General features: G+C 36.5%; 6 protein-coding genes, 2 long non-coding RNA genes and 1 pseudogene across 16 annotated transcripts in view; 4 read left to right on the plus strand and 5 right to left on the minus strand.

Moving 5' to 3' along the window:
- Window positions 1-1,583, minus strand: part of LOC113091917 (interleukin-21) — a 3,473-nt gene extending 1,890 nt beyond the window's left edge. Inside the window, exons 1-2 of the mRNA XM_026257600.1 lie at window positions 839-1,583; window positions 691-735 (exon numbers count right to left, since the gene is read on the minus strand). Coding sequence (XP_026113385.1) covers window positions 691-735; window positions 839-970 — 177 coding nt within the window. The 5' untranslated portion in view covers window positions 971-1,583. The remainder of the gene's footprint in view (window positions 1-690; window positions 736-838) is intronic.
- A 5,573-nt stretch (window positions 1,584-7,156) lies between these two features.
- On the plus strand, window positions 7,157-12,302 carry LOC113091918 (uncharacterized). 4 transcript variants are annotated; one of them, XR_003287472.1, is made up of 5 exons: window positions 7,157-7,507; window positions 8,349-8,482; window positions 8,577-8,721; window positions 8,843-8,935; window positions 11,583-12,302. XR_003287472.1 is itself a non-coding variant. In XM_026257601.1 (5 exons), the coding sequence occupies exons 1-5, from the start codon at window positions 8,237-8,239 to the stop codon at window positions 11,907-11,909; spliced, it is 711 nt and encodes a 236-aa protein (XP_026113386.1). In that variant the 5' UTR covers window positions 8,082-8,236; the 3' UTR covers window positions 11,910-12,302. The 4 variants fall into 4 exon arrangements, 2 of the variants coding, with proteins under 2 accessions (XP_026113386.1, XP_026113387.1); XR_003287473.1 differs by having other exon boundaries at window positions 7,158-7,507; window positions 8,582-8,721; XM_026257601.1 differs by lacking the exon at window positions 7,157-7,507 and adding an exon at window positions 8,082-8,239 and having other exon boundaries at window positions 8,568-8,721.
- Window positions 12,303-26,813: 14,511 nt separating this feature from the next.
- Window positions 26,814-42,822, plus strand: LOC113091904 (Bardet-Biedl syndrome 12 protein). 4 transcript variants are annotated; one of them, XM_026257581.1, is made up of 2 exons: window positions 26,814-27,282; window positions 40,222-42,822. In XM_026257581.1, the coding sequence occupies exons 1-2, from the start codon at window positions 27,202-27,204 to the stop codon at window positions 41,968-41,970; spliced, it is 1,830 nt and encodes a 609-aa protein (XP_026113366.1). In that variant the 5' UTR covers window positions 26,814-27,201; the 3' UTR covers window positions 41,971-42,822. The 4 variants fall into 4 exon arrangements, with proteins under 4 accessions (XP_026113366.1, XP_026113369.1, XP_026113367.1 ...); XM_026257584.1 differs by having other exon boundaries at window positions 26,815-27,217; window positions 40,222-42,821; XM_026257582.1 differs by lacking the exon at window positions 26,814-27,282 and adding an exon at window positions 38,707-38,812 and having other exon boundaries at window positions 40,222-42,820.
- On the minus strand, window positions 32,798-38,600 carry LOC113091905 (caltractin-like). Its single transcript, XM_026257585.1, has 5 exons — window positions 38,452-38,600; window positions 36,991-37,146; window positions 35,963-36,091; window positions 33,149-33,286; window positions 32,798-32,912 (listed from the first exon to the last, which is right to left on the minus strand). The coding sequence occupies exons 1-5, from the start codon at window positions 38,452-38,454 to the stop codon at window positions 32,823-32,825; spliced, it is 516 nt and encodes a 171-aa protein (XP_026113370.1). The 5' UTR covers window positions 38,455-38,600; the 3' UTR covers window positions 32,798-32,822.
- Window positions 42,823-43,254: 432 nt separating the features above from the next.
- LOC113091901 (TBC1 domain family member 9B-like) lies at window positions 43,255-72,332 on the plus strand. Of its 2 annotated transcripts, XM_026257576.1 has the most exons (23): window positions 43,255-43,517; window positions 45,031-45,141; window positions 45,521-45,639; window positions 48,708-48,936; window positions 49,806-50,064; window positions 50,283-50,490; window positions 50,713-50,892; window positions 52,705-52,872; window positions 53,337-53,487; window positions 55,140-55,354; window positions 55,768-55,885; window positions 55,974-56,176; window positions 56,453-56,535; window positions 61,856-61,985; window positions 62,075-62,173; window positions 63,402-63,470; window positions 63,935-64,175; window positions 65,381-65,446; window positions 65,866-65,937; window positions 66,336-66,386; window positions 66,681-66,740; window positions 66,827-66,924; window positions 69,188-72,332. In XM_026257576.1, exons 1-23 carry the CDS (start codon window positions 43,400-43,402, stop codon window positions 69,818-69,820), a joined length of 3,681 nt encoding a protein of 1,226 aa, XP_026113361.1. In that variant the 5' UTR covers window positions 43,255-43,399; the 3' UTR covers window positions 69,821-72,332. The 2 variants fall into 2 exon arrangements, with proteins under 2 accessions (XP_026113361.1, XP_026113362.1); XM_026257577.1 differs by lacking the exon at window positions 66,336-66,386.
- On the minus strand, window positions 71,427-92,718 carry LOC113091902 (MORC family CW-type zinc finger protein 3-like). Of its 2 annotated transcripts, none has more exons than XM_026257580.1 (17): window positions 92,586-92,718; window positions 92,421-92,493; window positions 91,327-91,459; window positions 91,019-91,239; window positions 89,916-90,063; window positions 87,062-87,221; window positions 85,917-86,045; window positions 85,532-85,651; window positions 85,182-85,285; window positions 84,380-84,556; window positions 83,315-83,434; window positions 82,777-82,854; window positions 82,500-82,539; window positions 81,601-81,767; window positions 80,370-80,973; window positions 76,645-76,901; window positions 71,427-73,900 (listed from the first exon to the last, which is right to left on the minus strand). In XM_026257580.1, the coding sequence occupies exons 1-17, from the start codon at window positions 92,622-92,624 to the stop codon at window positions 73,750-73,752; spliced, it is 2,721 nt and encodes a 906-aa protein (XP_026113365.1). In that variant the 5' UTR covers window positions 92,625-92,718; the 3' UTR covers window positions 71,427-73,749. The 2 variants fall into 2 exon arrangements, with proteins under 2 accessions (XP_026113365.1, XP_026113363.1); XM_026257578.1 differs by having other exon boundaries at window positions 71,427-73,903.
- Window positions 74,487-75,040, plus strand: LOC113091903 (uncharacterized). The gene is made up of 2 exons (XR_003287471.1): window positions 74,487-74,529; window positions 74,754-75,040. It is a non-coding gene; the product is annotated as an uncharacterized LOC113091903 (long non-coding RNA).
- A 1,943-nt stretch (window positions 92,719-94,661) lies between the features above and the next one.
- On the minus strand, window positions 94,662-97,956 carry LOC113091920 (uncharacterized). Its single transcript, XR_003287474.1, has 4 exons — window positions 97,740-97,956; window positions 96,963-97,031; window positions 96,526-96,609; window positions 94,662-95,511 (listed from the first exon to the last, which is right to left on the minus strand). It is a non-coding gene; the product is annotated as an uncharacterized LOC113091920 (long non-coding RNA).
- A 5,986-nt stretch (window positions 97,957-103,942) lies between these two features.
- LOC113091919 (uncharacterized) lies at window positions 103,943-113,392 on the minus strand (annotated as a pseudogene).
- Window positions 113,393-144,179: the final 30,787 nt, after the last annotated feature.

Below are 144,179 nucleotides of genomic sequence, written 5' to 3' on the forward strand. Positions count from 1 at the left end.
CTTGCTTCCCCAGCCATGAGCTCTTTCTCTTCCTGTCAGTACTGTATGCAGAAATCTATATATCTTGTCTCTAAATTTCCCTCCTGCGCATGCAGTTTTCACAGAAACTTTGAGGAAACGCTTTCTTTCCACGCAGAAAAACCTAAAATGTTCTCCGAACTTGAAACTGCCTTTTTCGGTCACTAAGCCATTATGCAACAAATTATAATAATAATCATCTGTGAAAAAGGCCAAATGGGTTTCAGCAGCTCTACTCTCACTCCCCGGTCGGCTGTTGTCATATTACTCATCATATTTCTCCTAAATGAAGCATACTTTCTCTTGACCGACTTGCACAAAATGACTTTTAATTTTTTTTTAAAAATTACAAAACTAGAGGGTGTTTGCCAAGAAAAGCATGACTAAAAATCGTTCTGTACTGGTTGATGGATTCAGTGAAACATAGATAATTTGTATGGAATCAACCCACGTATTTTTTTTTTTTTTTTTGCAAATCACGTTTGATTGAAAATCAGTTGTGTTGAACTGAAACTTGTTCTGTATAAGGTGGGCTGTATAATGACAGAAACAGGTTTATATTATGAAAGGCCGAGTCATGCAGAAACCTGTTTGGTCATATTAGACCGCTGAGGGCATCCAGACAGGATACTGAATGTAATGGACAAGAAGAAAAGAAAAATTGTTTCTTACCTCTAAATCATTGATGGTGGGTGAGTTCAAAGTTATGCTTTTGTTCTTTATTTAAAAAAAACAAAAACAAAAGAAAAAGCAGTGGTAAGTTTCACTTAAAATGTGTAAAAATAATGTGCCATCCGTAGATCTTCAGAAGTCAACTTACCGTTTCCAATCCATTGTTGATCCTGTCGAGTTCATTCATAACTTTTTTGAGGAAGAGGTACTTCGGTGACTCCTCTGCCTGCGCTGCGAACCAACAAACCACTGCAAACGCAAAACACACAGATGCCTTCATGGTGAAGCTGCAAAGTTTCTTCTGTTCCTTCTCTAAAGCTGCTTGGATTGATGTCCGTCATACTGTCGACAGGTACACAATCACCTTATATAAGAATCCTTGAGGACGCTGGAAAACCACTTCTTTCTGAAGATTGGAAAACTCAATTGTTACAATGACTAATTAGTTTTTCTTTTCCACTGGCCATTCGTCACAACTGTCAGTTGATGAAGATGTAATCGAGAGGCGCGTGCGCGGGGGTGTACGGATGCTGTGTGTGTGTTTCTGTGTGTATGTGAACCTGACCCAGACTTTCTGCACATTTGGCAGGAAACTACAAAACGCTGTCAGTTCCTCTTCTCATTCTGAATCAGCACCAGAAACATGTGTGTGTGTGACTTAGGTGCAGCATCATCAAGCACAAGTGAATATGAAAAGGTGCTTTTTTCTTTGTGGCTTCCCACACAAACCATATTGATTATAGACAAAAACAGGAAGTTTAATGTACTTTTATTTTTTGTTAGATAAGAATAGCGCGTCCTGGAAATGAATTAATTGCACCCAAACCTGCAGGACATCAAATGACATCAGATATATGGCCTTCAGTAAAGTACGAGTGCACCTGTGTTTAGATCTTAAACCTGCTTGTGCCTAGGGTTATAATAGAAACAAAATCCTAAAAAATTCATTAAAAAATCACATCAGAATAAACTATAAAAAAAAAAAAAAGATAAAATGATAAGGACTAAAACTTGTATACAAAGAAAAACCCTATTCAGTATATTAATAAAAACTATCAGAAAAAAATTGACTATAATTTTAAAATTAAAACATTAAATAAAAAAAACTGATTTGTAATTTGAATATAAACTATATGAGCATCTCTATTATATTAAAAAAACACAGGTTCAGATCCACAGTATCACAACAGTATGACAGAACAGGAAATGAGATCATAGTTGGCATGTGAATGAGCCCCACCGCCGGCCAATCGTAGGCTGTGCTGAACAGGAAGTGGTAGACGGAGGTTGGCGGCTGACATACCTAGATGGGGAAGGCCCTAGTGACCCCTGGACACGACAGGTTCACCCTGGGGATTCCTCCCTTCACAAAGATCATGGAAGACAATTTTTGCACAAGGTGAAATTGCATGATTCAAAACTTTCCTCTGCCAGTCATGTCTAGATCTTAATGATCTACCTCAACCTGGAAAGCCAAATGTGTGCGTGGGTTAATGCGTGAGTGTGGGTGAGTGGGTGGGGGTCTAGAGAAATCGATATCATGACATCAATAAAACATGTCATCTTCCAATTAATGCTGTGCCAGCCAATTTTCTGTGGCTGATGATGAAAATCCATCCAGAAAAAAAGAAAGTGTGTGACGATCAGTTTAAGTCTGATATATGAAATAAGAGTCAGTTGTTGGTTTTTGTTTTTTTAATTTAATATTTTTTAGACTGATAAGTGTATTGAACCTTTAACAAAATATATAACAAACTTGACAGTGTTTTTTGTTGAATATCATATTTTATACATCAAGCTTTTATGGATTATATGATTTAATATGAAAGAAATAAACATCTCAGTTTTATTAAGAGACTCAAACTCAAGCCAAACAAAAACAAAAAACTATGCAATTTGGTGCAGATGCTGATATTTACAGTATATTGACAAAATGCATGAAAAAGTGAGCGTAATATAAATCAATGAGATCTTTATAACAGTATAGCTGAGAATTAATTTAAATTATTTACATTTTAATTGAAACTCTAAAACTCCAATAATGTGTCTTAGTAAGGTGATATTTAAATGCTTAGTTTGATCATCAAAACTCATAATGCGATGTAATACAGTGATGACTGAGAGATGAACAAACAAACAAATATCATATTTGATACTCACTGATTTTTCTAAAGAAAAAAAAAGCTATCTGGATAATCAAGTAAAGCTAAGTTGCTTAGGTTAAGTAAATGTTCATCTTGAAATATTACTAACAATATCAAAGTTATTCTTATGTTTATTTTATAAAAATCTGTAAAGATTTCACACCAAAAGAAATGTGTGAATTATTCATATTGTGTTTGTTGCTCCCCCTTCCCTTTTGGCTTGTTTGAATGGATGTTGTTTTGTCGATAAAAAAAAATTAAAAAAATAAAAAGAACACTCAAAAGGCAGTGGATATGTACAATTTTTAATGACTGGTGTTACAGTTCTGTGGAAATCTGCAAAACATTCTCTGCAGATTCTGTGTGGGCCTGAAAAAGGTTAAAATCAACATGTAATTTAAATAAACCCTCTTCGTATGTTTAATAAATGCTGCCCTTTCGGGTTGATGTCAGCGGCAGTTTTTAACTCATAAAGACTTTTTTCCTCCATCCAATCAGTTCCTGATAGATACATTTATTTTTCCTCTTCGTGTGAATATTCACTTGGAAACATGCCACTTGACAGAAAGGCTTGTGAATGTTATTTGTTTCATGTTGTCTTTGGTGTGTATGTGAGCAGAGGTGATACAAATCAGTTTTATCTGTGGCTAATGGTGTAAAATGCAAGAAAATACTGATGATGTTTCACACTATAAAAATGACACTAGATATCACACACACACACACGTATCAGAAAGGCCACATGCATACATTTTTTTAATTACAAATAATTTTAGAGCATTATGACTGATTGTCGTATCATGCGCTACACAGTAATGTTACTGTAATTGAATGACTTTTCCTGGTAATGCAGTAATGCATTTTATATACATTTTAAATTTACGTAATTTGCTTACGGTTACTTACACCAATAAAAATATGTTACTTTAGTTAAAAATGCTGTGTTAAAAATAATGAAGTAAAAATCATGTTTCGTGCATCAGTATGTCCTTTAATAAATCACTGGAGAATGTGAGCTAAAATGCAGATGACACACTGCACACAGACTGAAGTAGTTTAAGACTTTGGCTCTTTTACTTGTAATGGTTTTGGCTAACATATAATAAAAACCCATCTCAACAAATTAGAATACTTCATATAAGACCAATAAAAAAATAGTGAATTGTTGGCCTTCTGGAAAGTATGTTCATTTACTGTACATGTACTCAATACTTGGAAGGGGCTCCTTTTTATTTAATTACTGCCTCAATTCGGCATGGCATGGAGGTGATCAGTTTGTGGCACTGCTGAGGTGGTCTGGAAGCCCAGGTTTCTTTGACAGTGGCCTTCAGCTCATCTTCCTTATTTGGTCTCTTGTTTCTCATTTTCCTCTTGACAATACCCCATAGATTCTCAGTCAAGCACACCAACACCATGGTCATTTAACAAACGTTTGGTGCTTTTGACAGTGTGGATAGGTGCCAAATCCTGCTGGAAAATTAAATCGGCATCTTCAAAAAGCTGGTCAGCAGGAGGAAATGGTCCAAAATCTCTTGGTAAATGGTTGCAGTGACTTTGGTTTTCAAAAAAACACAATGGACCAACACCAGCAGATGACATTGTACTCCAAATCATCACAGACTGTGGAAACTGAACACTGGACTTCAAGCAACTTGGGCTATGAGCTTCTCCACCCTTCCTCCAGATTCTAGGACCTTGGTTTCCAAATGAAAAACAAAACTTGCTCTCATCTGAAAAGAGGACTTTGGACCACTGGGCAACAGTCCAGTTCTTCTTCTCCTTAGCCCAGGTAAGACGCCTGTGATGTTGTCTGTGGTTCAGGAGTGGCTTAACAAGACGAATACGACAACTGTAGCCAAATTCCTTGACACGTCTGTATGCCTTGACCCACACCTCAGTTCATTCCTTGTGAAGTTTACTCCAATTCTTGAATCGATTTTGCTTGACAATCCTCATAAGGCTGTGGTTCTCTCGGTTGGTTGTGCATCTTTATCTTCCAGACTTTTTCCTTCCACTCAACTTCCAGTTAACATGCTTGGATACAGCACTCTGTGAACAGCCAGCTTCTTTGGCAATGAATATTTGCAGTCTTCCCCATGGTTGTGTAGCCTAGTGAACCAAACTGAGATTCCATTTTGAAGGCTCAGGAAACCTTTGTAGGTGTTTTGAGTTGATTACCTAGTTGGCATGTCACCATATTCTAATTTGTAGAGATTTTTGTTATATGTGAGCCAAAATCATAAAAATTAAAAGAACCAAAGACTTAAACAACTTCAGTCTGTGTGCATTGAATTAATTTAATTAAATATCATAATTTGAGTTAAATTACTGAAATAAATGAACTTTTCCACAACATTCTAATTTACTGAGATGCACCTATAGATACAATGAAGGTCGTACTTCAATTCATTTCAAATTATTGCACTCAACATATTTTAGTCTCGCATTATAGTTTGGTAAAATTTCAACAATTGAATGTGTACAAATTTATGTCACAGTTACACTAATATAAGTACAAATAAATTATTCATTAAAATGAGGTCATCCATTGCATTAAGCTGCTTCAGCATCACAATTCATGGCTTAAGACTGATTTATACTTCTGCATCAAACCTATGCCGTAGCCTACGCATAAACACACATCCTAAACCGTAGCCTACACCGTAGCCTGAAGTGCACCCCTCCAAAACTCTAACAGCGCCTCAATTCTTACGTGGACCACAAATGTTGTGATTGGTCTGCTAGATTCCCTCCCTCAGTATGCATTTGAGTTGTGTGTGTGTTTACGTGAAAGTTAATATATTTAAATATTACACCTTCTTATATAAAATAAAACAAAGTAAAAAAAATTATACAATGTTGATCTGCGATTAAAAGTCCTTGTGGAGATGGAAAGAATGCCATCTTCTATTGTTCTGTTGTTGTCTCCTTTTTTAGTTTTTAATAATGATTTAATTATTTGATATTTATATTCTGCCTTCAAGGCTATAATTCTTCTCCGACAAGCTTTTTCTTTGGCTTTTGCCATGGTACTGCAGGCGAAAAGTGAACTTGAACTGAAGATGAACTTCATTATTTCTTTGTACATGGAGGTGATGTGGACATTTACATGTTCACGCATTTCAAGCCTGGTTTTGCGTAGATGATTATCTTAAAGGGTTAGTTCACCCAAAAATGAAAATTATGTCATTAATAACTCACCCTTATGCTGTTCCAAACATGTAAGACCTCCTTTTATCTTCGGAACACAGTTTAATATATTTCAGATTTAGTCCGAGAGCTGTCAGTCCCTCCATTGAAGCTGTGTGTACGGTATACTGTCCATGTCCAGAAAGGTAAGAAAAACATCATCAAAGTAGTCCATGTGACATCAGAGGGTCCGTTGGAATTTTTTGAAGCATCGAAAATACATTTTGGTCCAAAAATAGCAAAAACTTTATTCAGCATTGTCTTCTCTTCCGTATCTGTTGTCAGAGAGAGTTCAAATCAAAGCAGCTGGATTTCCGGTTCGCGAACGAATCATTCAGTTCACCAAATCGAACTGAATCGTTGTAAACGGTTCGCATCTCTAATACGCATTAATCCACAAATGACTTAAGATGTTAACTTTTTTAATGTGGCTGACACTCCCTCTAAGTTCAAACAAACCAATATCCCGGAGTAATTCATTTACTCAAACAGTACATTGACTGACCGTTTTAAACGTTTCAGTTCGATTTGATGAACTGAATGATTCGTTCGCGAACCGGATATCCAGACTGCTTTGATTTGAACTCTCTCTCACACAGACACGGAAGAGAAGGCAATGCTGAATAAAGTCATCGTTTTTGCTATTTTTGGACCAAAATGTATTTCTGATGCTTCAAAATATTCTAACGCACTGTAAAAAGTAATCATTGAATCTACTTAAGAGAAGCTTGTAAATACAACTGATTTTGGCAAATTTGTTGGTTTTACTCGATTAGGCTGTGTAATATTAACTTTCAGTTAGATGCGGTAGTTAAACTAAATATCTTAAGTAATCCGAACTTTAGAACATCTAGTGTATTGGACTAGGCTGACACAACAATGTGGTTGGCACAAAAAACATAATGAATAACATATAGAGAAGTCAGTACAGTTTCCATCAAATATATATATGTAAATGTATATGTATATATATATATATATATATATATATATATATATATATATATGTGTGTGTGTGTGTGTGTGTGTGTGTGTGTGTGTGTGTGTATGTATATATATGTATACGTATATGTATATATATATATATATATATATATATATATATATATATGTGTGTGTGTGTGTGTGTGTGTGTGTATAAAGCAGCCATGTTTTATGGTACAATGGTTTATGGTTTGAATATATGAATATAAAAAATATTGTTCTTAATTTTCCCCATTGGTGGGGTGAAATAAATGAACAACCAATAAGATTTAAGCTTATTGGCAGGTCTGGACGAAACAATTAATATATGTTTAAGAACTGTTGCCATTTCTTCAACTCGGCCTGTAACCGCCAGAAAACTAAAGAAGAGGAAGAATTTTTCGTCAACTCGTTTTCATCCCGCTTGACGCAGTCTCTGCGCATGCGCAATGTTAAATGGACGCAGGTGTTCGGAATCGAGACGACGACGACGAACTTCAGATGTGTGGCAGCACAACTAGGTATGTTGATGACCTACTTATAAACTAAGTTCTCACCGTGTACGCTGTCGTCATTGTATTGAGCATAAAAACTTAAATAAAATAATTTATTTTGCTCGATGTGTTGTAAGCGCAAAAGGTCCATTTTATTAACTTAGTTTAAACGAAGTATACGTTACTGTCTAACCATCAGTTGAGACCAGTTTCTTATTTGTTACATTACAGAAATCGATTTTCAGTAAACATTGTTTTGAATATACAGTTTGGAAGAGATTTTAATCAGTTGTAAGAGCTTTGTCATAGGCCGTTAACTGTGAGGCCTGTAACTTACTCCGCTTCTAGAACATGCTCTTCACGTGTCGTTCACGTGGAAATGAACCGCGTGAGATAACTTATGCGTTACGATAGCTTCATTAAGTCATTTCTATATTCGATTTTGTGATTTATTCATGCAGTGGAAGTGTAAATTCACCTTTTTTTTGTGTGTGAAAAGAGTGCTCAGCTGCTAAAACACTAACGATTGAAATATGGAAGAAGTACTCCAATTCCATGTATCTATACCGATTGTCTATGTTCAAGTCATTTAATTCACTTAGAGTGCACTTAAAGAAAAATCATTCACATCAGGTAACGTACATGGTAGCCAGACCAATGCACTTAAGAATACCCCTTTGATATTTCACTGCCTACTTCGCAGTTTTGAGGAGCCCTGCACAGAATCCATAGAGGCAGCACCTGAAAAATAATGAAATGGTGCAGTGTCCATACTGAAATTGCAATTTTAAGAGTAATGTCTACTCTACATTTAATTTATAATTAATATAATTAAAAATTTACTTTTTGTGTCTTTCTGATAATTTAGGTGCTCATTGATTGGCAGTGTCGGTTCTGCTTTGCCAAAAGGAGTGAAATCCAGGAGGAGGAGGAGGTGGTCCAGTCGGAACATTTTCTATGCAGATTTAAAATCGAAATTCAACTTCATTTACCACTTTTGAGGTTGATGTTTAATTTATACTTGCATGTTTCAGTGACGTGATTAATTTTAGTCTGGCTTACCTTTTTTTTATTTATTTATTTTTTGATATTGGAGTTCAGTCGCATATCTGGCAAAAACCTGCAAACCGAATTTTCAAGAACTGGACAGATTCACTCAACGGTTCATTCATATCTTCAAGGCCAAAGGGGGAGACATTGGATGTAAGCTTAAGAAGATTCTGCAACAGATTGAAAATGAGGTAAGCTACACAGGCACACCCTATTTATTTATTTTCTGGTGAAACAACTGTTGCTCTGTGTTGTGTTTGTGCTATGAATGCTATTAACTCTTACTTTTTACAATGTTACATAACTTTACAGAAATCTGAAATCATTGGTAGGCGAACAGCCGTTCTTCATGGCCTTCCACTTCTCCTTAGAGCAGACCCGACTGATTTTTACAAGACATGTTTTGTAAGTAGCTTTGTCTGTGATTATTCTGGTTATTTAACTGTTGCAAACACTTCTTAAACCATTTTTGCGACCTGATAGGAAATGTAATTAAGAAATATGAAAAAATTAGGATACAGAAAAAGTGAAAGATAAATTAAGAATTAATAGAAAATAAAAAATTAAAGCAAAAAAATATTAGTTAGATAAGAGAGTAAGATCATGAGAACGAAAAGAGTTAATAATGTTTAGGAAATTAGACAAAGGTTGGTACAATTAAGGACAACAGTCCGATAAGGAGAACAGAAAAGAGGAGGTATCTCATCAGAATTATCTTAATTTGTGTTCTGAAGATGAACAAAGGTCTTACTGGTTTAAAACAACATGACTGTGAGTAATTAATGACAGAATACTCACTTTTGGGCGAACTATCCCTTCAACAAGAACTAATCGCTAATAAGCAAATACTTAATATTTTATAATGTAATCATTATTGAAGTGATTGATGTTTCTTGCATGTTGTAGTTTGACAATAATTATTTGATCCCTAATTAATGCGGTGTGTAGCTTTTTATATTTTATATAAGTACTCCTGTCCATATGCCGAAATGACAATGTTGAGATTACATTGTTTTTTTTTTTTAATTTTTCATTGGGCTACCTATAGCTGTCGTCATTTTGTGCTTTCATTGAGACATTGTTTCAACAATGTTAGGAAACATTTATTTCCATCAAGAGTTGCATTAATTTTTGGCCAAGATCTTGTAATGACAATGGGAGAGTCAAGCCAACTCCAGCATATCCTAAAGGCTTTCAGTAGGGTGAAGATCAATTCAATTCATAAATGAAAATGATTCCTCATGCTCACTGAACCTTTTTTTTTCTTCACACTTTTGGTCCAAAGAATCTTGACACTGTCATCCTGAAATATATGGAGATGGGTGTTTCTTCTGACATAGTTGTGTAAATGGATAGTTCACCCAAAAATAAAAACAAAAATTGTCATTAATCACTCAGCCTTTTGTTGTTCCAAACCCGTAAGAGTTTCATCCATCTTCAGAATAAAAATGTACGCATTTTGAATGAAATCGAAGAGCTTCCTGATCCTGCATTGACAGCAATGTAACTAAAATGTTCCAAAAGCCAGAAATGTAGTAAGGACATCGTTAAAATATTCCATGGGACATCAGTGGTTCAAACTTAAATAAAAATAACTACAAGAATCCTTTTTTGCCCAAAGAAACCAAAAACATGGTTTGTAAAATGGATTCATGATGTACTGACTCATTATAGAAATTGTCAATTTTGAACACAAAACAAAAAGCTACGGACTGGAGCTTTTATTGTTTTGACCCATTTTGGTATCACCACAAAATCTACTATTTTAACTAAAAGTTCAGTGTTTATTCACAAGTCAAGTCACCTTTATTTATATAGCGCTTTAAACAAAATACATTGCGTCAAAGCAATTGAACAACATTTATTATGAAAACAATGTGTCAATAATGCAAAATGATAGTTAAAGGCAGTTCATCATTGAATTCAGTGATGTCATCTCTGTTCAGTTAAATAGTGTCTGTGCATTTATTTGCAATCAAGTCAACGATTTTGCTGTAAATGAAGTGACCCCAACTAAGCAAGCCAGAGGCGACAGCGGCAAGGAACCGAAACTTCATTGGTGACAGAATGGAGAAAAAAAAAAAACCTTGGGAGAAACCAGGCTCAGTTGGGGGTCAGTTCTCCTCTGACCAGACGAAACCAGTAGTTCAATTCCAGGCTGCAGCAAAGTCAGATTGTGCAGAAGAATCATCTGTTTCCTGTGGTCTTGTGGTAACAAGTAAACAGTCAGTAATAAAATAAGAACTAATGAACAAATCACAAGCACTAGCACCAAATAAATACACAACTACAAAGACACAAAATAAACGGGGGTTTACGTTTTTTGGGGTAGTTCTAACAATAGTATTTAGCTATAGAAATTACATTGCCTGGCCAAACAACAACAAAATAATCCTTGGAAATACTTAAGTGTTAGAATTTTATTTTGGCCAGACAATGTATATTTAATTTATGTAGTGAAGATAATTCAGTGTTGCTTTACATTTAATTATTCAATTTCTGCAGCTGAATTGTTAGAACTGCCTGAAACTTAAACCCCTGTTTATTTTGTGGCTTTGTTGTTGTGTATTTATTTGGTGCGACTGCTTGTGATTTGCTCATTAGTTCTTATTTTATTACTGACTGTTCACATGTCTTGAATAAACACTGAACTTAAGTTAAATTAGTAGATTTTTGTGATTTGTCAAAAAAACAAAACTTATTTTTAGTTTTATTCTTATCGACATAAAAAGTAGCTCCGGCTACAACGTTCTTATACAAGACACAGACAGTTCTGTTTATTAACCGCCTGAGCACCAAGTTATGGACTGCAGCTTAAATAAAAAGAATACATTTTATTTTGTGGCAGCTCAAGTAAAAAACAATTGTGGGAAATTAAAAATATATCGCAGGAAAACAAAATCATCCTCTGCATCTGCTGCTGTGTCAAATATGAAAAGAACTTTGCGTCATAATACGTTAATTTATTTGCATATTTTTAACATGAATATATGTTCTGAATGTATGATGTTACTTTCACTTCATTCTTGTCATATGCTGCTCATGTTTTTAGGACTGTGATGACAAAGGAGAGATGTCCGGAATTTCAATCGGAATATTGTTTGTGATACCTGAGGACTCTGCAACCGTGCCTTACTGTTTGCATCTGGATGCCACATTCACTGCAATTATTTTGGAAGGTAGAGTTGTAATGGATGATCTGGGAAACCTTCCCAAAGCAATGTGCCTGCTTTTTTGGCTCATTTATGCTCTGAATGTAGAGTATCCTGCTGTACTGAAGAACATGTTTGATTTCTTTCAAAGTGTGATTGTCACTCGGGGCAAGTCTCTCAAACCTGAAAAATCGCCTGTTGCTGTAACATTGTTGTGCCATGATTGACCATTTTTCAGTTTGTTCAGAATTGACCATTGCGGAGATAGAAAATAGTAATCAGGAATGTAATTTTATATTTTAGAATATAGTGTAGTCTTTAAAGAAACTTTTAAAATAAATAGGAAGGTTGTTCAGTACTAAAAAAACAGAAGAATCTTTTGTTTCCTGTAGGAAAACGTGCAATTTGCTTAACAGGGTTAAGTGGTTTGTTTTAGAAAAGGTGCTAATTTTAGAAAAAAATGCTGTATTTCACCACTGTTAGAAAAGGTAAAAATGTCAAAAAAGGGAGCATTGATTGTATGTAATTGCTGTATGTGAAAAAATGCAGTGTGCTGTGTTGATTTGAAGGCATGACATTGTTTTATGGAACAAATAAATGTCCCAGTGTTGTGTCAAAGATATTTTGTCTGTTTTAACTTAGAATTTTTAGTACAACTTACTTGAGAAATTTAAGGTAATCAGTTTCCACACTTTTTTCTAGTAATGTGAACAAGCAGACTTGTTAAGTTTACTCTTTTGATTGTACTAAAATTATCTTGAATGTGTAAGTTGGCTCAACTGGTCAGATTGAGTTACGAATACTCAAGTTTTCTAGTTACCACTACAAATACCCAAGTTAGATTTGCAAAGCTGCAATAAGTTGTATCAACTCAAAATTGATTAACTAATTTGCTTGAGAGATTTGAGGTAATCAGTTTCCACAGGTTTTCCAAGTAAATTCAACTAATTGCTTTTTACAGTGCGGACCCTCTGATGTCACATGGACTACTTTGATGATGTTTTTCTTACCTTTCTGGACATGGACAGTATACCGTACACACAGCTTCAATGGAGGGACTGAGAGCTCTCGGACTAAATCTAAAATATATTAAACTGTGTTCCGAAGATAAAAGGAGGTCTTACATGTTTGGAACAGCATAAGGATGAGTTATTAATGACATAATTTTCATTTTTGGGTGAACTAACCCTTTAAGGCATGCAATCTGCGCAGACACATTATAGGTGAGCTCAGACAGGAAAGATTTTACCTTGCGATGATTTCATATGGCTTATTTTAACATAGAATATTTGTTTAAACTTACTTCATTTAATAATATGCATGTCAAACTTTCTTTAGATATACTGAATTTCTCAGGTCATTTTCATTCACTTTAGTGGCTCGTTTCAGGAAGATATTCTCAGAGACTGAATGCAGAAAGCAAACCCTATTTGTTTATTTATTTTACAAAAAAAAAAAAGTTATCAAATAAATGAAAGAACTATACGTTTCTCTTTGTAGTGTATTTTCTAGGTTTGATAACTTGAAAGGTAAAGTAAGCTTGAAAGTAACTTGAAAGTAAAGTAATTAGTAATCTGATTACTTTTTATATAGAGTAATCAGTAATGTAAATGTAAATTACAATTTTAAAGAAGTAATTAGTAATTTGTAGTGGATTACTTTTTTGAGCAACTTAACCAAAACTGCTCCTAAAGTATTTCATATCAGCTGTTAGATAGTCATACATTAGAGCATTACATATAGACCTTTATCATATATATTTTTTTAATAGTTTTTGAAAGTTTGTTTCGATCACAGTCTGTTTTTTGCTAGACCAATCACACAAAAACAATTTTCCATTTTTCACTTTTTTTCCCTTTACTTTAACCATTTATGATGACTAACATCACAAAAGTCCCAAATTCTTATGCAATATTTGCATACAAAAATAAAGAGATGCAGCGGAAATTGAGTCTGAGGCATGATATTGAGAACATACCTTAAAAGGTGATACTCAATATTTCCACTTAAGGAAAATGTATATTTATGTATTTTAACAATTTAATTGAACGCAACACAAAATTTGTCACACATTTAACATGCAGGCATTGCTATGTTTTCTTTGAATTCCCACAGTAGCTTGACATAAACAAAGTCGAATGTCTAAAACTTAAAAACTGTGAATTTTCATAAAACCAGGAGTCTTTACTTCATTTTGGGGAAAGACCCTTACGTTGATCAAAGATAACCTATAGCTAAGATAGACAGAATATTTCAAGTTATGAGTCAGTTTCTGTTGTCATATTTCAATCAGATGAAACTAAGCTAAATTCTGAACAGGATTCTTACTCACTGTTTTTCTGTTAAAACAAGGTCATGAACCACATCATTTGAATATCAGAGGCTGCAGGTGAAACTAGTCTTTTAGTCAGACTTAGCTTCCTTATGAATTAGTTTATGGTCTTTTTCTGAAATTTGGGTTTTATAGACTTCCTCGCTAGAAGCAGAACTTGTTTGTTTTGTGGAGGAGGTTCACGCATGCTGATATTGAAGTGGGATACAGTTGCATTTTAATGCCATTCAGCCCACAAAACAAAACAGCTGGTTACAAACAAACTGACTCACAATGAGTCTCGGCCAAACAGTTTTGACTTTACTGAGTCACGTTATGGTTTCTGGTTTTGCATGCTGTTAAATCAGGGAAGACATTTGTTTTAATATGAAGTTCTTGTTTAAGCCTCAGTGAGGAACATAAATGAAGGAACAAAAACTATATAGACAATACCATACAGTATATATGCATACACTACACAATACTATATATGCATATATACTGTAGTGGTTATGGATAATTTAAGGGTGGTTCGATTGATCCTTTTATATGCAAAAATAACTGGTGGAGAATCCAGGCTAACTAAGTTTTTCAATTGAAATGAAATGACAGTTGACAGCAAATATAATAGTTTTGTTTTTTTAACAAGTAGAATCAACTATCACATCCTTAACACAGTACCATCCTTCTAGAAGTTTTTTTTTATTATTATCTTGATTCCAGGTTTGATTCCATCACTTCCAAGAAACGATTCCAAACCAGTATTTCCAATTTTTTTGAGTTGTGAGTGTCAGAGATCTTTGGGGACTTTCAGCAGTGTTGGCCAGTGAAAAGTTGGATTGCAGAAATACAGAGAATCATTTGTCATCATCAGTCAGATAAAGAATATAATTTTAGGCAAGATAATACAAATACTGTATAAAAACCTATTGTCACAATACCCTCGAGCAGGGGAACGATTAAATGAGGAGATTTCACAAAACGAGAGTCTTTAATGATCTTTAATGATCCAATAGGGAGACACAGAGCACAAGGATGATGTTCACAACGAGAAGACCCAACAGAGGAGAAATGAACAGACAAGAACTTATAAAAACACAGGATAATTACCAAACAGAGGTGAACAGATGGTATCTAAATGAAGACAGGAACATGACCAAATAAGGGAGCACAGAAACAGGAAAAAAACATAAAACAAGTCGATGAACCTGATATTGCCCTTCTACTGGAAGGTGCATCCTCACACCGTAGAAAACCGGGGGGGACCAGGGAGGTGACGATGTAGGGAGGGTGAGCAGAGAGGCTGCCAGATGACAGTGGTGGAGGAGCGGGTAGGTGGGCATTCGTGAGCCTCTGGGCTCTCAGGGCTGCCCTTCGGGAATCAGGGCCCACTACTGGCTGGACTGGGAAATGGGATCCCCCTCAGGGCTGGACAGGACCAACAGGGACAAAGGAGAGAGGAAAGGGGGCAAGTCGACCTCCAGACATGTTTTCTAGTCCATTAAGTCACCTTAGTCCAGCAGCCCCAGATGTATAATTAGCTCATCCTTATCTACAGTGCAGTGGGTGGAACTCCACCGTCCACGGCTTGTTCCCTGGCAGTGGGCTCTGTCACCATCTCCAGCACCTGGTTTGATGGGTGGGGCTCCAAATCTGAGGCAATTCTCTGCTCAGTCGCTCTGAATTGTGCTGGCTTATTGATCACGGCAGTAATGGGCTCTCCATCATCAGTAGGCTTGGGCTGATGCTCTACACCATGGGGAGATGGTGGGCTTGTCACTAGAATCTGACGAGAATCTGACGAGATCATCCATGGGGCAGGTAGTGGATGATGATCTGTTTCTCACCAGAGTCCTCTCTGCGACAGCCATCGGACGATGTCGCTCACGGTGTTCAAGCTCGCAGCATAGAATGAGCAGATAGCATCAGCTGGGTAGCTGGTGGTGTTAGCTGACAGCCGGAACGGTTACACATGGTCCTCGAGAGATCTGCTCCAGCAGCAGGAGGAGGAATTCTGGGCGACTGTTGCGCACAAACAAAAACCAAACACAAAATAAAACCCAGTATAATATATTTATATAATATTTAATTCATACAGTGAAATATGCAATCCAGTTTTACATTTCATTACTTTATTCAATTTATGTACCTAAAAACAAATGCTAGACCTAAAAAAAACTGAAAATCACTGTTTATTTTATTTGTATCTTTAATTCCATTGTATTTATTTTTGATGTTGCTTGTAGATAGATAGATATTCTTATTATCTTTATTTTTATTTGACAGTATACAGGTGCATCTCCAAAAATTGGAATATCGTGGAAAAGGTTTTTTTTTTTTTTGTATGATATGCATTTTTTTTAGATGCACCAGTAATTTTTCCCTAAACATAGCACATACCGAACAATACCAAAACTGTTACTCCAAAACCATGATACAAACCGAACCGTGAGTAAGTTTAACCATTCCACCCCTACTGGAGCTGATAGTGGACTAAAGGAGGAGAATTTAGCTTGAAGTGTATCAGAGCCTATAGTTAAACATTACTGCTGCTGCTAATTGAAAAAGGATTTTCTGTGGATTTGATTCCAGTTTGCACCAGCTGGTCATTCACCTGGCTGTAAGAATGCAGTATATATATATATATATATATATATATATATATATATATATATATATATATGTAGACTGAAAACTTATTAAAAGATTTAGGCTACATTAATCCTGATACATATAAAAGTAAATTTGGTTTCATCTTTGCAGGACTGTGATATGAAGAGTGTGCAAAGTAACACATCCGTAGCAATAGTGTGAACGTGCATAGCACATAACATGCACATTACCAGTATAAACACAGATATATACTGGTATAATATGCATCACATGACTGCATCATCGTTTTTAAAAGCCTCCATTTTCACAGTCCACACTACAACACGAAAATGGCGTTTTTACATTCATCCACTTTGCAGAGTGTTTTCAACATGCTCAGATTTCCTTGATTAAAAATGGCATCTAACATCTGCAGCCTGTGTACATGATAGTTGGGTTTGGTAGACTGAACTACAAAAGCTGACACAGGGAGTCAGCAGCCTATTAAAGAGACTGGCTGCCACAAAGTATTTTATATTTTGAAAATATAAAAATACTAAACTTAAATTAAGATACAAATATGTATTTTGAATACATGTATCTGAAATACTGCACATCCCTGGCAGAAGGTGAATGGATGGACATGAATTGATGTTAGCTTGCTTAGTTTTTGTACTTTGGATTTTTAGGGGCCAAGCTACTATTGCATTTGTATGTTTCCTTTATTGGGGCCAAGCCCCAAAGGAACATAGGAAAATTATGAAAATTGGAACACTTTTAGTGATCGTCATGAATATTGATGTGACCAACTTTGGGGTTTCTATGACCAACTCTAAAGCACCACCAACATTTCAAAAATTCAACAATTCAAAAACTTTTGAACCCTTAATTTGATTTGAGTATAGCAGATGAGCACATCACAACATGAATCAGGCATCTGAATGAGTGTGTTACTCAGAGTCTGTGCTTTTATGTAGTAGAATTCACTGTTATCAAAACTGCTTATATAAGATGAATGTAAGTAATGTTAATCATCAAATCTACATAAAGTAACTAAACATGAGATATCTATTTAATCTGTCCATTAGTATTGTTGATATTAAAGGAGCATTTGTGTTGGAGTTAACACATCAGCAACTACCTCAACATTTAAATGTAGTATTAAGCACTAAATCACAGAGGTGACTTGAATCTTGTCTGATGTTACAGGGACAGGTGAGATACACGTGTGCTTGTCCGGTGGAGAGTGACAGATGCAGGAATAATGCCATTAAAGGCTTTGAGTGAGTATACTACAGAGATGAATAAGACATCTTTAACATTAAATCTTAAGTCTTAAATTTTTATTTTAATTATTGTAATTTGAAAGATTTGCAGGCCCTGCTCCTTTGTGGTGGAGCAGGGCCTGCAAGAAAAGGTGAAAAAAGGAAAACCAAACCAAAACAAAAAAAGAAAGTAAGATCATTTTGTTAATTCTAATATAGAAATAATAAAGCTTTTATCCAAAGTGACTTGCAGTGTTTTTATTAGAGGGACCCCCAATCCCCTGGTGCAACCTTGAGTAAAGAGCCTTGCTTAAGAACACACTGGTGGTTGCGAACCAGCAACCTTTTGCTTACCAGTTCAGTGGTTTAAAGCCCACTACAATAGTAATAAAGCTAGAACAACAATCATAATTTAATTGTAAACATTAAATGATATTTAGCAAGAAATGGAAAGCAACATGAATTATGAAGTGTTTTACTCTGTTAATATGTTTTTCAGGTAGTCCTGTTCTTGGAGAGCAGGCAAACACAGGGGGATCTAGATTGTTCTCCCGCTCTTGCTTCAAGGTTGTGTGGTTCAGGGGAGTGTCATCATGGTCTTCCTCATCTGTGGCTCAACGATGTCTCCATTGAGAATAGTGAGATTGCACGCAGCACGCAACAAGCTCAGGCATGAAGGCAGGGCTCACCTTTAAGGCCTTGAAGAAAATAGAGCACCAGTGTGTTTTCAGCATGCTAAAGGTTTACTCGACTGTGCTTCACACTGGAGTGCTTGCTGTTGAAACAAGCTGCACAGGGTTCTGTAAGGAACCTTCCCATCCATGATCAGATTCCAATCTGATTGCAGCAATGAGCGACGACAAAGACAGGTGAAGGTGGACACAGTGGTCAGCTGCCTCGTCAAAATAAAGTCACAGAACTGCTATGTTGAGTTGGCAGTAGGATGTGGGCTTCACCACCTGTAATGACATGATTGTTAGAACAATAAGTTTAAATAAAGCTTTGTTTCATCTGTTGTTGACATATGTATTTATTTATTGTGATGCTTACTTTAATTCATCCTATTGTTGTCAGTAAATAAAATATAAATATTTTATTAGATTCATGCATTAATTCATTGCTTGACTGAAAAATGGTTTATTTACATTGACTGTGTTTGTTCCATTGACTATGTAGTGTATATTCATGCATAGTTGTCACGGTTTTACGCTGCCTGAAGGAATACGGAGTCGAGGATAAACGGAATTAGGCTTTTAATATATCCAACACAGGGGATATCCAACATGGAGCACAGAGGTAGACACACGTAAGTAGCGAGTGGTCACAAGTGAGCACAAGTGAGCACAAGTGAGAAGACCCGACAAAACAGAACTGAAGGGACACGGCTTATGAACAACAGATAATTGGGGAAACACAGGTGGATGGAATCATTAAATTAACAGGGACATGGAACACATGAGGAAGATAATGGACACACCTGGGAACCAATCAAACACGGAAAGACAGAAACTGGGTCACGGGCAAAAACACATTAAATGAGTCCAGGTGTGTGACAGTACTCCCCCCTCCCGGTAGGTGCGTCCTCGCACCGTAGAAACAACAGGGGGAGGCGTAGGTGGGAACTTGGGAGGAGGTTCCGGTGGAGGACGGACTTCCAGGAGGGGGCCAGCAGACAGGGACCACAGAAGGAGGAGCCAGGGAGGAGACGACGGAGGAAGGAGCCAGGGAGGAGACAGGAGCAGGAGGAGCCAGATGGTCCACCAGAGACCAGCCAGGACGGAGATCCAAGGTGGGGTCGACGGCGGGAGGAGCCATGGTGAAGGAAGGGTCGACGATACACCAGGGGGCCGACAGGCGGAGACTGCACCGGTGGGCGAGGAGCCCAAGATGGAGCAGCACAGCCGCAGAGCCAGGGTGACGTCGAGGATCCGGAGGGCCTAGGTGGAGCTGAAGGCTCAGGCGACCAAGGCAGAGGCGGGGTCCTGGCAGACCGCTGTGGAGCCGGAGTGACCGAGGATGGAGGTGGAACTGGAGGGAAGGAGGAGCCTGACAGAGCCGGAGGGATGGAGTGACGAGGTGGAACCAGAGGAGTGGAGTCCCGAGGCGGCGGATGGTCGACGACTGACCAAGGTGGAGCCGGAGGGACGAGGGAGCCCGGTGGAGCAGGTGGGATGACAGGCCACCGTGGAGATGAGGGAGCTAAGAGCCAAGGCGGAGCCGCTGGGTCGAAGGACCGAGGAGGAGTCCAGGGCTCGGAGGCTGGAGGCGGAGACAGGGCCTTAACACGCCAAGGCGGAGCTGGAGACTGGCAGTCCAGCGGCGAACCACCGCGCCCCGATGGCGCGGACTGAGGGTGAGCTGCGGGACTGACTGGCACCAGCAGGGATGACGAGGAACTGGCTGGTCTAGGAGGAGGAGAGAGGAGAAGGATGGGAGGAAGGACAGGAGGATCAGGACTGGACGGAACCAGCGAAAGAGGAGTAGAGGGACCAGCAGGTTTGGGAGGAGGCGGGAGAGGGAGGCTGGGAGGGAATACAGGAGACACAGAAGATTCAGGGCTGGGCGGAACCAGCGGTGAAACAGAAAATTCAGAGCTGGGCGGAACCAGCGGAGACACAGAAAATTCAGAGCTGGGCGGAACCAGCAGAGACACAGAAGATTCAGAGCTGGGTGGAACCAGCGGAGACACAGAAGATTCAGAGCTGGGCGGAACCAGCGGAGACACAGAAGATTCAGAGCTGGGCGGAACCAGCGGAGAAACAGAAAACTCAGGGCTGGGCGGAACCAGCGGAGAAACAGAAGATTCAGAGCTGGGCGGAGCCAGCGGAGATACAGGAAACTCAGGGCTGGGCGGAACCAGCGGAGAAACAGAAAACTCAGGGCTGGGCGTAACCAGCGGAGAAACAGAAAACTCAGGGCTGGGCGTAACCAGCGGAGAAACAGAAAACTCAGGGCTGGGCGGAACCAGCGGAAATGGAGCAGAGGAAATGACTGGAGGAGGTAGGAGTGGGAGACTGAGAGGGTATACAGGGGAATCAGGGCTGGACGGAACCAGCGGGGAAACAGGAAAATTAGGGATTACCTCCATAGACCAGTCCATCAGATCCAGAACTTGCTCCATATGATCTTCAGAGACTGCAAACAGCTCACCCTCAGTCGCAGGAGTGTGGGCAGGGCTTTCCTCCACGCCCTCGATCTCCACGAGGACTCCCACGATGCACGGTGTGGCCGGCTCACACACCTGGTCAGTCGCGCTCTCGAGATCCTGTTCCCTGTCAATGGATTGCTCGGGCTCTGCGGTGGGCTCTGGCTCCGTGTAGCGAGTTGGTGGCTGGCTGGTCTCTGGGTAGGGAGTGGGACTGGTGAGATCCTCTACGGGGCTGACGGTGAAAGATGTGCCATTTCTCGCCAGAGTCCACTCCACGTATGCGGCGAAATCCTCTCGAGGACCATCTTCGGACGACAACGCTCTGCATTTGGAGTTCAGGCTGGTGTTGTAGAAGGTGCAGAGCGCGCCGTCCGGGTAGCTGGTGGCATTAGCTAATAGGAAAAACTGTCTGGTATGGTCCTCGAGAGAACGTCCTTCCTGCTTCAGCAGGAGGATGAGGAATTCGGGACGATAGAGGGGATCCATAGACACTAAGAAAAGAAAAGACTGTGAAAAAACAAAAGCAAAACGGAGGGAAGAACACGCAGTTTTCTATTTTCTCTTTTGAGGTCGGGTCTTCTGTCACGGTTTTACGCTGCCTGAAGGAATACGGAGTCGAGGATAAACGGAATTAGGCTTTTAATATATCCAACACAGGGGATATCCAACATGGAGCACAGAGGTAGACACACGTAAGTAGCGAGTGGTCACAAGTGAGCACAAGTGAGAAGACCCGACAAAACAGAACTGAAGGGACACGGCTTATGAACAACAGATAATTGGGGAAACACAGGTGGATGGAATCATTAAATTAACAGGGACATGGAACACATGAGGAAGATAATGGACACACCTGGGAACCAATCAAACACGGAAAGACAGAAACTGGGTCACGGGCAAAAACACATTAAATGAGTCCAGGTGTGTGACAATAGTATGTCATATGACAAAACAAATTACATTTTGCTAGTTTTACTAAAATATATTTTTCAGTACAAAAACAAAACAAAAGTAAAGTAATTAATTATTGTTTAGCATTTATCATTATTATTGTGCTGGGGTGGACTAGCAATGCAATTCATTCTGGGGTAATCTTAATTTTTAAATAGCCATACTTACATTTTTCAATTATAGATTCAACAGTCTTCTCCAAAAGCGAGATCTTCGAGCAGATGGCTGACATCTCCTTTGTGCAAACATTGTAAATGCAGAAGAAAACCGTACTAGGCAGGGTTGTGGTGTGAGCTAGTGATGCTATGAGGTGTTATTGCACCTGTCCCGCTTATCTATTTTATTATTATTGCTGAACTTATAATTACTGTTCATTTAATATCAGGGAAAGATGGTTGTATCTAACAATAACAAATAATAATAATAATAATAAAAAAGCAAACCAAACATCATGGGTTTGCGTACATCACATGAGATTATGCACAGAAAAAAGCACAATGAAATGGTTAAACTTCTCATCATAATGTATTTTTAAGGATGAAACATGAGAGTCAAAATCAACAAGAAAAAGAGAAAAACATAAAGGATATTTAAGCCATGTTTGCTTGTGCTTTTGCACATAAAATGAAATTAATAACATATTCAAGAGATGCCGATTTTGTGTTTTTGTGATAAAACAAATATCTTTAAGGATAAAATTGTGGATCTCTTTAGTAGGGTTAAAAATATAAGAACTTAAATCAACCCAGTATTTATTGGTTATATCAAAATCACAAAATAAATGAGCACCTGTTTCATCGACAAGACCAAAAAATGAGCATGTTTTATCAACATCAAAATATTTACAGATGGATATATCCTGTCGCTCATATCTTTTAAGTTGTTTCACTTGTTGTAATGTCAAGGTCACATGATAACGTCAACTTGGCGGATGATGTCTGGAACTCATTCATACTTAACATGATCTGGCTACAGAGTTTGTGCTCTTTTAGCACTCATTAAGTAAGTACTTGTTGAAATTAAAGGGATAGTTCACCAAAAAATGAAAACTTGATGTTTATCTGTTTACTCCCATCTTACTCCAATGGATTCCCATCCACTTACATTTTAAGACTGACAGACTGCAACGATTTAAGCTAAAAATCTTGATTTGTGTTCTACTGAAGAAACAAAGTCACCCACATCCTGGATGCCCTTTTAGCAGACAAACATACAATTTAAATTTTTGGGTGAACTATCCCTTTAAGAAGCTACTCATTGAGTATGGGGTTTCAGACACAACCAAATCAGCATCACAAATAGCAGATCACTTCTGTGATTTAGTATGATTGTGTTCACATCAGAAGTGAACGGTACCAGAGTTCGTTCCTCAAACCACCCTTTTTTTTGGTGGAACTGGGGTACGGTTCACGGATGCGCACAAGAAAACAGTCCAGAAAACAACGTTCACATTATCCAACTCTGACGTCAAACGAATACGGGTGCGCACCAAAAGTGCTGGTGTGAAAGCCTTCTTAGATTACACGATTTAATCATTTGAAGGGGTCATGACATGTTTTGTGTGTGTTCCCTAATAATGTTATAATATTACTAAAGTTTTTTGGATGGAAAACATACAAAAAATGAGTGATTTATGACCTTTTTCCCAGCCTGTTTCTCATTCTCTGAGTGGAACAGTCGTTTTGAGGTGTTTTCCCTTAAAAGAGGTCAGTGTAACAGCCAACTTTTATAGTCAGCTAAAATCATTGCACATGCATTACTGTTTTAAAAATAGTTATTACATTAAAAGCATAAAGACCTCTTCTATGTCAAAAGATATATAGGGAAATTTGGTTTCTCATGCCATGACCCCTTAAATACAACTTTTATAAATAAAAAAAAATCAATAAATAAATGGATGGTTTTTTTTCATTTATATGTTTTATTAAAATACATTAATATATTTATTATAATTTATATGTACATTTATTTGCATACTGTACAATACATAGTTAAATAATTATGAAACTATGAAAGCAAAAACGCAATAATTACAAAATAAATATAAAGGTTTTACTTCCCTTGTATGATTTCTTAAATATATTAATATATTTATTGACATGTATTTTTTATTAACTTGTGCATTGTACTATAATACATAGCTTTGAAAATAATGCAAAATTACAACAAAAAATATTATCTCACTTGATTTATTAAAAATTCTAAATATATTTATTGAAATCTATTTTTAAGTTATTTGTTTATTGTACAATACATAGCTTTGCTATGGAAAAAAAAAAAAACGTTATGAAAACCTGAAAGTAACAACAAAAATTCAAAATGAGAAAAAGATCTCGGTCTGAACATTTCTCACCACATTCATTTTACAGCTCTATACTTTTACTGCTTGACATCCGTTGACTCATCTGTGTCTAAATTACACATAACTGACAATGCTGCTTAGCAGAGAACCTCGGAACTATGACAATGATTTTGTTCATTATTTATTTAATTTTTTCACTCAAAATATTCCTGCTGCTTTTAAACACACAATCAAATTTTCATGATCACACAAAATATTAAAAGTGTTATGTAGGACAATTGGAGGGAAAACTGGCCATTAACCCTTTACATAATTTTTATGGGTTTTTTTGTCTACATGATATAAAATCTATGGTTGAGATGTCTGTTTATAGTGAATCTTGCTTTACATGTGCAGTAGTCGTGTTTCATGGTTTTTTTTATGAATAATAAACACCTGTAACATTGTCAGGTCCTACAGATGTGGTCAGAATTGTTGGTACCTTTGGTTATTAATGATCAAAAAAGGTCATGAAAATAAATCTGCATGGGTAATTCTATTGATCTTTTATTTTTAAAATGTAAGAATAAGAATTTAAATTGGGGGCCACAGCTGAAAGTGGCCCACCTAGGCTGACCTCTTCTGTGAAGCTCTCCAGAGTACAGTCACAAATACACACTGGAGAGTTGGCCAAATCTGTTGCCAATGTGCTGTTATTACAGCTTTTTCACTGAGGGTGCTTTTGCGTTGAGCTAGCACTGCTGTAGATCAGAGCCTGTGTGTAATAAACAACAGCTCAATAACTCTTTTATTTAAAGTATTGATTTCTATAGACCCGTCTGTTGCATTATGATTGCAAGCAGGACCTACTGATAATGTCTAAATGTGATGTGCAGTTAAATGTCCCGGTGTGTTTTCTCTTTTAACAAATACATTTGTTGTGCTTCATGGAATTTGTATGTGTTTTGGACTCGTTGAAACTCTATTTTCATCAATATCTGTATAAATTTAGATAGAAGTATATATAGTATGTAGATATTTTTCACTTGCTGTAAGTGTTTTTACGTAAGACATGGAAAGCAAAGTTATGTTTCAATTGCTATATTCCATTTTCTACGTGGATTTCTGATTTTGATTTAGTGGGTTTGAACAATTCATTAAATATCAACAGCTAAAAGTACCTAGCACTCTGAGCATCTTTTGAGAAGACAACCTTGTACTTTTACTTAATTACTTTTTTTTTTTTTTTACTTGCAGAGATGTAACAGTACTTATACTTTAAATCAGTGCATGAGTCAGATCTCCTTCATTTGACAGATTTTTCACACTCAAATTAAGATGTAGCGTACAGTTGAGTTAAATAATAGACTAAATATGCACGACTGACGTACACTGTTGTGTTGATATGCAAGGTTATTAATAACAGAACATTCATTCATCCTATACATTCAGTCTGTGTAAAGACACTTAAATGCCACGTCAAAAGTGCTTTTGTGCCACAAATATGTGTAAATATGGTATAAAATAACTCTTAGGTTAAATAAATAATAATCAAAAAATATTGATAGAATGATGTTAATTCATGTGAATACATTAATTGACATAACCCTGCCACAGTGTTTAAAAAAAACTATTATATATATATATATATATATATATATAAAATGATTAAAATGAGAGTTGTACAAATGTTTTTTGTTTAATCAGCAGCTGGATTTCAAACAATAGTAAAAAGAAACACTGTTGTTTAGCATACTGTAGGCCTACTAGTGTGACTTAACACCGTAATTAATGTTCCCTCGTTTCTTTGCTTCTTTGTACTTCATTTCATGACTCACAAACTTATCCATAATACGTGTATCAATTTAAATGAACCAAACATTTCACATATTTCAACAAAACATCATAATTAATATAAGTAATTCATGTTTATTATGAATTTCTTAACCAAACTTTAACAACATAAGAGCAGATCCCTTAAGTGCTTAGAAGAATATTGCATCCTTAAGGGGTAAAGGCCAAGACATGATTAAAGGAAGCAAAAATGCACAAAACTGTAAAATATGAAGCAGCCATTATCATCTGAATCAAAATGAACCAAGAACTGTTATATATATAATATATAAAAATTCTAAAAACTAAATATCTTACAAAAATAGTTATTGTTTAGTATATGAGTCCAAACTGTTAACTGACCAAGTGAACCATAATCAATTCAACATTTTATTTACAAACAGGCATAGATGTAATTTCAAAACAGAAATATGAAAGCATTCAACTGCAACTAATTTATATATATACAACTGGAAAAACATATCTTATGCAATTTAAATCACCATGTTATTTGTATTAAAATCAAAATCAATTTGGTAACCCAAAAATTCATTTGGTCCCTAAATGTTGCATTTTTAGTTATTTTATTACTTCATTTTAATATATTCATAGGTGTTTTTTTTTTTTTTTTTTTTTTTTTTTTTTTTTTCAAGTCATCTTTGATAAGCCCAAGTGACTGGAAGAACACCACCGACCTAGAGACCAGAATGCATCCAAATACAAATTCATTTATTTTTAAACAATTTTATAACTTTATAATGTTTATAACTGTCTCAAGACTTTCTGTAATGCCTTAATTCACCTACAGAGACTTAAAATGTTCAGTTGAGTTATGTGAGGGGTGTTTTTAAGTAATTACGTGAGCATTTCAGTATTTTGCTTATTGCTTGAGAGTATGTTCATCACGTGAATCATATTGTTGCATTTTCTGTTCTATACGTGGGCCTTTTTCTATACATTAGCATGAAGCTTGCTGTGTGCAAGTAGTAGGTTGAGAGTTGACTGTAAATTTTCTCTTTTTCACTTTCTCTCTCTCTAGAGCATCAAACACGCAGACACAACAACCTCCGGTGGCACTGTGGATCCAGACCGAAGCCAGCTGAAGGCAGCTGCGGCTGAAGCGGCTGATATTGGGGGCATGTGTGAGGACACAGGTGAATCAGTTTTCCGGCTTATTCAGACCGAGAACAAGACACATGTCGATTTTGCGGATATTACGGTAAGCACACAGGAAGACAGGGTAATGTGGGCGGGGGACGGCCAGTCTGGCTGTGTGTGCGCTGGGAATAGAGGTACATTTATACGCTTTGCTATGGAGCATGTGGCTCCTTGTGTCCTACTTCTCTTTTTGGAGATTTTGGTGCCATGATGTTGATGACACAAATAGGTTGTCATGATATTTAAAACGGTATTTGACTTTTTCTAGAAAGTACACAACTGCCCTTGACGAAACTGAAATGTCACATCCCTTAAAAGGGCATTCCAGTATACCTTACGTAATTCACTAGAATCATTACCTAAAAAGGCACTAATTCACAAATATTTTATATATTTATATTAAAATAATAATATAATATAATATAATAATAATATATAAAATTTATTTATTTATTTATTCCACAGAAGTTAAATATTTATACACAGTACATATATATATGTGTGTGTGTACTGTGTATAAATATTTAAATTCTGTGGAATAAATAAATAAATACATTTTATATATTTATTTATTTTATATATACATTTATATATATATATATATATATATATATATATATATATATATATATATATATATATACATAGGACAATAGAAGCAATCAAAACTAACAAAAGAGCAACAATATGTAAGTGCAAATGACAAGTCTCAGTTAGCCTAACACAGCAAGGTTATAGATAGATAGTAATTGGTGTTGAATACTGTAAGGTTAACGCTGCATGGTTTAAATGTTTAAAAATGATTAACAGTTGAAAAACGTTTGTTAGAAATTAAGAAAAGTAATCAAAAAGTAGGCTACTCTTACTGTAAAATTTACAATGAAAGGGCTTAAGTTGATGATACACAGGGCAATGTTGCTTGGGCACCTTCCCATTGAGAATGGTCAACAGTTTCTATCTGGACACTTTAGATCGGTCGTGGGCCCTGGGTCTCACCCGGTTAACCGTTGATGAAAACATTGCTCAAAAAGTTGCCCCGTGTATCATCACCTTTAGATGCGAACTATGATATGGAAATAAATAATTCAATGAAATTCATTATTTAATTTAAATAAAGGAATTATTTTTGAACAAATAACCAGTAATTTCTATAATCATATAAAATCATAAACACAGGCACACTCCCGAAATCACAGAGTTTTTGGTTTGATATCATGCGAATGAAAAAAAAAAAAGAAGAAGTTGTTTGCAGCAATAATGTCTCAGTAATAATGCAATGATTTAGCTGGCTGACCACCTAAGCTGCTTCTACATTTTTTTTTTCTTTTTTTACTGTCAAAAAAAAAAAAAAAAACCTTTGACGTCTACAGGTGACGTAGGTGCTCCTTCTCTCAGGTACTGTCATTTCACTTTCAGTGAGTCAGTCACGCCCTTTCTGTGTCCCACAGGTACATCAATATTCAGAATAAACAGCACACCTTTCACTGCAATTAACACTTTACCTGAATAAACATGCATAAACACATGAGTGCATACACTACATGGCACTGAGTAAATCAGCTTAGGCAGATCAGCTGGTTGACATCAGTTTCAGTGACTGATTCAAAACAAAGCAGAGAGCAATCAAAATAGTCTTGTTTACCTGCCAGTTGATGCCGTGAGCCTGAGCTCTTTATCGTCCGATCGGTTTTGCATTCTGACTGAAAACTAAAAGGGTCTCGCACTCAATTAACTCTTTATTTATCATATCTGAAACAGTGACATTTCCTTGGCATTTAGGAGTTAACAGATGGCCGCTTCTGAAAAACAACGTTGTTTTGGAAATGCAGTGATTTAGAGGAAACAAAACACAATTTCCTGTCCAGAGGCCCATATGTGGGAGTATTATTTGTGAGTTCAAAGCAAATTTTCCTATAAGAGTGGGGCATAAGATCACGCAGGGTACGCTTGCACTGCTCGGGGAGATTTCTGAGAACAATCTGCCTTTACTTTGTGTCTTTAAAGGTTATTCGTTAGATAAACAGCTAATTAGGGGGAAAAACGGGGTCAGTGCACTTATAAAACAAGTACTGTGGCTGTATCATGGTACTGAACTATTACAGAAAAATCATAATGCGTTAAGCATGTTTTTTGGACATAAGTACCATATAAAAGCAATTGCTATGAAAACGGAAGTGACACTATGGTATAATCATATGATACCGTTATTTTGTTAAATTGTACTCTTATATTATTTGTTGGTACCGGTACTATTTTCATATTACATTGTATTTATATGGTACTATAATAAAAATAGCAGTTTTATGAGGGTATCATGTTGAAACACCATAATCTGTATACAATGAAATGTATGTATCGACTGTTCTAGCTAAAACATATGAATTTTTATTATTATTATTATTATTATTTATTTATTATTTTTTTTAAGTGGGGAGGTTGAAGGTCAACATAAAAATATAAAGAATAAAACTTAAATTTTTTAATCTAATATGTAAAATATGTAATGTAAAATAAATGATGACAAGTGTCCAGTTTCAGAAGTGCTCAGTGAAAGTACATTAAAGTACAAATTCCCCAAATTAAAATATTTAAAGTCATTAGCTGCATTAGTTCTACTTTATTCAAACAAGGTACATCAAAAATATTATACAGAAAAGCCAACAGTGTCCAAACTGTTTCACAATTTTTGAAAAAATAAAATAAAATTCTTGAGACACCATTATAGCTCTGATTTGAGTAAAATCACATCAGTCTGGTGCTGTTTTCTTGTTTGTGATTCATAAACTTTTAAGAGAAAACATTTAATCCGTCAATAAGCAGTTAACGTAGATTATTTGGTACAAAAAAAAATGATTTTTTTTGGAACAAAAAAAATCTGTTGCACTAAAAAACGTTATAGACGGACACATTCCGGCCTGTTATCAAACCCATACGCCACGCAATCCGACCTTCAGATGCGGAGACACCGATAAAATTCTGACACCTTGACGCAAATCGCTTTACCATTTCCTATTTTCCATTTAGAATTTTTAGTGTCTGAAACTTGAAAACAAACTTTCAGCTTGATGCAAGCAGATCCGCCAACGCCTTTGAGAGCCTGGAAAAATAACTTCCTGTTTATGAACTTTTAATTATTTTTGACTTCTGGAAAATCTCACTTTAGTGGGTCGCCGTGAAGATTCGTCAGCCTCTATTAGGGGTTTAGGGGGTGCAGTGCGTCTAATGCGGCTTCACTTTCACACATAAAGAGCAAAATCACTTTTACTGATGCCTTAGTCATTAGGGTTTGTGTTCAGTCATTTCATTAAAATATCATTCATTTCTGTCACGGCGGTTGAGTCATAGTTGGTGGTACGATGGTCTCGAATGTTTCTGCTCTCACAGGCCTTTAGACACATTTACTGTCTGAACAGACTCACCATAGACATCTGTTGTCGTGCATATGAAACTACAGAATGATGTTTTTAAGACTGTATTTTGCAAGTTATCTAAATAGTAAAATTTGTTGGCAACTAATATAAGCAAAAAGTTCTTAAGCTCAAAGAAACAAATGACAAGAAATAGAACAAATAAATACAAAAGAACAAAATGAAGTAAACAGTGCTTGACATGTTTCAAATGTGTCTAACAGTATTATTCAGGTGAGAAATACTACAGAAACTGAATAAAGTAATCGAATGTAAAATACAACGGTATAAATGAAATATACATTGATTTTTATTAAAGCTACAAAAATGAATCTGTCAAGAGCTGATTATCTCTCTCGCTCTTTTATTTTCTTTTAATAAACATTTAATGTTTATCAAACAGCAGCAGGTTTATAAGGCTGCTGTCACTTTAAGACCAAATGCACTGATCTGATACCTAATATACTGACTAATATATAGTGACTAATACATGTATAGAGCCACAGAATGTCTACAGTATATCTCTACAGTTCCTTTGAAAAGGAAATTGTGGACGTCTTCAAGACTGGCCAATCCTACAACAGAATTCGCATTTTTATGTTTTAAAATAGCATTATTGGTTGTATGGGGGGTTTGTCATAATCGCAAAATGTCATTCTCTGCCCCTCTCATCCTCTGGGCCCTATCTACAAACATAGGCACCAGCTTTACAGCAATTTTTTCTCATACACATACAGATTTCTTTCACTTTTCATTTTTCTAAAATATATCTTAAAAGACTTTTAATGAAAAATCAGTCACTTACTCACTTTCATGTTGTTCCAAACGGGTATGTATGTCTTTCTCTGGAACACAAAAGAAGATTTTTTTGAAGAATGTTAATAACTAAACTGTTTGGTTACCAACATTTTTCAAAATAATCTTATTTTGTGTTTAGCAGAAATGAATAAATGCACACAGATTTGGAATGACATGAGGGTGTGCAAATGATGACTGTTTTTTTTTTTTTATTACACTTTAACACAAGTTTTTTTCCCTAATAACTTATTAAAATGTCCGTTTTGTTAGGTTTTAATGTATTTGTGGCAGAGTAAAAAAAAAAAAAAAAAAAAAAAAAAGTGCATGTTTGGCAATGAGGTGTTTTCCAGTTCAGAACTCTCTTGGTTTGACCTTTGTTTCATCCTACTTTCCTCTATCAACTCTTGTGTTATATTTGATTTTTAACACAAGTTTTCCATTGGTGGACAAATTCCCACATTCAATTTGTTTCTGGAGGAAGTTCTTCATTATTTTTTTTTTTTTCAGTTTGGTCATACATAAGACTAAAGTAAGAAGGCAGCCAATAATGTGACTTGATTTGACCGAAGTCCTCCTAAACTGAGATGAGGTCTCTGTACAGTTCCAGCAATGAACTTATGTTTGAACTGTATTTGTTTAGTGAGTTTACTTAGTTTTAAACAAAGTCTTTAGAATTTAACATATGACTGTGGTTTGTGGTGCCATGAGTATACTGATGTTGTTTTCTTTAATTTGATATAATTGCATATAATAATAATTTATATTACACAAAAGGAGCTAGTCCGATATACTGAAGCCCTCTATCTATGCTGTTTTAATTTCTATATTTTATTGTATTTTCACGTTAGTCTGCAATGTTCTGTTAAAGTTTAAAAACAATACTATTACTAAAATAATCATCAAAATAAATCTGTTGTAACAATTACTATAATCTCCTAAGTCTCTATGGGTAAAGCACTCCTACAAGTTTTTTTTTTTTTTTTTTTTTTTGTAACATTATTTGGCTCATTACTTTCTAGTGTAAAATGGACATTCCCAATCGCATTCATAATTCAAATTTTATATGAATGTGTTTTTATTACAAAAATGGTGAAGAAGATGAAGTTTTAATGGCCAAACACCCAATAAATTTGGTTCTTAGTAGCCTTAAAACTAGCCTTAAAAGGATATCTTATATTTTTAAATATTTTTATGTAATATATGTATGTTTATTCTCATCCATTGTTCACTTTTGGGCCTGGTCATTATGTGGAGACGGACCACACAGATGCAAATACATTTTTATTTGATACTGTACAAAACATGTATAGATTAAAATGTTTTTATAACCTTGTAAAGAGAAAAGAAAAGAAAGCAACACAAAACAAAGGCTTATAGAAATAATAGTTTTAGTGATTCAGTACAGACTGGTCTTTTTCATTATCCGTAGAAACTCCTGCTCATTAATCTCTCCGTCACCATCTCTGTCGGCCTCATCGATCATTTCCTGTTCCAAAAAAAGAACCAAGACACAATGATGTTACAAAGTAATTGTCAAAAACATGTTGTTACAGTGCAGTGTTTCCTAACAGTGTCAGCTGCTGCTCCGTGATGAGGGATCTTATCTGATCTTATGTCATCCACTACCCACTGACTTAGGAGAGACGCAGATTCATCTGAGATGTTTCACACGAAGGAACATCCTCTTTCTGTGTATTTCCCCACATTTGGAACCAGACGCACCTGTAACTCTTCGTCCGTGAGGTTCTCCCCGAGCTCTTTGGCTACTCGCTTGAGATTTTTGAAAGAGATTTTGCCAGTGCAGTCGTCGTCGAATAGCCTGAAAGCTTTCAGGATTTCTTCTTTCGAGTCCTTCTCACTCTGTTGTTAAAGATAAATGACACGCAGCTAAACTCAGTGTGGGAGTGGGATTTATGACCCAAATCTCAGTATGGGCAACTCTATATCACAGCAACGCCAGACAGCATCAAGACTTTTATTTTTGCTGGAAATTTAAACAAATAAATGGTTATTATAGTTAACTAAACCTGATACTAAAATTTAAACTCCAAAATATTTTGATTTTACAAATTAATATAAAATATTTAAAAAAAAAAATTCATCTAGTTGCCAAGACAACATTTCTAATCTTAATTCAGTTTAACTTGATGTACTAAAATGACTAAAACAATAATAAAATGTATTATATATATATATATATATATATTTATTTCGAGCCCCACTGTATGTATATATACAGTGGGGATCGAAAGTTTGGGCACCCTTGCAGAATCTGTGAAAATAGGAGTAATTTTCAAAAAATAAGAGAGATCATACTAAATGCATGTTATTTTTTATTTAGTACTGTCCTGAGTAGGATATTGTACATAAAAGATATTAACATTTAGTCCACAAGACAAAAAAATGGCTGAAATTATTAAAATAACCCCACTCAAAAGTTTGGGAACCCTTGGTTCTTAGTGCTGTGTTCTGTTGCCTGATGATCCACAGCTGTCTTTCTGTTTTGTGATGGTTGTGCATGAGTCCCTTGTTTGTTCTGAACAGTTAAACTGAGCAGCGTTCTTCAGAAAAATCTTTAAGGTCCTGCAGATTCTTCAGTTTTCCAGCATCTTTGCATATTTGAACCCTTTCAAACAGTGACTTTATGAATTTGAGATACATCTTTTCAGACTGAGGACATTTGAGGGACTCAAACACAACTATTTAAAAAGATTCAAACATTCACTGATGCTCCAGAAGGAAACTAGATGCATTAAGAGCTGGGGGGGGAAAACTCTTGCAATTTGAAGATCAAGGTAAATTGTACTTAATTTGTGTACCGGGAAACATACAAGTATCTTCTCTTGCTTACGAAGGGCAGAACTAAATGGAAAAAAAAATTATATTTCAACAAAATAAGACAAATTTGGCCATCTTCATCGTGTTCAAAAGTTTTCACCCCCCAGCTCTTAATGCATCTAGTTTCCTTCTGGAGGATCAGTGAATGTTTGAATCTTTTTAAATAGTTTTGTTTGAGTCCCTCAAATGTCCTCAGTCTGAAAAGATGTATCTCAAATTCATAAAGTCACTGTTTGAAAGGGTTCAAATATGCAAAGATGCTGGAAAACTGAAGAATCTGCAGGACCTTAAAGATTTTTCTGAAGAACGCTGCTCAGTTTAACTGTTCAGAACAAACAAGGGACTCATGCACAACCATCACAAAACAGAAAGACAGCTGTGGATCATCAGGTAACAGAACACAGCACTAAGAACCAAGGGTTCCCAAACTTTTGAGTGGGGTTATTTTAATAATTTCAGCATTTTTTTTGTCTTGTGGACTAAATGTTAATATCTTTTATGTACAATATCTTACTCAGGACAGTACTAAATAAAATATAACATGCATTTAGTATGATCTCTCTTATTTTTTGAAAATTACTTGCATTTTCACAGATTCTGCAAAGGTGCCCAAACTTTCGATCCCCACTGTATATATATACATATACATACATATACATATACATATACATATATATATATAATTTTTTATATACAAACAAAAACAACTGAAAATGACAAAAATGCACCAAAAATTCCTAACCTAACCTTTTACTAAAATGAAAACGAAAAGAGAAATATAAAAAATATTTAATAAACTAAGGTGACAATAAAATATAAAAACTTAAAACAGACTGATTTTTTTTTTTTAAATAAAAACTATAATAGTATTTTAAAGATACTAAAATAACACTGTTATATATTCCATAACCACGTGAAAATCTATTATTGCATTAAATACTCAAATACATGGTATTTTCATTTCATTTGATTGCTTTTCTCTTTTTATTTTAAACTTAACATACCAAATTTCAGATTCTTAATAAAAAAATATTTTATATTCCCAATTTTCTTCAGTAGAGTATTTTCAAAATCGATGAATGTTGCAACATTAACACTTATTTTCCTGTTTATTACATGTTAACTTTATTAATATTTTCATGATATTTACAGTATGACCAAAATTACAGTCCGAGTAATTTATGTCTCACTAATGGTATACCGCATCAAGATTGCTATTTTTTCTGAAAATATGAACAAATAAACCTTTTATATATTACATAACCATGTGGTAAAGCTTATTTTTGGCTTATCTATTGAATACTTTACAAATAAAAGGTATTTCAACATTTGATTGCTTTTTGTTTTGAATTTGATGACAAACTTCAGATTATTTAAAACTGTTAAAAAGAAATTACTTTATAAAATAGTTCGTTTCAAATTGAAATTCTGATTGGACAAGCCACTTTGGAGCTTTTGTAAAAACAGACGCTGCTTGGCAACCGTAAACAATTCTTTCGATGTCTCGCTATTAAATTAATTCCGATTTTAATGAATTTATCTCGCTATCAGATAAATTTATATCAAATTCCTTGTCATCTTGAAACTTTCTTTTCTGATACTTTATTGACATTATTTTCCATGTAAATAGCTGAGGTTTGCATATGTGGCAAGATCATTGTCTGATTGGTTATGTTATCATTCGGCTTGCAAACTTACCATTTTCTGTGTCATCATAGAAAGGAAATCATTGAAGCTAATTATGCCCGACCCTTCTTTATCAATATCAGCGATCATCTTTTTTATCTCTTCTTTCTTTGGTTCAAACCCCAGAGCTCGCATGGCAACCTAAGGCAACAAGTCAATTACTCAGTTAGCATACAGTTTGTACCAGTGTGTTTGGACACATGCTGTTTTTGAATGGATTCACATTATTAACATTTTTATACCTTTAACTATCAAGGCAAAACACTACTGTCAAATAAACAATGTTTTATTTATATATAATTCTCTTGATTTTATACATATTTTTATACACCATAAAAATTATGAAAATGTATTTTTTTTTCTAGCTGTTGGCAGAATTATCTGATTTATGGAGTGATAAGAAGAGCGATTTAAAATCCCATCTGTAAAAACTTTCAACTCTAATATTATTTCAACAAAATAAAATTTTTTAACCTGGCTTTGATCCAATGTTAATATTTACTGCATATTTAATTACATTTAATTCATTTTGATATTAAACATAAAATTTCAGAAAACGTACAATTAAAAAAAGCTAAAAGAAAACTTTTTCACTGGAGGATGCGTTATTATGGATTGATACTTTGGCCAGAAGGCAACAGTTTAAAGTTAAAAACATCTTAAAGGGACAGTTCACCCAAAAATGAAAATTACCCCATGAGTCACTCATCCTCAAGCCATCCAAGGTCTAGATGACTTCTTTCAGATGAATACAATCAGAGCTATATTTAAAAATATTCAGGCTCTTCAAAGCTTTATAATGGCAGTAAATGGGGGTCAGGATTTTAAAGCAAAATAAAGTGCATCCATCCATCAAATAAAGTGCTCCAACACGACTCCAGGGGGTTAATAAAGACCTTTTGAAGCAAAGTAAGTAAGTAGTAAGATTAGTGACTCAGATGGGATTTTATGATTAAGTCATTCTTAGATTTAGTTTAGATGTTTTCTCCGGGCCTTTGTCTAATATAACATTAGGGCTACAGGTCTCTAACCCTTTTTACCTTCAGTTCCTTTACATCTATGTTTCCAGACCCGTCAGTGTCAAACAGATCGAACGCCTCTTTGATCTCCTGCCTCTGTTCCTCTGTCAGTTCAGGTTTGGGTCCTGCTCTCTTCCGCTGGTTTGTCGTGGCACTGGGTTTCCTGAAGCTGGAAGCCTTGGAAATAAAAGCAGAAAGAGAGATTCAAACCGTTCTTCCACCAGGGGGTGTTAGCATGGGTTTCTTATTTCTTATAAAAGCATCTGTATTTGATCTCTCAAAGCACTGGAGCTCCGCAAGCACCACCTCGCTCTTTTCCATGTTGCACACAGAAAAGTTAAATAAATAAATGCATAAATGAGTAAATATGGAAATAAATTTACATACGAATAAATAAAATACAAAAATAAAGGGATGCATTTAAATGAAATATAAAAAAATAAAGTTAAAAATAATAAAAGTTAAAAATAAATACATAAAATACATAAAAAATAAAAAAATACAGAAAATAATTTGATTTAGATCAATTGTGTTTGTTTTAAAAAGTTATATAATCCTTTATTTTCCTATTATTACATTATTTATTTATTTACTATTATTATTATTATTATATTCTTACTGTTTATTGAGTTTTGTTCGAAGTTACCTTATATATATAATAACAATAACAATTATATATATATATATATATATATATATATATATATATATATATATATATATATATATATATATATATATATATATATATATATATATATACACATATAATTTATGCATTTAGCAGACGCTTTTATCCAAAGCGATTTACAGTGCATTCAGGCTATACATTTTTTTTCAAATACATAATATCCTATCATATATATATATATATATATATATATATATATATATATATATCAGTACTATTTTGCTCCTGCAACAATGCATTTTCTTCTCCTGCATGGATAAATACAGTTTACTTAATTAAATCACAGTTACTTAAAGTTATTCACAGGTTAATCTGTATTTGGTGGGAGATTTTAAGAGCTGGATTAGTTTCATAATCACGTAGATGTACAATACTTAAGTTCAGTTAATTAGATTCAAACAAGCACATATAACTTACTGTAGAGAATAACACTTTCTATGTTTACCTCAATAAAAGTGTTTTATCCATTATATAAATTAAACAAGCGAACTGCGAACTTACATCTCGACAAATGAAGCTAATGTCATTTTGTAACTGTCATATTGCATTATTGACACACTGCTTTCCTAATGAATGTTGTTCAGTTGCTTAGACGCAATATATTTTGTTTAAAGCGCTATATAAATAAAGGTGACTTGACTTGACTAATGGCTGTCTCTGGTTTCCATAACAATAACGCCAACAAGCTAACAGCTTAGGCTAACAAACATTGTATATTTTCTTCTTACGTTTCAGCAAACATTAATTCATTCGTCATTCGAAGTTTTACAAGTAACTTAACCTTTACTTACCATCTCGACAGTTTGAGCAGAATCAAACCACAGCTACGCAGCGTGCGTAAAATGTTTTAGTAAACAAGAGGATGAAATGCTGTCAAGTTGTGCCGTTGGTCTCCTTGAGCGTGTTTGGATGGGCGTAGCTTCTGAGTGATCGACAGCAGATTGATCCAATAGCAGGTGTAGCCTCTCTTTCTAGTACGAAGTCTACCAATCAAACATGAGCGGGTGAGGCGTGTCATAGTCGTTGACAGTTTGCGTCTTTTGGCGTTCGTCTCTTAGCAACGAGTCCGTAGCAAGCGTAGTGGTAGTGCAGTGCGCACGCGCATTTCAGAATATGGACCCACTACGTAAACAATGCAGCTCAACGGTGAAGGTTTGTAGACTCGGTTTGATTATACGACAGCGTTGGGATATATGAGCCAAATTCGACTTGAAATGTGATCCAAATGATACCCAGACAGATTGAATGCTTTGTTTTGCCTGCATACAAATTCTACAGAAGCTAATTTGCTAGTAAGAGCGCATAACCTACAGAAAGATTCATTTTATCTAATATAGCAGCTTTTGATGCGTTTGTCAACTTGATTTATGCATATTTTATGCATGTAATCTAAATACAATAATCAATGTGAAAAGTATGTGAAGCGTCCACATAAATATATATTATATAATATATTAAAAGGGGCTTAAAATACAAATATGATTGATCTTACGGTAGGCCTACTGACTGACAGATGAGAACACAAAAACTTGAAGTGAGTTGAGCTTAATAATAGGCTAACACTTCGATAATCAAGCTTTAAAGGTTGCAACATTAAAACTGTTATTTTCCTGTTTATTACCTGTTTATTATGAAAAGATAATTTGAATTATATAGAGTACTGTAAGACTATACATTTCTCAGTGTCAGATATAAAGTGTTTATGTTTGTCACTGGTACTGTATTTCACTTTACAGTATGTCTTAAAACCATCAGAAATAATTTTTCCTTATCTTTTTTTTTTTTTCGGGGCCCATATTTTACATTGAACATTAAGTGTAGATTTAAAGAATATTACAATTACAATAGAAATGTTACATTTTGAAGGTTTCATGATCTCGGCAACCAATAATTCATCATACAAAACAATGTTCAAGAAAAAAAAAAGTAACTGAGAAAATATTGTCAAGTTTGAATGGAATATATCACAGACGCTTTTCTGCTAACATATTTAGGATAGCAAAATAAATACTAACTTTTAAAAGTAAGTATATGCATTTTAAAATGTATTGCATTTAGCGTTGTTTTTCCTTCTGCTCAACCTTTTCACAACGCACATCTAAATAATAAATAATTAATAATATAATCTATTGAATTAATAACAATATATGTGTGCTGTCCTAAATATTTACATAACGTTTGTGAAAAAAATAAAATTTTAAATAAAACTAAATAGAATAGAACATGGAAGTTGGAATTTTATTTTATTTTTTACATTTTTGCCTGTTTCTTTTTTTATATTAAAAATACATGTAAAATATACATTATAATTATAAATTAAGTCAAAGAAAGGATTACAAAAATATCCCAAAAATTTATTGATTAAAAAAAAAATGAATTAAGGACTACATTATCTGGGGGTGACTAATTTATCTAATAAATTAATGAATTAATTAATCTATTATCTTTTATTTTCTATATGGTTAATTACCATGTTTGTTTCCTTCTGCCTGCAGTCAAACCCTATCAGAACACACAGCTAAATGATAACTAACCAGCATCTCATTATTCCTTATTCACAGATGTCTGGAAGTGCCACTGTCGCTCAGCGCTGCCACATTGGACTCCAGCAGTTAGAGGCCATAGCTGCCACCACACATAGCTTTCTGGGCCCCAACAAACGGCCCAAGTTCATCCAAGATGAAGACGCCGGGGATGCGGTGTTGGTCAGCTCCTGTTCCCGTCTGCTTGAGCATATCGAGCTGGACGGCTCAGTCGGACAACTGCTACATGAGATGGTACAGGCACAGCAGAAGGTCTTCCACTCTGGGACGGGCACACTGGTGTTTCTGGCCGGAGTCTGGAGTAGAGTTGCTTTAGAGTGTCTAAACAGAGGAATAACTGTGTTGGATATCAAAACAGCCATGAGGAACGGATTAGATGTGTGTTTGGAGGTATGCAAACAATCGGCTGTAAGTGTGAAAGAAGTTTCTTGCCAGAAACTAAAGGAGCTCAAACCTACTTCAGCTCTTAAATCAGAAAATCAGGACTCAGAGACACAAAGCTTGGATGTTAGACTCTCTCAGAATCTCAGGTTAAAACTCAAACACAGCAGACACTTTAATTTACAGACTGAAAACACACAAACAACTCCGAATGACGTAAGTGGAATAGCGCAAGCCGTCAGCCACGGATGCGACTCCTCCATGCGTTTAGTTTTACAAGCATGCAAGTTGCAATCCAAAATCACAGAAGATGCACGAAACAGACCTTTGGATATTCAAAAGCTGGTCACGTGCCTCATTCCAGGCATGTCTGAGGAGAAATCATGTGTGTTGCATGGCTTTGTCACATTGCTGTCAGTCGAACAGGCCTCTGTGGTTCGGCACCTTCAGGGTCAGGCGCTAAAAATCGCTTTGGTGAATGGTGATTTGTCCGAGAAGTATCGCCACATGGGTTTCAACAGGCCTGCGAATGTCGTGCACATCACAGATCGTGCTAACATGTCAAGCGTGAGTCTGGAAGAGCGTTGGATTGAGGATGCATTGAGAAAACTGCACGAGTTCAGCATTGATGTTGTGCTTGCGAGCGGCACGGCTGGTGCGAAACTCAAAGACCGAACTCTTGGTGCAAACGTCTTGGTAATCGAAGGTGTTAAAAGAAGCGTTTTGAATGACTTCAGCACACGCACAGGCGCCATCATGGTTTCATACGTCACGCAGATTGACGAGAACTGCGTGGGACAGGGTGTTACAGTCAGTCCATGGAGAGATTGCAGTAGAAAAAAAGATTTAGTCGCGGTCAGCATTGTGAGTGCAAGCACGTCTCTGGTCACGGCAGTCATAAGCAGCTCTTTATCTGCTAAATTACAAAGCTTGGAGGATCAATTCTGGAGCTGTGCTCATCGGTTGCACCAAGCGCTCACAGATGGGAAGTTGCTGCACGGCGCAGGAGCCACCGAACTCCTTTGCATCCAGCAGCTTCATCAATCCAGGCAGACAGAGATGGAGAACCCACAGGAAAGTGTGGTGCTGGAGCTGATGGCTGAAGCCTGGATGGATTACGTCTCCACTTTAATGCTGAACAGCGGGTCGGTGGTATCTAAATCAGAGGCTTGGACGGCTATTGCACATCAGATGAGACTTTATAAAGCTGGAGAAGCCATATCACGGGATGCAGATGGAGTTGGTGTGTATGATAACGTGACAGTGAAGACTGAAGCCTGGAGGAGAGCTCTGGATCTGGTGTTTCTGGTGCTTCAGTCTGACACAGAGATCATTACAGGTGTCAGTGAAGGAGAACATGTTTACAGTGAGCTCATGTATCTTTGATATTTGAGGCATAATTCAGTTTTTAAAAAAATAATTGAAGCCTTTCTTTATTTTCATTATATAGTCTTTACTCTGAAGATGCTTGAGGTGTTCTATACAAGTAAGCTGGAAATCTTTTACGACAAAATGTGCTCCCGTATTTTTTTTTAAAGTAAAGTTTTTGTTTTTTGTTTTACTATTTGTCGGTTTTATACAAAAATACGTGTAAGTTGGAATGTAAAAATTATTAAGTGTAATATAAGATTAAAAAAAGGATTAAATACATAAATTCAAAACTAAATTGTCTGGGAAAACTTGATTCATTCATTCAGTATAGCCTACAGATTTGGTTTTGTATATTATTATTATTTAATTTTTTTATTCATATAGTCTCTTCATTGTTTGATAGAAAGGTAACCAGTACAGATGATAATACCAATATGTAATTTTTAAGTACATTGGTATATTATTTTAGATCTCTTTATCCTTCAAATACTTTTTTTCAGCGTACAATACTGTCACAAAGTGGCCATAAATGTGCATTGCATGTAAAAACCATATTAGGTTTTTTTTCAAGGTGAAATGATAATCGCGAGCGCCTGTATACAATATTGTGATACTGCGCTATTACAAAGGCATACTGTTATTTCCTACGTTAAATAACTGGGTTGTATATTGTTAACGTTACGTATTTTACTTCTATCTTGAAAATATTTATTTGGATTACGGTACGTTTAGAGCATGTATTTTTGTTTACCATCTGCTATAAAAGTAATGTATAAATCTCAAAAGAAACATGTTCAACTGAAGTAAAATTTTGCATAGCATTACAATAAATATCATTCCAAAAAGTTCTATATTGAATTATATTGAAATTATTTTATTTATACTGAAATCTAGGTCGATCAATACAGTTTACAACACATTGTACAAAGCAGAACGAAACTGATTATATAAACGTTTTATTTAATATAATCTTATTATTGCGTTAAACACATTAAATTAATATAGTAAAATAAAATAATAATCTACACATTCAAGTTTGTAAACTTCCGCAAACAACCGTGAGAGCGAGTAACTGATTATTTGCTAAACAAGAAACGATAGAAAACAACCAGTAAAATAAATAAATAACAAATCTCTGTATTTTTTTGGCTGTTGTGGAACACAAGGTCAGTCGAATATATATATATATATACCACACTTAAAAACAAAATATAGCATCACAATATAAATAATTATTAAAAATAAATCATAAATTGTATGGTGCTAAAGACTTTTATTTTGAAGTTCTGCTCGCTCAGGAGGCCATTTTGGCTCCACGGTGGCTGGTTTCGCTGCAGTGAGTTGGGCGGCTCACGCAGACCAACGTCAGCTGAGTCCCGTCCATTCTGGCATGAATAGAACTCACACATTTACCGCATCTAGAGAGTGAGAGTCCCCTGAAGCCATGTGGATTACCCCGGAGGAGGTGTTACTGGCCAACGCGCTGTGGGTGAGCGAGCGGGCGAATCCGTACTTCATCCTGCAGCGGAGGAAGGGACACGGGCGCGGAGGAGGCATCACGGGTACGAGCGAGGTGTTACCCTAAATATGAACGATCAGGGCCCGTGTGTATGATATGACACATCACTCATGCATCATGAAGTATAGTTTATCAAGACATTTATACTTTCTGCTAAATCATAATAACGGAATAATATGTAGGTGTGTTTGTTTTGGTCGCATCTCTTCACTGATGCTGACTGTGTTTGCGTCATCTGTTTATGTCACACATCTATGAGATAATAGTTTATATATGCCGTAAGTGTAACATTTAAGTATATTTATACGTTTGTGGTTTATAAAGTGTTTGGTTTAATGCAATTTCTTTCTAATTTTAAGAAACAGTAATAAATAAGTGACATATGGTTAAAATGATTTAACATTTCTACGTGCCTGATATAAAACACACTGATAGCAGATTTGCCCTTTTTTATCTTCAATTGTAATAACTGTTTACTGTTACCTTTTAGATACCATCATCCTTTGATTTTGTAATTTTTTTTGTATACTATTTCCCTGAATTAGTATGTTAATATATCATGGACAAATAGCGCGCATGAGTATATCTATCTATCTATCTATCTATCTATCTATCTATCTATCTATCTATCTATCTATCTATCTATCTATGTGTGTGTGTGTGTATATATATATATATATATATATATATATATATATATATATATATATATATATATATATATAGTGTTGTCAAATCAATTAATCGCAGCAAAAATAAATTTACATATAATACAGTATTTATGAACAGTTATGTAAACACAAACTTTTATATTTGATACAATTAATCACGATTAATCGATGTGACAGCACTAATACATAGATAGATACCACGAAAGTAGAAAAAAATATTATTAATAAACATTGTGTGTTTTGTGTGTCATGACAATATATTACTTTATCATCTTATATTATTCCTGCCTGGGAGAGATGTTCATGTGCGTTTTCCATAGCAACTACAAAAACAAACAACAGACAAAAACAGTCACTTTTTAAGACAAGTGGCTCACATGACGGCAGAATGATTGCATTCACCCCTGAACTCCACTATAAACTCGATTATGTTGAGAAGGCTTGAACATTGCCCTGTTGTTTTTAGGAAGTTACAACATACGGGTGTTTTGTCATACTTCAGTGAGTCTCTCATTTGGTGTGATTTGTGTTAATGTCATGTGTGTGTGATACTTAACACATAACACATTACACATCCCAACAACAAGAAGCCAGTTCGTGTTTATATCTCTGTCAGAATCACACATTAACTGATCATGTGGCCGCTGTCGGAGGAAGTCAAGATGTGTCTTACATGTCTTACATTCCTCTCTCACACTCGACGGTTTATCTGGTGAATATGTGTGCATGTCAGCAATGAGAACTGAAGGAACTACTGTGCTCTGGCGCCTGTTATCGACTAAGACGTTTTTTTTTCTTGTTTGTCTTCATACCACATGTGGATGTGACCTGTGAACTTTTCTCTCTCTCTCTCTCTCTCTCTCTCTCTCTCTCTTTGTCTCTCAGGTTTGCTGGTGGGTACGTTGGATGTGGTGTTGGACTCGAGTGCTCGCGTGGCTCCGTACAGGATCCTGCACCAGACGGGAGAATCACAGATCTTCTGGAATATTGCTTGTGGTCCGTATTTAAGTCTGTAGAACATCATTTGATATCTGGGGCCGAAATGTGCTCAAAATATGGATGTGCACGCATGCTTAGTATGCAGACATCCCAGCAATGATGTAAAAGCAACAACTGCATGGTTTTAGTTTCAAAATATTTAATTAGTCTGCGCTTGCTTGATTTATAATATTATATATTATATAAGTATTTGATGGAAATCTGGAGAGTGAATGCTGTGTTGAGTCACATTGGCTGGATCTCCTGTGTAAACCTCATCTGACCTTTAAAAAGACGCCCTAAATTTGAGTGACATATTAAAGGCTCTGAGACAATTAATTCTGGTGTCTGTGTGTGTCTGTGTGTGTGTGTGTGTGTGTGTGTGTTTGTGTCTCAGGCTCGTCTCGTAAGGAGATCACTGAACACTGGGATTGGCTCGAGACAAACCTACTGCAGACTCTTTCCATCTTTGACAACGACGATGACATTACCACCTTCGTCAAGGGCAAAATACAGGTGCGATTAGATTGGATTTAGAAGTAGAGACAGATTAAAACGATCTTTACTGATAGTTAATTAAAGTAGCGATAGTACAATAGCTTAATCTATGTCTAAATGTTACTCTGAATAAGTATTAGAACTCTCTCTTGCTTTTTGTTTATTGCTAGTTGGGAGAAATGGGAATATTGGTTGTACTTGAATTTTTGAGATAGAATATGAGACTCATACTGGAGTTTGAGGCAAAGTAAACTGTATATATGTATATATATATATATATATATATATTAGGGGTGTAACGGTACACAAAAATCCCGGTTCGGTGCGTACCTCAGTTTTAAACTCACGGTTCGGTTCATTTTCGGTACAGTAAGGGAAAGAAATGCAAACATTAAACTGCAGGTTGTTTATTACTATAAACTTTTTTTTTTTTTTACAATTTGTTTACACTTTTTTTAAAATACTTTTTAATAAAATGTATATAAAATAAAAAAAGGATAAGAAATAAAATACTGGTGCAAAGTTCTCCACTAAATAAAATACTCTCAGTCTCAAACCAATATCATATAATAAAATATAATGAAAAATATAAATAAATAACTGTGATTACAGTGCAGCATTACCAATCCCAGCTTGTAGGCCTGCTCATATTTAAAATAAATACATAACTTTTCCAAAGTGTAAAGTGCAGCATCAACAGTTTAGACCTGCTCATATTTCGTTATTGCGTTGGACCGATCGTAATTAAGAGCAAAGGTCTGTTTAAATGCCGACGGGAGCTGCGTTTGAATTACGGTCGTTTTTTTCTAGTTGTAGTAATGTTCACACTAGCGTGATGCATTTGAAAGCCTTAGGTCGGTGACACACTGGCATATTGCACCTGTCAAACATAGTCTATTTTGCCGTCAATACTGTTGATGTTGTCCTTTATCAGTAGGCTTTATATTATTGCTTAACATGAAGTATAGATATTGTTGTCATGAAGACAAGGTCCTGGTCTGTTGGCGGTCTCCCTCTATGTCACCTACAGTAATAGCAGCAGCACGCCAGCTGCGTCAGGCATGATTCTGGTGTGTAAAGACACAGAAAAGCCGTCACGCAAAAGTTTGGAAACATTACTATTATTATTTTTAATGTTTTTGAAAGAAGTTTCTTCTGCTCATCAAGCCTGCATTTATTTGATCAAAAATACAGAAAAAACAGTAATATTGTGAAATATTATTACAACTTACAATAATAGTTTTCTATTTGAATATACTTAAAAAAAAAAAAAAAATATTCCTGTGATGCAAAGCTGAATTTTCAGCATCAGTACTCCAGCCTTCAGTGTCACATGTAACATCCAGTCGATCACATGATCATTTAGAAATAATTCTAATATTCTGATTTATTATGAGTGTTGGAAACAGTTCTGCTGTCTAATATATTTGATGAATAAAAGCTTAAAAAGAACTGCAATTATTAAAATAAAAATAAAAATTCTAATAATATATATTCTAATAATATATTTTCTTTACTATCACTTTTTGTTAGTATTTAATTACTGACCAGTAGTGTATATTTTTATTACAAAATATTGATATTTAAATTAGATTTTTACTTTTTATTCATCAAAGTATCCTAAAAAAGTATCACATGTTCTGAAAAAATATTAAGCAGAAGAACTGTTTCCAACTTTGATAATGAATCATCATATTAGAATGATTTCTAAAGGATCATGTGATAATGATCCTAAAAATTCAGCTTTGCATCACAGAAAGAAATGATAATTTAAAGTATAATAAATTTAAAAACAATTATTTTAAATTGTAATAATATATCACAATATTACATTTTTTTTCTCTGTATTTTTGATCAAATAAATGCAGGCTTGATGAGCAGAAGAAACTTCTTTCAAAAACATAAAAAATAGTAATGTTTCCAAACTTTTGGTCCCTACTGTGTGTGTGTGTGTATATATATATATATATATATATATATATATATATATATATATATATATATATATAATATAATATAATATAATATAATATAATATAATATATATATATATATATATATATATATATATATATATATATATATATATATATATAATAATAATAAACTAAAACTGCCAGTAGGTGGTGGTAAATGTCTTAATGATTAAGTCATCGAGACATTGATTCATTTATTTGATTCTTTCAAATGGCTCATTCATGGATTTCAAATGGCTCATCAAATGGATTCATTCAGGACTGAAGTAAATGGTTCTTTATGAATGGTTCATTGAATCATTAGGCTTGTTCGACTTAAATTAAATTAAAATTTAAAAATGTAATTCATGCATTTAGCAGACGCTTTTATCCAGATTCAGGCTATCAATTTTTACATATCATGTGAAGACTTGAAGCAGATCTTCATCATCAGACCGATCGGTGTTTGACATCAAAATACCGCAAGAGCTTAGAAAGCAGACGACCCCTTGTGCTTCTGAATCACTCTTGCGGTACTTTGATGAAATACACCGATCGGTCTGAGCAGCGCAGTTTTGAACAAAAACTTGTTCAAAAGTTTTAAATTAAATTAATACTTTCAAGGGTTAGTTCACCCGAGAATGAAAATGTGTCCATCTTCTACTCAACATCAAAGCATTCAAGGTGTATGTGACTTTCCTCTTTCACAATAATCCAATCAAAGTTATATAAAAATATTGTCCTTGCTCTTCCAAGCCTTTCAATGGGGGTAAGATGGTGTTTGTTGTCAGCTGGTCAGAAGACGTGAAATAAAGTGTGCACATCTGTAATAAAACATCCCTCACATGTCTCCGAGGGTAAATAAATTCTTGGGTGAACTAGCCCTTTAAGCAAGGGAACATTACATTGATCAAAAGTTACAGTAATGCTTTTCATAATATTAAAAATATATATATATTTCAAATAAATGCTGTTTTGAACTTTATATTTATCAAAGAATCCTGAAAAAATGCAAATGAAGAAAAACAATATTTTAATATTAATCCAGAATTGGTAAGCAGAAAATACTTCTTACAAAAACCTAAAGAAAAATCTCAATAACGCCAAACTTCAACTTGTTGTTCTTTAAAGGGCATCATTGCTGAAGAGAATAAAAGTGGCAAACCTCAGGAAGACGAGGATCCCGGGAAGTTCCGTGAAGCCGAGCTGAAGATGAGGAAGTTGTTCGGAATGCCGGAGGAAGAGAAGCTGGTGAACTATTACCCCTGCAGCTACTGGAAGGGCAGAGTCCCGCGGCAGGGCTGGATCTACCTGTCCGTAAATCACCTCTGCTTCTACTCCTTTCTGCTGGGAAAAGAGGGTGAGAAACTCGCATAGTTGATGCATACTTCAAAATGTACTGTGGAACTAAATTTGTACAACAAAAGAAAATAGAACGCAACTAGAACCACAACAAACAAGCGTAATTTTTTTAATGTGTTTTTTTATTTATTTTTATACAAGTTAAAAAAAAGAAATCCTTGTTTGTATTTATATTTTTTACTTTTTGTAGCATATGTAATAAAATAAAAACAACATGCATTTTGTATTATATCTTTTTGTAAAATAATAAAGATTTTGCAGATACTGTAAAGTGTATGTAAAATTTGGACCACATTTGTGTGTAATGTGTGTGTGTGTGTGTGTGTGTGTGTGTGTGTGTATATATATATATATATATATGTATATATATATATTGTATATGTATTTAACAAAAGCTTATATTTAATAGTATTAACAAGCAAAAATAGATATTATATAGCATTGAGTTGTGCAGCCCTAGTTGAAATTATTAAAAAGCTTTTGTTACACCATTCTTCTTTCCAGATAATTAAGTATATTCACATGAAATTTATATGAGTCGAAATCTTTTTATAATGTGCAAAGAAAAAGATCATGTAGTCATACAAGAGACAAGTAGCACAGGGATGACATTGGTCTCTTTACAGCAAATTATTCAAATACATTATGTCAAGACTGACCAATCAGAATTAAGTATTTTGGGGAACTGTTTAATGACGTCATTTTGGATGCTCTGTGAAAAGGGCTCTGTTTCTTATTAAATTAAGTGTGTTATTTAGTTAGTGTGAAATTGTGTTTGCATGCTTCTTTTCTTCCACCATGCTTAATGAAATCTGTTCTTCCTTACTAAATCTTTTTCATCTTTATTATCTTCTCCTGTTCCCGTAGTTTCGCTGGTGGTGCAGTGGACGGACGTCACGCAGTTGGACAAGAACGCCACGCTGGTTTTCCCCGAGAGCATCCGCGTGAGCACGCGCGGCACCGAGCACTTCTTCTCCATGTTCCTCAACATCAACGAGACCTTCAAACTGATGGAGCAGCTGGCCAACATCGCCATGAGACAGCTGCTGGACAACGAGAGCTTCTCCGCCGATCGCTCGCTCCCCAAACCCTGCAAGACCCTGAAAAACGTCTCTGCGCTCAAGAGGTGAGCACGTGATTCTGCTCTGAAGAGATGACGTGTGCATGTTTGACCAGGTCTTAGATGAGTCTTGAATTTCATTGTATAAACAGAACGTGGTTTTATTTTGTGTAATGTACTTTTTTAAGGGGTCTGTTTACGTAAATAGATGTTGGTTAATAACTTTAAGTAGCTAAACCGTTTCTACCATCACTACAAGTTGAGCTTCTTTTCACATGCTTTAGGGACTTAGACGCACGTGCGAAGAACGAGCGGTACAGAGCGCTGTTCCGGCTCACACAGGATGAGCGTTTGGATGGGCACACCAGCTGTACGCTCTGGACGCCGTTCGCTAAGATGCATGTCATCGGTCAGATGTTTGTTTCTAATAACTACATCTGCTTTGCCAGTCGAGAGGAAGATCTGTGTCAACTTATCATTCCACTGAGAGAGGTGAATGCACATACACACGCACACTGTCCCTGAAGCATGTTTCATTAGACTGTGCTGGTTTAACCCTGTGAGAGAGGTTTTTTGTATTCAGTTAACTCTTCAGCTAACTCTCTGGCATAGCGTTAAGCACAAACAACCAACCAAACACACACACATACATACACATATAGTTAGTTACAACAGCTTGACGGTCACTTGCTAGCTCTCATTTTCTCTGTGTAGGTGACTATAGTGGAGAAAGCGGACAGTAGCAGTGTTTTGCCGAGTCCACTGTCGATCAGCACTAAAAACAAGATGACCTTCCTGTTTGCCAACCTCAAAGACCGTGACTTCCTGGTACAGCGCATCTCTGATTTCCTGCAACGCACGCCTGACAGGCCATGTGGTCTGAACACTCAGTCTGTGAGTAAGAATGGATCAGAATTGTATTGTATTAAACATTTTTTCAAGAAGTCAAAAATACAGTAAGAACAGTAATATTGTTAAATATTACTACAATTTAAAGGCACAATATGTTAACTAGAGGTCACATTTTCAAACAATAACAAAGGCAAAGCTCGATGACACAATGAAGGAGAGTGGATTGATGGGGGACGTCATTTAAGAACTCTAAAAAAACTCCTCTTATACTCAGTAAAGCTGTCTATGCACTGTTTGATGAATGAATCTCGTACATGCTGCATGCATTATACGTACATCTGCACTTGATGATTTATGATGACAGAATTCACAAGAGAGCAGAAGCAAGTGCATTGAACAAAGAAACTCTGGTGTTTCAGCGATGACTCATCTGTACGCCTCTGATTGGCCACTGTGTTCATAAGCTCAACAGACTCATGTGTGATTGGTTATGACGCGCAACGGTGTAAAAACCTGTAAAAACCTGTAAAAAGAATCATGGTGCAACAGTCGAGCAGGTCTAAATTTAATGCTGCAGTCAACACATTTCATTTAAGTTTCATTTTATTTGCGACAGCCATGATGGATTTAGTTTAACTGTGAAGCAGCGTTTTTGTCCATGTGTGTTGCCATACTTTCTAAAAGCGGAAACTGACCACGCAGATATTGCATCATTGATAAGCGACAATGAAACGGGACGAGACATTACTTAAAACTGAAGTTTCTCTGGATTTACAAATAATGTATGTACACATGTTCCTTCGGAAATCATTCTGATATTCTAATTGGGTGCTCAAGAAACATTTCTGATTATTATCAATGTTGAAAACAGTTCTGTTTTGTGGAAACAGTGTTAGATTTTATTTTTCATGATTCTTTGTTAAATAGAAAGTTGAAAGCAGCATTTGTCTGAAATGGAGAGCTGTTATAAAACGATTTACCTAAAATGTATTTGCTGTCAAGTTTAATCAGTTTAATGTATCCTTGCTGAATAAAAGTATTAATTTAGTGAAAAAACAAAAGTGTTAGTGACCGTAAACTTATTAGCTAGAGTATTTACTTTTTCATGCTTAAATACTGTAGTGTAACTCGTTTCCACTAGTGTTAATTTTGTCAGATATTTTTAATTTAGTCTTAAGGCCCGTTCACACCAAGAACGATAACTATAAAGATAACGATATTAGAGTCCACACCAGCGAACCATATTGTATGTGTATGCGAAGCGGACGCGTGACTGCTGCTTTAAATTCTCGTGCTCATTACAGCAGGATTGATTCTGATTGGTTGGCAATGTTTTTATCGTTCATCAGGGAAAAAAAATCGTTCTGAAAGTGATTCCTACAATATCGTTTCTCTGTGCCTTTATCGTTATAGTTGTGGTGTGGACTCTGTGCTATTCTTTAATATTGAGAACGATTTTAAGAACTTTATCTTTATCGTTGTCTTTATAGTTATCGTGCTTGGTGTGAACGGGCCTTTAGTCTTATTCCTGTGTCAAATGTAACTTTTAGTTTTTAGAATATTTAGTCACTTGTCCTGGTTTTAGTTTTAATCGACTAAATGTCTGAGAATTTTTGTCTAATTTTAGTCAGTCAAAATGTTTCATCTCCACCTTTTAAAACAGGGCTTTTAACTGCATTTTATTCTTATCTTTTTTCATCAACAAAATTGCAGGTTCATGTAGTCTCAATTATTGTGTTAATGATTAATTTATGACCTTATTATTGTCTCGCCAAACACTCGTTTTCCTCAGATGAAAAAACCTTGTTGACAAGCATTTTTCGTCATAGTTTCCAAATTTGTCATTGCTTCCAGGAGAATCCCAGCCCAAGTACGCCGCCCTCTCTGCCCCCGTCCCCTCCTGTCCTGGGGCTCGGAGAGATGCCCCAAAACCAACACTACAGCCCCAGTCTGCCCACAGCCAAGAAGGGCCTACTGCAAATCTACCAGCAGGACGTCCCGGAGGAGCTGGGGCCCAAAGTGGTGAGATACACCCCTCTCACATCCATCAGCCCTCATGTGAAGTGGTTAAAACAATTATACATGAAAGGATTTTAAAGTCATTCTATCTGATCATTACACATCTATGCAGCAATTTAACGTGTTCTTGCTGGATAAAAGTGAGTTTTTTTTAAAACAAACAAACAAGAACTTTCTGACAGAAACAAGAGTTATTATTAATTAAAAAAAAGATATAATTAAAATACTGAAAAGAGTAAATACAATTTTCACACACAAAAAAATATATATATATATATAAAAAAAAGAAAATTGCTAACATTTTAACTGAAATTAAAGTGAAAACTGAAACAATAACAAAACTATAATAACATATCAATAATATAACAAATCTCCAAACTATTGAACGAACAGAAAATGCCCTTTAATCTATCACTACTATGTATGACATCAGTAGTTTGGTGTTTCATTGGTTGTATTTTGAACAGACGAGAGAGAAGATGAAAGAAGAATCATGGAACATCCATTTCTTTGAGTTTGGCCGGGGAGTGTGTATGTACCGCACATCTAAGACCAGAGAGCTGGTTCTGAACGGGATACCAGAGAGTCTGCGAGGAGAACTGTGGCTGCTGTTCTCAGGTAATGAGTCCAACTGCAACGAATCAAAGTGTGCATGCTTGGATTGGAATACTAGTATACTGCAATCAGCACAGTACATTATGCATACTGCTTAAAGATTTGTGTTTTAAAAAGTGTATGCAATGCACAACAGTCATTTTCAAACAGTAGTTTGGTACAAAGTGTTTTACTTGGGTGACCATATTTTAGTTTTTCAAAAAGAGGACGAGAAGGGTGGAGGGCCGGGGAGTGGCTGGTTGGTGATTTAAAGTAATGTGGAAAGCACTCAAAGTAGTGCAATCTCAATTATCAAAACTCAAAATATGTAATTTCCATACCTAATATACATATTTTACAGTCACTGTTCATAAACGCAGATAACGCATTGATCATAAACGCAGCTAAAAAGCTTCCTACCAGTGGCCCTCCTTCACAAAACTTAAAATTTAGCACAGTTTTATACTAACCTATACCATACCAAAAAAAAAAAAAAAAAACACAGACTTGACAACCCAGCATCAAACACGAGCTGCAGGCGTCAGATCTGGCTGATCGGGTGTTGAGAGGAGAGGTGACTGACAGACCATGCTGGAGGATTTGGTGCTCAAAAGATCCTGAGCTCATTAACAAATATCTGATCTTCTTTTTCACAGAGGATCTTGAAGGCAGAATCCAAAGTGAAAGTGAACAGTGAGAAAAGAAAAAGAAAGAAAAAGCCAAATCCCGGGCATTTAGGCCAATTTGGAAATCCTGGCCGGACACATTTTTTTTAGGTTCAAAAAGAGGACATGTCCAGGAAAAAGAGGATGTATGGTCACCCCTAGTTTTATGCAATTACAATTTTTATTAATATTTTGTATTCAGTCGTTTTTAAGATGTTTTATTGGCAAGGTTCACATATTGGTAATTTTACTTATTTGTAAAATGCGTTAGATGATTTTAGAATTTTTTTTTTTTTATCAGATCACAGAGGTATTACATATATACAGTTTTTATTTCTATATTTTGACTTAAAATTTCCATTTTAATAATTTTTTAAGGTTAATATTAGTTAAAAAATATATACATTTAAAAGTTATTTCAATAAACAACTATTTCTTTTAACTGTTTTAGTAATTTCAACTCAAATTTATAAAATTTTATTTAGTTGTCGTGGCAGTATTTCTTTAAACTATTTTTGTCTACCTTTTTGTAACTTTATTTTATTTCATTTTTTTATTTCAATTAAGAAAAAAATCTATATCTATTTTTTTAACTATCAGTCACAAAACTGGTACTACAGTCCAGTCACATGGTTGTTTTGTTTGTTGGTTCTTTTTTTTTTTATAAAATTTGAGTTTGTTCAGATTCATTTGTCACATTGTAAGTGTATTTATTTATTCGGAAGGGACCATGCATATTTTCATCTGCAGTCCCTTGCAGGTCACCAAAATTAAAAAAAATATATCCTGCACATTTGTATTCATATTTTGTTTTTTATTTATATCCTGCATATTTTGGCAAATGCATTACATCATTTGGGTATGCATTGCATAAAGAACATTAGTGTACTGTGCACAGTTAACATGAGTATTAGTATGCTTGGCCACACGTGTGTGTTCTGCATGTGTGTGACCGTCATGTTTACACATCTCACACGCTGCGGTTCTCATGGAGAATTTCCCTTTTTTCAGGTGCCCAGAACGAGATGGCCACACACACAGGTTACTATGCCAGTTTGGTTGAGCAGGCGATTGGTAAATATACTCTAGCGACTGAAGAGATTGAGAGAGACCTGCACCGCTCCATGCCTGAACATCACGCCTTCCAGAACGAGATGGGCATCGCTGCCCTGAGACGTGTCCTGACTGCCTACGCTTACAGAAACCCTAGCATCGGATACTGCCAGGTACACACACACACACACACACACACACCAGTCTGATGTATTTCTAGATTTGAAATCATATTATAAAATCAAAAGAATCACAACGAGAATTGCTTAGGCCTATAAGCTTGTCTTGTTGACAGAAGAAGCCAAAAAAATAACAACAACAACAACATTTATATATAGTATATTGTGTGTATGTATATATGTGTGTGGGAGGAATCTTGTTTTTTTGTGTGACTTTTTTTTTTTCCTTGCATATTTATGACGTTGTTTTGCAATCTGTGCATGATAAGTGCATTATGTAAATGCATAATCTCAGATTTGAGTGCTTCCTGGTTTGAGACCAGCAGAGCTCTGGAACATTGTCTGTCTGTGGAGAAGTGATATGAGAGCTGCTGGCTAACATTGCTTTGCTTCATCTCTCTCTTCAGGCGATGAACATCGTTACGTCCGTGTTGTTGTTGTATTGTACTGAAGAGGAGGCGTTCTGGCTGCTTGTGGCGCTGTGTGAACGGATGCTGCCTGACTATTACAACACTAGAGTTGTAGGTCAGTCATGCAGATATAAGCACACGATGAAAGTTGTAACCAGTCAGATGTGACTTTCTGCTCACCGGTGTTTTCTGATCTGTGTCAGGAGCGCTGGTGGACCAGGGTGTGTTTGAGGAGCTCACCCGCGAGTGTTTGCCGCTGTTGTATGAGCACATGCAGGATTTGGGTGTCATCTCCACCATCTCTCTGTCCTGGTTCCTCACTCTCTTCTTGTCCGTCATGCCTTTCGACAGTGCGGTGCTGCTGGTCGACTGCTTCTTCTACGAGGGCATTAAAGTCATTTTCCAGGTGTGGATTATCAGATGCTGCGTCACATACTGATGAAGTTTCTGAGGGATTTCATGCATGCAACATTTGGACAATTTTGCCCACTTAACATTCACAGCACAAGTTTTCAGCGTGCAAGCAGTAGATGTTAATTTGGTGTGATTATTAAGTGCGCCCGCCTGGGCCAGACCTGTATGTCATCTTACATTGCATGCAGTTGCTGATCAACATGATGCATGTGTGATTTGATTGATTTGATCGCCATATGAGTAACAAGTGTCCGTCACTCTTCTCTAGGTGGCATTAGCTGTGCTACATGCAAACATGGATCAGCTCCTGTCCTGTTCAGATGAGGGAGAGGCCATGACTATTCTGGGCAGGTGAGTGTGGCTAATACAACTTCATATAATTCACTGTTTTCAAGACGACTAAAGAGTGAATGCAATATAATGCCAATATTCATATAACAGTTTTGAGTTATTAGATGACATTTGCATAAATCAGTTCTTCTTTTAGATTCAGTTTTAACCCTACAAAACCAATTGTATGATCTTTGATACACAAATAAAGTCTTCAAATGATCAAAACCTTGCTGACAAAAACACTTATACACACAATCTACAATACTACATGCCTTCTATAATCTCATTGATAGTTAAGTTTAGAACATTTACCGGACTGAAGAAATATAGCTTTACTTTATTATCCAAACATCATTAAAAAATATATTAAAAAAGTGAGTATCCGATATAATCATCAGGCTTTCGGGAAAAGTTTATTTGTTCATCTCTGTCATCATTGTATTGCTTTGTATTATGTTTTGATCATCAGACTAAGCATCTTACTAAGACACATTATTGTAGATATTGAGTGATGACTGATATTTATATCATTTATCTGTTATAAAGATCTCATTGATTTACATTACAAGCATCAGAAATGCATCTTACTTTTTGGTCGCATAAATATCAGTATATGCAATTTCAGTATTTATTTTGCTAATTTTGGGTCTGTGAATAAGACTGAGCTGTTTTTTTTTTCTACATATTCCCTCTATATCATACTGAGCCATAAAACCTTAATGGGTCAGATATGACTTTAGGCTTTGCATGTTTAAGATTTCTGATCCCCTTTCTAATATGGAGCCAAAAGAGTATCAATAAAGATAAATGCACACACTACATTCACATATGCACACACAGGATTCATACATGCACACACATCAGTGTTAATTTTGACACAAAATTTTAATTTAGTTTTAGTCTTAGTCTTTTGACTATAATTCATTTTAGTTTTAGTCAAGTTTTAGTCATCTGATTTGTTTTAATTTTAGTCTTATTTTAGTCGACTAAAATTGCTTGGTATTTTAGTCGACTAAAATAAGACTAAAATCAATAACAGATTTACTAGACAATTTTTTACATCTGGTATAGGAAACAAACTTAACCAAAATATATAAAACACAAATTCAACTTTATTTCAACACAACTGTGTCTTTATTTCGATTCAAAAGCTTTTATGCAGCAACAAACACTGTCATGATAATGTAAACAATAACTAGCTGCCAATTGACCATCAATAAAAGAAAAATAACGTTAGGTCCAGGACCTTAAAGCTTACAGCTGAGCTGAACAATAAGTGCATACATTTAAAGTAAATATTTAATAAGTTGGGTGGATAAAAAAAGTAACGAGATTTTATAAGGTATTCATTTGTCTAGCAATATTGTATGTTTTAAATACTACAATATTGTTAGATTAGTATGTATAATGATAGGATGTGAACATTCATGTTTCCCATGACTAATATAGAAATATTTGTGATATTGTCAACAAGTAGAACATTATAAAATACACTAAACATTAGTATTAATCAAATGTATGTATCATAATATTATGTATTAGTATTGTGCTCTCATCTAACTTGAAGAAGGGGCTATTTTACAGTACTTTTCAGTTCGTAATATTTAATGCTACAACATCTACGCACTGCAGTCTTCCAATTTTGCTTAGCTCAATAAACAAAAGAACATCGTTGTGAAATTACATTTGAGAAAATGTCCGTGTGGCTCGTCTGTAAATGTCTTTTCAAATTGGTTGTGTTCTTGCCACGAATGAGCGCTCCGCGTGCTTTACACTTTGTTTTGTTTTGTTCGTCGTCAAACGTGAAGTGAGCTGTGGACATTTTGTCGCTCTTTTAGACATCACCTCTTCGAATGCCGTCTTCCCGGGAGCTCATTTAAAAACTGAAAACCTTCGCTTCACTTCTCAATAAGTCAGGCTCGGATTGGTTCTCTTCTCTCATGCAGTCTCGCCTGTTCCGTTTTGCTGGTTCTTTTGCTGGTTCTTTTGTTCATTCCTCGCATCTCTCTCGTCTGCTGATTTGATTTTCGTCACAGTCTATTTTCGTCTCGTCCTTTATTCGTTGACGATAATGTCAATCAATTTAGTCATAGTTTTAGTCTCCATCAGTGCCTTCTTTTTTAGTTTTCGTTTCATTAGAAAATATTTAGTCAACGAAATTAACACTGACACACATGATTCATAAATACACACACAGGATACACATATGTGCACAAAATTTACAAATGCACACACAAAATTTAAAAAGCACAGAAGATTCACAAATGCATACAAAATTCAGAAATGCACACAAAATTCAGAAATACACACACAATTCAGAAATGCAAACAACATTTACAAATGCACTCAAGATTCACAAATGCACAGAACAAGATTCAGAAATGTATTTCTGATGCACACACACATATATCTTAGGGGTGTCACGATTCTCCAAATCCTCGATTCAATTGCATTTTCGATTCTAAGCTCACGGTTGGATTCGATTCTCGATTTTTACATTTATTCTTTTTAAAGCACAGATTGTCATTTTTCAAACTAGACTTTTATGCAATATAATATCTGACCTTTGTTTGCAATGTACCACACTACATTGTCAAATTTAAAACTTTTATTAACAACATAATGTAACAATAACTTATATCTTTAGTCAATTGAAAACTTAAAATAAACTGCCATCCAGTTTCTCCTTTGTAAGTGCAGTCTTCTTCACAAAAGATGACATTCAAGTTCACAACAAAACAAACAAAAACAATAAAAATGACTAAACTAACCTTCAAATATTACGATGTATCTATTTAAAAGATTAAAGATAAAACACTTGTTAAACACTTCACTGTCATTCATTTAGATTTATATATATATATATATATATATATATATATATATATATATATATATATATATATATATATATAGACAAAAATAAATTAAACAAGCAAAAGAAATGATTACTCACATGTATCTGGTCCACTGATGAAGTCATGGGTCAAGTCAAGTGAATTATTAATCATTTTCTAACAGGCGTCGAATACTGACTTTAGGAAAAGGGGAAGCCATATAGCACGCGCGCCAGCATCAGTTGTATGCTCTGTTATTTTTGTCATTGATTTGCCGTCATACAACATGGGGGCGTGGCAGCATCTACGATTCCATTTTTTAATTCAAAGTTTGAGACTGTGACTTAATTTCGATTGATTTCGATTTAAAATCGAAATCGTGACACCCCTAAATATCTTGATTTACAAACTGCTTGCGGTCTGTGAACTTCACTGCATTGCTCGACACACAAATGCCTTTTTTTTTTAAACAGGGAATGATCAGCAACCAATCAGATATCTCCCTTCTTTTAGCCAATCACAAGAACGCACCCCACGTGGGGGATTGTTTACTTATAAGCCAATCACATGAACGCGTTCACACAGCGCGATATACCTGTGGTGTGGCATATTATAGCCTACTTATTTATGAAATTGTATGAAAATACAGATGTTTAGATTACAATTCAGGTTTATTTTTTATTATTTTTTTTACAAAATATAAATTTAAAAATGTCTCAATACATATAGCCCAGACTGTGACTGCAGAAAAAAAGTTAGCCATGGATTCATAAATTTGCAATAGGCAATTATTTCATTTTATTGAAATATTTTAATGAAAGTAAAAAAAAAATTTTTACACCTTTTTAAATATTTAAATATATCTAAATATTCTTTTGGATGCAATATAGAAGTCACTTTAATTATAATATTCGGTCCCTACATCCCTAAGAGAGAGTCAGTGGTCTGCTGCGAGAGGAAAGTGACTCTCCGGCTGCGCAAAGTGAGTTGATCGCTGCGTGAGGAAAGGGAATAGTTCGTTCAACTTTGCTGGGTGAGGAAAGTGAATCGTTCGCTGAGGAAAGTGAGTCGCTCGCTGCGTGAGGAAATTGAGTCGTTCGCTGCGTGACTCGTGAGGAGAGTGAATCGTTCGATGAGGAAAGTGAGTCGTTCGCTGCAAGAGGAAAGTGACTCTCCGGCTGCGGAAAGTGATGCTGAGTCCCAATTCGCCTACTTATACTACGACCTAAAAGTATGTACTTTTTTTGTGAGTAAAAAGTACATACTTTTGAGTGTGTAGCAAAAGAGTATGCACGTTCTGGGACATACTTCGATGACGTCATGCAACGTGAACGACAACGTGTTTGCCTAGTTATGCACACCACAACTGTTAAAGTTTCATTCATTCTTTATGTCCAGTAAAATTTTATTTACTATTCCCATCTTTTTTTTCTCATTGTTTTTTTTCACAATACATTTTACAATGTGTTCTTCTACCAAGTTGAGAAGTGAAGAAGCAGGGCTGCGTCATCGTAGAACCAAACGCAGGTCGTTTGTGAGGCAACTGGTTCTGACGTTCATGTGCAATGTGTGTAACGAAATAAAATATAACTTTAATTAGGGTTAAACATTTGAATTCTTACACTTAAAAGCTGAGGGCGCATCTCCGCTGCTGCACCCGGCTGCCATGTTTACATCACCGCAAAGCCATCGCAAAACTCCTCCCTCCCGTACGCAATGGGTTGTGGGCAATATTAGCACTTAGAGTGTGCATTGATCTGAACCGGAAATAGTAGACCATCCGGGTATCTTTGGAATACTCTTTTCAACATACTATGATTTGGGATGTACTAATTCTAGTTTCGCATACTATTTAGGATGGATAGTATGCGAATTGACACCCAAAGTGGGTGTCCGGCTGCATGAGGTAAGTGAGTCATTCGCTGCGTGAAGAAAGCGAGTTGTTCGCTGAGGAAAGTGAGTCGTTCGCTGATTGGCTTATAAGTAAACAATCCCCCACGTGGGGTGCATTCTTGTGATTGGCTCAAACAAGGGAGATATCTGATTGGTTGCAGATCATTCCCTGTGTAAAAAAAGGCATTTGTGTGTCGAGCCAAGTCTCACACACAAATGCAGTGAAGTTCACAGACCGCAAGCAGTTTGTAAATCAATATATATGTGTGTGTGCATCAGAAATACATTTCTGAATCTTGTCCTGTGCATTTGTGAATCTTGAGTGCATTTGTAAATGTTGTTTGCATTTCTGAATTGTGTGTGTATTTCTGGATTTTGTGTGCATTTCTGAATTGTATATGCATTTGTGAATCTTCTGTGCTTTTTAAATTTTGTGTGTGCATTTGTGAATTTTGTGCGCATTTGTGTATCCTGTGTGTGCATATGTGAATGTAGTGTGTGCATTTATCTTTATTGATACTCTTTTGGCTCCATATTCTACTGTCCAAGCTATGTGAAGATGCACTAAATAAGGTTTGCACTCTAATATCTGTTTCTCGATCCTTCAGATATTTGGATAATGTTGTAAATAAGCAGACCGTTTCTTCACCTATTCCCCACCTTCATGCCCTGTTGACCAGTGGCAACAACCCTCCACCTGAGATCGATGTCTTTGAGCTCATTAAAGCGTCCTATGAGGTGAGGAGGCGGAGCAAGAGGGACCTAGAGGAGCACCAATGCCAGTATGGTCCTTTTTAACTGCGTACATTGTTTTTATCTAATTGTAGAAATTTGGTAGCTTGCGTGCTGATGTCATCGAGCAGATGAGGTTCAAACAAAGGTTAAAGGTCATACAGTCACTAGAAGACACAGCCAAGAGGAGTGTGGTAAGTGTGTGTTCATCAAGGTCCTATTTCTAGGGATGCACTGAATGTACGGCAACTGAGATTAAGGCAGAATACGTGAAAGTACCGAACAATGACGTGATTTGATCAAATAGCAGCCAGCGCAGAGTGAGAGGTGCACACTCTTTATAATGCTGCACACATTTCTGCAGTGTGGAAATATTTAAAACTATCTGAGAAAGATGCAAAAATCAGTTTTATAAAACGGATTGCTCCGCTCCTTGATTCTGATTGGCTGAGTCTCGTTCCAAGATGTTGTAAATTACACTACAAATATTCACCTTTGTTTACTTCTGTGTGTAGCTCGGCAACCACTTTTTTGGAACCAAAAACGGTTTCTGAGGAGCTACATTGTTTGGTGGAAGAATACTGTTTTTTATTTATATCATTACACTTTATTTGCTACATATATGGAATAACCATTTTATAAAAGCAATAAGCCCTGTGAAGCCGTGGTTTACAGTGAATTTATAACAGCTAAGGGTGTTTTAGGCACTCATTTATAAATCTGCTGTTGTCAACAAAAAGAAGCACTGAGGTCTTCCTGCGTGTTTCTGCCAAAATAAAAGTTGGGGAAAAGCATGGAAAGTTGGGAAACTCCATCAACATTCATAAATGTTAGTATTGTAATTTTACTGTTATTGTAATTTCTGTAGAATAAAATAAAAAGAAGATAATGATAATAATCGTTACAATAGATCTGTTAATACATTTATTATAACATTCACACGTAGTGTTCAACTGGGATCTGTTATATTTTCTAATGCTTTAAAAGAAGGCTGCTTTTAATTGTACAGTAAAAAAAAATAAAAAAATAAATACATGCCTGATTCAAGATGGGGGTCTGATGGCCAAAAAACATTATTTTACTAATTTAATAATTTTAAGTTTAATTGTGCTTTCTTGGTATAATATCTGCTAGAATGTTAAAAATGTTCAGTGTTAAATGTTTTTTAAATTGTTGTTTTGTAATTGATTTTTTTCTTTGAAAAGCAAGATAAAACAGTAAAAAGCACATTTTGGCTATTTATTTTTATGCCAAAATACATGAGGGAAAAACTCAAAAAACCATGTTCGGTTATCGCCCTTTGGCCCAGTGGGTCAATTTGTTCAGCTTGAGGCAAGAATTTTCATTTTGGTGCATCCCTACTTATTTCACAATTCTAAATCTCTGCACGTGATCATTTACGCTTTATTGTGTAATATTTAGGTTAGATCGATCATGACCGAGTCCGCTTTCAGTATTGAGGAGTTGGAAGAATTGTATGTTCTTTTTAAGGTAAGATAAATGCATAATTTTTTTTTTGTTTATTTAGTTTGTTTTTTTAAAGTATTTAAGTATTTTTATTATATATGTATTTATTAATATTAAATACTGTATTATTATTTATTATTATTATTATTGTTGTTATTATTACATATTTTAGTTTTTAGTTTTTTATATTTATTTGTTATTTTATTTTATTTTATTTATCTATCTATCTATAAAGATGGAAATGTAATTAAAATTGTCTAAATATTAAATATCCATGTGGTAATGCTTATTTTTAATGAACCAGTGGTTAAATATTTTACAGAAAGGTGCTTTTCATTTGGTGATTTTCTTGAAGCAGTCTAATTGGATGATTGTAAAGATGTATGATTTTGTCGTATATGTCTTCAGTAACTACTGTCATGCCATGCATCTCTAGATATAGTTTGTGAAATTGTGTGAATGCTAGGGTATTTCTGTGTCTGTTCCAGGCGAAGCACATCATGAGTTGTTACTGGGGAGCGAGCAGCACCGCGGCGGAGCGGCACGACCCGAGTCTGCCGTATCTGGAGCAGTATCGCATCGACAGCGGCCAGTTCACTCAGCTCTTCTCCGCTCTGGCGCCCTGGAGCTGTGGCCTTCACACCAACACACTCTCCGGGCGACTCTTCCGCCTGCTCGACCAAAACAAAGACTCTCTCATCAACTTCAAAGAGTTTGTCACCGGACTCAGTGAGTGGATGCATCTACACCACAGCTTGTAGACCGATCGAGTCAGAGTTTGAGTCATGTGAAAGCTGTTACAGCTTCAGATAAGAGCCCAGCAGTCGGAGACCTCAAAAGCCTCTTCATAGGGTTCAGTTCAACCACGGAAATGGGTCACTGGGAAGTAAAGACATTTTTTTGCATCACACACTCAATACTGAAAGCGTTCTGTGTGGTAAAGTTCAATTACGATGTCACTGTTCTGTGAAACATTGTTAAAATTTAAAATAATATTTTTTTTACTTGAATATATGATAAGATGTGCTTTATTCTAGTGACCAAAGCTGAATTTTCAGCATCATTACTCAATTCTGTTTAATTCAATTCAAGTTTTTTTGTATTATGCTATTTACGATACAAATCATTGCAAAGCAACTTTACAGAAAATTACGTTTCTACAATATTTAGTAGTAGTTTATAAGTGGTGATTGTCAGTTTATGTGCATATGAATTTTTCAGAAAAATTAATACAAGACGTAGTCAACCAGATGATGAACATTATTAACAGCAATTATTATATGATTATATGATATACTCCAGTCTTCAGTGTCACATGATCCTTCAGAAATCATTTGAATATGATGATTTGCTTCTCAAGACACTTTTTTTTCAGGATTATTAAAATAAACATAAATTCAGTATTCAAAAGAACAGTATTTATTCTAATTAGAAGAATCAACATTTTGTAACATAAATGTCTTAATGGTCACTTTAATGCATTGCTATTTACTTTTGCTAAATAATAGTATCAATTTCTCAAAAAAAAAAAAAAAAAGATGAAAACGGACTGATACCTAAATTTTGAACGATAGTGTGTGTTATGTTTTGGTAAATATAAATATTGCTGTTTATTATTATGCATTTATTGTTATATTGGTGCGTGTGAATGAAAATGTTGTAATAGCGTTCTGTTCATATGGTTACAAAGAGTCAAAAATTTATTTAAATTATATTATACTTATATTAAACATCTTGAATCTACTTTGCAACACTTTTTGGTGGAAATGGTATATTAGAAATATACTTATAGAAAAAAGAAGGTTGAATTATTGAGGGATAATTTAAGTTAGTCTGCATGTATTGTGTAACAACAACTTCAAGGAAAGAAATAACAGTTCTAAGCTTCTCAACATCATCATCATAACAGTTTTTGGTTTGTTTTCGTCTCTCAGGTGGAATGTGTCATGGAGATATGACGGAAAAACTCAAACTCCTCTACAGACTTCACCTGCCTCCTGGTATGTTCACGGTCACAGAGACTTTACTAAACAGGCCATGGAAAGAGAGGAACCGTGTAAGCAGAAAGAGAAATACGAAGTAGTTTTCTGAGGAACACTGTTAGTGTTTTCATTAGTATGAAGGAACTGTGTGTGTGAGCGACATTAGTGAACAGCAGACATGAGCATATTGTGAGGAAACCAAATCGCTACTCTCAGCAAACACTCTGTGAATGTGTGTGTGTGTGTGTGTGTGTGTGTGTGTGAGGTTTATCAAAGTGAGAAAGTGGCCGTTCTGTTGTTTTGGATTGTGTGTGTTAGGAAGATTGTAGAGAAGATTAGACCAAGATGTTTATTTTTGTCTGTTTGTGAAGAGGGTGTGCTACAGCACATCACTGATATATGCGTTTATTTCTTGGTTCTCGTCTCTCTCTCTGAAGCATTGTGTCCAGAAGAGGCAGAGTCAGCGCTGGAGGCCGCGCAGTTCTTCACTGACGATGACATGCCACAGGGTACATGAATGAGACACCTTTACTACCTAAACAACAACATGCTTTGGAGGGCTGAATTACAGCACTACTGATAGAGCTTCACTTGTTTTGAACTCCTTCAGCAGTATATGAGAGAATATTCAATTAATTCCAAACAAATCCGGACATATTGAACTGTTATTAATACTTTCTTTTAGTTTTCTGTTTATTTGTATTGAACTTCTGTGATCTCCCTGCGTGTGCCTGAGGATGGTTTGGTCCAGGCTTACTGGCTGATAACTAATTATTAATCTTCTTCACTCTTTATTTTCCTCATTTGATGTCTCCCCCCCCCCCCCCATTTTCTCTTTTAACTCTTAACACTTTCTTTCTTTCTCTCCTTCTCTCTCTGTCTCTCTCTCTCTTTCTCATCTGATCAGATCCTCCCTTCCTGTCTCATATGGACTTCCTGGCACAGGAAGTGACCTCAGGTTTGTGTCTGTCTGTCATGTCGAGTGCGCTCTCTGGTGTTTTTGGCCGTAAGATGATGCTGTCAGTAAAGTTTTTTCTTCTTCTTCACTAACTGCCGCCTCTGTTGGTTCTGGTGTTTTCCAGTCTTTTTTCACCATCTGACTTTTTACCTGATATCATCTTGTGGGGTTCTTTTCATTTTTAACCATGGGTTTGATGTCACGAAACATTTATGGTGAACTCTTTTAAAAGGATAATGGCTAAATGGCATGACGATGTCAGTGTTTATTAACGCAGCATTAATGTCATAACAGGTGAGGAGCTGAAGGAGGCAGGAGATGCATTAGCGGCCGCAGACACCGATGAGAGAAAAGGTTATAATACTCTGCTTTTGATGACTCCATTAAGGAATCTGTTTAATCCGGTTACTTCTTTAATGGCAATGTCGTATGTTTTTCAGAGGAGAAGCCGAAGGACTATAAGTACTATCTGAGAATGTGGGCCAAAGAAAAAGAGCCAAAGAAGGAGAGCATCAAAGATCTGCCTCGGATGAATCAGGTGACCAGTGTTAATTTTGACACGAAATTTTAATTTAGTTTTAGTCTTAGTCTTTTGACTATAATTCTTTTTAGTTTTAGTCAAGTTTTAGTCATCTGATTTGTTTTAATTTTAGTCTTATTTTAGTCGACTAAAATTGCTTGGTATTTTAGTCGACTAAAATTGCTTGGTATTTTAGTCGACTAAAATTGCTTGGTATTTTAGTCGACTAAAATTGCTTGGTATTTTAGTCGACTAAAATAAGACTAAAATCAATAACCGATTTACTAGACAATTTTTTACAGCTGGTATAGGAAACAAACTTAACCAAAATATATAAAACACAAATTCAACTTTATTTCAACACAAAATCTCAAAAGCTTTTATGCAGCAACAAACACTGTCATGATAATGTAAACAATAACTAGCTGCCAATTGACCATCAATAAAAGAAAAATAAAGTTAGGTCCAGGACCTTAAAGCTTACAGCTGAGCTGAACAATAAGTGCATACATTTAAAGTAAATATTTAATAAGTTGGCAGCTAGGTGGATAAAAAAAAAGGAACAAGATTTTATAAGGTATTCATTTGTCTAGCAATATTGTATGTTTTAAATACTACAATATTGCTAGATTTGTATGTATAATGATAGGATGTGAACATTCATGTTTCACATGACTAATATAGAAATATTTGTGATATTGTCAACAAGTAGAACATTATAAAATAGACTAAACATTAGTATTAATCAAATGTATTTATCATGATATTACGTATTAGTATTGTGCTCTCATCTAACTTGAAGAAGGGGCTATTTTACAGTACTTTTCAGTTCGTAATATTTAATGCTACAACATCTACGCACTGCAGTCTTCCAATTTTGCTTAGCTCAATAAACAAAAGAACATCGTTGTGAAATTACATTTGAGAAAATGTCCGTGTGGCTCGTCTGTAAATGTCTTTTCAAATTGGTTGTGTTCTTGCCATGAATGAGCGCTCCGCGTGCTTTACGCTTTGTTTTGTTTTGTTCGTCGTCAAACGTGAAGTGAGCTGTGGACATTTTGTCGCTCTTTTAGACATCACCTCTTCGAATGCCGTCTTCCCGGGAGCTCATTTAAAAACTGAAAACCTTTGCTTCACGTCTCAATAAGTAAGGCTCGGATTGGTTCTCTTCTCTCATGCAGTCTCACCTGTTATGTTTTGCCGGTTCTTTTGTTCATTCCTCGCATCTCTCCCGTCTGCTGATTTGATTTTTGTCACAGTTTATTTTCGTCTCGTCCTTTATTCGTTGACGATAATGTCAATCAATTTAGTCGTAGTTTTAGTCTCCATCAGTACCTTCTATTTTAGTTTTCGTTTAGTTTTCGTCCGCAAAAATATATTTGTGACGAAAATAATGACGAAAATATTTAGTCAACAAAATTAACACTGCAGGTGACCAATGTTCACTAATCTCGCTCTCATTTGTTGGGAAAGAAATGTAGGCTAGTGTAGGTTCACATTGCAACTGAATGTGGCCTCACACCCACATATTTTAATTACAGTCATATCATATCAGTATAGTATTGCAGTTAGGGCTGCACGATGTGTCGTTTAAGCATCGATATCGCGATGTACGAATCCACGATAGTCACATCCCAGGATGTGCGATGTAGGTTGTCATAGTTGTCATAGGTTGTCATAGTTTGTTATTCATTAAATGTACGGGCCAGTATGGGCTGCTCCCCGGCCCTTGATGAATGTGATTTGCGGATTAATTGCACAGCTTAACCATCATAGAGTCAAGGTTTTGACAGGGCAGAGAGAGAGAGAGCATATTAATCAATATTAATTGATTAATATGTGCGAGGGAGAGAGAGCAAGACATCGCTCGTGTTGTTTTTAGACGGTCTCTCTCTCTCTCTCTCTCGCTCTCTCTCACGCTCTCTCTCGCGCTTTCTCTCTCTCGCACGCAAGAGAGAGAGAGAGAGAGAGAGAGACCGTCTTCAAACAACACGAGCGATGTCTTGCTCTCTCTCCCTCGCGCAAATTAATCGACACGATGGTGTCGATGTTTACATCATTTAAAACGAGAATGTACGTGTGCTCTCCCCATTTTTGTTTGTAAGTAGTGTAGAATTTGATTAGATTTCATATAGCAATATATATCGCAGAAAAATAAAATATCGCAATGTAATTTTTTCCCAATATCGTGCAGCCCTACTTGCAGTGTATTTTCAACCTATTGAAACGGAACATGAGTATTAAGGCTACAACACATTTTTGTGTGGTCATTCAATTACAGGAGCAGTTCATTGAGATGTGTAAGACTCTCTACAACATGTTCAGTGAAGATCCCATGGAGCAGGAGCTGTATCACGGCATCGCCACGGTGGCGAGTCTCCTGCTGCGCATCGGAGAAGTGGGCAAGAAATTCACCAACAATGGCAGCAAGAAAACCGAAGTCCAGCTGGCCTCAGCAGTCGACGCTTTGCAGCCGGAGATGGAGGACTCGTCCGGGGAGGGAGGATCCGGACAGTCTTTGGTCTCCAAGGCCCTGGCCGAGGCGCAGCTGGAGACGCCACCTCCAACAGCGGCCGGCTCCGACGAAGAGGCCAAAGACGACACGTCTGTTTCGTCCTACTCTGTAGTGAGTGCTGGTTCACTGCAGTGCGAGGACATCGCTGACGACACGGTGCTAATTGGCTGCGCGAGCGGCGACGTGGTGGATCGGAGGCGGGGCAGTCTGCCGGATGCCGATTGGTCGATCACCTTTGAGCAGGTCTTAGCATCGTTCCTGACGGAAACATCGCTGGTCGACTACTTTGAGAAAAAATATGACATCCAGAACAAAATAACGGCATGCAAGTCACTGAGAGCCGTGGAAAGACAGACAAGTACGTCAAGCGATCACGATTTCTCTCTGAACACACACTGACATGCTCATAAGAACACAAACACATACATATTCTTGTTTTGCATATGTGTGTGTATGTATGTCCTGTTACTATCTATGGGAGTTTTATACTTCTGTGTCATAGTCAAACAAACAGTGTTTAAAATCCATCCCAGCAGCTTTCTATACCAATAACCTCTGGAGTCTAGATGCAGTAACCAAGGTTCACTCTAACATAGGGGTTTTGATGGGTTGAATGCATCAACTAGCAGGTCTGGAATAGAGGATTATGGGATGTGGCCCATGCTTCGGCTCAAATAGATCAAAGAGTGAAACATCACGGCAAAAATATTTGATTTGCACACTCGTCCCAGGGTGAAATATCCCACACTACAGTGTACATCACTAATGCTTTCTTGCAGGTGTGCTATAGTTGGATATATTCGGTGTATTTGGGAGTAAGAAGTGTCCTTTTGGTGAAGAATCCACCTCATAGCTCTGCTAAGATTCACTTTAACCCCTCAGATGGAAACAGTCTCTTAGCCTTGGTTCAAAGCCATGTTTCTGTGTGTTAAAAATCCGCTTTACCGTTTCTAAGTAGGTCATTGCCTTAACTGAAGTGAACAGATGCATCAGTTGGTCGAAGACCCTGTTGCACTTGTTTGTTGTGGTGTTTTGCGAGGACCGCACCATAGTTCTGTTTCTTTCAGATGTTTGATCACTAGAAGCTACTCAAGTGATACAGCGCTGGCTTATCTTAGTCGTTCAAACCATACTGAGAGATGCAGTCAAAAATGTAGCAAATTAATTTAGCACAGTAATGGCCTTTACCACATAAAGAAGGAATTTTTACTCTTTTATTCTCCAAAAATGTTTATTGCTGTCAGGCCTGAATGAGCAAGTACAAACACTGGGGTTCATTCATGAAACTCAACTAGAGCGAATTGGTGAAAATCACTCGAAAAGGCATTTGTACATGAATTGTCACACTGAGATAAATGAAACTTTCATGAATTGGATTGAATGCATGATGCAAACTACATTTATAAATATATGTAAATTGAGGCACTGAATTAACATTAAGCATTTAAGATTTGTAAAAAAAATTACATTTTGTGCATCAATTTAGTTTTATAAATCTTTTAAGGCATTGAAAGAAAACATTCATGTGAAATTGTTGTTGAAATTGTTTATTATGAAATATTTTTCTGTAAGTTTATGCACTGAATTAAAATTAAGGAAATCATGTAAACTGTTGAATTGAATCATATATAAATTCTTGAATTTAATTCAGTGCATTTGCATTGATTTAATGTTTTGTAAATGTTTTATGCATTGCGTGCTGATTTAAATAAGAAAACATTCAGCATGCATTACATTGTTGCATTAAAAATCATATCTTTGTGAAATTATATTTACAAAATATTTGTTCGTATTTAGTTAAACATTATTATATATATTATCATAACTTTTAAATTATTATTTTTTTAATATTAGTTTTTTTTCTCTCTGTAAAATCATTGAAAGTTAAAAATGTTTGCTTGCGTTTTATAAATGAGGCCCAGTTATGTTCATTTCGGAATGCAGTAAAAGTAAAATTTTCTTTATATCAAATGAAGATGGAGAAAACACAGTAGTTTTTTTTTTATTCTCAAAACTCTCAGCCATAACATGATGTTCTAGAACATGAAAAAAACAAACAAACAAAAAAAAACTTATTCTAAAGCATGTACATTGAGATGAAACTAGAACCTGTTGTTTAAGCACAGGCTTGGCCTATTCATCCTGATCTTTAATCACTTGACTGAATGAGTCTGGACACTTATATTTAATCAGATGTAGTTGAGCTTCATAACCTGTAAATAGTTGCATATCACATTATTATATCAGAAGTTTTATCGTCAAATCGTGCAATGATCGTTCTGGTTTGTTTTCAGTCATGTTTCAATCTGCTTTTGTTTTATACCGTCACCTGTAATTGGTTTCTGTGCTGTATTTGTGATTTTTTTAACAGTTGCTTTTGTATTAGGCAAATTAGCTTTAAATTAAGCCTGTTCAGGCTTAAAAAAAATCCTGAAAGACTTCAGTATTAATTATCAGATGTTTAAAGAGCTTTAATACATGATTTTAATATGGCAGAATTAGGAAGACATTTGAACCAGTACAAATGAGAATCACTGATGCAGTAAATCACTGATGCATTAAAATATAAAAAATGTTTAAAAAATTGGTCACATTGATTTAAAGCATCAGTTCATCTGCCCTATGAAACGCACTTTTGTCATTTGAATCTGAATGTGAATGAATCGCCTGCTCCTGCCACATGACCTGTGAATTTACTGACTTCACCTCACTGTGTTTCTAATTAACTGTTACTCAATGCACAAACTAACACTGTTTCCACTTTCATCCTGCATTTTGCAAAAGGAGTGAATCTTTACTTGCTATTCTCTTGTTGGAGAGTTCCAATTTCTGTAAGTTTCTTCCAATTACTTATTGTCATGAAAGCAGTATTGTGTAATATTATGTAATAAAAATAAAGTTATGGAAAATCTGAGCGTTTTTAGTCTTTTCATTTACCTTGTACCCACAGTCATGACTGAAAGAAATGTGCCAAAAAAACAAATTCCAAAATAAAGCACTGATGACTTTTATTCTGTAATGAAAATGACTGTATAGCAGGACAATGACTCTGTGAAATGTTGCATTACTATCCGTTTGCAAAGTTAGACCTGTTAAGTTTAATCATCAGTGGTTAAATTTATGGATTGAAAGTCACTTTAAAAAGATTATAGAAAATTAATAATTATAGAAAGATAATAATACTAAAAATGTTTGTATTAAACTCTCTTAAAGGAACAGTTCAACCAAAAATTTACATTTACTAATCTCCAGGCCATCCAAAAGGCACAAGTTTATGTGTTTATGGAACAGATTTGGAGAAATGTAGCTTAACATCAGTTGCTCACCAATGGATCCTCTGCAGTGAATGGGTGCCTTCAGAAAGAGAGTCCAAACAGCTGATAAAACATCACAATAATGCACAAGTGATTTACATGAACGTTAAGTCCTCTATCCATAACATGCTTTGTCCAGTGAAAAAGTTGTCTCGTCTCAATCAGGTGAGAAATATGCACAGATCAGGATCTAAATAAATATGTGGGTGGATTTTGATGTGCGGGGACAACAGGCGATGGACTTTTTCAGTGGAGGAAGCAAAATTATGGACTTGTGTTTTGGCCGGAAGCCAGTTAAACTGCCTCAATAACTGATTGAATTGAATTGAATGTTTTACAAACACACAGTTTTACTTCACAAGATGTTAATTGATGGACTGGAGTGGTGTGGATTATTGTGATGTTTTTATCAGCTGTTTGGACTCTCATCTGACGACACCCATTCACTGCAGAGGATCATTTGGTGAGCAACTGATGTACTGCAAAATTTCTCCAAGTCTGTTCCTATGAACAAACAAACTCCTCTATATCTAGCATTTCCAGAGGGTACATTACATTTTAGGTAATTTTACATTTTGGGGTGCACTATTCCTTTAAAAACCTGCAGATGCGTATATTTACGAGCAATGCAACTGAAATGAAAGCAATGAAGTGTCTGTGTGAAACCTCAGATGTTTGTGACACGATTGTGGACTTGCAGCACTGGAGAGACAGGAGGCATTTTGGTCCGATCAATGCATGCGATTTATATAAATGTAAAATATAAATTATTTGAATGTGTTTGTGTGTGAAATTTATAGTAGCTTTAACCTGCAATAAAACGTATGTTTATGAAAAAAAAGAGACCTTTTTAATGCTGTTATTTCCATTCACCAATTTTGCAGTCTTAAATATGTCCTTCAAACTTCTGCCTTCTGTATGGTTTCAGATGAATTTTGTTATATATACATGTATGTTGATACCAAATGCTTGTGTGTGATAAGGCAGCCATTGCTCTGTAATGCGGCTGAAGGATCACAGGTTGTTGGCCTGTATGATCTGCTGTAGGATGCTGTCTACATCAGTCGTGTCGTAGCTGATTCCCTGCATATCCAGGCTCGGTAGGATGGAAGACAACAATGCAACCACATTCTGACGGATAGATCGCAACCTCTCCAATGTCACACTGCTGTCAGAGTGGAATGAAAAAGACAGGTTGAGTGTGTGTATATATATATATATATATATGTATATATATATATATACATACACACACTGTACACACACACACACACAAACACACACACACATATATATATATATATATATATATATATATATATATATACACACACTGTACACACACACACACATATATATATATATCGTACGTAACCCTTCATCGGAACGAAGACAATATGTCATGACGACATTAGGAGTCTAACTGGGGTGCCAAATCATCTCTGAATTTAAGGGAAAACGCCATTTAAAATTGGCTAGTTGATTATGCACGCTGAGGCTGTCAGGGTTTTGCACTGACACTGTTTGTCTTGTGTTTTTCTTTCTTGTGTCTATGTCTTGTTTCAGCACATGGCCTTGTTTTCCTTGTCCATGTGCTTCCTTAGCCCCTCCTCCTTGTTTCCTGTTTACCACACCCTCTTGTTAGCTTAGTTGGTCTAATTGTGCTCACCTGTCCCTCGTGTATTTTCCTCCCTATTTATAGTGCACCTTACCTTTTTGTGTTTGCTGGTTTGTGGTGTCTCCCTCTCTGTCTCTCCCTCTCTGTCTGAATATGTGTTTGTGTCTACCTGTCTGGTTGGTCTTGTGCCCTTGTAGTTCTATGTTTTTGTCTTGCTACTTGTTTTAGTAATTTGTTTGTTCTTGTTTTTATTTATAATATTTAGTTTTTTCTTGATTTTGTTTTAATTATTCTTTTAGTTAAATTATAATTTCTTATTGTTACTTAACCTTATTGGTTTGTTTTTCCTTTTTGTTTTGAGTTTAATTTGTGTTTTTTTGTGGATCTGTGTCCTGTCTAGTCTTGTGTTTAGAGTTCCTGTGTGTCCTGTCCTGGCCCTACCTGCCTGGCACTTGGTCGATCTCCGAGTCAGTGGTCAACAAGTGTCTGAGCTCTGCTCTATGGTGCCTTGTGTGGTTTTCTCTATCAGCCTGGTTTTGCTGCCCCCTCTGTTGCCAAAATATTCTGCCAGTTGTTTCCTGAAGCCTTCCCTAGCTGTTCCTGTTTATTGTGTTCCTGTTGTGGTATCTTTTGCACTTCACCACCCTCTTTTATCAGTCTTTTGTCAATAAACTCTTGTTATATCTCACTGCAATTGGGTCCTCCTTCCTAGATCCCTGACAGAGGCACTCTCTGTACACACACACATACATATATACATATATATATATATATATATATATATACACCATGGTATATAAAGCGACAGCACGCATCAACTCAGGTTCAACAAGTGAGTTGAGGCAACAGTGAGTGACTTAAGGTTGAGGTCAGAGAACAAGGGTTATGTACATAACTGAGATGTTTCTTATCTGTTGGTCACTGAGTTATGTCCTGACAACGTTAGGGGTCTATGGAAAATGCCACAACCTGAACACCATCACAATCCTGTCACTGCAGTTTCTTGCTGACAATCGGTAACTGTTAATGAATTAAACCTTTCCCAAAACCTGTTGGGAGTAGGGCCTCAAAATTGCCTCCATTAAAAATGTGAAACACACTCTTCTTTTTCGGGCTTCAGTTGGCAAATGCCAGGAATATTCTCCACAACAGAGCTAATAACATCCCGTGTCTCCGTGTCCGCTGTCTTTTTTCGATTTCCCTAAAATACAGTCTTAAATTCAGCGCTTAGTTTAGCGTCTGTCACGGCTCTCAGCCCACCCTCTGTTCGTTGATTGGCGGGCTGGTTTGGAGCCGGAGGAAAACTGGGAGATGGTTTGCTATCTCAGACTGAGTACAGAAGCGAACTGAAATTGACAGAAGTATAACGTCTGACATACTCTGGCTACCTGTTACCCAACATAATAGAAGAATCCGGCTTTACACAAAGGTTGTAAAACCTTGCGATGGTGTTAAGTTTCGCCCAGCCCACAATTCGACAGATGTCTGCCAGAGAGGAAACTGCTCTTTCTTTGACAGTGTGCTTACTGCTGGCCACTGAGCCAATGGCAGAACAGAAAGAAAAAGATTCTCTGCCCGGCCCTCCTCCAGGGGAAGTAGCGGTGCTGTCCTCACCATCTCTTGATAAGCAGTCTCCCACATCTCTGGGTTGTCCGTGTCAGGGCGACTTCATCATCTTCCTCAGGATTTAGCAGCCGGATGCGACACAGGGGACTGACCTGGTGTGGAGAATGCAGGAGGGCGTTCTGCTGTGTGCTGTATGGCCTTAGTCTGCTGTTGTACTGCCCAGAAGTACAGGGCACGGCCCTCAACAGCATTGGTGCACAGGCCAGCCTGGGAGAGTCAAGAAAATGCACTTTGTAAACATCTCCCATCTCAACCAAGCTGAGCCAGAGATGACGCTCCTCGAGGCAAGCATGGCCGTCAACTTTGGGTCCAATTCAACTGTGGTAACAACACTGAAATCACTGAAAGGGACACCGCTGTTTGTGATATACCACCAACCAGAACAGCTTCCTCACACACAGCAGATGAATGGCTTTGTGAAGTCTAAATGCTTTTTTTATTCAATTACTTGGCTCTGAAACAAAAATCTAATGAATGGATGCACGCTGTCGCCTTATATTCCCGTGCGCACAGTGAGTGGCCCAACAGGCAAAATCCACTAGCCAAATTTATTGCCATTTTCTCTTAAAACTCTAAGAGATGTTTGGGCTCCCAAGGTAGACAGAAAAGATAAAATTAGATTTGTGATTTTTTTTTTTTTAGCTCTTTTCTCCAGCCGTACACACCTGTTGTAAGTGAGGCTGGGTGTGTTGGTGCTCTGGTCTCTCCTGTCTTGATTGTCTCTCTCTGTCTGTCTCACTTGGTTCAGCAGTTGGTCTCTCTCCGTTCTCAGCTCGTTCATATCAGTTAGCAGCGTCTGGTTCTCACTCTGGAGTTTGGCTAATGTCTTACTCCAGTACAGCTCGTCTTTCGGACATGTTTTTGCCTCCTGCTGGATGGGGGATGAACTGGATGGTGGCCGGTTTGCCTGTTCCTCTGATTTCTACAGATTGAGGGTATTTAAAAAGGATTTAAAATTATTACTTTTTGTACTATTGAAATATGGCGTATATTCAATATGGTGTCACTACTACATACGTAGTGCCTTATTGATGTTAAAGGTTTAGTGATTTACCAAACATATTACTGTTACCAAATTTTTAGGTTTCAAAATCCATGATAAATAAAATGTATTAACAAATACACCATTAATAACAAATTATACAACTGCTATATCCAAGCGATATGTACTACATATCAAATCTCAACTGCTTGCTTGTTATTCTGTTACATATGATTGGCCAAGTAATATACAGTATTAAAAGAGGGATATATAGTACATCCTACTTTTATCTGCATACAAACACATAATACATACTATAGCAAAGTACGGTTGCTTGTTTATAATATCAATATTGGATATTAGGGGTGTAACGATATGTGTATTCGTACCGGACCATTTCGGTACAGGGCTTTCGGTACGGTGCACGTGTGTACCGAATGCAATATTTTGTGTGCGGAACATTTTCATGTTTCCAAACGAACATATTAAGTGGAGGAAGTCTCCGCGTTCAGTGCAAATCCCGCCCTGCAGCTGATTCTAAGGCCGGTGACACACTGGATGCGTGGCGTGAGCGTGGTGTTTCTGCTGCGTGTCAGTTGCGTGACGGCTGCCTTGCATTTTCTGTGTCTTTACACACCAGAATTGTGCCTGACGCAGCTGGCGTGCTGCTGCTATTACTGTAGGTGACATAGAGGGAGACCGCCGACAGACCAGGATCTTGTCTTCACGACAACAATATCTATACTTCATGTTGAGCATAAAAATAAAGCCTACTGATAAAGGACACCGTAAACAGTATTGATGACAAAATAGACTATGTTTGACAGGTGCAATATGCCAGTGTGTCACCGACCTAAGGCTTTCAAAAGGCATCACGCGAGTGTGAACATTTTCTTATTCTTTTTTTATTTTATATATATTTTATTAAAAAGTATTAAAAAAGGTGCAAACAAATTGTTAAAAAAAAGTTTATAGTAATTACCAACCTGCAGTTTAATGGGTTGCACTTTATTTTACAGTACGTGTACTTTCATGTACATATATTGTACTTACAGTGTATTTATCTAAGAAAGTTCTGGTAACACTATAGCCCCTTTCACACTGCACGTCGGACCCGTAATATTCCCGTAACATTGCCTGGTCGCCTTCTGTGTGAAAGCAACCACGTCCCGGAATTGATTACCGAATCGAACCCGGGTCGGGGACCTAGTAACATTGCGGTAATCGATCCGGAACGAGCGCTGTGTGAACAAAAGCCAGATCTAATTCCGTATCGAAGTGATGACGCGCGATCTTCCTGTTTTGAAGGAAGATCAACATTCGCGACGAAAACACATGTGCAAACTGTAATGAAGCAGAGATCAGTGAGTTCCTCACTTTCCGCGCTGACGCCAAGATCGTTTGCTTGCTTCAGTTAAAGTATAACGTGCCAAGCGTTGTCGACTCGTACATTACACGTCACGCGCTGATGTCACGTGTCGTTACGGGATCTTCAAGGGTTGTGTGTGAAAGCACGCACATATACCGGGTCATCACTGGCAGTGTGAAAGTGCCAAATCTAGCGACCAGGGAACAATTACAGGAACACTTTACCCCTGTATTTGCCGGAATGGCAGTGTGAAAGGGGCTAAGGTAACTACATGGGGTAGGGTTAGGTTTAGGGGTAGGTTCAGGGTTAGTACCTAGTTATTACATAGTTATTGTAATTACTATAATAAGTACATAGTATGTACATGAGGAACAGGACTGTAAAATAAAGTGCTACAGTTTAATGTTTGCATTTCTTTCCCTTACAGTACCGAAAATGAACCGAACCGTGACTTTAACACCGAGGTACGTACCGAACCGTGATTTTTGTGTACCGTTACACCCCTATTGGATATATATATATTATCATGATTTTCTGCTCCATATACATACAGTATAAAAATGCAAGGCATTACTAAAACAAATCTTGGCAGTGTAATTGTTTATATTGTCACAAAATAAAGCTATATTATCCCAGCTCTTGAATTGATATATGAAATCAATTATAAATATAATACATTTTAATAAATACGAATTAAGAGATATACACTTGATATGGATTTAAGCAAGGATTCAGAATAGGCAAAAATGCGAAATTGCTTATTATATCGATCTTCACAACAATTGGTGCACTCAATAATTTTTTATTGTACAGAAGTACAAATATACATTGGGGATCGAAAGTTTGGGCACCCCTTGCAGAATCTGTGAAAATGCGAGTAATTTTCAAAAAATAAGAGAGATCATACTAAATGCATGTTATTTTTTATTTAGTACTGTCCTGAGTAGGATATTTTACATAAAATATATTAACATTTAGTCCACAAGACAAAAAAGTTGCTGAAATTATTAAAATAACCCCACTCAAAAGTTTGGGAACCCTTGGTTCTTAATACTGTGTTCTGTTACCTGATGATCCTCGACTGTCTTTCTGTTTTGTGAGGGTTGTGCATGAGTCCCTTGTTTGTTCTGAACAGTTTAACTGAGCAGCATTCTTCAGTTTTCCAGCATCTTTGCATATTTGAACCCTTTCAAACAGTGACATTATGATTTTGAGATATATCTTTTCAGACTGAGGACATTTGAGGGACTCAAACACAACTATTTAAAAAGATTAAAACATTCACTGATGCTCCAGAAGGAAACTAGATGCATTAAGAGCTGGGGGGTGAAAACTTTTGGAATTTGAAGATCAAGGTAAATTGTACTTAATTTGTGTACCGGGAAACATACAAGTATCTTCTGTTGCTTACGAAGGGCAGAACTAAATGGAAAAAAAAATTATTTCAACAAAATAAGAAAAATCTGGCCATCTTCATCGTGTTCAAAAGTTTTCACCCCCCAGCTCTTAATGCATCTAGTTTCCTTCTGGAGCATCAGTGAATGTTTGAATCTTTTTAAATAGTTTTGTTTGAGTCCCTCAAATGTCCTCAGTCTGAAAAGATGTATCTCAAAATCATACAGTCACTGCTGGAAAGGGTTCAAATATGCAAAGATACTGGAAAACTGAAGAATCTGCAGGACCTTAAAGATTTTTCTGAAGAACGCTGCTCAGTTTAACTGTTCAGAACAAACAAGGGACTCATGCACAACCATCACAAATAAGAAAAAAGGCCGAGGATCATCAGGTAACAGAACACAGTACTAAGAACCAAGGGTTCCCAAACTTTTGAGTGGGGTTATTTTAATAATTTCAGCATTTATTTTGTCTTGTGGACTAAATGTTAATATCTTTTAGGTACAATATCTTACTCAGGACAGTACTAAATAAAATATAACATGCATTTAGTATGATCTCTCTTATTTTTTGAAAATTACTCGCATTTTCACAGAACCTGCAAAGGGTGCCCAAACTTTCGATCCCCACTGTATATACCTCACCTGACAATCAGAAAGCTCCTCCCTCCTTGATTCAATTGACATTGGGTTCAATCTTTCCGCATTTTGCTCACATGACACCGAATCAACCATGGTGACCTCAGAAGGCCCGCCCCCTTCTGCCTCTGTTACCATGGCAACCTCCAGCTCACGGATGCCCAGAATTCTTTTTAGCCTCTTGGCTTCCCGCTCCAGCTGAGCCAGTCTCTGAGCAAGAGCCGCCCGGTCCGACCCGTCTGCCAACAATGGGGACACAGGCTGAAATCCCGGCCGGCTGAGAGGAGTGACGACCACTGTCTGAGCCATGGTTGTGGAGGCGTGTGGTGTGAGAGGGTGAGGGGGAATCCTTGGCTGATCTTTGGCCATCTGTGGCCCCTGAGACGTCTGGGGCTCGAAAGAGCCTTCAGGTAACGTGGCCTCAGGCTGAATACTGTCCTCCTGAGTCACCGGATCTGCTGCTGGTGATGTGCTGGTGTTTGTCTCCGATCCTTCATGCATGTTGTCCACTGTTTCTGTTTCTCCCTCAGATGGGAGATCTGGAGCTTCAGCATGGTTTGGGGACTCAGTACCCTTTTCAATATCTGAGCATGTTTCTTTCCTTCTTTTTCTAAAAATAAAATCAGTGAGCAAAGTTAAAATTTAGTTAAACCTGTTTTTTTTTTGTTTTTTTTCTATGCAGGACCCAATAAAGTATAAAGACAGCTTTAGCTTTAATGTATAAAAACCCAGTTATATTGTAAAAAAAAAAAAAAAAAATCTTTGTAAAATATTATCTGCAAATTATTTACTTTAAAAAGTTATTCATTTAATACGTTAATTCAATATATTTATTCGATTTTTACACTTATTTTTACACACACACACTAGTCAACATATAAAGTGGATAAAAACCTTTCATCAAAGTTGTCTGAAAACCTTAAAGCAGAAATGCGTTCTTGTTTTAGGACAACTTGGATTAACTTTTGATCCACTTCAATTGTTGACTGCTGTATAGCACCCCTTACCTTGACCTCTAAGTTAAACTTTTAACACATTAAAAGTGTCCTAATTAATAATGGATCTAGTTTAAAGTCACACTTGAAGGTCACTCTATCACCCACTTTAATAATGTAGTTTGTCACACAGAAGCACAACATTTGTTAAACATGTTCAATGCAATGCATCAAGCAAAGATAAGCAACAGCAAAAGTGATTCTTTAATGCATGTAAATACTGAGTTGTGTCTCTTTCAGACCTTGGGGAGGGTGAAGACTCTTCCTCTTCTGTGACAGCGACTCTGACTCCATCCTCACCTGCATCCTGTGTATCTGTCGTCATTATAACGGTGACCTCATCCTGCTTGCTCTCTGATGCTGGTTCAGATAGTCCTCGACAGAGAGGACGCACTGGGCTTTTACTCATCTACCACACACACACACACACACACACACTTATTATAGTCTCAAGTGAGATCAATGTGTCAAAACCAAAATGAGAAGTGATATTTCACATTAATGTAGGTAATGTCTATAAATGCCTCTGTATGGCCACAATGAAGTGCAGCCATCAGAACCAACTACTAAAACTTTCTTATATATATATATATATATATATATAATATATATATATATATATATATATATATATATATATATATATATATATATATTATTTAGTTTTTTGTTTTTTGTTTGGATAAAACTGTGTGATTTCTAGATGCATTAACTATATTATATAATAGTTATATAATATAGTTAATGCATCTAGTAAATGCATTAAACAAATAATCTATTAAGGATAGCCTACTTGTAGTTTCAGTATGAATTATTAGGTCACTTGGCAAACTGCAGTATCAAAATACCACAGTTTTGCCAACAATGACAGTCTAACACACACACCCCCACATTTTATGTTTGCATAGGCAAAGCTCTCACATTCATATTTGTACGCATTATTTGTCATGTCTGCCACATGCAAAAGAAGACGGCCACACGCAGACCTACAGAAATAATGTATACAGACCAAACACACACAACTGAGTCAACAAGCCCACAGCAAGTGCGAGCACACCCTGACACTCGTGAGTCAGAAACCCAAGTTCCTGTCCTGAGATACTAGTACTTCCTCATCTGAAACACAAATAGAGGTGAATACCTCAAGAGATCTTCCTCTTCTCTTGATTGTGGCGTGTTCCCTGCGCACAACAAAACACACATTAACACTGCATGCATTCATACTCCAATCTCAGAATATGGAGCCACAATATTACTATAAAGCTTGTGATCACAAGTTATAAATAAATAGATTATTGGACTTCATTTCAGTCTTTCTGCTTCAAAAGTTCACGTTCAATTCAATGTTTCACTTGCCGTTCATCATTTGTGAAATGTACAATGTTTTTGCAGTGCAGAGACAATTTTACTGTCTTAACTGTTTTTTGAGTGTTTTTTCATAGCTGGATGTTTTAACTTCAGCATTTTCATCCGTATCCTCTGGTAACAAGCAACTCCTACGCAACAAAAGCACAAGAATAAATAAAACACGCTTTGAAAGTTAATACAAAAACTGGATAATATGCAATATGCATTTCAGGAAATTAGCATTTCGGCCATCCAGGTATCTTTTCCTTATGGTTATTTTCTATTTTTAAGCCAGTTTTACTCCAGGCAGTCTGAATGAATAATAAGTGAAGAAAAGCAGTGTGTTTGGTATGCAATACTAGGGTACTGCTTTACTGGAAACTGTGCACTATAATACAGCAAGCAAATCCAGTTAACTCTGAAACAAATATTGTTATTTAGCAATTTTAATGCCACATTCTGTAATATCGGGTCATCTGGATACTGCATTCACACTGAAAACTTGTTTAATTTTACATATAATACATACTCTAGTCCAAATATAACACTTAGTACTGCATTCTAAACATGCCAGTTTAATTTAGGGTAATCATACGGGGATGGACTCACTGTAAGCGTGGTATCGGGTGCATGCAGCATCTGAACGGATCGGGAACGCTTCCAGCAAACAGGAGAGTGTTGATTCCTCTCCATTTCAAACAGTCTTCACACTGAATCCACGTCACGTCCCTTCAGATACAAGAAAGCCATTAACACACCTGCTCAACTTGTTGCGTGTAAAGTTTTTATATATTTTGGGGGCCCATGAAATAGCTTGACAGGAGCAGTTTTTCTTCATATGTTGATGTAGTTCCAGTTGAAACAAAGCTAGGACTAGACACTAGCCTTGACTTCAGCTTCAAATCCATGATTTAATACTTGCTATTACTTGTCAGAGGCAGGCGACATAGACCGACGCAGTAAAGATGCATTTTTGTAGCTCAAAACCTGGAAATTAGCATCGTAGCAATTCTAGCACCATGAAGTCAATGGGTTTTTGGTTAAACGCCTGAAAAGCTTAGAGTCTGACACAAGCTTAAGGCATTTTACCGTTGGGTTTTTGTTGAGGAAACCAGGATGATGCAAAGCTACAGTCTGGCCTTTAAAAAAGAAGTCCTCACTACAGCAGACTATTCAAAATCCAGTTTCTCCTGTGATAGTGATTGAAAACTATCCTCATAACCTGATGTTAAGTTTTTGCAAATCTAAAAAAAAAAAAAAAAACTCAGATTTGTTTGTTGATCAGTCATGTGCACTGCATGTTTTAGTAGTTGTTGGTTTTCTCGCAGACATCACAGATATAAACCACGCTACTGCTTTAACCATGGGATTAACAGTTTCATGTTTCTTAGAGCCGCCCAGCTGCATTTAACAGCACGACTCAACCTCTTGCCATCACAAGATGCTTTGTATGTGTGTGTTTTCTGTGATGCATTTATGTGCAAGCTCTGTGGTCTAACAGACAAATAGACAGTTTATAGCAAGTTAGGTTGCACCATCTTTCTTTTTTTTTTCCCACAAACCCACGGTGCTATTCTGGCCATCTCTGACTGACAGATGGATAAACTCTCACCAACAGAACAAAGCAGGTACAACAACACTGTTGTGTGAAAAGTTCGAGGAAAACAATCATACACTTCTTCTTCTTCCTCCTCCTCTTCCTCCTCTTCATCATCCTCTTCCTCCGTTTCCTCAGTATCGCCATCTTTGCTTTTCCTCTCTAAGGCTTGAAATGCTCTTTCTTTCGCTTTCTTTTCCTTCTTTTCACGCCAGTAGTCATTCAGTTTGAGACCAAGAGCAGCTAGCGTGAGTCTATGAGAAAAGGAGCAAACAAGATAAAAATGGAAATAGTACATATAATCATATAGGAATACATTTATGAAATACATTTCATAAACATATTTGTATTTCACACACACAGTGCCCTCCACTAATACTGTCACCCTTGGTGAACATAAGTGCAAAGGCAGGTGTGAAAATAAATCTGCATCGTTTATGGTTTCGATTTTTCATTCAGAAAACGTCACAAAATTCGAAACTTTCTATGAAATAAAACAAAGGAAAGTAGGAGGAAAATCTCATTATTATTATTTTTTTTCTCCAATGCATGTTGGCCACAATTACTGGCACCCCTATAAATACTTATGAGTAAAATATCTAAATTGTGTAATATTTACTATTAATATTTTACTTGATCACAACTTTTTTATTTATTTTTTAATAAAATCTCTTTGACTTATATTGTTAACTCTGTACTTAAACCCATTATTACGATCAGCTGTACAACAAAATGTTGAGTTTCACCAAAGCTCGTTTCTCTGAGGCAGAAGATTTGGATTTAGCGTCAGTCCTGTATTCAAATGAGATGCTATCAGAGGCAGACGGCGCTGCTGTAGCGCCACAGGGTAAAGTTTGTGACAAGTTGCTGAAAATGCACCTGTACTCTTTGGTGTACTCAAAATCCTGCTTGTTATGAGCAGGCTTGAGGAAGTTACACTCAATTACTCCGATGACCCCGACCCCTGACCTTTGACCTGACAACTGAAGGAGAGAGACAGGAAGTGATGAGTCAAAATGAGGCACAATGAAAATGCACAGTTATTGTTTAAGTCATCTGGAGTAAAGTTATAAGCAGGCCCAGACATAATCTATTGAAGTTTTCAGCATTTCTGTGCTGATTTTGAGGAGATCTTTGTGGAAAAGCTAATAATAACAACATGAAATGCATGTGCAGATTATGTGTGGACCCGGTTATACCTGATTTCTCCACATGAATGGATCCAGTACCTTGATTTGGCAGCCAACTTTCTGATGGGCCTTTATCAGTCTGTTTTTATGGTACATCATAATTCCATAGTGCTCCTTATTTTTCGGGTTGAATCCAAAAGTTATCTTCACTCTCTCATTCTGAGCGGCAGCATTTAAAGAAAACACTTGGGAGTCAAATTGAGTTTGACTAGGGGGTGATGAGGGAAAAAACATAGTAAAAGTTACAAACAAATAAAAACAAGTTCAATAAAAAAAATCTAAATTTGAATCAATTTTAAATTTATTAAAATAAAATACTAAAATAAAAACTAATTCTAAAACTATAATAGTATCTCAGTGATACTGAATCACTGAGTACAGGCTGAAATGATAAACTCAGGTTTTCAAGGAAGTGGAAGGATACGATGAACTGAGGTTTATAGACGTCGTTCTCAATCATGGACAAACTCTTGGCAATCAGCTTAGTCTGGACTTTCTTCTGTCTCAAAATGATCTGAATCCTGGGCTTCAGGTAAAGGATACTGAGATAGGCCTGGAATAACAGACAGATGAATTATATTTGTGTTTGTGTTTATCTAGCCATTCGATTATGAATTCCACTGACCTTCAAAGGCACCTATCAAACGTTATCAAACGACTCGATCTGCATATTTATGCTTCCTGAATTCAGTGGGTTTTAAAACAAGTTTTTGGTTGAACGTCGTTGGTCACCACGTCTGTGGTGAACACAAGCTCAAGATAATTTCATTCTATGACAAAATAAATCAGTGGAACCACTCGTGACTTCAAGTACTTGTCTTGAAAAAGGGTAGTTAGCTGGAATTTTTGGGCCTACAGAGGATGTCAGGGAACATTAAACATCACTGAACAGGTAGGCCTCATCGTGTTCAGTCACACGCTTGCAAACAACTCTTCAACTGACTTTGAAGTTAATGTGATGTTACTGTGGTGTAGTTCGCTTGTAGCCCATGTTTAGCTTTTTTATTCATTAAAAAAAAAAAGTTTTTAGCCTTCAAAATTCATTAAAGTCGTGTTAATTTGTGAGATTTTCACAATGCATCAAACTCTTGTTGGTCTCAGAGCTTATTTTCTGAATAATAATAATAATAATAATAATAATAATAATAATAATAAAATACAAAAGCCAATGGGAAAATTCTGTTGGGTTTCTGTTGAGGGAATCAGGCTGATGCTAACTTCAGGGTGAAGCCCTCTGTAATGAAAAAACAAACTATAATCTCATTTCACATTTGAAGGTAGAGTTACATTTGAGGGAAATAATTACAAATAACATTTTCTACTTCAGTGGAAAAAGTAAACAGTAAGGTAGTATGATTTGAAGACTTTAACTCGGACTGTTTCTGCTCATTATCTCTGCACCAAAGTTACTTTAGAGTCTCAAATTCTCAATAAGTTCACACTACGACACTGTATTAACATTCTCTCAGCTCCGCCTAAAACACACATTTGCATTTACACTGTAAAACAACCACAGGCTATAAATATCAGGAAGTTTCTCGGTCTGTTGGCCATCTCGCTCTCACTCACTCTGAGAGAAAACTCCATCTCAGGGACGTCGTTACTGTCTCTGCGTTGCTTGTGAAAATCTCTCCTCCATTTTGCATGTGTCTCCTCTGATCTGATCTCCGGCAGACGGATGTCCTCTGCATCTGTGTCGAAGTCAAACTCTGGCTTTCCATCTTTATTTCTGTCAGAGAAGATTGTAAAATTGTTTTTTTAAATACAACAATTTCCTTATTCAATATTTTTGCATTGAGTTAGAGAGAGAGAGAGAGAGAGAGAAGTCTTTGCTTTAAAAAAAAAAAAAAAAAAAATATATATATATATATATATATATATATATATATATATATATATATATATATATATATATATATATATATATATATGAAACCACATTAAGGGGGGGGGGGTGAAATGCTCGTTTTCACTCAATATCCTGTTAATCTTGAGTACCTATAGAGTAGTACTGCATCCTTCATAACTCCAAAAAGTCTTTAGTTTTATTATATTCATAAGAGAAAGATAGTCTGTACCGATTTTTCCCGGAAAAACACGACCGGCTGAAGGCGTGACGTGTGGGCGGAGCTAAAGAATCACGAGCGCGAGAAGGCTTTTGCGTTGAAAGCGTTTGGAAGCTGTGACACTGTGAGGAAAAAAAACAACCAAAACAAACCATGGCTAACAGTCAGATTCAGCCGTTTATTTATGATCCAGAATCAGATCCCGAGGCTGAAACTGAACGAGAGCAGCAACGACTCGCTCCAAGCGGGGCTCAAACCCGGGTCTCCGGCATGGGAGACGGACGCACTAACAAGGAGGCAGAGATATTTTAAGCAGTTTTACTCACCGCCTGCGGTTCCAACACACGATCGTGACCCTTTTTCGTTGGGATTGCATCATCCTTAAGAAATAAACGATACGCAAATCCATCGTTAAACTGGGCCTTGTTTGTAAAACAAGCATCTTCGAAATGCAGGGAACAAACACAAACACTTGCACAACTCCGTTGATGCTCTGTAAAAATAAACTCCATCCACTGGTCCCTTAATGCTGTTTTTACTTTGGTAATCTTTGCAGGGTTGTCTTGCCCTGGCAACCAAAAATACACTTCTTTTGTGACATTTCGCGACGCTCTCGCTCTGATCACTGAATGCCTCTGCTCTCAGTGCTCTGCTATACGGGAGCGCGCGCTCTTCCGGCAGAGGTACGTCAGGACCCATATAAGGAAATTCCGCTCCATCTAACGTCACACAGAGCCATACTCGAAAAAAAACTTTCCGAAACTTGTGACAAACCGGAAGGAGTATTTTTGGAACAGAAATACTCCTTCAAACGTACAACTTAATTTTTGAAACTTTGTCCATGTTTAGCATGGGAATCCAACTCGTTAACAGTGTAAAAAACTCAGTATGCATGAAATAGCATTTCACCCCCCTTTAAACTATCATGTCACTCACTATATTTCTTATTTATTTTTATTTTTTGAATGTTTATTTTTATTTATCAAATGTAAAAGTGTAGAGTTTGTCGGACACTTTTTATCCTAAGCAACTAGCATTTAATGAAAACATTTTGTAAGTTTCAGATAAAACATACCGTATTTTTCAGACTATCAGTCGCACCCGAGTATAAGTCGCATCAGTCCAAAAATACGTCATGATGAGGAAAAAACATATATAAGTCGCACTGGACTATAAGTCGCATTCATTTAGAACCGAGAACCAAGAGAAAACATTACCATCTACAGCCGCGAGAGGGCGCTCTATGTCTTCAGTGTAGACTACAGGAGCACTGAGCAGCATCTCTGGCAACATAGAGCGCCCTCTCGCGGCTGGAGACGGTAATGTTTTATCTTGGTTCATTTCTCTTGGTTCATGTCAAATTAATTTTGATAAATAAGTCGCACCTGACTATAAGTCGCAGGACCAGCCAAACTATGGAAAAAAAGTGTGACTTATAGTCCGGAAAATACGGTACTTGCATGTTGCATTTATTCTAGTAAGAAAGTGGCTAATAAACATCGATCAAAAAAATAATCTAAAACAAACCAAAAAAATAAAATAAATGGCCATTATGTAAAATAAAAGACTGATACCCATGGAAGAATGAGATAAAAAGGTCGCAACTTTTTCGATCATAATTCTAGAATGAAAATGTCTTGTATTTCTGAGAAACAGGTCTACAAGATATAATACTCAGAATTTTGAGATATAAACTTACAATTGTGGAATGTAAACTTAGAAAAGCAAGATATAAACTCAGAATTCTGACCATTTTTCTTAATTCAGAGTTTACATCTCACTGTTTGGGGTTTGTGTGTATTTGTGTGTGTGTAAAATTGTGACTTCTCACAATTCCGACACTTTTCTTTGCAATGTATCTCGCAATTCTGAATTTTTTTCTCTTGTGAAATAAAAAAAAAAAAAAAAAAAGTCAGTTACCTTTATTACATTTTTGTTCCATAGCGGAAGCAAGCTTCCAAATATATCTGAGATAAAATCTTGTAAATGTACTCAAACACAAATAAACACTATATACAATATCACTATTAAATTCCCAGTTGCATATTTGATTGCTTCGATAGGCTATTTGTTAGAGATGAGAGAATCACATGCTTTTCGGAGGGTTTAAACGACTTGATTTGTTAAACTAAGCAGTTCAGGGTAATATTCAAAACCAACACAAATCAGGAGTGTGTTGTTGTGACAGAGTCAGTACACTCATCTGCCTGCAACATTTAAATCACATGCAAATTAATGATGACACAGAACATAATGGTTCTCCCGTCTCCATTTTCTGTGTAACGTCATCTTTCACTACGACTGACCTAATCCATGCAACTCTGGTAAAGTAGTTTGAAATCTAGCAGATGACAGACCTGCGGATGTTCCAGATGAGGATCTTGGTTCCTTTTTTGCCCTGAATGGAGTCCAACTGCTCTTGTAACTCAGAGATGCTCTGGAAGAGAGAATATTTCAGGATGGCTCTCAGACTCGCCTCTGAATCCTCCGTTACCACCAATGTCTGTGAGACAGGAGTTAAAGCCAATGTTTTCTCCCACTGAGAAATCAGTCTACAGTCTAAATACATATAGTACATGCAAAACTAATACATGCATTTAGTCTACTGTACAGCACTGGTTCTCAATTTCCAGTCCTGGGGCCCGCTGCTCTGCACATTTTGCATGTATACTTTATTTAGCACACCTGATTCAAATCATCAGCTCATTAGGAGAGGGCTCCATTAAGAGAGACATACTGCGTTTACACTTGGCTTTAAATAAGTCTTCTGACTGTTCAGGAGAGAAGGGGCCGGGTTTTGCGTGACATCAACATGTGAATGCAGACTCGATTTCTGGGTTATGTTTATATTACACTGAGATCTCCGGACCGGGACATGTTGATCGGATAAAATTCCAATCAGAAGAGCGTTTACACTTGTCTTTTGAATTGGTATGTGGACAACAACTTGTTAATGTTAATGTTAATGCTAAGCATGTTAATGCCAAGTGTAAACCTAGCCAAAATGTGTAGAACAGTAGGTCCCGAGGACTTTAATTGAGATCCAGTCTATAGACTATATGCATAGAGTACAAGCATATGCATGCAAAACAAACATGCATCTTATTTTTTTCTTTAACCCTTCTGTTGTGTATTTGACTCACACTTGATTTTTCAAACTGCAAAAAATACTGTTTCAAAAACTGTCTTACTATAACCTTCTATTTTTATTGTGTTGGCTATTACTCATTTAGGTTCATGAATGCATGTGCAAAGTTTCTCACAAATGTTATACTTTATAATCTAGTCTCTAAACAGCTAAAATAGATGATTTTTGTTTAAGCAAACTGTATGAAAGTCAGTATGGGTCGGTTTGACCCCAAACACAAATGTTTTTGAACACAACAAGAGGGTTAATCAAACAGAAAAACGTTCGAATCTTGAGTTGAAACTCTGTATTTTGTATTGAACAGAAGGATATTGGTCTGTTGGTTGAACGGGGCAATGGGTACGATCACAGCCTGAGCTTTAATAGCCTGTAAGAAGCTTTGAGACAACATGCCCACGCTCTGACAGCCGCCATTTTTTGTGAAGATCAGAGCATCACGGCCCAGGCGCATCGAACCCGACTTAAACCCGTTTCCATACACGCCAATGGGCTGATGACTGCTTTTGCTGGAGCCTTTCTCTGTGAATCCAAAGCTGTGAAGAAAATGAGAGATTCCTCTTCAAATAATGTCTCTCTTCTCAACAAGACTCGAGGCATCATTTGTGTCCATTTTCACACACCTGAGCATTTTGTGCAGTTTGTTGGGCGTCATACCACTCCCGTTGTCCATAAAACTGAGGCACAATTGTTCTCTGACCGTCACAACATCAATCCAGATGTTCTTGGCTGTGACGCCTGGGTCAGATGCATTATCTAAAACACACACATGCAAAGAAATTCATCAAATTTGAGTGCAACTGCATTATTTAGTGTACATGCGCAACATGACTGCTTCTTGCAACTTTCCGTTTACTCTTAATTAAACTACAAGCCATTGCAAAAAGGCAGAATTTTAAATATAACCTACAACCTACAACCTAAAAACAGACACACAAGCCGATAACAAGAGCGTCAAGAGGAAACTGCAGAAATATTAAGATGGATTTTGTTCAACCTCAAATCTTGATCATCAAGCAATCAAAAGCAAACACGTTTAGAAATATTTCCACCATCATCTCAATGTTATGAACGCAGTTTCCTGTCTCTAACGGTACCGAGATCCGATCCTGAAAGCTTTACATTTTTCCATCAGCCTTTACCATAAACCATCTATCAGTCCTTGCAGAAACCGCAGATATAGTTCAACACGCTGCACAAACACAAGCGACGCGATCTTTTCATTCGTCTTTATTTGAAAACTATATATAGTTTCAGCAAAACCAGTGAACTTATTGACAATTGTTTTTTAAGTGTTCATGCATCTTTAAAATGCAACTTCCTTTTTGCATTATTCCTTTGTTGATGTTTTCACCCGAACTAAATCAGCTTATGCATTCACTGGGACACGAAACTGTAGTACAACACGTGTTGCTCTATGCTGTTTTGTTATCAAGGGGCAACGTATTAAGACATTTGAAGTGATTAGATCCACCTTCCAAAACACTATTATCTGCGCAAAATGCATTATGCGTGTGGCGTTTTAACATTACGCGATGAATTATCTTTAAGGTAGGCTACTGTAGTTTGCCTTAAAAGAGCTGCGACAGGTGCACAAGTGATGTGCGCATTTATTGTCTATGAGATTCGCGGAAGTTTAAACCGAAAGCATCGCCAGTTCCTGACAAAACCTGAGTTTTTTCCTCCGAATAGATGAATGCATTAGTGTTTAGCTCACCGATGAGTTCCGCGACCGCACTGAAGGGCCATGTGTGACTGGTGGAGTTGCTCTCCAGGTACGACGGGCTCATCTATAAAAACAACATTACGCAATATAATCATCGTATGTAGTATATCGTAGTGTGCGAGAAAATACTTTAGAGAATAAAAAAAGAGTACACACAGAGCTCAGCCGGATCCCGTGTTCGCTCAGTCTCGCCATCACGAGGGTTAAAACACACGTCAGATGAAAAGAGATGCATGCAGATGGTTTATTCTTCCTCCTTCTTCAGTTTGTGTGTGTGTGTGTGTGTGTGTTTGTGACGTGACACTCACCCAGAGCTCCACATCTCATATGCATGTCTTTTTACTTTTTCTTTTGAGAGGTAATATTTCCCATGTCATATTTTTTTCATCATAACTTGTTTTAATAATTAAAAAAGTTTTTTTATTTAATATTATATGATTTTAAATATAAAATAAATCACATTTTGTTTTATCATAGGCTATATTTTATATTATTTTTATTATTATTACAAATTACCTTATTTTCATAATTTGCTGTACAATAAATGCTGCATTTAAAAAAAAAACTTTCTTTCATATTTTAGCGTTATATTTATTATTTGAAATAATAATTATATGAAATTATCTTAAAATAATTCAGTAGCCTACTGATATTATTGTAAAACACATTTTAATAATAAATAAATACATTTTAATGTTAAAAGTAAAAATAATTATTAAATAGCCTAATTTGAAAAGAGAACATTTATATTGACAGAGACAAAAAATGTCAGTCTCTCTCTCTCTCTCTCTCACACACACACACACACACACACACACACAGAGAGAGAGAGACACACACAGAGAGACATATAATTTGAAAAAAGTCATATGATCGTTTTTATTATTTATTTGTAGTTCTATTATATATATATATATATATATATATATATATATATATATATATATATATATATATATATATATAGGGGTGTGGTATAAAAAATCGATTACATTAGACAAATAATGTGAGATAAGCTAAAACAAAAAATGGACAAAAATATGTCTTTGGAGATAACTGCAGATCATCGTTTATTTTTTTCCAAGCAATATTTTGGAAAGGGGGACGTTTAGTATATTTTGTGGGGCTGTTTGGTTAAAGGCGAGTTTACACGAGCTGAACTTGTAAAAGAAAACTGGATGCATCAAAGACAACTTTCCATGTCTCATTATTGTCCGGGTAGCGCGGTAAGGCACGCGCGTGGAGTGCGTCTGAAATGTGTTTTGAAGTCGTTCGTGTCCGGTGTAGTAGTGTAGTGTTTATGGGGTGTGGTTTATGCATTTGATTTGCAAACTAAGCAATCATCGTGTCAATCGTCGCGTACCTTGCCGTGACCAAAGACGTGTGATAAGAAGCGCGACACTTTCGTCGCCCCCCTTCTCGCGTGAGAAGCTACGTGACGTCAAGCGCCTTGTCATTTTTAATATCTTTTTTTTTTCCATTTGTGTGTGTGATTTTGTCAAATGTCTTAAGTGCTGTAGTTAAGTGTTTGTTTGTTTTTTTGTTCGGAGCAAAAAAAAGAAAACTTGCATGTTATAACAATTAGCTCCTCCAAATCCCCAAATATTTCATTATCTTCATAATGCTGACGAAAATATGAGTAAAATTTAATTTACACTGCAGTATATCTAATCAATGAACTTACAATGTTATTTAGAAGTGCACATGTAAAACAACAACCAGGAACAACCAATTCACAGCTTTCTTGTAAGCATCATATATAACTAATGGCACCAAGATAAGGACAGTATAAACCAAAAAGACAACATTTGTATAGGTTTAAGTGTTTTGTCCACCAGAAAACATAAATTGAAAAATGGCTTAATGCATTAATAGTTAAATCCAAAGGCCAAATTTGAAATTAACAATGGACCATGGGCCAGGAGTAAACACTTCAATCATGTAATGTTTTAATAATTTTGTAGTTTATAAATAAACTACAAAATTAATACAAAAAAAATAAAATTTATATATAAAATATAAACATATATACATTCTCCAAAGTCTCATTCATAAAACACAAACACATCAAATAGTTAACTCTATTGTCACAGTGTGAACTCAAATAACACACAATTATCCATAAGCAAGCATTCAGTAGCATCTCAGGAAATTATGAACAGGAGCACAGGTGACTGCTTTAAAAATGCATCCTAGCACTGGAGAGAGAGCTGAAAGAATCACACAGTGTAGTACAGTATAGTAACAGTACTTTATTACAATTACAGTGTTTTGATTTTATCTCACTAGTGTGCACTGAGCAGGGAGGTTGTCTGCACTGTAAATTATAATGAGTAAACCTTATTTTAAAAAAAGCATGCAAACCGATTGCCTTGAAAAAAACAAGTGAAATAAGAATAGTAATTTGTACTAACAAAGGTTTATTTATAAGTGTTGTAAACGTGTAACTCAGAATTACTATTTTCAACAACTAAATTAAGTACATTATACTATGTACGTATTTCAAACAACTCATTTAAATTTAGCTAAATCAAGAAACATTTCCTGCAACTTGGAATTTCTAAGTTGTATTTACTTGAACAGAAATCTAGTTGACCAATTGCCTTTAATGTTCTATTCTTCACACACATTACCCTAAATCAAATGTAGTGACAGTTCAAAGTTAAAGATGATATATTTTTTTCAATGTAGTTTTAACTCGTATTACAAAAATTTTGAAACAAAGCAAAAACAATCTGCTTTTAGTTATGTTAAACAATGGAGGTAGCAGTACAATGATTTTAAATACGGCAATGAGTTGGCCACACAAGTTGCCAATGTTTTTTTTTCTGTCCCAAGTCAAGCATCATATTGTAGGTGCTCTTCACAGTATCAGGGTAACCCACATGTAGTGATGCAAACGTAGCACATGGTGGTCGGGAAGCAAATGTTGGAGGCAAACCCTGGAGACTATTCTTTGCAGTACTACCCTGAACAATGATGGCAGAAGACACTGGGTCAAGATTTGGAGAAGTACTTCATCGTCAGTGATAGTCAGCAAGCCAACAGATACTAGTGCCCAGACTGCATCAGCATCAGACACCTGTATAAAACCAAATAAAAACAATATTAGCATGGAAATGTGGATGATCAGTTTTCAGTGTTTTCTGTCTTGCCTACACTGCCATAACATTGGGTTAGTTCACCCAAACTTTAAATTCACATCATCATTTACTCACCCATGACTTTTAGTTATTTTCAGAACACAAATAAAGACATTTTCAGTTAAATACATTTCTGTCCTTTAACTGAATGTCTATTTACCCAAAATTTTAGACACGTGATCATATAGCAATTACGTCTCTTTCGAAGATTTGAGCCTCTTTTCCACTGTCAGGCCAAACCATTCTTAATTCTCAATGCTTAACCATTCCATTCTGTGCTAATATGGATATGGTTTAATTTTTCACTGTTGGGCTGTCAACAGAGCTCTTTTGAATGCAACATAAATGTGTCAGTCGTTGCCTTAGTAATGCAATAGTTAAGATATCGAACCTGATGTAAATAGCACCCACGTTATAAAAGATTAAATATTACTTTTGATTTTAATATTACCTAGTTTACTTAACTCAAATAGCATGTTGCCCAGCTGCAGAGAAACTGGTGGCTAGGCAAAAACAAACGACCAACCCTGAGCAGTGACTACCATCTAGGCTTTCTACAGCACGTTCAGTGTGTTCAGATAAGAGTTCTGGATCAAGAACAGTTCATCAGACCATGCCTAACGGAGTTCAAGTGGAAATATAACTGAAACTGCTCCTTACAATTCATTGAACAGTTTGGCCCAAAAAGTAGATTAATTGGCTCCATTCATATGGATTGATTTGATGGTTTCTTGGGTGTCAGAGATTTGGGATAAATATCTTCATTCGTGTAATGAAGATGCACAGTTTTTTATGGAATAGATTGACAGGAGGGAGATTAAATGGCACATTTTTCATTTTTGATTGAACTAGGTATGTAATCAACATTAATATTTATAAATGTATCTCAGTAATATACCAGCAAATACACAGGCATGTTTTCTAAAATGGTGTCACTAACTATGGGAACTTACCAAGGCGGGTTAGTTGTAGAAGTATCCGGGGGGATCATGAATTAAAACAGGTAGGCATCAGATGGGTGTGTAGTTCTGTCAAATCTGCATTTTTAATTAGTTTAAAAAGAAAAACTAAGTTTAAGAAATGTAAAAATTACAATAGAAACATGTTTTTCAAAGTGTCAATAAAGAAGTCATTGAAGTCAATAAGCGCTGTTTATTTTAAATATTATTAATAAATATAATAAAACTATTAAACATTTAAGGTAGCATCATACATTTTATGGGTTCTAGGATGTGAAGTGTACTCTTAGATATGTGAAAAGAAACACAGTTACAAATACGGAAATACGGTTACAGGTATTCTGGAACTGCAATAAATTATTTGAAATTGCAAATAAAGCATAGCACATGATTGAGTCAAAAACTGCTCTACTGCTGTTGGAATATCTCACCTTTATTATACTGAGACCGGTGATCACAAGACCGCTGCTCAGAGAAGACAGCTGACACAAGCTTTTTTCCTAAATATGAAAAATAATTCTTCATATAAAATCAAGTTCCACTAATGTTGTGAATTGTAGAACAAGGACACATTCATTTCTTGATATTTGCATTTTTTACAATAGAAATAAATTTTCTATACATCTCTATTTGAGGCATCAGTAATAAAACCAATTCAAAAGCAGCATTTCTTCTGTTACAGTACTCGGTGTTTTTAAAACAGCAAATAAATAATTACTGCAAAACAACTAGCTCATTCAGTTTAAACTTTATATGTCTGATCACGTAATGACTATGATTGCATTAAAATTATGAAAATACATTTGTAAACTGAAAAATGACTTTAACCTACAAAGTGGCCAAAGCCTCACAGTGTTATAAAATTATAGAGGAAATTTTGCAAAAGATTACTGTTAACAATTAATAAATGGCACATATTCTTGCATGTTCTTGAATTGTTCCTCAGAATTTACATGCTTTAATTTTTAACTAGTAAAACATTTTTCAATTTGAGAAATGAAATAAAAAAAAGTCTTTAAAAGTTTTTACATTTACCCAAATGTGCCACAAGTTGTGTATTTCTATAGTTTTTGTTCTAATAGCAGAATAGCAAAGATCGTTGCTCCCTGTAGCTGACACTGGTGCTGACAAGGAGCTAATGTTAGTCAGTTCAAATTAGCAGCACACAGAAAGATACATCCACACACTATTTTTTTTTTTTTACTTACCTTATTATTATTGTGTAGAATTAATCAATCATTCTTTGTCCAGAGGTGAAATGTAAACAGTCTTTCTACTTCTTAGTTTCAGCAAATTCGATGCAGCTTCAAAACTTTGCTTGCTGCTCATGCTCACCGTCCTTATTTCTTCTTCTGTTGTTTTGTTCCTGTTGCACATTAGCGCACTGCTGCCTCTCACTGGTGAATTAATGTAATCGGTTGTGTTGTAGCTACTTGAATATTTTAAGAAAGAATTACTCATTGCAGCATGTTGTTTTATTTGCCTTAAAATTAGCAAATTTTGTAACTTAATAAAACCTAGTAAGTATAACAACTAAGTAAAGATAACTTATTATATTTAAGGAAGCTAAACTATTGTAGTGTGTGTATTTGTACTGTAGGTTTTGTCATCTGAGGCCAAAGTTTGATATTGATAGATCATGTAAGGGTTTTTGACTGGAGAATTTGATTTTGACATAGAAGTTCGCACAAGTTTGTGGCCTAATTGTTAGAGACTTGGACTACTTACAAGAAGGTATCCAGTTCAAGTCTCTGTGCTGGCAGGAGTTGTAGGTGGGAGTGAGTGAATGAACAGCGCTCTCTTCCACCCTCAATACCCATGACTGAACTCAATACCCTGGCACTGAACCCCCAGTTGCTCCCCAGCGCTGGATCTGTAGCAGCCCACTGCTCCAGGTGTGTGTTCACTTCTCACTGCTGTGTGTGTGCACTTGGATGGGTTAAATGCAGAGCACCAGCTCCAAGGATGGGTTACTTGGTAAATGTCAGGACTTTCACTTTCAAATAGGCCTTGTCCATATAATTTGGCTCTCTCTAGTGGACAAAATGTATATCACAGCTTTTAGTCTCAGGTTATGTCAGCACGTGATAATAAAATAAACTGCATTACATAGTTTTTTTTTTTTTTTTAGCGCTCATTATAAATCACTTTTCAAGCAATATCACCTAAAAATCCATTTTAAATCATGTAAGTCTAATCAGTGACTAACATGGAGTGTCCAAATGTATTCACAGTTACAGCTTAAATAAAATAATACAATAGTAATATAGGCTAATTTTAATCTGAGCACATATGAACTTACTGGTAATAGTTCATACAACAAGTCTCTAAAGAAAAAACGATCACTATACATTAGACCTCATTTCTGAAAACAAAATAATTGTATGATCAGCAGATGATTATTATTTTACAGTTAAGGTTTTTTTTTATGTCTTAAAGCTGCTTATTACAACAGAAGTTTCTTGTAGTCTACTCTACATGTTCAAATTAATAGCCTATATATTGATAATTAATTAATACGTTTATATATGCCTATTTGAACATTTTTGAAACTGTTTTGACACATTTTCATTTTCAATTATTATATCTATTAAAATAAGTCGGTACTATATAGTAGCCTTCTTTTGTGTTGATGTCTACTGAAGCCTTATGATCACACATCACAGGGAGTCTGTCTTAGCAAGTCAGTTCCGGACATATATGCAAAAAACTTCTATGTACAAACAATAAACGTCTTTTTTTTCCGCTTTTTATGATTCATTTAGTGAGATAATTCGTTCAGTAACTGCACATGAATCAATTATATTTTCCTCTTCAATATTTTCAGCACGAAATAAATATTAATATTTTAATGAATGTTGAAAAAATCAGGGCTGAGTTTCCCAAAAGCCTAAAGAACATTTAAGGTAGCATCATACATTTGCCTAAGAAGTTCGTAAAAACGATCATACTGATCTTAATATCACAGTCTGTTTCCCAAAAGCATCGTAATTTAAGTAGCACTTGAAAATCATTGTAGATCTACGGGTGCTCTGGAGTAGCCTAATCGTTAAGCCCTAAGTGCATTGTAAGAAGACAGATTTATGCGGTCACATGCAGGACAATCGGCAGTTTACACCTTTAACTTGATTCAAGCGAAATGTGATCATATTTACCTTTACATTTATTCATTTAGCAGACGCTTTCATCCAAAGCGACTTACAAACGAGGACAGTGGAAGCAATCAAAAACAACAAAAGAGCAATGATATATAAGTGCTATAATAAGTCTCAGTTAGGTTAACACAGTACACGTAGCATGGGATTTTAACTAATATAATAAATAAAAAGAAGTGTTAGAGGTAGTGTTAGAGGTCTTTATATCTTTATACATACATACAGATATAATTGCATAATACATGAAAAGATATAAGATGAAAGAGATGGATTTTAAGACGATTCTTGAAGATGGCTAAGGACTCAGCTGCTCGGATTGAGTTGGGGAGTTCATTCCACCAGAAGGGAACATTTAATTTAAAAGTCCGTAAAAGTGACTTTGTGCTTCTTTGGGATGAACAATCAAGCAACGTTCACTTGCAGAAAACAAGCTTCTAGAGGGCATATAAATCTGAAGTAACAAACTTAGGTAAATGGGTGCAGAGCCAGTGGTAGTTTTGTAGACAAACATCAATGCCTTGAATTTCATGCGAGCAGCTATTGGTACCCAGTGCAAATTGATAAACAGCGGTGTGACGTGTGTTCTTTTCGGCTCATTAAAAATGATCATTATAAGGATTTGATTGTGCTTTATTGTACACATTATGACTCGTTTTCTTTATTTTTTTTTATACATTTATAAATGATTTAATTAAAAGAAATACACATCTAAAAAATTGAAATACACATCTAAATTAAATGATTGAAAATAATAATTAAAAGAAACGAATAAAATAAATAATGTGGGAAATGCTTCAAAGACTGGGTGGGGGGGTATGTCAACGACTTGCTGAAGTTCAGAAAACCAATAACGTCTCTCTCTCTCTATACTGTATATAAAGAACATTGTATATATAATATAATATTGTACTGTAGATATTAGAATTAATTAAAATTATTATATCCAAGTTGTCTGTCTGGAACGCAGCATTAGGTTAACATCAATAAGCGATCGTGTACTACTGTTACGAGCCATTCTAAAGTGAGATTTCAGCACTTGACAAACGGACAGCGACTCCTAAGTAGCACTTAAAGCACGGCTACGTGAGATTGCTTTACGTGCATAGTTGGGAAATTCACGTGAAACAATAACGAACGATCGTAAAATTACTCGTAGAAAACGCTCTTAAGCGCTAAGATCAATCGTTAACGGGAAACCCGGCCCAGAACAGTTTAATGCAAACGAATGTCTCATGAATCGATCAGAGTTAGTTAAAAAAAAAGTTAAAAGAAAGATGGATGCCATAGACTTTTTTTTTACTTCACAATATAACAGTTTTTGTTTTCGATTTGAATTATTTCGTTTTAAAATAATAATTTAAAACATAAAAAGCATTCTATATATATATTTATCATGTTGGAGAAGCGTTCCTGCTATAAAGACCAAGAAGACAGAAATCGCATCCTGTTTGTTTTCCTTATTTTACAAAAGCATAAGGTTTTGTTGATATTGTGAGTGCACACATGTACAAGTAGACCTTTTGGAGTTCCGAATGATGCATACTCTTACCTTTATGAGCAAAAATGACGGCGCATTTTTAAATTTTTACTGTCATAAAAAAAAAAAAAAAATGCAAGCTGGCTCCTCCATGTCCTGCAAAGCGCTCACTCTCCGCACAAATATGCGCCTAACAGTGCTCATTTACCTAAGTTAAATGTTTAAAGTAATACTGTGAAATGCATGAAGTGTAGGCCTATTATGTCTGTTTATTTTAGGTAAGTCTTGTTGGTTTGAGAAGGCTAAATTGATCAAACATGCTCAACTTACTGTCTGAACGAGCTGCAGCTTGCTCGTTCCTTTAAAAATCAAAAACTTGAATTTACCAAACCCAAAATTTTCCAAACATATTTCAAAATTAACTTAAAGAAACAAATAGAAATGACAACTTTTCTATTAAAAATCAAAAGTGAACTATTTTAATAGATGTGTAATAGGGAAGAGAGAGAGAAAAAAGTCACTGTATCCAGTCGACTTGGGCAAAGAATTCACACAAGCTGTTGGACAAAGGCTCTCTATTCGTTCCCTTGTTTTAATTAGAAGTTCTCCCCCAGCTATGTCCCAAAACTGCCAGGGCTCATATGCACCTGCATATCCTGGACCCAGACTATTCCACTGAGGAGACAGATGTGTACTTTAGGTGCTGTTATCATTACCTTAAAGCCTTCCTTAGGGCAAAATAGGACAAAGCCAAATTATTATTAATGTACTTATTCACACGTACGTCATCCATGCGTACGTTATCCAGACGCTTATCCACGCGTACGTTATCCAGACGCTTATGCACGCGTACGTTATCCAAACGCTTATGCACACGTACGTTATCCAGACGCTTATCAACGCGTACGTTATCCAGACGCAAAGTAAAAAAAATCCTTTCTTTGCTACGCCGCCGCCACGCCGCCGCGCAGTTTGAGCGCAGCTCCAACACGTGACCGTGACGTCTGACGTCTCATATCTTACGTCTGACGCCTGAATACTATGGGATTTTGGCCAGACGGCTGGCGAGCGTATACACGTTAGTTCTCCTCTCAGTTTGCTTAGTGAGTAGCAGAACTTGCACAAGATACACCTCATAAGTGTTCCTGGTCTGTCAGCTTTCATCAATGCGCTCAGCTTTCTGTAGCGCAGCTGCCGAACTTCTACAATAGCCAGCAATCAGACACGATAAAGCACGATAACGTTTTTTCATGTTCTTGTTTGGGAAAATGAATGTCAATGCTTGTTTGCTCTTTGGGTGCGATTAGCTTATTCAACATCCATAAATGTATATTAACTTTTTTCTCCTTTAAAAAAAAAAAAAAAAAAAAAAAAAAAAAAAATGAAATTTGGCTGCCAACTTAAGCACTGATTATTTTCTAGTATATTGGCCTAATAGGTTTGTGAAATGAACATCAAATGTTTCTATTTTCTAGTGTTTTGTAATTCACAGTCAGAGACAGATCTGCTGGTCCTTGAACACCTCTGATTGGTCATTCTTTTCAAATGAGTCATAATTCACTCATTTGCCATGTGTAGATATTATTATTATATATTTTTTTCTTTCTTTTTTTTTTTTTTTACATTTATTTGATTTGGGATTTATTTCACATTTTTCATTTAGATTTGACAAAGAAATGTGCATGATTTGTGATATGATTTCACTTTGAACTTTAATAAGTGTGTAATGTTGCTGTTAAAGCATAAACAACATCTGCAAAGTTAAGATGCTCAAAGTTCAATGCAAAGGGAGATATTTTCTTTTGCAGAAATCACTGTTTAAGGACAAAAAAAATAGCTTCTTAACGAAGTCGTTGCCTAGTAGTTAGAGAGTTTGACTACTAACTCTAAGATTGTTTGAGTCTCAGGCCACCAATACAAAGTCTGAGGAGCCCTTGAGCCAGACACCGAACCCCCAACTGCTCCCCGGGCGCCGCAGCATAAATGGCTGCCCACTGGGTGTGTTTACGGTGTGTGTGTGCACTTTGGATGGGTTAAATGCAAAGCACAAATTCTGAGTATGGGTCAATTTCTTCCTGGGTTTGTAAAATCACTAACCCATCTTTACATAAATCCCGGGAAAAGGCAACTACCTGTAATGGTAAGGCTGCGTTACATTTACGGAACACTTGCAGTTAGTGAATCACAAACACACTAAACCCCCTAACCAATCAGAGCCCATTAGGTTATTATGAGGGAGGGGCTTCATGGAACCAGGAACTCAGCAGACCGTTTTGACGCGAATGGAAAGAGCAGTGTAGAGTAAAGGTAAAATATTTATTTTTTAAATAGCTTTTTTTTTTTCGAAAGCTTGATTGTGTTTATGGGGTGCAGTGAAATATGTGTTCATATGAACACATATTTCACTGCACCCCATAAACACAATCAAGCGTTCGAAAAAAAGCTAATCAACCACCCCTTTAATAATTTGTCTTAGTATCATGAATCATATCGCATTGTGAGTTGAGTGAATGGTTACACCCCTAGTGTTTATCTGCAGTTTATAATAAGGTATAAAGTTCACCAAGATTTATAACAGGTGTTTAAATCATAGACTTTCATTTCATATGAGATTTTGAGAATTGTATTAAACACACTAAAAGCACAAGCGTATAAAATCAAAACAACAAACAAAAATAATATAGAAAAGTTGAATTTCATTCATTTATGCTGCATGACAGTATATGTCAGCCTTACAGCTCTGAAAATACTCAAATTTCGCTGTACTGTTGTACACGTTTTATATAGCATCTAAAATATATTGATTTTGAATTTGATCATTAGTTGGATTGTTGCTCTCTCTCATTCTTTTGGAGACATAGAAAAGCCCCCAGCGTTGGTCTCCAGTCTCACAGCGCTGTTGTTGTTTTTTTTTTGTCTAACTGTTTACAGCAGCGTCATAGTCTTCCTGAGAGAACTCTTTTGGAGAGAGAGAGTACACAGTATAAGTGTGCAACATTTAAGAAGCTGTTTCCTTTCCAACAATATATAAAGGAATAGTTTACAAAAAAATGAAGTGTTCTGAAAATGTACTCACCCAGGCTATCAAACATGACAATGGATTCATAGTAACAGATTTGGAGAAATATAGCTTTACGTCACTTGTTCACCAATGGATCCTCTGCAGTGAATGGGTGCCATCAGAATGAGAGTCCAAACAGCTGATAAAAATGCAGCTGGAGGGCAGGAAGTAATTTTTCAATAAAGGAATCGCTAGCAGAAACTCAAAATGTCTATGTTTCGTGTTGTTTATGGATGCTCAAATCAGTCAAACCAAGAAACATTTATCGGTACGAATTGAAATCGACTGAAAAATGCAAGAAAGGTGGCTTGTAAACCTGTGTCTGTGGTTGGGAGGAGCCGAGTCAGACAATGCTCGTTTGTGAAAATGGTTTACATAAGATATAATATATTAAGATATTAATAAAGAAATATATAAATGGATACAGGGCTACCAACTCTCACACATTCAGCATGAGTCAGAATTCACTCAATGTCATACGGCACACATAGACACGTTGAAAAAGTTTAAAAATCACTCCTTTTTATAACATTAGGATCACGTCCAACATAAGTTATGATTTTCTGTTTATACGTTTCTATTTTAATAGTGTTTAAACCATTACAGTATGGACTTTCCTCCATCTCATCCATCCTGCTTTCACTTCCTGCCCTTCATCAGAATTTCACACATCATCAGAATCACGTGATTGCAAAAAATCTAATAATAGCTTGTAAAGTTAAAAGCTGCATGTATGTAAGATACAAATCTATCATTAAGACATTTTCAACTTTAAACTGTTGCTTCTGGATAAAATATGTGCCCTCTCTTCAAAATAATACTTGTGGATTATTGTGATGTTTTTATCAGCTGTTTGGACTCTCATTCTGACGGCACCCATTCACTGCAGAGGATCCATTGCTGAGCAAGTGATGTAATGCTACATTTCTCCAAATCTGATCCCATGAACAAACTCATCTACATCTTGAATGGCATGGTGGTGAGTGCATTTGCATTTTTGGATGAACTATTCCTTAAATGAAAGTGAAACATGTTTTCATTGTATGTAAAAGTAAAAAGGAGGGGAAAAAGGGGGGGGGAAATATTTCCTCCAACAGCATGCAAATGTGTGGTTGTAAATGTAATGTAGACATTGCATGTGTGTTAACCTGAATAAACTCCTCTTTCATTTCCCTGGATTTCTGCAGTTCAGCCTTTATGACCTGAATAAATTGCTTGGTTCTGTCCTCAGAACAAACATTGTTGAATCCCACCTCGCTCAGGAACTGAAAAACACACACAAACACACTCAGCATGAGCAGAAACGAGTTGTTTGTTCCTGTGCCAGCTTTTTTGGAATTTACAGCACTGTAGTGACTGATATCAGCATTACATAATCAATACTAAATCTCAGTCCAAGCAAGCTTTAATAGTACACTATAATTTTATGTGATCTGTACTTGTCTGTATCTCTGTGGTGTGTAAAGTATATATCCCCGCTGGTTAACGTAATCCTGAAACGCTGGAGACCAAGGCTTCTCTCCACAGCAGTAGTCACTGATAAGAATTAATTGGATTAGTTTGTTATCCCCAATAGTTCAATACAAAAGCAAAGGCTTGTTTTTGTAAGCCATACATAATGTGTCATCTCATTAGAGTCTTAATAAAAAAAGAAAGAAGGCTCAAGGTGATGTTAACTGTTAAATCCACAATCACCTACACACTGCAACACCTGCTTCCCAATGATAGTATATTTACACCTACAACACACAGATAACCATTTCTATATCCTCATACATAAACACAACCCTTATGCACACACACAAATATACGGTATGCTACTTCTGCAACATATAAAGTGAAAGGCATGAAAACATGCACACATGTAGGTGTTTACCTGAGTAAACACTCACATAAAACTTTCTGAAGAGGTCAAGTTTGTCCCGATGTGCAGAATTGTGTCTCTGCTGTAAACCACATTAAAAGGTGCTGTCAGGAAACGTTCTTTTTGTAGCATCTGACACCTCAAACTGCAACTGTAGAGAAAGGACAGACGGTTACTCTACTATCAGGGAGTGCAGAGCAACTCTCAAAGCTTTCCCAGAAAGCAGCTCTGTTCATTCTCAAAACTATCCACTTTGTTCTTCCTGTAAGAGTGGATGTAGCCTTATGTGATTTTCATGGGTCTGGCTTCCGTCGTCATCTGCATCCAGCTATTTTTAGCTGTACAAAACAGCTTGTTTTGCAGCTTGATATTGCAAATTGGTGTGTCTTACAATACTATTTAAATGTATTATCTTAAATATGAACACACTGGTTCGTAGTGCAAACAGTTTTACCATTTACTACACATTGTTATTCTTCTCCTTATTTTCATTCAGCGGCTAATGAACTGGAAATCACATCCATAGGCCACATTGAAGAATAAGGTGGATACAAATTTAGAATGTATGTACTCTTTTTATTCCATATAATACTATTTACCATTTTGAAAGAGATTTTCTGTGGAAAAAACGTAGTGCCAAGATGCTAGGGTGTTGCTATTCAGTTGCCAGGATGTCATAGGTGGCTGCTATGGTGGTTACTGGGTAGTTACTATGTATTAATAACTTAGTTGTTATAGGTGGGTGCCAGAGTGCTGCTATGCAGTTCCAAAGCTATTCTGAGTTGTTGCATTTGCTATGGATTTACAAGTGTGTAATGGGTGGTTGCTACAGTGTTTATATGCTGTGAAGCCGTTCTGATTAGTTTGCCGCATTTTTATGTGGTTGTTAGGGTGTTAGCTAAAAAACCCCAACCTACTAATGGGAGCTTCTCCTTGACGGCTCTCTCCATGGTGATCTCCACCATGTTTAATGACAGGTCCATGCCTAGAACCTCCACCCCAAAGGTCTGTCAATGAAAAAGATTATTCAGTAAATTATTAATTAAATGTGCAACAGTAATCAGGAACTACAGCTGTGAATGATAATGTGAAAGTGATCAGAATGTGCACCACACTGAAATACAAATGCAACTGAATTTATGTCTGATAATGTTTAATTATGGTTAAAGAGTTAGTGAGACAGTGAAACAAAACTGTCTAGCAAACACTTCAGTCTGCTAGACAGTTTTGGTACTTTCTTTGTTTGTTACTTGATATCCAAAGTAAAGTCTGAGACGTGATGCAATACTTATTCAGGGTGCTTTCACACTAGCACTTTTGGTGCGCACCCGGGTTCGACTGATGTCAGAGTTCGGTTCGTTTGGATGATGTGAACGCTGTCTTCCGTACTCGGATGCGCACCCGCGAGCCGTACCCGAGTCCGCTTAAAAACGGTGGTCCGGGGTACGCTTCATGTGAACTCTGGTACGGTTTGCTGCTTATGTGAACGCAATCGTACCAAATCGCGGAAGTGAACCGGTTTAAATGACAAATTATTTGATGAAAATGTGTGTTTGTCTGTGGGTTTCACTCACTTTCCTGATGAGCGTGACTGACGCGCTGCAAGCAGAGAGCTGTACATCTAATTTATGGCTACATTCACACTGCAGGGCTTAATGCTCAATTCCGATTTTTTGAAAGAAATAGATTTTTTTGCTAGGCTGTTCACATTTCCAATTAAATGCGACCTTTTGTGATCTCCTGTGTGAACGTGAAATGACCCAGAAGTGACCTGCATGCGCAGAAGAGTACTCAATGGTCAACGACGTCACACGTTGTTTGCGGAAGTAGCTAACGTTAAACATGGATGTCAACAACAGTGTAGTCAACAGCGGAGCTCTTTTTGCATTATTAAAGTTATTTTAAAGATAGTTTGTAACCACGCTCGGCCATTTCGCTGGAAATGTTTTCGTAAACCGCCTGGTTCCGATAAGAGCCCTCGAGTTTGGCCTTTCAAAAGCCTTTCGCATTTCAAAAGATCGGATACGTATCGGATTCAGGACCACATACCCAAGTGGCTTGGGTCACATTTGAAAAGATTGGATCTGTGTCGTTCAGACTGTCATGAAAAGATCAGATACAGGTCGCATAGGGGCAAAAAAAATCGGAATTGGGTCGTTTCAGCCTGCAGTGTGAGAACGTAGCCTATGTTCACCTTCATTGTTCTTTAGAGCATTTTCAGTACATTCGTAAGACCGACGTTCAAAAACGTAATACATTAAAGTGCAGAGAGTAATGTTATGCATTTGCCGCCTTCTCCTGCGCTGTCGTTAGCAAGCAACGGGGTAAACAGCTGCTGGCTTGATGACGCAAGCGAACCGCGGTTCGGACTCAAATATTATAATATGAACACAGTCCAGCAGGGGCAGGGGGAGGGGGGAGCAACCGAACTTGGGTTCGGACCAGGCAAGTGAACCAAGTGTGAAAGCACCCTCAGTCACCTTTCTGAAAGTGACAGTTCCTTCACTAGGCGGCGACAATGAGGTTCAAAAACCCTATTCATTCAGAACGAAATAAGTGGTAATCTTTACAAAGGAGCCAATGAATCCTTATTCAGCAGATTAGATCAAAAATAAATTTTCAAGCATGTTTTATCAAATGAGTCCTTAAATCAATCATTTAACCGTGATTTGTTCTAAAACGCTGATTTATTTTGAAATAAAACAAGCTGTTGTCTTTATAAATGAGTTATTGAATCCTTCAATGATCATTTATCATTTGAACAGATTCGTTCAAAAATACATACTCACCGGGGACCAAACAAGTGGCTGTTTTTATAAATGATTTTTTTGCACCATTCATTCAACTTATATATATACTGTATAAAAAAATGAGGACAGAAACAATGAAGTGACTGCCTGAATCATTAATTCAAAGAATTAGAGTAAAACAATTCAATGAATGATTCAAGACCAAATATTGCTCGGTTTTGTAATGTTTCTGCTGTGCTGTGCTATGGAACTATTTTCATTGGCAGAGCAAAGCCAGCAAACAAAGTGGTAATATTTTATCTAAAAATACTTTATTAAATTAACGTGTCATTCACTGAACTGCTGAATAGTAATATTATTAGCCTAACATACACTCTCGATGGGGAGGGCATTTTAAAAAAGTACACTTTTCATTCTTTCTTTATTATTTTTTATTTACTTCACATGACACCTCTGAAGATGTGCGAGCCTATGTTTTCTGCTTCCCTGACTTTGGTCGTGCTGATGCGACCTGTGCTGATGTATCCTGATCCGAACATCTTCTCGTAATGTAAGATTCCTATTCTCGTGTACAGCTGGTCATCTAGAAACTCCTGGAATGTGGAAAAGCTGCGCTACTGAACCACATCACGACAGTGTACTTTCATGCAAATTATTTTCCATTCTATCTAATTCTACAGTATACATCTTTTTTATATTCTATTCTTATATTTGTATTGTTTACTCAGTGGCGTAGCCACGGGTGTGCCTGTGCCACCCACAGTGGCAGCTGGCACACCTAAAAATAGATGCAGAATTATTTTTTATAGTCTCAATAAAAAATGTTTACTAAACTTGGGCTATTGTTGTTTACTTAGAAAACCCTTTCAACGCGTAAGTTCAAATATTTTAACTGACCCCTTGTTTCCATGGCGACGCGGCATGATTGTCACGTGACACACTGCAGCCACTAACAGATGTATCGCTATTCGTTTTATTTAGTTTTTCATTTTTTATTAAAATATATACACAAACTTGCTTACCATGTCAACTATCTGATATTCCTATTCCTTTCTGGCTATAATTCTTTCATAGCTATATTTATGTATATTTCATCCGTGATGTATTCTTTAATGATTACTCTGTCCGTGGAGTGGACCTGACTCACATTTCACTGCTGGTTATGCTCTATATAATTGTGTATGTGACGAATACAAATCTTGAATCTTGAATCTCAGTGGTTCCCAATTCTGGTCCCAGAAAACCTCCAACACTGCACTTTTTAGAGGTCTCCCTATTCAAACGCACCCGATTTAACTCATCAACTCATTAGTGAAGACTCCAAGACCTCAAATGTGTACATCAGATAAGAGAGACACCAAAAACGTGAATGGGTTGAATGCAGCATTAATCTCATCCAACCACAATCAAACACACCTGAGCAAGCTAATCAAGGCCTTCCATTCAGATTACTAGAAAGCTACAGGCGAGTTTGATCAGGGTTGGAGTTGCCCTGATCTTCTTGGCTCTTTAAAACCCCCTTTACAGAGCATGATGTTATAACAACACATTTATTTTTGTGTCCATCACTGTCCATTTCTTCTGACAAGCTAATTCAGCTCTTTTTCTAGCAGAGGTTGTGAGATCGTAGGTTGGGAGGATGATCACTCGAGTGTATGTCTCGTTTGTGCTGTTTTATTGTGTCTGTTTGGAATCTTGAACATAGCAGATGTAACTCTAGGTGAGACAATCTGTTGATTTATTTTTATTTTTTTATTACACCGCCTGAAGAAATGCAGAAATTAGTGACTCTCAGTCTTTGAATGTAGGATTAGAAGTAGGTAGTACCCTATTATTATTATTATTTTTTTTTTTTTTTTTTTTCAGGTAAGGGGTCAGGGAAGCGGCCAGGGTGCCGGTCAGGGTCAAGGAGTTGGTCAGGGAAGCGGTTACGGCCAGGGAGTTGGCCAGGGTCAAGGAGTTGGTCAGGGTAGCGGCTACGGCCAGGGAGTTGGCCAGGGTAGCGGCTACGGTCAGGGAGTTGGCCAGGGTCAAGGAGTTGGTCAGGGAAGCGGCTACGGTCAGGGAGTTGGCCAGGGTCAAGGAGTTGGTCAGGGAAGCGGCTACGGTCAGGGAAGTGGTTACGGCCAGGGAGTTGGTCAGGGTCAAGGAGTTGGTCAGGGAAGCGGTTTCGGCCAGGGAGTTGGCCAGGGTCAAGGAGTTGGTCAGGGAAGCGGCTACGGTCAGGGAAGTGGTTACGGCCAGGGAGTTGGCCAGGGTCAAGGAGTTGGTCAGGGTAGCGGCTACGGCCAGGGATTTGGTCAGGGAAGTGGTTACGGTCAGGGAAGCAGCTACGGTCAGGGAGTTGGCCAGGGAAGTGGTCAGAGAAGTGGTCAGGGAAATTGTGGTCTTTGAAACTTTTACAGGAATTCTGCATAACACCTACAGGAGCTCTTAAATTCAGTGCTTTTGTTCATAAGGATTTTTTTTCTTTTTGCTACAACAGTTAAAAATGATCACTCTGCCTCCTTCCCTTAAATAAAAAAAAAAAATAGCTTGATTGGAAGTTGTGTATCATTTGGCATTCTCTCATAACTGAGTTCTGGCATCAGTGCTTAGTAAGTTCCTCTCCATGAGAACTGGACATTTGGAGTATTAACCCATTTTAGACCTAATATACCACATTATGTCATGGGGACTCAATGGCATCAGCTGTCTGCACCTTCTGCAAACCGTGTTGTCTTCTCAAAAACAAGTCTAATGAATGTTACAGATATTCTAATCTTGATAACGATATCCACCTTTCTCAATGAATTAAGAATAATAGTCACTAAATCAGCTCATTTATCCTGAAAGGTGTTTTTTTTTTTTTTTTGGCATTTGCTTTCTTTCCTTGCTAAGAAGTCTTCACTAGCGTTCATGCTTCTAGTTGCCAGATGTGAAGAGCTTTAATCCCCAAAATATTGTTTTCTAATTTAAAAGGATAATTCACCATAAAATCATATCATTACTCGCCATCATGTCGTTCCAAACCAGTGAGACCTCCCATTTATCTTTGGAACACAGTTTAAGATATTTTAGATTTAGTCCGAGAGCTCTCAGTTCCTCCATTGAAGCTGTGTGTACGGATTACTCCATGTCCAGAAAGTTAAGAAAAACCTCATCAAAGTAGTCCATGTGACATCAGAGGGTCAGTTAGAATATTTCGAAGCATCGAAAATACATTTTGGTCAGAAAATAGCAAAAACTATGACTTTATTCAGCATTGTCTTCTCTTCTGTGTCTATTTTGAGAGAGAGTTCAAATCAAAGCAGTTTGTCATCTCCAGTTTGCGAATGAATCGTTTGCTGTAACCGGATCTTTTTGAACCAGTTCACCAAATCGAACTGAATATAAATGGTTCGCGTCTCCAATACGCATTAATCCGCAAATGACTTGAGCGGTTAACTTTTTAAATTTGGCTGACACTCCCTCGGAGTTAAAACAAACCAATATCCCGGAGTAATTCATGCACTCAAACAGTACACTGACTGAACTGGTGTGAAGAGAGAGATGAACACTGAGCCGAGCCAGATAATGACTCGTTCACGAGTCAAGAATCGGTTTTCCGGCATCATCGGGCCCCTCCCCCAGCCCGGAGCCCTGGGCTTAAGCCCAGGTAAGCCTATGCATTAATGCGGCCCGGCTTATTGATTTATTTTTTACATTGTTTTGTTTATATATATATATATATATATATATATATATATATATATATCTGTGATATCTTGTAAAAAATGTCGTTTTCATCCATTATGGTAGTTTTTGTGGTGATGCCTTCAGTTTAGAATGATTATATTTCTAATATGAAAGCTATCCTATCTATTGAGAATCACAAGTGCATTGAAAATACTGAGAATGACAGAAAAAGCTCTCAAGTGAAATATCTGGATGCATCATTCACGGTAATTGAATTTGGGACAGTCTGTCATAAAAATTATATTACAGCAAAGAAACGGGTCTCATTTTCTTTATGCAAAACATTTACAGCTATTTTGATTTCAAGGTGAAATATGACTTGGACTTGTTCATATGGTTAACCCAAACATCAGAAATCTGCAGGTCTCATCAGAATCCAAAGTCAAAGGCGATGCGATTACTGACCCAATTCCAGCACCAAGTTCCAGCACATCAGAATCAGCCAGAGAAGGGAGCACGGAGATAATCTCTGGCAGCTCGTGCCGGGTCAGTTTAGTTCCTGAACGTTTGAATCCAGCATCATCTCCTCTACTGTTGTGAACTTGGAATGTTCCTTCCAGAACTTCGTCATCATGTTCCTCTTGGTTTCTATGGAGACAGCAGCAGCATGCCTTTCAAGCTTCAGAGAGACAGAGATCTCTTCAAAATTGGTGGTGTTTTAGTAGCAAGTGTTGTGAGATGCCAACAGAAGTGGAGAGCATATGTTGTCACGAATGGAACAACAAGACGACAACGAGGGCATTGACAGTATTGCATCACACACCTGCCTGACTGAAGATCCTGAGTTTTCTCCACTGTTGAGACCCAGCGTTTTGCACGTTGTGTGTAGTATGCCATGTATAAACTGGAGGCGACGTCCAATGCCAGAGGGACCCAATGGCACGCTGTCAATAGAGTGAGTAATGTGTTGTATTTTTATTATAATCACAACGATTATAGGGTGCGTTATAAACAAATTAATTAATTACAATTACTGCATTATATTTCATACAGTGCAAATTGGTAGCGTAGCGTGTGGTAAACAATGAGTGATAAAAAAAAATAAAAAAACAATGAGTGATGTGCATGCGCGAGAGAGCACATCCGGGGCTTTCCGTGCTTGCACAGACTAAAGCCAAGAGCGCAAGTCACATCGGGAAGCACTCGTGCACTCAGATCAGTTGGACGTGGTTGTGTGTACAACCGCTCTTTTCGTGTCTTAGGACATCAATGTGTACTTACGATGGGGAATTGATTAATTTTGACTCCTCTGTGCATGCTCTTTGAGGTGGTGACCATAGACATCCATTATGTGAGACACAGACAAGAATGGTTGGACCTAAAAATATCAAAATGGGAAATATTAAAGAAACCTACATCTTGGATGTCGTTGAGGTAAGCTAAAACATACCAAAATTTAATCTGAGAGTGAACTATCCCTTTAACTGAATGCGGAATTATAAAACAAGTACGCGCCTCATGCGCTTTACAGACAGGAATGCGCGCTCGTTTAGCAATATTGCCTCATGCATTTTAGAGCCAAATGTTTTAAATTGAAGAGAGAAACATTTAAATTAGCAGCCACCAGTTAATATGATAATTCATCTGTATTTCAGTCCCTTATTGAGCTGTGTTGTATAGTGCTCATGCTGGTTTGTAATTAAAAAAAAAGTGTTGTTTTTGTATAATTTTTATTTTTATTTTATTATTTATTTATTTTTACTTTAATGTTGAAAGCAATCGTTTTACATTTCATATAGCAGAAAAATCTCCACATATTTCCATGCATGCAATTACATGTGAAAACCAGAGAAGAGATGGCACACCACTCTTGTGAATATGTTCATCTATTAATAATACATTCTTAAAAATAAATACTGGGTTGTGTCATCCCATGGTATTTATTTATTTATTTATTTTTACCCAAGAGTTGGGTTACATTTACATTTATTCATTTAGCAGATGCTTTTATCCAAAGAGCCTTACAAATGAGGACAGTGGAAGCAATCAAAAACAACAAAAAGAGCAATGAAATAGAAGTGCTATAACAAGTCCTCGTCTCTGCCTTTGGATTTGCCCACTGTCTTGTTGTTTGGATTGGATTGCCTATCTGTGTATGATTCACTGCCGTCTACGATTACGATTCTCTGCCTACTGTTTGGATTTGTCTGCTGTGGATATTATTAAACTGCACATGGATTCTAACGCCGCATCCGCATCGTTACATAATACTTCGCCACCGAAGAATCCAGCAGAAGTAACAGATCTACAGGCCGCGTTGGCTTATCAGAGCAACGTTCTCACAGAGTACCGTGACCAACTGGCTAAAGCGCAAGTGGCTAACGACTATCTCACACAGTATCTACGATCGCTACCACCACCCAAGCCCGCAAAGGTACATTTTGCTTTTCCTGATAAATTCAACGGTTCTGCAGAACAATGTAAGGGTTTCATTCGACAAGTTGAAATCTTTTTCATGTATCAAGAGGATAGCTTTGACTCTGATAAGAAGTGTGCATTCCTCATTTCATTGCTAACGGGCAAAGCGATCGAATGGGCCGCAGCAGTTTGGGAAACCGACCGTATGTTATAAACATCTTTTCTCTACTTCATAAAACAACTCAGAGATGTGTTTGAATACCCAGCAGGAGGCAAGGATGTTTCCACTCAGCTAATACAACTCACTCAAGGCCGCAAATCAGCCGCCGACCATGCTATCGAATTCAGGACAATTGCTGCTCAGAGTGGATGGAACGACGGTGCACTTAAGGCCATGTTTTGTCGCAGCTTAAGTCTGGAGCTACAGGCAGAGCTCACTTACAAAGGTGAGGATTATTCCTTTTCTGATTATGTCACGTTGGCTATCAGGATCGATAACCTCATCCGCACTCACCGCCCTCAATCCAAATCTATGAATGTCATGCCTATCTCTCTAACTACACAGATGTTTGAATCATGTCCTGTTAATGATCATGCCAATTCTGAGCCCATGCAACTAGGAGTTACCAGGCTGTCATCAGAAGAGAGATCTAGAAGATTCACCCAGAAATTATGTTTCTACTGCGGTAGTGCAGCTCATCAATAAACCCATTGGAAGCGGTATCACCCAACAAACACACCCTTTGAAGATGCAGATAGGCCTATTTCACCAGGAGACTATTACATTTTACATCATCGACTCACCATGCCACGAAATCATACTTGGATACCCCTGGTTATCTGTTCATGAACCAGCCATCTCCTGGCAGAGTGGCGAGATCAAACATTGGTCACAATTCTGCTATTCTACATGTCTGAATAATGTCCTCTCTAAACCTTGTCTCACTACCAGTGTTGAAAGTCCAGAGAGTAAGCATGTCACCATACCACCCCATTATCAGGTTCTTCAAGAGGTCTTCAGCAAAACCACTCAACTACCACCTCATCGTCATTGGGACTGTGCCATAGAATTGTTACCCAATGCCATGCCACCCAAAAGTAAGGTCTATCCACTGTCACTTCCGGAAAATCAAGTCATGGACGCATATATTGAGGAAGCTCTCAGCTCTGGGTTTATCCGTCCATCCACTTCCCCAGCGGCAGCAGGATTCTTCTTCGTGGAGAAAAAGGATGGAGGACTACGCCCCTGCATCGATTATAGCGGTTTGAACAATGTTACCGTCAAGTTTCGCCATCCACTGCCATGAGTTCCTGCAGCACTGGAGCAACTCAGAGAAGCCAAGATCTAAACTAAATTAGATTTAAGAAGTGCCTATAACCTTATCAGGATCCGGGAGGGTGATGAATGGAAGACTGCATTTCTGACCACTTAGGGGGCACTATGAGTACCAGGCTATGCCGTATGGGCTAGCAAATGCACCTGCGGTATTCCAATCATTCATGAATGAAATTTTCAGGGACCTCTTGAACAAATTTGTGATTGTCTACATTGACGATATCCTAATCTACTCCAAGTCTGAAGAGGAACACAAGGGTCACGTCAGAACAGTACTTACCAGATTATTAGAGAATCAACTCTATGTCAAGGCAGAGAAATGTGAATTCCATGTGTCAAGAACCTCCTTTCTAGGCTATAACGTCAACAATCAGGGTGTGGAAGTGGATCAGTCTAAGATCAAGGCAGTCACTGAATGGCCACAACCCACCACCGTGAAGGAACTTCAACGCTTTCTAGGATTCGCAAACTTCTACTGACGTTTCATAAGGAACTACAGTATCACATCCGCACCTATGACATCATTATTGAAGGGGAAGCCATCCAAGTTAAAATGGACTGATCAAGCTACACAGGCATTCGCTAACCTCAAGAACAGCTTTTCCACTGCGCCTATCCTGATACACCCTGACCCCGACTTACCATTTATAATGGTAGTGTAGAAGTTGATGCCTCCGATTGTGGGATCGGTGCAGTGCTCTCTCAACGCCACGGACAACTAGGCAAGCTCTTCCCCTGTGCTTACTTTTCCAGAAAACTCACGGATGCTGAACGAAACTATGATGTCGGAAAGAAGGAGCTACTGGCTATGAAGGCAGCCATTGAAGAATGGAGGCACTGGTTGGAGGGTTCCGCTCACCCCTTCCAGGTAATCACTGATCATAAGAACCTCGAATACTTAAAGAGTGCCAAAAGATTAAATCCTCGCCAGGCTCGCCAGGCTCGCCAGGCTCGCCAGGCCCTCTCCAGAGTACTGACTGTGATCCGCTCCCTCTGCTTCACCTGTACTTCCTGTTTGTGACATATATAAGCATGGCCGCAACCACTATCATGTTGTGAAGTATTGCCAGCCTGTCTGCTTTACCGAGCGTTTTTCCCATTGCCATAGTTTGTCTTATTGTGTATGATCTTTGCCTGGATTCCTCGTCTCTGCCTTTGGATTTGCCCACTGTCTTGTTGTTTGGATTGGACTGCCTATCTGTGTATGATTCACTGCCTTCTACGATTACGATTCTCTGCCTACTGTTTGGATTTGTGTGCTGTGGATGTTATTAAACTGCAGATGGATTCTAACGCCGCCTCCGCGTCGTTACACTTGTGTTAGAGGTCTTATATATGTATGTGTGTATATATATATATATATATATATATATATATATATATATATATATATATATATATATATATATATATATATATATATATACGCGCACACACACATAATTGCATAATAAATTAAAAGAAAATAGAGTACAAAAATATTAGAAAGGTAGTTATATTTTTTTATAAGAGAATGAGAATAGTGAGTGCTAAAGTTAGAGGGTAAAATAAAGATATTAGAGATGTGCATTTCCTAGAGTTTAATTTACCTTATTTATACCTTATTAGAATGTTTTTTTTTTTTTAATAGAAGAATTACTGGCTAAAAAAAAAGAATGAATGAATGATTTCATTAATTAATTAGAGTAAGTTGTCATAATTGATAAATAAAGAGCTTTGGGGAAGAACTGAATTTGTATTTAGTTTGAGCTAGAAGACTGGAGTAATGATGTTGGACAGTTATTTTAAATTGTAATAATATTTCTCAATATTACTGTTTTTACTTGAACAAATAAATGCAACACTGGTGAGCAGAATGGATTTCTTTCAAAATATAACACACAATAGTGTCTGCTATTTTAAGTTTAATACTATAAATCCCCTTGGCCTACATAACAATAATTCAGATCATGTGGATATATGTTTAAAAAATAGCTTGCCATTTTAACTCCGCTCATAGGCTTAAAATGATATATGATTATACGCCAGTGAAGTTCAGCAAAGGACAGATGATGTAAGAGCGAGACATGCTGTTCATTAAACCACCACAGAAAGCCCCAATTTTTCATTAAAATAATAAACCAAAATCCAAAATACTAAAGTTCAAAATACATTACTAAAGCAACCAAAATTAAAATACATAAATACATTGGTAATGTATTACATAAAATACACACTTACACACACATAGACATTCATGCATCATAATTGTATTTTTATATGTTTTATACTATGTACTGTGTTTATTGTGCTGTGAGTTTTTATATGTGTTTTATTGTGCTATTATTGTTACGCTGCAGTGTTGGTCTGTTTTTATGTGTAAGAATTCCATTGCACTTTCTCATAAGGCAGTAAACTACTAGTATTAGATTACTAGCCTTGCTCACATTTTTCATCGGTCCAACACGCACCTGAGGAGCGGAAACATGAGTTTGTAGTTCAGTAATCAGGTTGGCCTGACATGGATTCTCAATGATGGGTTGTGGTATGATGTTGATCATAGTCTCTATAGTGTTCATAGTGTTTTTCCTCTGGGATTTGAACAGAATATTCAATTGCCTCGTCCCTGTGCTATTTATCACTGCACGTGTTGAACAAACAGTTGCATAAGCTAATAATTCACACAGAAAATGATTTCAAGACCCAGTTTCAGGCCAACAGATATTTGTGCTTTTATTAGTGAATTAATTGCAGTTCTTTCTCCCCATGCAATAATATTTTATGGAATAATTTGGATGCAAACCAGGAATGATTACGAGACAATTAAAGTGATGTCCTTGGCAAAGCATTTAATCGTTTTGATGTTTTATCACATGTTATAGTTAGTTGAGATTGTCAAATGGGTCAAACTCGCCTCGTGATATTCATGTTGGTATAAATATCTTGGAAAAACATCTTTTAAATTTTAAACCTTTTAAATTTTGTATGCTCATATGCATTGAATTAATCCATAATCATGGTTATTATCAACAACTACAAACTAAACAAACTAAAACCATAAAAAAACTGAAACTGAAAAACTAATTTCTAAAATAACTAGTAAAGCTACAATAAAAATGAATAAAACTATATAGATACTTAAAAAATAAATCTAATAAAAATGACAATTTTAAAGATAAAATAAATAAGATAAAATAAAATATTAACACAATAACACGGTCTAATTAAATCAGTATAAAAAAATGTATGAGCCCAATGTAAATAAAAATATTGCATTTGTGAAAATCTTTATTTCCCACTGGCTAATCCTCTTTTATATCTGTGTCGCAGCAGTAGATGGCAGCATATTTCCACCTAATTTCTCGAGAGGCTCTCACGGTCCTCCATGAAGTTAATAAGATTTTAATTGTGCAGTTAAACACTGACCCCCCTCTTTGTGCACTGTACTGGAAGTTTAATTGAAGATTAGTGTGTTACAACTTAACTTAAAATTGGGCTGACACTATGATGACAGTAAATTCAGTGTTGGTGCTCCGCATAGCTTGGAAATCAGTTTGTTTTGTTTACTGTCTCTCTCTCACACAGGAAGTATTGGCCTTGGTTCAGTCATATCCCGCAGTGTATGCTGGTTTATTGCTGGTTTGGGGGCGGGGGGATAAACTACACACCTCAGCAGAAATACTGCAGTGTGTTCGGTTGTGCTGCTAAATGTGCAAGAGAGAGAAAATATGTGAAACACACACAGAGTGAAGAAGAACGTTTGACTGAACATTATTGCAATACAAATGAATGATCTTGCGGCACTAAATGTGTCGTTCCAAAGAGCAGAAGCACTTTATTTTCCATTGACTGAACATTATTGGGCTGAAAACAAAAGATACTGCAGCACTAAATGGCCCAGGAGCTGCACAAGCTAGCATTTTTAGTGTTTGCTCTTGCATAACTTGCCATCACAATGCTTGTTGGTTGCCAGGAAAGCAATCCAGCTGGGGTTTTTGGGATGCTTAGGTGGTTGCTAGGGTATTTGGGGTGGTTGCTTACTTCCCAATTCTCTTTTTTCCTGATTCATCTGCTGGCCCAGCTATACAAAAACCATAATCATTTTGCTAATGTTCCCAGTAAGTTATAAAAATGTTGGAATGTTCTCTGAGGATTTAAGAAACAAATTATTAATTATATATGAACATTAAATGACATTCCATTTTATGATTTAGCTAGCTAAAGTTTTAAGAACGTTCCCTGTTAAGGTAATTAGTCATGTAAAAGTAAAAGTTTAATACTTACAGTTAGGAGTTTGTTTGAATCACTGACCCTCAGTATTATCAGTTGAAAGAGTGATGCTGGCCTTGGCAGCTATAAATATGCTGCATATGTCCTTTCATTATGATTCAGTTCAGGCAGCATCTTAAATTTCCACAGAAGAGACATTTTCTAAGGAGAGAGCGTGACTTTCCATATAACATCATGTTTAACATTTAATCTAATGAGGGGAAAGAGGAAAGACATTTCCTGGATAGCTGTCCATGACAGAGTTTACACATGACATAAAATATACTGGACAGACAGCTGAGATGAACGCTGTCAGAGAAATAAACACATGTCATATTGACACACACGACACATACCTGTACAGGTATAACCTGTAAAAAAAACCCTTCACTACAGCTTTGTCCCAAATGAAGCACTATAGACTATATGCACTCATACACTATGTACTTATGCACTATGTACTCAATCATGCAGTGTATGGATTATATAAGGTTAGTTTGTCATTCATAATTAGAGTCTGATAGCACCTCCCCCTTTGCTATAGCTACTGTATAGACGGTTTCATCGGGCGCACGTGCGTGGCCCTAAGTTAACTTCTGGTCTGTGTTGTGTATATTAATCTGGCTGCGGCGCCTTCTACAAACGCAGTTAAAGTCAAGGTGATGTGTAGACTGAAGTTGGGCTCAGGTGGTTGTGTTGTGGGATGTGTTTCCCATACATTTATTTATTTTTGGAGACTCGCCACGATTTTAAAACTGATTGATTTTCAAAAAGGCTTTATTGAATAAACATGAGTAACGTTACGTACTGCCCATTTAATAATACTAATTCCTTACATTTATATTTTTAAATATCAAAACGAGGCATGGGTGTTTTTATATCACTATTTCTGAAGGAAGACTTGCATGTTATATGCCTGATAACGCAGCGTTTGTGAGCGTAGCTCTGCTTTGTTTACAGCTGTTACTGGGGAAACCTCTATTTCTCGCGCTTTATGCATCTCCTGCTCGGAAATAATTAATTTGCATTTTCATTAAGTCCACCTGATTTACGCAGCAAACATATTTTGTTTGTTATCAAAAAAAAAAAAAAAATCTACTCTAGAGGGACTTGGCTGTATGGAGCTAGACGAGTCTCAATAAAGATAAATGCACACACTACATTCACATATGCACACACACGATTCATACATGCACACACATGATTCATATATACACACATAGGATACACAAATGTGCACAAAATTCACAAATGCACACACAAAATGTAAAAAGCACAGAAGATTCACAAATGCACACAAAATTCATAAATACACACACAATTCAGAAATGCAATTAACATTTACAAATGCACTCAAGATTCAGAAATGCACAGGACAAGATTCAGAAATGTATTTCTGATGCACACCTGATATACCTTGATTTACAAACTGCTTGCGGTCTGTGAACTTCACTGCATTTGCACACAAATGCATTTTTTTTTTAAACGGGGATTCAGCAACCAATCAGATATCTCCCTTGTTTTAGCCAATCACAAGAACGCACCCCACGCGGGGGATTGTTTACATCTAAGCCAATCACATGAACGCGTTCTCACAGCACGATATGCCTGTGTCGCGAGTGCGAGCTACCGCCGTGGAGTTCTGTCTTTCAGTTGAATGAGACCTCAACATGGCTTCTGGCAACCACAGGGGAGCAGTATAACTGCTAGTTATGTCCTTGTTATGAGAAGTTGTTTAATTGTTAATGTTAGCCAGTTTAATTGTGCAACTATCAACATAAGCTAGCGAGCTGGCTAGGGTCAGGCTAGTATCTTGTGTTACAGTGTTAAAGAGTTGGATTCTCATGCTAAACATGGACAAAGTTTCAAAAATTAAGTTTTTGTTAATTTGAAGGAGTATTTCTGTTCCAAAAATACTCCTTCCGGTTTGTCACAAGTTTCGGAAAGTTTTTTTTCGAGTTTGGCTCTGTGTGACGTTAGATGGAGCGGAATTTCCTTATATGGGTCCTAGGGCACTTCTGCCGGAAGAGTGCGCGCTCCCGTATAGCAGAGCACTGAGAGCACAACAGACTTCACTGATCAGAGCGAGAGCGTCGCGAAATGTCACAAAAGAAGTGTATTTTTGGTTGCCAGGGCAAGACAACCCTGCACAGATTACCAAAAAAAAAAAAAAACAGCATTAAGGGACCAGTGGATGGAGTTTATTTTTACAGAGCATCAACGGAGTTGTGCAAGTGTTTGTGTTTGTTCCCTGCATTTCTAAGATGCTTGTTTTACAAACAAGGCCCAGTTTGACGACGGATTTGCGTATCGTTTATTTCTTAAGGATGATGCAATCCCAACGAAAAAGGGTCACGATCGTGTGTTGGAACCGCAGGCGGTGAGTAAAACTGCTTAATATATCTCTGCCTCCTTGTTAGTGCGTCCGCCTCCCATGCCGAGACCCGGGTTCGAGCCCTGCTCGGAGCGAGTCGTTGCTGCTGCTGCTCTCGTTCAGTTTCAGCCTCGGGATCTGATTCTGGATCATAAATAAACGGCTGAATCTGACTGTTAGCCATGTTTTTTTTTTTGGATATTTTTTGGATATTGAGTGAAAACGAGCATTTCACCCCCCCTTTAAGTGACTGTTTGACAGGGTCTATCACCCCAATCCGAGGTAGCAGCTCGGGCTTTCGTGCAGTTATTGGGCCCAATTTTCAAGCCTTGTCCTGTGCATTTCTGAATCTTGAGTGCATTTGTAAATGTTGTTTGCATTTCTGAATTGTGTGTGTATTTATACATTTTGTGTGCATTTGTGAATTTTGTATGCATTTGTGAATCTTCTTTGCTTTTTAAATTTTGTGTGTGCATTTGTGAATTTTGTGCGCATTTTTGTATCCTGTGTGTGTATTCATGAAACGTGTGTGCATGTATGAATCCTGTGTATGCATATGTGAATGTAGTGTGTGCAGTTATCTTCTTTGAGACTCATCTAGCTCCATAAGGCTGTGGTTATTGATTCTATTTGGAAGTTAAGTTTGGTCCATAAAAGCGTGCATGCGCAGTAATGTTTGTTTATGTTGTTGCCGTTGAAACCGTCTATAGTTGAGTCCATGAAGTGTTGAACATTCCGCACTTCATTTTTTCAGTTAGTTAGTTAAGTCCATCATCCAGGTATTTAAAAAAGTGCACTTTTTCTTTTTGTAATTTTCAGTGAACGCACTACTCGCACTATTTATACAACAAAACATCATAGAATATAGCATAAGTATGCAAATGCAGGACGCACCTCATGTCTGTTGGAAAATGTTATGTGTATTTACTGCACTTGAAAGATAATTCTTTTCAAGCAACTGTCATTGAGTTTAATGGGAATGAATGGTTTGTATCATCCAGCTTTACAACCAGATCCCCTTAACCTGAATTTTTTTTTAATAACATAGAGATTTTAATGCTTATGTGAACTTTGTTGAGTACTAACTTTGTTGAGTGAATAACCATCGCTCTCTTCCACCTTCAGTACCACAACTGAGACTCTTGAGCAAGGCACCAAACCTCCAACTGCTCCCAGGGTGCTGCAGCAATATGACCTCCCACTGCTCTGGGTGTGTGTTCACTGCTGTGTGTGAGCACTTGGATAAGTTGAATGCAGAGCACAATTTCCGAGTACGGACACTTTCACTTGTTCTTACAGTGGAATACAGGGAATAGTTTTCTCTGCACAATCGGGAGTTTCGCACAAGCAAATAAGTTCAGCATGCAGAAATGTTGCAAATGTTCTTGTTGGTCACCACTTATAAACACTATTGGCAAAATGGCAATCGAAAAAAAATTCACCTAAATGTTGGTAATATGACCACAACTGAACTGTAAAAGAATATTGTGATTGTAACAGTAAAAGACTGTAAAAAAAATGGGTTAACAGTAAGTTTCCATACTATGTACAATGATTAAATGTAATTACATTTAACATAATTTTACAGTAAAATACTGTTAAAGGGGGGGTGAAATGCTCGTTTCACTCAATATCCTGTTAATCTTGAGTACCTATAGAGTAGTACTGCATCTTTCATAACTCCAAAAAGTCTTTAGTTTTATTATATTCATAAGAGGAAGCAACGACCTGCTCCGAGCGGGGCTAGAACCCGGGTCTCCGATGGGAGGCGGACGCACTAACAAGGAGGCAGAGATATTTGAAGCAGTTTTACTCACCACCTGCGGTTCCAACACACGATCGTGACCCTTTTTCGTTGGGATTGCATCATCCTTAAGAAATAAACGATACGCAAATCCGTCGTCAAACTGGGCCTTGTTTGTAAAACAAGCATCTTAGAAATGCAGGGAACAAACACAAACACTTGCACAACTCCGTTGATGCTCTGTAAAAATAAACTCCGTCCACTGGTCCCTTAATGCTGTTTTTTCTTTGGTAATCTGTGCAGGGTTGTCTTGCCCTGGCAACCAAAAACACTCCTCCTTTTGTGACATTTCGCGACGCTCTCGCTCTGATCAGTGATTGTCTGTGCTCAGCCTCTCAGGCTCTCAGTGCTCTGCTATACGGGAGCGCGCGCTCTTCTGGCAGACGCGCCCTTAGCACCCATATAAGGAAATTCCGCTCCATCTAACGTCACACAGAGCCATACTCGAAAAAAAAACTTTCCGAAACTTGTGACAAACCGGAAGGAGTATTTTTGGAACAGAAATACTCCTTCAAACGTACAACTTAATTTTTGAAACTTTGTCCATGTTTAGCATGGGAATCCAACTCTTTAACAGTGTAAAAAACTCAGTATGCATGAAATAGCATTTCACCCCCCCTTTAAAATTATGTTTTTTGGTAGTGAAAAAGAAAAAGTAATTGTATAATTTACAGTGAAATCTGTAAATTAACATTCCCAGAATTCCCTTCATTACATTTATAAATTTGATGATTTTTTCAATTGAAATAATGGTTTCTTAGTTTTTACTTATCATTTGTACATTAGGGATTTATCTAACATGTTGTTAAATTAATGTACATTGCATAATATCAGTATCACATGCTGTTTGTGTGAATGACACTGCGCACCTTCTTTATATTAGTATTTACATCCTCTGGAAAAAATCTGCTTGTGATGTGCTTTGATTCATTATTTGACTTTCTCATCACCACCTGTTTTGGTGGTTATCAGTGTATTACAGTGGTTCAAAACTGATATTATTATTGTATTATATTAACATTACATCAGATAATTAATTAGTTATTACTCATTGTTATTGTTTTTGTGAATTTAAGTCTGTAAAATCAAAAATTTTGCTACCATATTTTATTTTAACCACAGCTTCCGGTACACAGATTCATTTTTTACAGTGTGTGTTTGGTGCAGCTTGGTGTGAAAATCGCAGCTGGAGATCCAAACCTGCGAGGATTCCTTCAATATATTTTAGTTGACGTGGTAACAACAAAGTCGAGCATCCTACCGTGTTTTTAATTAGTCTCATTTTGTTTGCACCACATCTGTTGAGTAAAAGACAAAGCGCCACGCACGTGCATCTTTTGGGACCGCTTATAAAGCATCTGGTTTTTACCGCAGTCTGTTTCTCTGAAGAATCACCTCATTCACTTCCGGAGTCTGTGACAGCTCTTCAGCTTCTTTAGTCTACAGTTTATGCAAAACAGAGCTCTGTGCACCCGACTGCTGATGCACACCGAGTGTGTATGTGTGCGTGCGCGCGCGTGAGGTTGCACTGGCATTTGAAGGCAGCTTTAATTTACAGTGCAAAACGTTGCTTCCTGGTCCTTTGAGAATCACAGATCAGTTGGCCGAGTCTCTCTTTCTCTCTCTTTTCTCAGTCTGTTTACACTTGCTCTATTATGAGTCTGTTTTCTCTCCTCTTGTCTCAGAATAGGAATCTGTTCACACATTTGACTGTTACTGAAATGTGCTGTTAGAGTAACATATTGTACTAATAAAGCGTCTTTTAAGGAACACGTCATCCAAAAATTAAAATTTTGTCATCTTTTACTGACTCTTATGTAATTTCTCTTTTCTGTAAAATTAAATTATATACCTATATCTAACAGGGAATGTCCTCAAAAAATCCCAGCAAGGTTCTCTTAATGTTATGAACAAAAGTTCTTAAAGTTACTGTATCTGGTCTTTAATAATGTTCTCGAAACATTATCACAAAAAAAATAAAAGTTTATACATTGTTCATCAAACATTTTAATAGGATGTTCTTCTAATATTAATTATTATAAATATCTATTATTAAGTATTAAATGTTAATACTTGTTTCAGAATGCTCAGAGAATATTCAAATTAGCAATGCACCGAAATGAAAATGTGAACATTCGAAATGAAAATTCTGGGCCGAAACTGAAACCAAAAATTCTGGATGCCCTTGGCCAAAAACTGAAACCGAAAATGCTTGGTAATGATTATTTATTATTTTATTAAATGATATAAAGCAATTTTGTAAGACTTTTTAAATGTAACAAAATTTTTATGATTCTGAATTTAAAAAAAACAAGCCAAAAAATAACCACACTTTTACTGAAAGTAACACAATAAAACAGAATTTATATTAATTTTTGTAACACTTAACAATAAGGTTAATTAGTAAACATTAGTTAAGTACTTTAGTTAACATGAGAATGAACAATAGTTCTTCAGAATTTATTATTCTTCATTAATGTTAATTTCAGATTAAGTCCATAGAAAAAGAAAGAAAGCATCACCATCCAACCATTGCTCTGATCCACATATTAAAGAGATTTTTAAAGAGAGTTTAATGCACATTGACATCAAATGTTATTAGATCCAATTTTACATTTTGCATTTAGCATTGACATCATCTAACAAATCTGCTCACGCAACAACAAAGAATGCATGCATTTCACTTTATTATTTTAACTTTCTGTAGGATGACTTTTAGCTCTGAAGTTCCAGCAACAAGAAAACAAGTTATGCATCTCAATGCAGCTTTTTTATTTATAAAACAAACTGGTAAAAATCAAACCAAAAAGCATAGTGGTCAAAATCGAGCACAGTGTTAGTTCAGTCAGGCCACGGAGGCATAGGCTGTGACCAGCTGATGCTGTCAGCTGTCAAATCGCTCCAATCACTGCCACTCTCCTATTAGACATGGGACATACAGTATATGAGGCACTACTGCTCAGTAAATGCTCAACGGCTCGCAACTCTCCCTCCCTCCCCATTATAAGCATGAGCATACAGTATTCCTGTGCACCTTCTGGTTGTCATCTTCTTTGTTTCAGATCACTAAGGCTTTCAAAGCTTAGCTGGCTGGACCTCACTGCTGAGAAACACTCATCTTCATAACCAGGCTACAGGATAGACGTCCCACTGCCATGTCTACAAGATTATCACTGTTTGCTTTAAAGACATTACCAGTAGTCTTAATTGTCATGTATTTCTAAGCTGATGGTTCCGGGGGGTTAATGTTAAAGCTCTTATATGTTCAATTATTCTGGGAGCAAGAACCCTCATAAGGAACCATATCGCCAAAGATAAATTGTGTTCAATCAACTCAAGTAAACTTGCCAAAATGGTTCCTGTCTGAACTGTGGTTCAGGCTTATTGAATGAAAAGATTACAGTGTTTGACTGGTTGCTACTGTAGTTTTATTTGCAGTGATTTTGTCATGTTTAGTCAATGATTGTTTTGTATCAGTAGGAGTTTGTTCCTATATTAAAATAATAAGTTGATTGTTACCCTTGATATGCTTCATGTATTATGTCACGTGTTAAGGTTTGTGTGGCAAACCTTTTATAAATTAATTTTGTCTTGTGAGCATTCATATGTTAAGTACTTGTGGTGGGACACATTTTTTTTTTTTTTATGTGCATGAAGTTAAACATAATATTGTCACAAATCAATGCAAGAAACAACAGGTAAGTGCAAAACAGGATGGTTTATTTACAGGTTTGCAGGTGAATGAAGCCGGTGAAGTGAATGCAGGTGCATATTAACACTGAGAAGGTTTCAGGAGTTCTTATCTAAATATTGATGTGGATCTGAATTCAAGGAGATGCTGGAGGATCGCAGGAGAACTGGTAGGTAAGGCTTTCTTGGTGAGTGTAGTGGAGAGTCCAGAACAGTCCACTGAGGTGAACGGTAGACCGGACAGTGAGTGACTGTGATGTGTGTGACTTTGTAGTGCGTCTTGATTGGAAACAACAGGTTCAGGTGAACTGAACACAGGTGATTTTGATCAGGTAATTGTCCTGGATGGTGACTGCGGTGACTGTGACGAATCTCTGACAAATATGAAACAATTTAATTAAACCCAATAGAAATAAAGTCTTCTGAATTTATGTAATCTTAATAGGTCGCTATAACGATGGCCAAAATAAAAGGCAATTTGACATTTCAAGTTTAGTCTTGAATAATATTAGAATGTAAGATAAAAATGTATATAATTATTCAAATGCATTATTAGTTATTTTAGTATATTAGTAGTAGCATTTTGACCTATCAGACACACATTTGTTAGATTTAACAAATCAATTATTCATTAGATTAACAAATAATCAAAGACCCCTCACCTAATAAACATACTGGGTGCCGACATGTCTGGGAATGACCCCAGGCCCGTGGTTACCATGGCAACCAGGACCCCTTAGCCAGATCAGATAAATTTTTACAACCTTAAATTATGTAGAAAGAATCTTCCTCCACTGATCCAGGTGTGTGTTCACTGCTGTTGTGTGTGCACTTTGGATGGGTTAAATGCAGAGCATGAATTCTGAATATGGGTCACCATACTTGGCTGAATGTCATGTCACTTTCACTTGTAATTTGCTTAGGGTTACTGTCCTGTTGGAAGATTAACCTTCTGCCCAGTATGAGATTCTGAATGCTCTGGACTGTGGTGACGCTCCTCTTGTTACTTTATCTTGATGCAATAAAAGTTATAAAAGCTTCAGTTTATTCCAAACACGCTGTCTACTTTTCTCTGGGCAATGCTCATTCATGAATGATTTATTCTTTTGAGTCAATTCTATTCAAAGTCTTGAACAAACCAGTTGGCAAATCAGTGAATTGGTTCGTGAATCAGTTTGAATGATTCGTGGAGTTCCCTGCCGCAGGCGCTATGCCATCTGAAGCGGTTCACTCAGAGTTGTAACAGGAAGTTTGAGAACATCAAGAGCGTTGAAGACATGGCTTTGGATCTACACTGAATTGAAAGCAAATCTGCAAAGGCCATTGTTTGCTAGCGTTGAAGATGTTTATTAGATGAACACTGCATGTGCTGTCTACGCCATCAATATGCATTTTGTTCGTTTTGTTCAGATGCTCAATAACTTAGCCGTCATGTGAGGAGTTTTCACTGTGTCAGAGTTTATTCATACATATATAATACATAATTAATTTATGTATAAATTTCTAAATATTATTTATTTCAGTGATGCAAATCAGAATTTTCATCAGATGTTACTCCAGTTTTCAGAGTCATGATCCTTCGAAAAATTATTCTAATATATTGATTTATTACCAGTGCTGGAAACAGTTCTGCTGCTTAATATTTTTTGGAACAAGTGACATTTTGTTTAGGATTATTTGATGAATAGAAAGATAAAAAGGATTTCTGATGGATTACAGGTGTATTTGATACTAAATACTGGAGTAAAGGCTGATGATATAGATAGATATATATATATATATATACACACACAGACACACACACACACATATACACACACATAACATACAGTTCTGGACTGGGTTTTCATCAAGGCCATCTCTATATTTTGCTGCACTGCACATTCATTCTACTCTGACAAATCCCTCTGCCACTGAAAAACAGCCCCATTGCACGAGGTTGCTACCAAAACACTTTATTTTTTTGATGGTACTGTGCAGGTGATGAGCAGAGCTGGTTTCCTTCAAACATAATTCTTAGAAATGAGGTTCATAAGACCAGATAATCTCGTTCCTCAGAGTCTGAGGGTCCTTTAGGTGTTTTTTTTTTTTTTTTTTTTTGTCTATTTCAGGCATGTTTTCATGTGTCTTAACTGAAAAGAAGCTTGAGTTTGGCCACACCACTATAAAGACTGGATTGGCGGAGTGTTGGAGTTATGTATGCCCTTCTGTAGATCTCCAAATATGATCATGGAGCTCAACTAGAGTGACTATCAGGTTCTTGGTCACCACACTAACCAAAGCCCTTCTCCATCAGTTGCTCTAGGAAGAGTCCTTGTTGTTTCAACCTTCTTCCATTAAGGGTCGAGACTACATGCTTCTGTGACCCTTCAATGAAACAGCATTTTTTTTAACTCTTCCACAGATGTGTAGCTTGAAGCAGTCCTGTTTCAGAGCTCTACAGGCAGTTCTTTTGACCTCAGTGCTTGGTTTTTTACTCTGGTATTCATTAAGGAAGTTAACTAGTTAACTGAGGTTTGGCAGTGATGCCATGCCTCTACCAATCACCTCACTTACCGAATCTTTTATATATCAGGCCACCTCATACTGCGCTGTTTGTCTCTTTCTCTCTGATTACATCAGTTATGCTAAAGAGATCATGAAAATTGACCGTGATGCATGATCTGTATTCATGGACTATGAAACAAACTGTAAGTGTATAATTTGTAAAAAAAAAAAAAAAAGTTAAATGCTTTTTCTGTGTTTAGTAGAAGAGTTTACACTCTGTCATTCATACACCTGCTCACATTCTTTCACACACACACACACGCGTCTGTTAAATGTTATAATATCAAAGTTAATGTTGTGATTTATTTGTGTACTTTCATGCCAGAATAGTTGGAAAAAAACCTAACTAATTGTAAATTTATTGTATGTGTTTTCGTATATTTTTATACAATATATACAATTGAACAAAGTCCAATTTGATCTTAAGTTATATTCATCAAATGTTCAATGCTTTGTTTATGAACTCTGTAGCTGTTAATGCCATGCTTTTCTGCATTTCTTCTAACATGTTACTTTTTGACTTTTCTCTTGTTTTTAATAAATATTTTCCTTTTGATAATTATTATTTGTGTGTAAAAGTGATATTTAAAATGAACAACATTTGTAGGTTTAATGCCTAGCTCAATTTGGGTTAATTTTAACGTAGAAATGCATTGTTTCCCCACATGGCTGCACTCTGCGAGTTTATTTTCTGCCAGCAGGAGGCGCTAAGAGCGGGAGAGGCAGGTTTCTCCGGTAACGGCTGCAGAGCGGTGCTGAGCTCACAAACGCTGCCTTATCAAGCACATGCGAAATGATATCGAACATTTTCTAAATACAGTAGTTTTCCTTCTGAAATACAGTGATAAAAAACACCCGCTCTGGTTTTTGAAACCCTGCAATATAGCCATTTTAAACCATAAAAAAGGCAACCCAGCAGGCTGGGTTAAATATGATAACCCAACTGATTGGGTTAAAATAACCCAGCGCTGGGTTCGTCCCTTTTTGACCCAGTGCTGGGTTGTCAAAATAACCCAAATTGGGTTGTTTTTAACCCAGCAGTTTTTAGAGTGTATGCTGAGACTGTTGCGTAGCTAGCTCTTAACCAAATTCTCTGTGGTAACAGATAGTGCCTTTCAAAATATTTCACAGTATTTCTCTCAGTTAATTGATAATAATCAAAATTATTAAATCCCAAAAAATTGTTTCATACCATTAACAAACTGTTCAACGGTAACAGCTCCTCCAATGCACCTGCCTCAGATCAGCTTTGTAATGGATTTCTTGATCATTTTAGTTCTAAAATTGCTAATTCATCTCGACTGGAAAAAGTTTTTGGTGTTACTGACACTGTTTTAAATTGGTTCAATTCTTATCTATCAGATCGTAGGCAGTTTGTGTGCCTGGGTGTTAGCAGGTGCAATATTGGCTCAGTGCAGTTTGGTGTTCCACAGGGTTCCGTTTTGAGTCCCTTACTTTGTAATATGTACATTTCTCCCCTTGGGCTATTTCTAAGATCCCTTGGTCTTAAGTTTCATTTTTACGCAGATGACACTCAGATTTATATTCACTCAAAACCTGGTGATAATTCGGCTGTTGCCTTTCTTGAACATTGCATTTTGGAGGTAAAAATATGGATGTCTCAAAATGTTCTTTGTGTCAACAGTGACAAGACTGAGGTTATGGTGATTTGTTCACCCCATCAAATATGTAAAGCTAGTATTTTAAACTTAAAGATGGATGGGTCTTTTATGGAGTTTCAAGCAAAATTTAAAAATCTGGGGGTGAAATTTGATTCAAACTTATCTTTTCATCCTCATGTTCAGAACACGGTTAAAGTATAATTTTTTCACCTTAGAAATATTGCAAGACTGCGTCCCATGTTATCTTTTTCAGTTTTTCAATCTGCACTCTTCGAATTCTAGCTTTTTAACTATTCCTGTAACTCGTTTACACTCTATGGGTGACCGGGCCTTTTCTGCTATGGCAACTTAACTCTGGAACTCTCTGAAATTAGACCGGCTGAATCCCTTAGTGTTTTTAAATGTTCTCTTAAAACATTTTTTTTTTTTTTTTTCGGTTAGCATATATGAGAGATTTTTCTCTGATTGTCAATCTCAATGTATTTTTTCTGTATGCCTTGGTAAATTGCTTTGAGATAACTTTTAAAGGCGCTATATAAAATAATGTTTATTATTATATTATTATTATTTATTATCCCAGTAAACACATGTTAAGAGAAAATTGTTAGCTTGAATGCAATGTAAGTCCCTTTGGATGAAAGGGTCTGCTAAATGCATAAATTAAATGTAATTTATTTCACATTGTTTTTGCAAATACATGATCCTAGTACCTTTTTACATTCTTCAATTGACCTTACTTTTTCTGGATCAATACCCAATTTCTTTATCAAATCCAATCTGACTGACCCTGTCACCAATGAGTCTGTCTGCTGTCCTAACAATGATTTGAATTCACTGTCTGTCCATGAAGGAGTAGCTAATCCACCTTTCTTAGTTGTTGGAATCAGCAAAGCATTCCTTCTCAACATTTTGTAAAGTCTTTCTGACACAGCAGGACACTTCTAACACTTCCCTGGCAAGCAGAGGATATACTTGTTGACACACCTGTTAACTTTCCCTGGCAAACAGCAGATTCCCACAAATGAACTCTGTTCCAGCAGACTTCAATGGGCGACTTTCTACTCCAACGAGGCTTCACCACAGCCGAATACACTCCCAATGCAGATGACTTCAATAGAAAACCTTTTACCTGGAGACTTCAACAGGAAACCTTCACAACCAAATAACTTCCCTGAGCCAGGTTGTGCCCAAAACTGCTCCGCAAAAACCCACTGCACTCTAAACTTCTCTGAATAGCCCTTTTATATTTGGCTTGTAAAGCAGGAAGCCTATGTGAACACCGCTCCTCTCTCTCTCGCACCTGCAGTGCATTAGCACTAATCAGGCCAGAACGATGTTTCTGCCACACCCGAGGTGTTTCTGAATGTCAAGGATACTTCCTTGGTAGGACTGATCCTTCTAAGTCACTTCCTTCAGAGGCTAGGTGAGACTCCTCTATAGCATACAGAGAACACGTAAATGGAGCAGCCTAGCAAGTGCACGTAATTGCATCATTACGTCAGTGAAAAGGTCCGTTTGAATAACGCTGTGAATGGTATCATTATTATTATTAGTTATTTATTTTAAAAAAAGCCGATGATGCAACCAATTGTTAAATGACAGGTCCGGTTCAGTTAACCATTTGTTTTTGTATAATTTACAATTTCAATACGGTAGTAATTTGTACTGGCATTTAAACGTCAAACTTTACTTATATTTACTACAGTTATAACAAATGTTTGGTAACGTAAATAAAAACCGTTAACGCTCCGACTACGTTAACGTTCGACATTTTTGAATTTTTGAACTAACCTTATATAGCAAAGCTGCGCGCACAGGATTGTGGGTGATTTGAGAGCGCGAAGAGCGCGAAGGATACACATATGCATCCTTTCCTGTGTATGGGATATTGTTCGAACGAAGGACTCAGTCCTTGGTTGAAATTCGGAGGATCCTCAACATTGGAACAGTCCTTCGACGGATGTCGATGACGTAGCATCCTCGAAATACTGGCTTCCGAGGATCCTTCCTTGACATTAGCTGTGTCCAAATTCAGGGTCTGCATCCTCCTTAGGATCCTTCCTACCCGGTTGAAGGAGGATGTGTCCTCCGACGACCGCAAAAACCGGAAGTCGGTGTTTGTGAATTTGGACAGCCTACCCTTCTTTCAGTTCCCTCCCTTAACCGTTGCTCATATCCTGTCGCCTAGCAACCGTGACAGCGCCAAGCAAGACGCCGGTGAAGAGCTCATCGTTCTCTCCCCGGAGCTTTATAAACACTTCTGTCTGCTCTTTCGTCCTTAGAAGCGTTAAAACAGCTTCAATCACTAACAAATAAGCTGTGTGTAAGGGGATATTCACACAGGCAGTAAGGAAGAAGCTAGTTTACAAAAGTAAACGTTTTTTGTTTTTTTTTATACATATACACGTACACATGTAAAAAAAATGCTTAACGCTAAAACAAAATGCCTAACTAGAAAACCACTGAAAATATATCTTTTTGAAAAGCCAGTTTTTAAAAAACATCGAAAATAATACTCCTCCCCCACTCCGCTACCGCTCGCTTCGTCCTTCCGAAAAGAATTATGGGATAGGTAGGACGCGAAAGGATCCATCACACCCATCCTTCGAATTCGGGGAAAAGGAGGACGCATTTGTGGGTCGCATTTGAAGGATCCTACGAATTTGGACAGCCTTCGTCGCGGCGCTGTGACGTAACATCCTTCAAATGCGTCCTCCGAAGGATGTAGACCCTGAATTTGGACACAGCGAAATGAGAAACACCTACGGAACCGGAGTGGGATGGGTCGCACACAAATCGTTCCCTCGGGAAGCTCGTGACTCGTCAAGAGGGTTCCACTCGCTGAGCGTTTTTGTCACCCGTGACATAACGTCAGTAGCATCTGAGGAGAATGACTTAGCGTCATAAAAACAACTGTTATTGTTCATCTAGGTGTCAGCTATAATGCACAATTGAATTAAACGTTTGATATTTAATAAAATAAACTGTAAATCATATGTAAATTATGCTACCTTTTCACATGGGCTCTCACCAAATTTGAAGCTCAATAGCATTTGAGGAGAAAGACTTGCAGTCATAAAATAATTGTAATTTGTTAATTTAGGTGTCAGCTACAATGCACACCTTATACATTTTTAATATATATTAAGATAAATTATAAATAATTTAGGTAAAAACAAGGCCCGTTTATCAATTTCATGCACATTCCTGTGAAATATATATATATACTGTATAAACAAAGAGGCAATAATGATTTGTTATTAATAACACTATTAAAATACATAATGTAGGCAAATACAAAATATGTTATACATGTTATGTACATGTTATTACAAATGTCATGTAATTGCCGCTGTTGAACTTACAGGACAATCAAATCCTTGATTAGGCTACTGACCAAACTTTTAATTCAAATATTCACTTTCTTTCATTTTTGGCCACCTTTTTGCTATAGATGACACAGCCTTTATAATTTCTTCAACAAAAAACGTGTATATAACAACCCTTACAAAAATAAACCATGGTTTTTATCATAGTAAAACAGCTTAATTTCTTTTGCATTATTTCTGAATGCTTTAGACTATAAAATAAAATAAAAAAATTAGAGTCAGAATTAAGTTATAGCCATAGATAAATGTCGAGAGCTACAATTGTAATTAGTAAATAATAAAATTAATTCATTTAGTTTTTTATTTTATTAAAGTTGTATTTTCACCCCTATAGTAGGTGTTTTTTTTTTTTTTTCCATCATCATATTTGAGGAAGGGGGGCACACTTAGGGCACCCATTTGGCCAGCAGCGGCCCTGACCATAATTAATTGTAAGTATTTATATACATTTCCCATTTGAGCTGATTTGCTATACATATTATTACACATTTTTGAATGGATTATTAATAGTTATTGTGTAAGTATAATTAATATTAAAATGTTTATTATAATCTTTATTATAATCTATATAATTTTGAATATTACATTTGTGTTTTATTTTGTTAATATTGATGCTTTTTCATTATGGTAAACAAAACAGTCATGTCAAATAGTGTAAAATATATACTTAGAAACTGAAACAGACATAAGATGATGTTTAAAGTAACCATATGTCCTTTAAGGCCATAAAGTGCACACAGTAGGTCTTATTTTATCTTGGCATTTAGTAGAGAGTCCTCAGAGCACACACACACACACACACACACACACACAGACTCAGAGGACTGATTCATAATGCATGAATTTAATTGCACTGAGAGAGAATATTTCATATCCAGTAAGACTTTGCCAGAGGATCAAATCACATCTCACCCGGCCTCTCATTCAGTCTCTCTCTCTCACACTCTTTCGCCGTCTGCCTGCAAAGCATTTGAATTTATGTGTTAAATGAAAGCAAATCAGTTATCCGCTAAAGGAGAGAGTATGTGTGTTCGTGTATCCCAGATGGTCTGATGTATCCAAGGGTAGCAGCTGTTTCTAAGACCCTTATATGACAGTTTGTGTGTTGTGTGTGTGTGTCTGTGAGATGTAGCTCAGGAAGACAGTTGTGTTATCCTGTAGCAAAGAAAAAACATAATATCTCAGATGATTCTCCTATATAGCAATCTGATTTGATTGATGGCAAACTGAGACTTCCTGAAAAAAAAAATGAAAAAAAAAAAAAAACTCAAATAAGTGTCTCCAAAAAGACGCTTATCTCCGTTTACATCCTTTTTTTTTTTTTTCAATATTCCTATTAGGTTATAATAACATTATTTAAAAAAATAAAATAAAATAAAAATAGTTAGATAGACCCAACAATATGCAGAGCATTTAATATGTCATATGCTGAATGTGAAAAGTGACATTAATGTAAATGCATAGGAATGCATAAATGCATACCAGTGGCGTAGCCAAGGGTGTGCCTGTGCCACCCACAGTGACAGCTGGCACACCTAAAAATAGATGCAGAACTATTTTTTATAGTCTCAATAAAAAATGTTTACTAAACTTGGGGTATTTTTGTTTACTACTTAGAATATGTATATATTTTTAAATCAACCCTTTCACACGTAAATTAAAAATATTTTAACTGACCCCTTGTTTCCATGGCGACGCGTCATGATTGTCACGTGACACACCGCAACCAATGACAGATGTATCGGTATTCGTTTTATTTAGTTTTGCATTTTTTATTAAAATATATACACAAACTTGCTTACCATGTCAGCTATCTCATATTCCGATTCTTCGTTTAAAAACCTTTATAAATGATCTTGATCTATAACGAGATGATCGCTGCAGTTCAGTCCTGTCAGCCGGATTTAACGTGCAGCACTTGAATTCCCCAGTTTCTCCCGAAATACATGAAAGTAAGTGGCTCTTGAACTGGACGAAGAATAGAGTAAACTTTATTGTTCTGCTATGTGTGGCTGATATATGAATAAAACACGTCTGCAAATTACGTTTGATTAGATAGTTTTTACTGCTTCCATAGACATCAGTGTGTATTTTACAAACTACCAATGTATTGTTTTACTAGTGATTATGTGTATTTAAATGTATGAAAGCTAAAATAAACATTATGTGGTTGAAAACACTGCATATTAACTGTGATATATGACAAGCGCTGAGCGCATCCGTCTCTGGCTCAGTGCCAGCCAACGCGAGAATGCTGTTTCAATCTGGCAGTTTTGTGACGTAACTCAACATTCTAACTCATACTCTCAGGAGCACAGAAATAAGAATCCAATATATGGTGCAATAATGCTCAAGATGTTAAAATGTAATTTACATTTTAAATTATTTTTGTTAAAATATATCTGCCGACATTTGGACTGCCAACCAATCAGCAAACAGCAGCTGACTGTGACCCCAGCAGTCTATGATATAAACAGATAATTTTTGATTGCACATTGTTAGCTAGCAATATGTCGCAGAGCTCCTTTCTTCATTTTTTTTAGCAAAAAACCTTGGCTTGATGGACAGCCGGACACAAGGCCTAACGTTACACCTGATGAGGATGTTTCTCCCTCCCCGGGCCCAACATCAACAGACAGTGTTGCCAGATTGGAAATGTCCAAGTATCGTACCAGAAGTTCAAAATTATCATATTTGGAAGAAAATTATTACATTTAACAATTAACTACATTTTTACATGACCTGTAAATTACTACTAGGAGTATGGTTGGACGGAAGCAGTGCCACAAAAATACTATCCCATAATTTTGCACAGTAATCTGACAATAAATGTGGCACACCCAGATTTTCATATGCACACCCAGAGTCTCTTTTCTGGCTACGCTACTGATGCATACCAATTTATTTTGTTGTCCTAACAATTATTGATTACATTTTTAGTTACAGGTTATTATTTGCACTTGACATTGTTTGTATTGATCAGACCTGATCCACTAGAGCTCTCTGAGACTACAGTACAGTATATTAATGAATCACTTTATTGCTCCTTCTCTTTCTTGTATCATTTCATCTCCCCTCTTCTCTCTGTCAGTGTTTTGTTTGTTTTCTTTTGCTCTCTGTTTCTCTCCTCTTCTCCTTGCAGGCTTTTTGTCTTCTGTCTATCTGTATGTCTCAGGGACTGATGATAAATTTAGAAACTTGTTAAAATCTGTTGCACACGTCCTACAGGCTCTTTTCTCACGCACACACACGTTCCTGATTTTCTACTGAATCTTTCTCATTTTTCATGTTTAATCTCGCTTTTAATCACATGGGTGATAAGCAGGTTCATTCTTCACACAGAGAACCATTTCCCTTTTTATCCATTACAGTGTAAACAAACTCATTCCAGCCTAATCGCACAGATATCAGTGTCCTTATGCAAATCTCATAATGCTATTCAATCTCTCTGTTGTTATTTCTATCCAAACAGGAAATTTTTAAATGAAAACAGCCTTTATTTTTTTCTGGCTTTTCCTCAAATCATTATTAACTAAACCAAACAAAAAAAAATATATATATATATATATATATATATATATATATATATTTTATTCATTAAACATTTCTTTTAACTAATGTTTGTATTAAACACGGACCATTACTTTATTGAAGTGCAGGATATGATGCAGGATTATTTTGTATATGTAAGCATTTTAAATTTTAGGCAAGTGCAAACATGATTCTAATGAAAAATTTATTAAAAAGAACTAAAAAATAAAAAAAATTTGCTTTCTAAATTAATTTTAATTTTAACATTAAAATGTTAGATTAACTTTCTAATTTGAATAAACTTTATATACAACAAAATTAACTTTACATTAAATATAAAATGTAATTTTGTACTTCCTACAGGGCAAAAAAAAATTGCCCTGTTTTAAGCAGTTATACACATCTAAATGCCCAGGTATGTACGAGAACGCGAAAAGTTCAGTAGAATTATTGCTTTAAACGAATGGTTATTATCAGGGTGTAAAGAACAGAAACGGCTATTTATTAATAATTGGAATCTTTCTGGGAGCGTCCTAGGCTTTTCTTGCACTGATGTGGGGTCAAAATATTAATTTAATGTAGGATCTAGAAAAAATCTTATCGAGATTAAACCAGAAAAATTCAAAATAAATAAACAAAATCTAATTTTTAAATTTGGGCTCATAAACATTAGATCACTCACACCCAAAGCTGTTTTGATGTACTCTGCTTGACTGAAACCTGGCTAAAACCAAATGATTATATTGGTCTAAATTAGTCTACTCCACCAAACTACTGTTATAAGCATGAGCCCCATCAGACTGGTCGTGGTGGAGGTGTTGTAACAATACAGTATATAGTGATATTCTCAATGTTACCCAGAAAACAGGATACAGATTTAACTCATTCAAAATACTTCTTCTTAATGTTACACTGTCAGATATGCAAAATAAATCTATTGTATTTCTTGCTTTGGCTACTGTGTAAAGACCACCAGGTCCTTATACAGAGTTCCTAAAATAATTTGCAGATTTCCTTTCAGACCTTTTGGTTACCGTTGATAAAGTGCTAATCGTTGGAGATTTTAATATTAACGTTGATAATACAAATGATGCATTAGGACTTGCATTTACTGACCTAATAAACTATTTTAGAGTCAAGCTAAATGTCACCATGCCCACTCATTGTTTTAATCATTCACTAGATTTAATTATATCACATGGAATCGATCTTACTGATGTATAGATATCGTAACTCAAAGTGATGATGTTACCAACCATTTCCTTGTATTGTGCATGCTGCGTATCACTGATATAATCTATATGGCTCTGCATTACCGTCTCGGCAGAACTATTGTTCCAGCCACCAAAGACAGATTCGCAAATAACCTTCCTGATTTATCGCAACTGCTATGTGTACCCAAAAATACACATGAACTAGACGAAATGACAACATGGCAACATGGGCACTTTTTTCTCTAAAACGTTAGAAGTCTAGTCTAATACCCATCAAATTGAAAAAGGTTAGACAAAAATGTACTGTGCCATGGTATAACAGTAATACCCACTCTCTCAAGAAAGAAACTCATAGCCTTGGAGGTTTTTAGAATTGCATGGAAAAACAGTATGTTCAGCTATAGACAGGCTTAGATCTTACCTGTCTGATCGCTACCCCATTTATTTAAATGGGGAGTCATCTCATTTTTCACCAGTAAAATATGGAGTGCCTCAAGGATCTGTCCTAGGTCCTCTGCTATTTTCAATATACATATTGCCCCTTGGTAATATTATTAGAAAATACTGGATTCATTTCCACTTTTATGCTGACGATACTCAACTATATATCTCAATGAGACCAGATTACACTTCTAAATTATCTAAGCTAACAGAGTGTGTAAACATTTTTTAAGATTGGATGACCAATAATTTTCTCCTATTAAATTTGGATAAGACAGAGATATTACTTAATGGACCACAAAACATTAAACATAATCTAGTAGACTACAGTTTAACTAGACGGATGTGCTGTTACTTCCTCTACAGCCAAAAATATGGGTGTTATATTAGACAGCAATTTGTCTTTTGAAAACCATATTTCCCATGTTACAAAAACAGCAATCTTCCATCTTAGAAACATTGCCAAGCTTTGAAACATGTTACCCGTTACCTGTTTCTGATGCAGAAAAGCTAGTTTATGAATAATGCATCCCATAATTTGTGGCTGCAGTTGTATCTGATCAAATGTGCGTTATTATTCTTTAACTTGGGATAAACTAATTAATTTTACTTGGTTGGAACAGCAGCTACTCTAATTATGTCTCTATTTGTTTCTCGGTTTTGACAACCCCTCAGAGGACCTCAAATGATGCTAACCCTGAAACAACATACGGAACTGACAAATATTGCTACAAGTGTAATTGCATCATATAGTAATTGCTGTTAATAATGTTCTTCATCTAGTTGACTAGGTCTTGTATTAATTTTTCTCAAAATTCCTGTCATATGCACATAAACTGACAGTCACCACTGATAAGCTACTACATATTGTAGAAACATAATTTTCTGTAAAGTTGCTTTGCAATGATTTGTATCGTAAAAAGCACTAATCAAATAAACTTGAATTAAATGTTTTTATTGTTTAGTTTTTTTGCACTCAGAATAGGTCCAGGTAGATTTCAGTCTATACTTGCAATGGATGGTAAATTTCAAAATACAAAATACTGTAATTGTATTTAAACAAATTTTTTTCCCACATAGTATTGTGTATTTTTATTTTAAATACATTTTCAAGGATTTATGCACATCTCTGATGATGGACTGTTTCTATAGCTATAGCGTGGGTTTATTTCTGCTGCGCTGCTCAGTCAGAGCACTGCCTGATAACACAAACCGTTAGAAGCACCAATTTGAACAACCATAAAGCAGAAAGCAACATCAGTGAACAGGCCAAGTTGCCTTCAGTCAGACACATCGCTCGCTTTTTCTGACTTTCATCTATGTTTAATAACTTCCTCTCTCTGCACTTCCTCCAGTGATGAGGCACTTTGCTTGTGCAAACAGAGAGCTTCATTTTTTCCATTAAAGGACTCATAGATAAGCAGTCATGAATATATGTGGGCTCAGTGAGATTATGTGTGGGTCACGAGAGAGAAAACACACCTCAGGGTTTTTTTTTAAATACATTTTTTTATCATTATGCTGCTCCTCGCCACTGAGAATACACTGGGAAATGAATTAACGGTGTGCATGAAAGTCCCTAGAAATGTCTCTCTGGAGTACATTTCTTTAAATAAGGTAATTCTCAAAAACTGTACAAATTTTTTTTTACTTGAATTATGAGTAATTTTATCAAAATAAAATTGCATCTGTACATTTTTTTACATACTGTCGTAGCTGGAGGCATCTGGTTATATTAATTGCATTATATACTGTGACTGTTGGTGCTCAAAGGTTTCTCCAAAAACAGTTCACCCAAAAATTTAAATTTGCTGAAACTATACTCATACTCAGGCCATCCAAGATGTAGAGGAGTTTGTTACAGGAGTTATTTGTCTTAAAATTTTGAAGGGACCCACATACCTTGGACTGAGCTTCTTGCAGGGTAGAAGGAGACGGAGATCCCGAGTAGAGAGCCACCCCCATTGTCCTGGAGCATAACTTGGATTGGTTCAATGATGATCTGCTTGTTGCTTTCGCCTATATACTGGAGGTTGTAGATAGACATGTGCTTGGTCCCATACAACCTTGCTTCATCATATCCAATCATCAACAGAGGGTTCCCCTTAACATGGGAATATTGGAGGTTGGAAGTCAAGCCTGTGGAGAATTTCTGAAGAGTTTTGGTTGTATTCTGAAGGAAGCGACTCCAGTCCGACTGATTCTGTTGAAAATATATCCTAAGAAATCTCATAAGGTTCTTGGTACATCAGGTCTTCAATCTGAACATTAGACTGTGGGTGATAACCTGAAGTGAGATTTATATGTACACTGAGTTGGTGAAAGAAAGCAGTCCAAACCTGAGATGTAAACTGTGTACCCCAGTCGGAGACAAAATCTTCAGTGGAGCAGCGATTGTGCTGAAATTCCTGATGAATCTTCTGTAGAAATTTGCAAACTGTTGCAGCTCTATTACAGTTGTTGGCTGAGGCCAATTCAACACTTCCTGCACTACATTGTTGTCCATCGTTTCCCCCTTATGGCTGATGATATATCCAAGAAAAGAGATGGAGGTCTGGTAGAACTCACTCTTTTTGGCCTTGGTCTACAACTACAATGTTCCATCAGGCAATTCAGGATGTTCTGATGTGTTGAATGTGCTCTTCCAAAGTGTCCGAATAATTTAAGATGTAATCAATGTAAATAATCAAGCCTCGGTTGAGCATGTCCTTCAACACATCTTTTATGAATGACTGAAATACTGATGGACCATTAACCAAGCCAAATGGCATAACAAGATACTCATAATGCCAACAACTGGTGGAAGAGACAGTTTTCCATTCATCCCCCTCACAAATGCAAATAAGTTTGAAGGCAGAGCGGAGGTCGAGTTTGATGAAATATCTGGCAGATCTTATTTTTTCTAAATCAGCTGGCACAAGGTGCAATGGATATTTACATTTAATTTTAATTTCATTGAGACAATGATAATCAATGCAGGGATGAAGAAGAAGCCAGCTGAGGCTGGTGAGGTGGATGGTAGAATGAAGCCCTTGGCCAGTTCTTCATCAGTGTAAGCCTTCATTGTCTT

This window comes from Carassius auratus, unplaced genomic scaffold (assembly GCF_003368295.1).
Source record: "Carassius auratus strain Wakin unplaced genomic scaffold, ASM336829v1 scaf_tig00214358, whole genome shotgun sequence".
Classification (NCBI taxonomy): domain Eukaryota; kingdom Metazoa; phylum Chordata; class Actinopteri; order Cypriniformes; family Cyprinidae; genus Carassius; species Carassius auratus.

Bases quoted from the DNA above. Each gene is read 5' to 3' on its own strand.
- LOC113091901 (XM_026257576.1), top strand. From the start codon at position 43,400: ATGTGGATTACCCCGGAGGAGGTGTTACTGGCCAACGCGCTGTGGGTG. The intron at 55,886-55,973 runs GTCAGTCATGCA...GATCTGTGTCAG, and splicing joins TTACAACACTAGAGTTGTAG to GAGCGCTGGTGGACCAGGGT. The intron at 65,938-66,335 runs GTACATGAATGA...TCATCTGATCAG, and splicing joins TGACGATGACATGCCACAGG to ATCCTCCCTTCCTGTCTCAT.
- LOC113091905 (XM_026257585.1), bottom strand. The intron at 33,287-35,962 runs GTAAGTTTGCAA...CTTTAACAACAG, and splicing joins CTATGATGACACAGAAAATG to AGTGAGAAGGACTCGAAAGA. The intron at 32,913-33,148 runs GTGCGTCTGGTT...TTTTTGGAACAG, and splicing joins TCACGGACGAAGAGTTACAG to GAAATGATCGATGAGGCCGA.
- LOC113091904 (XM_026257581.1), top strand. From the start codon at position 27,202: ATGTGTGAGGACACAGGTGAATCAGTTTTCCGGCTTATTCAGACCGAG. The intron at 27,283-40,221 runs GTAAGCACACAG...CCTTATTCACAG, and splicing joins TCGATTTTGCGGATATTACG to ATGTCTGGAAGTGCCACTGT.
- LOC113091902 (XM_026257578.1), bottom strand. From the start codon at position 92,624: ATGGCGAGACTGAGCGAACACGGGATCCGGCTGAGCTCT. The intron at 86,046-87,061 runs GTGAGTGAGAGC...CTGTTATTCCAG, and splicing joins AGATGGAGTTTTCTCTCAGA to GCCTATCTCAGTATCCTTTA. The intron at 73,904-76,644 runs GTGTGTACGGCT...CCACTCTGACAG, and splicing joins CCCAGCCTCACTTACAACAG to CAGTGTGACATTGGAGAGGT.
- LOC113091918 (XM_026257601.1), top strand. The intron at 8,722-8,842 runs GTAAGCTACACA...ATAACTTTACAG, and splicing joins TGCAACAGATTGAAAATGAG to AAATCTGAAATCATTGGTAG. The intron at 8,936-11,582 runs GTAAGTAGCTTT...TCATGTTTTTAG, and splicing joins ATTTTTACAAGACATGTTTT to GACTGTGATGACAAAGGAGA.